Source organism: Anolis sagrei, chromosome 3 (genome assembly GCF_037176765.1).
Source record: "Anolis sagrei isolate rAnoSag1 chromosome 3, rAnoSag1.mat, whole genome shotgun sequence".
NCBI lineage: Eukaryota > Metazoa > Chordata > Lepidosauria > Squamata > Dactyloidae > Anolis > Anolis sagrei.
The window spans coordinates 22,692,285-22,836,463 of NC_090023.1; the positions used below are offsets into that span (position 1 = coordinate 22,692,285).

Here is a 144,179-nt window from a genome sequence, read left to right on the forward strand (position 1 = left end):
GATTAAGGATTTATCCCCCTTCCAACAACACATTCTTTCTCAGAGGAAGAATAGTAGAAATAGAACATTTTCATTAGAAGAATCTTAGAGCTAAACGGGCTTATTTTCATGCTCAGTGCTGAATGTAACTGGAGTATCTGTACTAAATGGCCATTGAGTTTTCTATAGATATTGGCAACAAAAAAGGACACCAGCTCCTGAAGATTCTGTTAATGATTCAAAGGCACCCAACAACAAGAAATGATCTTATACTCTGCAATTTAAGATCTGCAAATGCACAAGTGGCTTCATCTGGCCTGTACAGATGGTTCAACTGATGAATTTAGTTCTTCCTCCATGAAGAGATTGAGAGGATATCAACATGACAAGGCATAAAATATCCTACCATTATATTAAGCTGTCACGGCAGTGCCAGGAGATTTGAATTTCTTTTTCTTGCACTGCTAGTTTGTATGAATTTATTTAGCCATGCATTTTGCAATCAGGTAGCTTCCCCAGGTTGCAGTCATAGGGCCAGAAACCTGGCTATCATTGTTAGAGTCTTTAGACCTGCCTCTTTCCCCAGGGTTTTGGAGGCAAAGGAGGACTTTTGTTCAGTCTCACTGTTTGAAGCCTAACAACAGGACGTGTGAGTTTCTCTATCCCACCTGCACAAAGGCTTCACTACTCACAGCTCTGCTGGGGGAGTAAAGGGATAGTCCCACAGCTTTTGCTGGGGGAATACAGCCAGCCTTTGCTGGAGCAAAAGGACAATTCCTACAGCCTTTGTGGAGTAAAACTAAAGGACACCTTTTGGCTTGGCAGATCTACAGCAACCTTGTCTGGTAAGGGACCATTCGGGCTATCCATAAAGTAGCTTGGAGCCGGGAGTAGGGGCCTCACACCAGAAAGGTAAAGAAAGATTGCCCAGGGAGGGGTCAGAAGATTTCCCTATGGAAGAAAGGAACAGTTTACCACCAGTTGCTTGCCCTTGATAGCAGATTGAGGAAGCTACCGGTTTTCCAACGTTATAAAGCATTTAATTCATTTGTTTGAAGATTTAAGCCCAAATAAAAAACTTTGTTGAACTTATTTTGAGCCTCAATAGAACTTTGTGTTGGGAAAACTACCCTTCAGCTGAGGCATCCCGGCGTCCCATTCGGCATAGAGAAGGCACATTCTGTAAACAGACATTATTTCAGGCCCAGCATGTGACAGCACAGTAGCAACACTGAACAGAAGTGATCATAGGTTCCTTATCTAGATGTTGTTGCATCCCTAGGCCAAATCTCCCAAAATAGTTTTGATTGGCAAGAGTTTTTCCATGGTCAGTTTGCAGTATTAAGCATATCAAATCAATATATCAGTCACTTGGTATGGTGCCTGAATCTGTGTGGACAGCCAACACCTAGAAAAAGTCAAGAAAAGCATAGCCTAAGTATTTGAGAAAACAGTTGCAGATACATTCAATAGGTACTATGTAGGAAGTTTTTTTTGAAAATGTTGCTATTGAACTTAGTGGAAAATAATTTGATAAGAACCCAGGTCATCCTTGAAACACTTAATCCTAAGTTAGCCTTACTTTTCTGTTTATACAAACATCTAAGTTGGAACGTGTGTGTATGTATTGCATATTCTTACTTTATTGTGAGCAATGTACAATGGCATAATAATACTATAATTGCAAAGCATGTATTAGCTGATAATATCATGCCAAAAGGGAGTGACCAATGATCCAAGAGACTCCTTTGAATGCAGGTGTGGTCCTGGCCACATTTTAAGGAAGTGTTTCTTAAAAATACAACCTGGATTCAGTTGATTTTTTTAAAAAAAAACCCTTACTGACCAGTCACGTATTCTAGTTTTCTGGGCAAAAGAGATAGAGTGGGAGGTAATGGCTCAGCATCAGACATTCCTGGATGAGAAGAATTATCTGTATTTTTCTTGATTCTGCTCCTGTCCTCATTGGACCCAAAACTGTGCATGATCTGTGCAAAGATAAGATAAGAGGGAATACAAGTTTTTGTAAAAATAAGCACATCTCAACTTTTCAGCACCATTTAGTACAAGTTGAGTATCTCTTATCTGAATGCTTGGGACTAGAAGAGTTCCGTATTTTGGAATAATGTTATATATAATGAGATTTCTTGAAGATGAACCCCAAGATTAAGCACAAAATTCATTTATATTTCATATATACCTTATACATATAGCCTGAAGGTAATTGTATAAACAATGTTTTTAATAATTTTGTGCATGAAACAAAGTGTGTTATATTAAACTATCAGAAGGCAAAGATATCACAATTAGCCACCCATGTAGACAGTTCTGCAATTCTGGATGAGTGATGCTCAATCTCTGCCAACAGCCTTGGAGACCTTCTGAACTGCCAATCTAGAATGGAGAAGAAAATACTGTTCTGAGACCCAGGCAAAGTTCAGAAATTGAAGCAGGTTCGTTTTATGACATTTCTGTTTAAGGGTGAAAATGGATATTTGAATCCCAGGAGTGGGGCAAATAAGTAGCAGGATACATACATTGTCACGTGGTAAGGAACGTTACAAAAAGCGGGGGGCCAGCCATAATGCCAATTTGCCTATTAATTATGATAAAGTCCTAGAACTCTTCCTAAAATTGGATGGCAGAAAAGCAGAGATGAGGGGAAAGGGAATAGATTTGACTAAACATTGTAGCTGTCAGATTTGCATTTTAAACTAATTCACAAGATGGGAATTGCAGTTTGAATTAGTTACTGCTAAGTGCTTCAGGCATTCATAGATTCCTGCATCATCAGAGAGCAAAAATAAAGAAAAATGTGATTGTCTAATATCAGAAAAAAACCGAACAATAATATGTAATGGGTTCATAAATATCACCCGAAATGAAATTATACAGTATTATGTGATGACTAACCAAGGGGAAGCATAAAAGAAATAGTTTACAAATGACATTCTCTCTCACCACTTGCCTTTCTCTTGAAATAGTAAAATTCTGTTTCACTCCAAAATTAAAGGTGAACTATTTCACACAAGGTAAACTCAACATGCCCGTTTTTATTGCGGTTGAAAAGCAGCATCTGCTTTCCTGTTTTGAACATGTTCCCAAATGTAATGTATGTTCCCATGCCTACCCTTTTAAAAATAAAATAAAAATATCAAGGGAGGGGTGAGGAGAATATGAAAAAAGATTTTTTGCCCCTGAAATGAAATGAAAGAGGAGTTTGACAAATTATGAATGAATGTTCTAACAATGGAAGCTAAATGAAACATCCAAATTCAGACAGACTCTACATTCAAACTACCAATTCCTAGAGAACAAAAACATGGAATTTGTCCTTCTTTTTCCTGATTGTAGGCACATCTAGGGAGGGAACATTTGGCTAATCACTAGTTTGATCAGGAAGTTGGATTAGGTGTACCTTTCATTTGGTTTCAATGTCTTAATAATGTTCTTACATGATATGCGTATCCATAAGAATTAGAAATAGTCTGCTCCAGAGATGGAAAAAATGACCAAGGACCAAAACATTTCTGCAAGCTCATAAAGTAACATTGAGATTCTGTTCAGCACAGAAGAGACAGCAGGTCTAGATTAACACCGTGTTCCAAAACTTGATATCCATAACTAATTTTATGGATCATCACATCTTTCAATTTAACAGTCTTAAAATTCTAATTTAAGAATCAATGCTACAAGAGAGAAGCAAAGTCAGGTTTCACATTCATGCTCACCTGTTCTCTAGGTAGCTTTGACTATGTACTGATCTCCCAACCTAGCCCTTCTCCCAGAATTCAAAGGAGGATATACCGTATATACTCAAGTATAAGCCTACCCGAATATAAACAGAGGCATCTAATTTTACCACACAAAACTGGGAAAACGCATTGACTCAAGTATAAGCCAAGGGTGGGAAATGCAGCAGCTACTGGTAAATTTCAAAATAAAAATAGATACCAATAGCATTACATTAATTGAGGCATCGGGAGGTTAAATGCTTTTTAATATTTACATAAAACTGTAATTTAAGATAACTACAAGAGAGGAGATTCCATCTGAACATTAGGAAGAACTTCCTGACTGTGAGAGCCGTTCAGCAGTGGAACTCTCTGCCCCGGAGTGTGGTGGAGGCTCCTTCTTTGGAAGCTTTTAAGCAGAGGCTGGATGGCCATTTGTCAGGGGTGATTTGAATGCAATATTCCTGCTTCTTGTCAGGGGGTTGGACTGCATGGCCCATGAGGTCTCTTCCAACTCTTTGATTCTATGATTCTATAAGATTGCCCAACTCTGATTAAATCATTATTCTAACCTTCTTCAATGTAAATGTGCTTACGTATCCTTCCAATAATCACCATACTTTATTTGAAGGAGAGCTGGGTTGCTGTGTGGAGAGATGAAGGTCCTGGCAGGAAGGCATGGGGCTGAAAGAAGCCCTTTCAGCCCCACACTTTCTCACCAGGACCCTCACCCAAGTATAAGCTGGGGGGGGGGGGGGCCTTTTTCAGCCTAAAAAGGCTGAAAAACCAACTTTATACTCAAGTATGTACAGTAATTTGAAATCAGATTTAAAACATTTTCACTTTACTCAGTGCTGCTTGATGCTCCATACAGCCTTCTATAGTGTTATTCTGCAATAGATCACATTGCTGAATTATAGGGCCCTTCCACCCAGCCATATAACCCAGAATATCAAGGCAGATAAGCCACAATATCTGCTTTGGACTGGACATCAGTGTGGACTGAGTCCACACTGCCATATAATCCAGTTCAATGTAGATTTTATACAGCTGAGTGGAATCATTTAGTTGGAAGAGATCATAAAGACCATGCAATCCAACCGCCTGCCATTCAAGAAAACACAATCAAAATACTCCTGAAACATGGCCACCCAGCCTCTAAAAACAGCCAGAGAAGGAGACCCTATCACCTCCGAGGCAACATTTTCCACTGTAGAACAGCTGTAACGGAGCCCCATGCCATCCAAGACATGATGGAAGCTCACTTCCAGTGGGTCTCCATCAATAATCTGGGGCACAAACATCCTACAAAATTGCAGCCAGAACACGAGAGGACGGTGCGGGGGGAAGATGTGCGGTGATGCTTCCTGGCAAGGCAACATGCAGGGTGCCAAGATTGCCCCATTGTCCCACTGATTTGCCACTGGGGGTGGTGAATCACCCCATGGGATCTCATCAATGTGATGAGGTCCTATGTCCCAGGTCTGGGCATCACAAGGATATTGGTAACCTGTAATGTGTCCAGAGGAAAATGACCACCATGGTAAAAAATAATAATCTGGAAAACATGCCATTTAAGGAGCAGATTAAGCATATTGGGTATGGTTAGTCCCAGAAACGTAATGCTTTCTGCAGCAATAGAGAATAAGGCATTGAGCAATAAATTCATACTTCAAGAAAAGAAAGTACACATAAACAGCCCCAACTGTCTGATGTTCCATAGTGTTCCAGGTAAGGTTGGTCAACGCAGAATAGAATAGTACTATTCTCTCATTTTAGACACTATACTTCATGCTCACCTGTTCTCTAGGTAGCTTTGACTATGTACTGATCTCCCAACCTAGCCCTTCTCCCAGAATTCAAAGGAGGATATACCGTATATACTCAAGTATAAGCCTACCCGAATATAAACAGAGGCATCTAATTTTACCACACAAAACTGGGAAAACGCATTGACTCAAGTATAAGCCAAGGGTGGGAAATGCAGCAGCTACTGGTAAATTTCAAAATAAAAATAGATACCAATAGCATTACATTAATTGAGGCATCGGGAGGTTAAATGCTTTTTAATATTTACATAAAACTGTAATTTAAGATAACTACAAGAGAGGAGATTCCATCTGAACATTAGGAAGAACTTCCTGACTGTGAGAGCCGTTCAGCAGTGGAACTCTCTGCCCCGGAGTGTGGTGGAGGCTCCTTCTTTGGAAGCTTTTAAGCAGAGGCTGGATGGCCATTTGTCAGGGGTGATTTGAATGCAATATTCCTGCTTCTTGTCAGGGGGTTGGACTGCATGGCCCATGAGGTCTCTTCCAACTCTTTGATTCTATGATTCTATAAGATTGCCCAACTCTGATTAAATCATTATTCTAACCTTCTTCAATGTAAATGTGCTTACGTATCCTTCCAATAATCACCATACTTTATTTGAAGGAGAGCTGGGTTGCTGTGTGGAGAGATGAAGGTCCTGGCAGGAAGGCATGGGGCTGAAAGAAGCCCTTTCAGCCCCACACTTTCTCACCAGGACCCTCACCCAAGTATAAGCTGGGGGGGGGGGCTTTTTCAGCCTAAAAAGGCTGAAAAACCAACTTTATACTCAAGTATGTACAGTAATTTGAAATCAGATTTAAAACATTTTCACTTTACTCAGTGCTGCTTGATGCTCCATACAGCCTTCTATAGTGTTATTCTGCAATAGATCACATTGCTGAATTATAGGGCCCTTCCACCCAGCCATATAACCCAGAATATCAAGGCAGATAAGCCACAATATCTGCTTTGGACTGGACATCAGTGTGGACTGAGTCCACACTGCCATATAATCCAGTTCAATGTAGATTTTATACAGCTGAGTGGAATCATTTAGTTGGAAGAGATCATAAAGACCATGCAATCCAACCGCCTGCCATTCAAGAAAACACAATCAAAATACTCCTGAAACATGGCCACCCAGCCTCTAAAAACAGCCAGAGAAGGAGACCCTATCACCTCCGAGGCAACATTTTCCACTGTAGAACAGCTGTAACGGAGCCCCATGCCATCCAAGACATGATGGAAGCTCACTTCCAGTGGGTCTCCATCAATAATCTGGGGCACAAACATCCTACAAAATTGCAGCCAGAACACGAGAGGACGGTGCGGGGGGAAGATGTGCGGTGATGCTTCCTGGCAAGGCAACATGCAGGGTGCCAAGATTGCCCCATTGTCCCACTGATTTGCCACTGGGGGTGGTGAATCACCCCATGGGATCTCATCAATGTGATGAGGTCCTATGTCCCAGGTCTGGGCATCACAAGGATATTGGTAACCTGTAATGTGTCCAGAGGAAAATGACCACCATGGTAAAAAATAATAATCTGGAAAACATGCCATTTAAGGAGCAGATTAAGCATATTGGGTATGGTTAGTCCCAGAAACGTAATGCTTTCTGCAGCAATAGAGAATAAGGCATTGAGCAATAAATTCATACTTCAAGAAAAGAAAGTACACATAAACAGCCCCAACTGTCTGATGTTCCATAGTGTTCCAGGTAAGGTTGGTCAACGCAGAATAGAATAGTACTATTCTCTCATTTTAGACACTATACTTCTATCAATGCATCCTGTAATCTCATTGGCTTCTTTAGCTGCCACAACATATTGCTGACTCATGTCTTCATTGACATAAACTTCTGGGCCAGTTAAACCCACTATGAACCAAGTCTCATTTGGGATGTCACCCTTTCTCAGTTTTATATTTTATTGAAATTTTGTAGGAAGAAAACAATATTAGGAAGAAGAAGAAATTTGTTATTGTTCATTCGTTCATTCCCCTCCGACTCTTCGTGACCTCATGGACCAGCCCACGCCAGAGCTCCCTGTCAGCCGTCACTACCCCCAGCTCCTTCAAGGTCAGTCCAGTCACTTCAAGGATGCCATCTAAAGAAGAAAACAGGGGAAATTTCGTTTTACATGGAAAGTGGGAGAATATTATCTTTTATAGGAAAGTTGGAAAGAACAAGAAAAAGGAGGGAGGAAGGGGAGGGGAGAAAACATAGGAGAAAAATAATAAAAAATAAGGAGTAAACTATGGAATAGAGGTAAGGGATAGAAAGTATTTTTTGACTACCTTCTTATTTCTACTTTCAGGTTTTTTGTTGTATCTTTAACTATAGAAAAAGATAAGTACATCAAAAGTGTGAGAACAATATCCAAATAGGAAAGTAGGAGATGAAGAAAAAAAAAGACATAAAAATAATTTTAAAAAATTAAAAAGAAGAAAAAGAAGAAGAAAAGTTCTCGACTGACTTCCTTCTGTTCATCAGTGGTTTAGCTCTTCAGATGGTAAGAAATTATATTTACTTCCCTGTGTCCCTTGTACCATCTTGTATTTCAAATTATCAAATCGATCATCAGTTGCTTAAAGTAATTCTTTACCAGCCCCCAGTTTGTTTCCTTCTTCAGAAGGCCTTGATTTGGAGAGATCCAATAAGTTAGTTGGTCCATGTTCATTAACTCTGCAATTTTCTTTTGCCATTTTTTTCCTCCTCCAAATTTTCGCAAACACTATTCTGGCTGCAATGGCTAAGTAGTTAAATAGAATTTCTTTATCTTTGTCTTCCGCTATTTCTAACATTCCCAGCAAAAAATATTCTGGCTTCTTTTCAATCTTTATATCTAATATTTTTTGTATTTCCAAGTGGATGTCAGACCAATATTTTCCTACTTCAGGGCAAGTCCACCAAACATGGAAAAAGGTTTCTGTTTGTTGCCCACATTTCCAACACTTGTCTGAGGCATTTTTGTATCATTTGGAGATTTTGTGAGGGGTGATGTACCACCTATGAATAATTTTGAGCCAGTTATTTTTCTTAATTCATGTTAACCTTTCTCAATTTAGTGCATTCCAGATGTTTTTCAATCACAGTGCCCATCAGCTCTTATTATTTATTCAATCGTAATAAATATTGCAGCTTTAAAAAATTTAGGGGCATCTAGTTTGTCAAAATCTGTACAGCATCATCTCTGATAGCTCTTTTCCTGCTTACTCTGTATTCCCCAATTATCTGAAGTTGCCTGTAGGATCAATCCAGAATAGAATTATTAGCAACTAGGAAAATAAAACAATGGCAAGGGACAAATTAAACATATCATACATCTTTTGGCTGGAAAAAAACCTATTCTACAAATGCTTTCCCCTTAGTTTCTATCTTAAAAAATGACAGAAGAATAATAAGCAAAGCCTTAGATAAATTATCTGTGCTCAGTGAAATCCCTGGGTAGGACACATGCATACAAACTAATTGAAAGAGAAAGAAGGAAAGAGAGAGAGTCATAAATTACTTTGCTAATAATATCATAATGATCATACGTACAAGTAACAGAAGAATTGTGGAAATATCTTACGACGTCATCACACGTGAAAATGTAAGTGTCGTAGGATGCTTTCTCCACAGTTGAGCCACATATCCCCACATAGCCCATTACTTCCAGCAGGGCTCAGTGGCTCAACTGGGGCATCACCATCCTATGATGCTCCACCGCCAACACAGGAGCCCCCCCATGTTCTGTTTGGAGGGAAACCACATGATGATACTTCCCCACACATGATGGGGAAGTGTTAGCTGCCAGCAAGGTGGGGCACTGGGATTGCCCCACTACCCCCCAATTCACCACGGAGGCTGGTGAATTGGACCACGAGATCTCATCAATCTAATGAGGTTGCTAGACACAAAAGGTGCAAACACTTAGGAGCTTCCAAAATGAATGGATATATGTAGAGTCTATGTCGGATGGCTTTGCCTTGAGTGACGAATTGGTGCTCTTGCAATCTTCATTATGGCACCCATATAAAAGCATAGTCTAATTGATTTATCCCCAAATGCAAATGGACATGATTTTCAGCTAAAGTTCAAAATAACTGATAAACTGAAGATTTAAAGCATTTAAACAGTTTGAACTAACATTCAAAAGGTTACCAGGTTGGATATGGAACAGAGATTCTGTAACTTTCAACCATAAACAGATCTTGAGAGAAGACAACTTAGTTTAAGGGCCCTCCAGTGTGGCTCTATGTTATTTGTGTGCCAGTAGTCCTTCATTTCAATGGCTCACTATCTGATTTTCCATAACTATGCAAAGTCCCAAAATGTACCTCCCTTGAACATTGAAGCTGTATTCTATTTATATTCTTTTTAGTGTATCAAACTTTACATTTTGTAAAACAGTTCATAGAATCATAGAATCAAAGAGTTGGAAGAGGCCTCATGGGCCATCCAGTCCAACCCCCTGCCAAGAAGCAGGAATATTGCATTCAAATCACCCCTGACAAATGGCCATCCAGCCTCTGCTTAAAAGCTTCCAAAGAAGGAGCCTCCACCACACTCCGGGGCAGAGAGTTCCACTGCTGAACGGCTCTCACAGTCAGGAAGTTCTTCCTAATGTTCAGATGGAATCTCCTCTCTTGTAGTTTGAAGCCATTGTTCCGCGTCCTAGTCTCCAAGGAAGCAGAAAACAAGCTTGCTCCCTCCTCCCTGTGGCTTCCTCTCACATATTTATACATGGCTATCATATCTCCTCTCAGCCTTCTCTTCTTCAGGCTAAACATGCCCAGTTCCCTAAGCCGCTCCTCATAGGGCTTGTTCTCCAGACCCTTGATCATTTTGGTCGCCCTCCTCTGGACACATTCCAGCTTGTCAATATCTCTCTTGAATTGAGGTGCCCAGAATTGGACACAGTATTCCAGATGTGACACAGTATTCCAGATGTGTCAATTGCTTTTATTTGACACTACTTTGGGGGTAACATGATATAGGGAGATATATAAACAAACAAACCAATACACGAGGCAGATTTAAAGGAAGCAAAAACAAATAACATCAAAATCTAGAACACACAATGAAATTCTAACACAAACATGATACTCACTCTGGCATTTTTAATTCTGAAACAGCTGGTGCATTTGCAACTTTTCATTTGATGAAACATCAGTCAGATTCTCTAAAATTAAACCAGCTATGAATTGTTCCCGCCTTCTAATGAAAAAGAATTGCAGCCTGGCAAGCATTATAAGCAAACAAGAATTCATGACACCAGAGGTGCAAGCATTGCTATACACACCAAAGAGCAGAAAAAAGCAGTATAGTCCTCAAAGGTGTTGGAGAGTAAAGAGGTGAAGACCCAACATTTTGTTTATCCAGTGTAAGAAAACAATGGGATGAAATTATGAGAAAGGAAATCATGACTAAACATTAGGAATGGAAGTTATTTGTTCCCCCAAAGACAGGGCATCAAAAGTGTACTAAGCAAACAAGCCAAATACTGTATATCGACATACATATATACTATATATATTAGGGTAATATCCATCGCAGGTATGACTTCTGGGAACGAGAGAGAGTGCCTTCTCTGCTGTGGCCCCTCAGCTTTGGAACTCGCTATCTGGTGAGATTAGGCAAGCCCCCAGCCTAGCAGCCTTTAAGAAAGATCTAAAAAATTGGCTCTTCTGATGTGGTTTTGGAGAGTGACCATACAATCCCATTTCTGTCTGTTCCATCTATAGTGTCATCCTCATGATACAATTTCCCCCTTCCCTAATGAAGGCTTAACCCCACTGTTCATCCCTTATGAGCTCCTCCCCCACAGATACGCTTTTTTCCACTGCTATCTCATCCAGGGATTTATCATTTTATCTTGTGCATTTGGCCCACCCATTGTGTTTGATTTTTCATTATGTTATTTTGAACTGTTTATTTTATCTTGTTGCTTTATGTATTTATTGTGATGTAATTTTTCATTGTTTTGTATTTCATTTTGCTGTATTGTATTTCCAGGCATGGCCTCATGTTAGCCTCCCCGAGTGGGGAGATGGTGGCAGGATATAAATAAAGATGATGATGATGATGATGATGATGATGATGATGACATTTTGGTATCCATGGGAAATCCTGAAATCAAGCCCCAATGAATACCAAGGACCCACTAATTCTACTTTGTCATTTCATTGTCATGGTTTAGACTGGTCATTCTTGAACAAAGAAAGCACTTCAAGGCAGATTCTAACATGAAAGGAGGGAATTACAATTTAAGACATCCTAGTCTGGCTTTTGTGTCAGATGAGACAACTTTCAAATATTACATTACCCACATTAATCAGCGTCCTCATGTATTTAATGGCTGCTGCAAATAATAACATTATTGCTGTCTGTGTGTCCTTCTTCATTTCCCCACCGACGTCACTGTTTATATTTCTCCTGTTCTCAACTGTGAGTATGAGCTCACTCTCTCTCTAAAACAAACGCATTTCAGGATAACATCTTACACTGTAATAAATACAGAGGGTTTTGAGAGTTATCTTGAAGAAGAATAAATACAACAACATGCTGAAACTATCCATAACTGAGCAGGGGAGGGTGACACACTGTGTTATGGTTGGCATCAACATGTATTCAATATTCATTCTTCCATGAAGTGACATTTTCCATTTTTTCAATATGTTAGTCTTTGAGATGCCACAACACAGCATTTTCCAGTAAAATCACTGACCCTCCTTTGCAAATGTTCAACATTGTGTTGCCTCAGAAGTATTCATTATGTACTTATGGCATACAACATGGCATCCAATTCTATAAAATGCAAATGTGGTATTATATTCTATTAATGAAATAATGTTTTCTCAGGTGTGCATACTTTTCTATTTGAGAAAAGAGAACTTTTCCGTGGGAAGGGAAATCTAGGTTTATACAGCGGAAGGCAGAATTACATGTTATCCCCAATTCCACCCTGTTGAGCCTAAATTATCCTCTCCTTTCCTGTGGTATTTGAACAAATAAGTATTTCAAATGGAAGCAAATAATTGAGTTTAGCAAGAGCTCCATGGATTCAAAACAACAGTTCTAAGCAATGATCTTACAGCAAGTTATAGAATCTGCTACCCTCTTGTCTTGTGATTTCTAAATCTATCTGACAACAATTTGTACTGTGGAATTTGGCCTTAAGCCATGCTAGGCATGCTGAAAAGGTCAGATCACTAAGGGTAATGATTCCTATTTGGCAGTGAGGGGTGTGGCGGATGTTGGAGTGCAGAAGAAAGCAACACAAGTTGAAATGGCCGAGGGCTAGAATTCCCTTTCCCCAATGCCATGTGGCATATACTTGCAAATAATTGAAGCGGGAGGGGAGTTGCTCTTCTGGATTATGACTAGGAGAAATTTCCATTTTGTTTTTAATAAAATGATCCCAAAATCTGTATTTTTAAAATAAATTTAATGGAAAATTGAGGGTTTTTCAAAATAAAAGAAAATGTAATGTACAAATACCCCATGCAAGCAGTAGTCTTTTAATCCTTCTCTCTTAATAGTTCAAATCCTTACGTAGCCAACCATTTCTTTGCTTATGATTTAAGGTTGCTATGCCTTTTTTTCCCAAGCCAACTCTTCATCTTTAGGAGCTACATCACAAATAGATACAGTGTGATTCTCTGCACACTGGAAGTAGCTGTACTCATTGGACAATGCAGATAACTGGTGATTTTGTTTGGTTCATTTTTGGAGGAATATAAGAAAGTGTGAAACATCCATCCCAGACATATAGGGTCTGGGACATTGTAAAACCACTATGAATGCACACAGTATAATATATAGACACTGGGAACTGCAGATTTTTGTTGTAGCAATTACCGATGCCAAATCACAAGCCAATTTCTAACTGGGTTGTTGTAGGTTTTCCGGGAGAACATGGCCATATAGCCCGGAAAACCTACAACAACCCAGTGATTCCAACCATGAAAGCCTTCGACAATACATTTTCTAACTTCCTGTAGTTGCTGCTTGTGGTGAAGATGGGAGTGGGAGGTGGATGGATACCATGGAAATACTATGGTTCTCAGGAGAGATGCTGAACATTTACATACTGTAAATGGGATATAAATAAAACCTATTAGTGGCACTACCCAATTCAATGATGACCTCCTTCGAGGAGAGATGGCAGGTTAAAAATAAACTATTATTACTATTATTCCTAATTCAATTGTATCACAATCTCTTCTTGCACCACTTAATATCACCCAGGTTCTCGACCTCCATGTGATGAGGTTGTTAGATCATTCAAAATGAAACACTAAGCTCTTGAAAATCTACAACTGTTTCTTTGGTATTCATATATTTCCTCAGTTTCATTGGAATCTGCTACATGGACTTCTAGGGCTGACATGTAGAGTCGGGAATGACTTGTTGCTAATATCATGTCTCATTTGATCTTCAGCTCTGTTAAGTTTTCCCCACTTCTAGATGTTAAAGTTGAACAATTATAAGAGAGAACAATTCAGTGTGTATTATGTTACAAGGGCTCTGGCAAGATTGTACTTATTCAAAGACAACCACTACAAAATCCCATTTTTTGCATCTCCGCCTACAGCTAGGCCAGTCCTATCAGGCTATTTGTGTTTTGAAATATTTCCTTTGGTTGTTTGTGAAACCACTCATGGATCTGAAGCATGTTGCTGCTTACAAGCTCTTTCACAAGACCATGACCTGTGCTTTCAGCATATATTGAAATCAAGTCTCCCACTAAACTACACATGCCTTTAAAACATTTAAATCTGTTAGGATTCTACCATAAATTCATAATATAGAAGAAAATTTCTATGAAGGAGCAGGTGGAGATTTTTTTCTAATAATCTAATACTATGGATGTTTCAACAAAAATAAGCCACTACCCAATGCAATGATGAGAACTAGTATCCCTTCAGACATTACTGAATTGAAGCTTCCAGCAAGTCTCCAAAGTCAGCAAAACTTGTGGTTGCTAAACTGCTTTCAAGTCAATTTATGGTGACCATATCAATCAGAAATCTCCATGTCACCCTGTCATCAACAGCCTTGCTCTAGTCTTGCAAATTCAGAGCCATGGCATCTTGAATGGAGTCTATCTATCTGGGATATGGCCTCCCTTTTTTTCCAGCAGCCTTTCACTTTACCAGACATTATAGTCATTTCTAGAGAATCATCTCTTCTTATGATATGTCCAAACTACAAGAGCCTAGGTTTAGTCAACCTGGCTCCTTGGGAGAGCTCTGGCCTGATTTCTTTGTCTTTTTAGTAACCCACAGTATCTGCAGAACCTTTTTCCAGTACTGCATTTCAAATGAATTTATATTCTTCAAATAACCCTTTCCTCACCATGCAGCTTTCACAACCTTACAAAGAAATTGAAAATATAATGGCATGAAAAATCCTGATCTTACTTAATAATGTATCTTTACATTTGAGGATCTAGCCTAGTTCCTTTAGAGTTGCCATTCCAAATCCGAGACATCTGATTTCTTGACTGCAGTCTCCATTCTGATTAATGATTGAACCAAGGTATGTGGTGGGGCATTCTAAGAGGGCCAGAATAACCCTCATCACAACCAATGTGACATAAGTAAATAAGCATATGTATCCTACAAAATGCTGCTATAGTGACAATCTTTAGTCACACAGTTACAAAGCGACACAGTTCATCCTTCTGCTGAATATTGTCACTGTGCAACCAATTGTATATTTACTAATAGCAATTGCTTATTTTCCCATTGTACAATGGGGAAGGCAAACTGGATGTTTCTGAAATCCTTGTAAAAACAGCAGTATGCTGACGGCACTGGCAAAAACTTGCAAACCAGCCTAACACTGGCAAGTCAACACATAGGTAAATCCAGTTCATTAAAAAACTATATTCTAGTTGGAATTAGCAAGAGGACTGAGGGTTAAATGGTTACACTTATGCAACCATGAACTGAATATGCCCATTGCACAAAAAGCAAAAAAGTATATTCACATGGGTAAGCTAACTGATAACTGTATGACAGCAACAGGAGTTATCTTTGAAAATTTGGTTTTATATATCCAGACCATTTTCATCCAGACATTGTTTTCCTCCTAAGGATCCTAGTAATGGGAGTTTAAAATGGTGTTTAGAATGTTATGAGCAGCCTCTGAATATTTCCTGGGGAAATTAAGGTACTGTTCCGTTATCCAGGTGGAGGCCACAAGGGGGTGCTAGACAGAGAAGGATAGTACATTTTATGGGGGGAAAGGGGGTTGAAGGAGTTAAACCATTTCTACTGTTTTCCTGTTATTCCCCCCTCCCACCACCACTACCAATATCGCCATCGTTTATGATATGGGAAAGGGAGGGGGGAATAACCAGCAAAAATGGGAAAATGGTTTTCCTTGTTCAACTCCCCCACCCCCACCTCCCAATAAAATGGACAGTCCTTCTCTGTCTAGGCCCCCTTTTGGAGTCCACCCAGATAATGGAACAGTACCAAAATTACTATTAGATCAGTTTATAACATCCCTCATAGGTGGAACCCACACCTACAACATTATTTGCCCTGCCTCATTGCTGGTGCTGCTCAACCACATTATGTTTCTTAGTTTTCAAGTTTTTCTCAGGTTTCAAAGCAAAAGGACTTCCTTAGGCTTCAATACATTTTTAAAGTAATTAAAAAAACTAACTCTGCAGTTTCTAAGGAAAAATCTTTTTTGTTTGTTTTGATTTTTGCAATGTATGCCTTGTGCCATGAATCAGCATTGGGGTGGAACCATGGCTAGGGAAGTTGGAGGGTGATACAGGTTGGTGAGTGGATGCTTAGGTCCAGTAAGTAATTGATTATGGAACGGCCTTAGACTTTGATTACTGGATGGCATGGTTTTGACACTGGAATGTGTTTTGATTATATTTAATATGTATTAATTTTAATCCAATTTATTTTAAGTCAATGTTTATATGTCTTAAGGCACTGTGTAAGTGTCACATATAAGTCGTCTTGAGTCCCCTTTGGGGTAGAGAAAGGTCGGGTATAAATAAGGAAAATAAATAAATAATAGAGGCAAATTCGCTTGTTTATTTGGCTAAGAGCCAGAACCGCAAGACTGCATTCAATTATGCAGTTACAGTCCTGATGAAAAGACTATTGTATGTTAAACTACACCTGCAAAAAAGTCAATCTAGGAATGGATATAAAGATGGTCAGAAATATGAGTGAGGAGACACTGCCCCACTGTGGCACATTCTCTCCATTCATTTTCCAACAGATAGCCACAAAAATACCCTTGGAATTTATATACTGAGTTTATGAATAATTCAAACCCCAAATGAATCTGTTCTTCCTCCTGCAGAGTTATATATACAGTCTCCGAGTAACAAACATCCGACTTACAAATGACTCATAGTTAAGAACAGGAGAGAGACAACAGGAAATGAGAAAACTCTACCCCTCAGAAAAGAAATTCACTCTTGAAAGTGTTACTATGGGGGAAAGGTGTCTCCACAGATGCTTTGTCACCAATCCTTGTTTCCACAACAAGCCACTTTTTCAAAATGCAATTATCAAAGGAAAAGAAAGTGAGGTGAAATCTTCTGAACAAGAGGCACAGAGAGCAAAACAAACACCACAATGGTCTTAACCTTTCCCTACGCTATTCAAAGATAGATAGATAGATAGATAGATAGATAGATAGATAGATAGATAGATAGAAATAACACTTGAAAATGTACCTGTTCTGACTTACAAACAAATCCAACTTAAGAACAAATGACATAACCTATCTTGTTTGTAACTTGGGGCCTGTCTGTATATCAATTGTGTCTGGCACCTTGTATATTCATACCTTTAAAACACCAAGTCCTGACCTTGGAAGCTAGGCAGGAATCAGTCCTGGCTAGAACCTGGGTGGGGTGTATCCCTGTGACTGTAGCAATGGCAAATTACCTCTGACTCTTCCTTGCTTAAGAAAACTATGAAATTCATGGTATCACCATAAGTTGACAGGCAGCACATACTTCTCATTGTTGTTATTGTTATTTATTGCATGACTTCAAGTCATTTCTTACTTATGACAAATGGTAGGGCAAAAATATAATGGAGATCCAAGGCTTCCCAGTGGGAGAACATTGTCCTCCCATTGTGCTAGTCAAATGTTCAGATTACTGCATTACATTGGCTTACAAACTGACACACAAACTGACTTACAAGAATGTAAAGATTTTTTTTTTTCATGCCAGGAACAACTTGAGAAACTACATGTCACTTCTGGTGTGAGAGAATTGGCCATCTGCAAGGATGTTGCCCAGGGGATGACTGGATGTTTTTTTTTTAATGTTTTACCATCCTTTTGGGAAGCTTCTCTCTTGTCCCCGCATAGGGAGTTGGAGCTGACAGAGGGAGCTCATGCACGTTCTCCCCGGATTTGAACCTCCGACCCGTCGGTCATCAGTCCTGCTGGCACAAGGATTTAACTCAATGTGCCACCAATGGCTCCTAATGTAAAGATGAATTGGGATCTAATACCCTAAAGATACCAGATCCTGTCTGAACCTGGAAGTAAAGCAGGGTCAGCTCTGGTTGGTATTTTGATGGGAAACTTCCAATGAATATCAGGGGCTGTTGGTTATACTTCAGAGAAAGGAACTGGAAAAACCACCTCTGATGATTCCTTGCTTTAAAAAACCCTGTGAAAATCATGAGGTCAGCATGAGCTGACAGGTGACTTGAAGGCACATGCACTCAAAGTGGAATTGTGCCATTGAACAATGTACATACTCTTAGTCAGGATGGACTGAAAATGATGCTACAGGTGTGTGACCTGTATAGGAATCATAAGTAGAAACAGCAGCAACATAGAGATTTATGGTTTCTGTTGCACAACAGAAGATGACCTGGTATGCATTGTTGCAATTTCAATATGCAATGTTGCAATTGCAAATATAGATATTGGAGGTATTGGGAACATGTGTATGTGAACAGCTGCAGTCAGAGATGCTAGAACTATTTTTGAGAGTGGAGTGGTCAACATTATAAGGCAGACAGTTATTAGTTTTGCCTAGTAGCAGGTACTTGCAATTCTGTTTTTATTATGTAAGACACATAGCAGCCTCATCAAAATGCTACATCTCATGGCCTTTGGAGTAGGGTCTCAACACTTGCTGCATCCATGATAGCCAGATTAGTTTCCCTTGCAGCAATTATTTTAAGGCAATGGATTCTGAATTGTTATTGTTTAGTGTGTTGCTGTAAGTTTTTTGGCTGTATGTCCATGTTCCAGAAGCATTATCTCCTGACGTTTTGCCTGCATCTGTGGTAGGCATCCTCAGAGATTGTGAGGACCTCACAACCTCTGAGGATGTCTGCCATAGATGCAGGTGAAACGTCAGGAGAAAATGCTTCTGGAACATAGCCATACAGCCTGAAAATCTTGCAGCAACCCAATGATTCCAGCCATGAAAGCCTTCGACAACATGTTATTGTTTCGTTTCTAAAAAGTACCTGCAAGTACCTGCAAGATGTGCCAATTGAATGCTCTGGAAGAATATCATCCCATTGTATACCAACTCTCTTCTAGAGAAACTGCAACATTCAGGTTACCTCTTTTCTTCAAGAGCCTGTCTTAGATTAAGCTTTGAATACAGAATCTGAGAATGTACCATCCCATGGCTTAGATTGGCAAGAGAACTTGAGACTTTATTGCATGCTTCAGTTGGGGTCTCCATGAAAAAAAAAACTTACACCAAGTTGACATTTGGATTATTTATTGACCATAAAAAGTTTGTTATCCTAATTTGGTTGGTGCTTGCTGGCCAATGAGCCCAACCCTCCAGCCCACTTGGACATCCCCCCTCCCAAACAGTCCCCATGAGCCCTCAGGTTCCACTAAAGTTTCCCAATTTTGTTCCAGCCTACTTGGAGCTCTCCATCCCTGATCCAGAAGAGTGACAGGGAAATTACACAGCATTGTCCCCTTCTGCCTATATCAGGCCTATCTGTTTGCATAACTGGTTTGATTTATTTAGCTACAGCACAGGGCTAAATGCATTTACCACTAAGCAAGGAAATTTCTCAAAAGGTCAACGCTTAAAATACAAAACTAAATAATGAGTCCAGCTCTTACTCCTGGTGTGAGTCACAGGGTGACTCATATAGGCAGAAAGACAGCTGGTAGTTGTGTTTGAGATCATAATTTATGAAAAAGACTGGAATATAGGAATCATTTGTCAGGTGATTACCTGTTTTAAAGGTTACTACCTTGTTTTCCCTGGCTGTGCTCTATAACAGCAACCTGACACCCATTAACAAGTGGAACACAACCAGCAATGCATACAAAGTCACATATGTGCATGTAACACACATAATACATACATGGGGAGTGTATTTGGAAGGACGACTTTATGTGTGATTACTTAACACTTCCTGATATTCTGTTTGTCAATGCATATGTCCTTCAGAATGGTTTTTGTCATTCATCATCTTGGAAACAGCCCTTCCATAGGCTTATAGCACTTTTTTGCCTTACTTGTATAAGATTCCGGTTTTAGTCCTGAGAAAATCAGTTTTAAAATATTCAGTAGCAGATATCACCCCCAGATTTCAAATATCCAAAGAAAGAGGGCCTATGAATTCTAGTAACCATTCAAATATTGTATTGATCTCTCATGCAAGTAAAGTTTTTACAAAAAAAAAAAAAAGCTTTTAACCATATATGGAGAAGGAATTCCAGATGTACAGGTTGGATCCAGGCAAGGAAGCAGCATTAGGGATCATATTGCAGATATACCATATATTCCAGGATATTACACGACTGGGGCTATAAGACGACCCCCCAACTTTAGCACACAAAAAAGAGAGTTGGGGATATATATGCCATTTAAGATGACTCCGCATTTTCTGTCCTCTACTCCAGATGGTTTCTGTCCTCTACGCCTGGCATGCAGTTGCCCCTGTTCTTCATTGTGCTGCCTGTGTATTACATCTGTTAGGAAGTAGCTATCCCAAACCCACAGAATTGTTGTCCTTTTATTCCACGATAACTATCACGGTTCCATCCTATGAAATCCTGGAGTTTGTAGTCCAATGAGGAAGTGGAGCCCAAGCCATCAAACAGCTTTCATCCTGTGGCATTTAAAGGGCCCTAATAGTAGAGCTGAACCTGTTTCCGGTCTACTATAAACCCATTTATTCCTAAGAGCTCTAACAGCTGTTATTTAGATTTTTAACTTGTGCACATTAAATGCAGATATTGTCAACAATATGTCTAGTGTGGTTCTGTTTGACTAGAACCAAAAGAGAATTGATAAACAGAAGACAGTTGATGCTTGTGAGAGCTGTTTACACGAGACAAGCTTTTCAAGTGTGCTGTCTATTCTGAAACTGCCAAAGACAACATGACCCTGAGTACATTGCCTTTCAGATGAACCCACAACTGACTTGACCATACAGAGTAAGTAATTACCGGCTGTGACTATGTAAACAGCTTTCCGGGATGACTTTCAGTCATATCTGTCAATATGAAATCACAGCACTTCAGGTCCAGCAATTGTTTAAACTTTCAGTATTGATGGAATGAATAGAAAATATATACTCCATAAAGAATATGTTCCAAACAGGCAAGACTTTGCAATATGCAAATCCTTCAAGAAGATAAGTGAATACTGTATTGTAATATCCTTTAAAAAAAACTGTCAGTTTCATGTTCACATGTGGATGTTTAGTCATGTAAGAAAGAGTAAAGGAATGGCACAAACCCCACTAACTGGGAACTGGGGAAGATCAGGAAAAGATTCACTGCATGCAACTATAACAATGGTGCTTCATAAATTCCCCAGGATTCCAGCTCTTTAAAAAAATCAATAAAACATAGTCAGGAAGTGTATTGTTGAAGGCTTTCATGACTGGAATCACTGGGTTGCTGTGAGTTTTTCAAACTGTACGGCCATGTTCCAGCAGCATTCTCTCCTAATCTGTGGGTGGCATTTTCAGAGGTTCTGTTGAGAGTGAGGCAAGTGGAGTGTATATATACACTGTCAACAGAACCTCTGAAAATGCCAGCCATAGATGCAGGCAATATGTTAGGAGAGAGTGCTGCTGGAACATGAGCCATACAGTGGATTGTTGTAGGTTTTTCAGGCTGCATGGCCATGTTCTAGAAGCATTCTCTCCTGATGTTTTGCCTGCATCTGTGGCAAGCATCCTCTGAGGACAACCCAGTGATTCCAGCCATGAAAGCTTTCGACAATACATTGTCAGGAGATAATGCTTCTAAAACATGGCCATACAGCCCTAAAAACCTACAACAACCCAGTGATTCCGGCCATGAAAGCCTTCGACAATACATGGGCCCAGGCCCGTAGCCAGGATTTTGTTTTGGGGGGGCTGAGTTTGGTTCGGGCGGGGGGCTGAGTCTGAGTGAAAGAGGGTCTACCCTAGCAAACCTTTTGTATCATTACCCCAATACCCCCATGCATATGGGATATATTGAGCATGGTGATCAGATCATGATATGAATAAACATAACAGTTTAAATAATGTACCAGTAAGGTCTTTTTACGGACCACCACGAGAGTTTGGGGGGGGGCTGAAGCCCCCCAAGCCCCCCCCCCCCCGTTACATGCCTACATGGGCCATACAGCCTGAAAAACTCACAGCAATCCAAAGTCATGAAATAATAGCTTATCAAATTAAAACATTGGGGTAAAGAGAAAACTTTGACATTCTTCTGAAATGTAACATTAAGATTAGTTACACTATCAAAGAATTATACAGTTTGAAGAGGCCACAAAGACCATCCAGTTCAACCCCCTGCCATACAGGAAAACACAATCAAACTCTTCCCAACTGATGGCCATCCAGGCTCTGCTTAAAAGCCTCCAGAGATTGAGGCTCCACCATGCTTTGAAGTAGCATATTTCAATGCTACTGCCAAACAGCTCGTATTTCACAGGGAGGGTGTCCTGTAAAACAAGGTGTCAGAACAGAGAACGCTCTTCAACTATCTTTGCATGGGATCTTTTCCAGATAGGGGGATCCCTTCTGGTATTTGGGTATTAAGCTGCTGACAAGACTTGATAGGCACGCAGCACTAGAACTTTAGAAAGCAAATCTCCAACTTCTGCAACTACCATAAGATCTTGTCTGGCTGTATCTGTTAATCATCTGACACCCACATTCTGCCTGAGGTTAAAGCCTCCAGGTCGTTTTCAAGTTTCATGCTGGCCTCAAGCAAACATGAAACTCTTGCAGTGCTCTGGTGGTAAATGCTAAGGAGTTTGATGAGAAACTTCTGATGCCTTTGGAGGATATGAGAGATCAAGAGGATGGAATGGGGTTTGCTCAGGGAGCAGTGACTATATTTGACTTGCTGAGATGGCAATAAAGAGGCCTTTTGCTTCTTTAAAGGAGAAGGGCACTTACAGATTAAAAGTCAACATACAGTACCATAAGCCCTTAAAACGGGTCAGATATAAGAGAAAAGTCAGTGAAAATCAGATAAACTTTTTTTCTTGAAGCTGTTTGCTACCTGTTACTTTTTAAGTAAAACCACTTGTGGTTTGACATTAAGACAGCAACGTATTACTAATAGTTTAAGCTGTAGGTAGTTTCCTTCCTCCAGAGCTCCACTGTGGAAGTAAAAAAGTAAATGTCCTCATTAAACAAAATAGGTCACTAGTTGCTGTATCACGATATTACTTTAGTCATGTATATTATTTGCTCCAGCAAGGCTTCAAAGATGCATAAATCATTAGAATTGCACTGGGATTGTGGCACAGCTGGCTGAGTGTCAGCTGCATTAAGATCACTCTGACCAAAAGGTCATGAGTTCGAAGCCAGCCCGGGTTGGAGTGTGTTTCCAACCATTGTGTAGCCCATTGTCGACCTTCGCAACCCGAAAGACAGTTGCATCTGTCAAGTAGGAAAATAAGGTACCACCTTAAAAGTGTGGGGAGGCTAAAATTAACTAATTTATGAGGCCATAAAGAAGCACTCCAGCGGGGAAGCATGCGAGGAGTGCGGAGGTACTTCATCAGCATCGCAGATGGACGATGAAAGCGACAGCTCCCCTGGCGGCCAGAAAAAGTTAAATAGCCTCTGTGTAAGTCTGTATATGTTTGTATGTCAAAAATTGGCATTGAATGTTTGCCATATATGTGTACACTGTAATCTGCCCTGAGTCCCCTGTGGGGTGAGAAGGGCGGAATATAAAAGCTGTAAATAAATAAATAGACATCATTACTTTGGGATTAAACATATAAAGTTATCATTGATTTTGCTGTGCAACCCTTGTACCAAATGCCAAAGCAGTGCATAACCACAGGTAGAATGACTTCACGTGAATAGATGAAAATGTCCAGATATTTGTGTAAGCGGACTTACATGTATGTAAGGCACCATACAGTGTTAAACCACTGAGCTGCTGAACTTGATGACCAAAAGGTCAGTGGTTCGAATCCAGGGAGTTCGGTGAGCTGTAGCTGTTAGCTCCAGCTTCTGTCAACCTAGCAGTTTAACAGCATGCAAATGTGAGTATATTAATAGGTACCACTCCGGCAGGAAGGTATCGGCACTCCATGCAGTCATGCTGGCCACATGACCTTGGAGGTGTCTATGGACAACATTTATTTATTTATTTATTTATTTACTTTATTTGTATACCGCTGTTCTCAGCCCTTAGGCGACTCACAGCGGTTTGGCTTAGAAATGGAGATGAGCACCATCCTCCAGAGTTTGACACAACTAGACTTAATGTCAAGGGGAAAACTTTACCTTTGAAGGCACCAATAGGATTACTGGATTATAGTTTACAGTGTTACCCATAAAGCATTATTTTTTTGGATTAACACCACTACTTTTTACATGCATTGCTAACAATGTTAACTGTAATATGGTCCTTGCTCACGTGGTTGAGGCATAATAGAAGCTACTTATATAAATTACAAAAGAATTCATAGTGTGTCCTTTCATTCCAAGGCAACTCAAGGTGCATCTATACTGTGGAATTAATGCAGCTTGATACAATTTTAACAAGCATTGCTCAATGATATGGACTCATGGGAATTGTAGTGTTATAAGATTTTGGGCTTTATCTGTCAAAGAGTACTGGTACCTCATGAAACTACAATCTCTATAATTTCATGCTATTAAGCCATGCAAGCTATGATGGTTTCGAACTGCATTAATTCTGCAGTGTAAATACATTCCTAATTCTGCTCTGCCAAGACACAGGTGGGATTTTTCAAGACATATGTGTATGGTAAAATAATCATCTCCATCCCTCTCAAGGTACAGTTTTATTGTTGTCTTTGGCATTATGTCTTCAGTGGGTTTTTACCAATGATTTCCCTGAAGTTTTAATTTCTTCTTAAGTCTTCTATACCAGAAAGCCTGAGAAGCAATGTTGTACACCTTGCTGGAAGCCAGAGCTCAGTCATTATCAAATTCCTTGCAGTGACTAATGGATGACTTGGCATGATCCTATCATGACACTGAGTTATTCAATGGAGTGAGCAAATCTGCAAGCATACATACCTTGGAAAGTAAAGTTGGCATTTGATGATCAGTTAGTAACCAGAAGAGCTATGGAATGAGTTCGACAAATTATATGACACCCAGAAGGCTGATGCCTCCAGATTGCATAAACTAACATAAATCAAAAGTTGATAACTCGGTCTTTAAACACATCTCAAACAAGCATTCTAAACACTGACACCACAGACTTGAATGTGGCTCTGCACTATCTCCAAGGAACAGTAGAGACTGCCATTCTTTAAAATATTGGAGTAGAAATAATGGCATCCGTATCTAGGAATTTTTGTAAGATGTGATAATTAAACTGCTGGACTTTAAGATCATCTGGAGAGGTCCTGCTCTCGGTCCCACCATCATCACAAGTACGGCTGGTGGGAACGAGAGACAGAGCTTTCTCAGTGGTGGCCCCTTGGCTATGGAACGCCCTTCCTAGGGAGATTAGATCGGCTTCCTCGCGCCTATCATTCCGGAAGAATCTTAAGACATGGCTATTTGAGCGGGCATTTGAAAATACGGAGTAACGGATATAATAATGGAATAACTATATGGCGGAACTGGACATTGTTTTAATGATTATCGCTTGAAGTATGTTTCATTATATTGTTTGATTTTATTGTTGCTGATGTTTTTATATTGTATATTGTAATTGTGTCCTTGGTGGCATTGAATTCTTGCCTTGTAAACCGCCTCGAGTCGCCAGAAGGCTGAGAGGGGCGGTATAGAAATGTACTCAATAAATAAATAAATGTATAAGTATGGAAATGTTAGTCAAAAAGTTGAGCAAAACAACCTAGGGTTGATATCTACGTGTCAATATAAGTACTGTACCTTAACTCTCATTTTTTTAAAAAATCAACTATCTCTGAATGGAATGGCAAAAGGCAAAACGTAGGACGTCACCCCACAAGGGAGGTAGGAAGCAGGTGGAATTGTCTTCTTTGTGTGGCATTTCATAGGGTTCTGTCTTTAAAGATGATGGAGAATTTATGCAACCCCATCATACAAGATCGTCTCCTTCCTTTCTAGCTCAACCATTCCAGCATACTTTTAAAAACAGGCATCCTTTTGAGGCACCTTTTTCCATGGAATCATTCCTCTTAAGCCCCTACACTAAAGGAGACAGACACATTTTTAAAAACATCTCTTTCAATAGGACCCGCGTCATCTGTAAACCACTAATATAAACAGAAGGAGCATTTGCAGACTGCCCATGTGAACAACCCTACTGAAATGTCACAAAGTAATCATGCAACAAAGATCCGCATAGTTAAAGCAATGGTATTCCCATAGTAACCTATGGATACGAGATCTGGACCATAAAGAAGGCTGAGCGAAGGAAGATAGACACTTTTGAACTGAGGTGTTGGAGGAAAATTCTAAGAGTACCTTGGACAGCAAAAAAATCAAACCAGTCCATCCTCCAGGAAATAAAACCTGACTACTCACTGGAGGGAAGGATATTGGGGGCAAAGTTGAAGTACTTTGGCCACATAATGAGAAGACAGGGAAGCTTGGAGAAGATAATGATGCTGGGGAAAATGGAAGGAAAGTGGAAGAGGGGATGACCAAGCGCAATATGGATGGATGTTATCCTTGAAGTGACTGGCTTGACCTTGAAGGAGTTGGGGGTGGTGATGACCAACAGAGAGCTCTGGTCCATGAGGTCATGAAGAGTCAGAAACGACTGAACGAATCAACAACAACAACAAATCAAACAAATCAACCACTTTCCAGCACAAGGAAAAACCCTTGTTTCAAGTATTTCCATGCACAGGAAAAGGATTTGAGACCTCACAACCTCTGAGGATCCCTGCCATAGATGCAGGTGAAATGTCAGGAGAGAATGCTTCTAGAACATGGCCATATAGCCTGAAAAACCTACAACAACCCTATATGAATTGATTTGCGACCATCTTTGAAATCCTCTCGTTTCCACATCCTGTGGAGACTGTGCCACACAAGCAACCACCAGAAGCAGTGCTGCGTCATTTGATGGGCTCTGTGGGAATCTGTCTTTGAAATTGCTAGAAACGGGTAGAAATGGAGGGAAACTTCTATATGATTAAGTCCTTAGTCCATTCCAGGAGAACCTAAAAGAAGCAGTGCCCCCTCATTTATGGGTATACCACCAAATATCTTTATCAAAAACCTTATTGACATTTTGGGATAAAATGATTTTTCAGATAGATTCTTCCACCCAATCGTGCCCTCTAAAACCAGTTATTCATTGGCATGGCAATTCTTTCCCTTAGATAAATAACCAGAATATAATCACATTTCAGTTGTTTTTTTGTTTTTCAAGAAATAAAATCAGACCATAGTAGTTTTATTATTTTTTTAAAAAAGTAATCAGATATCTATTTCTAAATAATTTATTTGTAAAAACTCATTTATTTCATTGGAATATAATTTAATATAATGTGCCTATGACTATGGTATAATATACATCTGTGTGTGGAACAGAAAGTGAGACAGGCTTTTGTAATGTCATTAGAACCAGCAATTAAAGTCTTTAATCATGCAATTTCCCAAACCATATTTTATGCATTTTTAAAGATGATTTTAAAAATGGTGGAGTTTTTTTCCCCTGTGGATGAAAATGTGATTGAACAACTGCTGGTTTCCTCACTTAACAAAAAGAAACAAAGAAAGAAAAATCAGGAAAAAAGATCTGTTCAAGATGTGCCTGATTCTGTTACCAGCTGCAAAAGTGGCAATTATGTTTGAAGGAGAAGAAAAAGATAGAAGTGATATGGCTTTCATTGGACTGGCCAGCTTGGAGTCCCGTACCCCCTCCCTCTCTTTTCAAAAAGAAGTTCATGTTATCTGTTACTTTGTTCCTGCTTTGGCTCAATGCACAGTTTTTCCCCAAGTTTTCTGATGAGTTCTGCCAGGTCTTCTGTGTTTTGTGATTTCTCTTCAAGGAGTTCATAACGGAGGCTTGAGATGTCCTGCTTAATTTCTTTCAGTTCACCTGCAACAGAGTGAGAGAGAGGGGAAAAGAGGCAGAATATCAAGGATTACAAAAAAGAAAAAGAGAATTCAGACTACAGTTTTCACAGCCAAAACAAATTATCATTTCTTTAAAAAATCTAATATTTTATGCACAGCATCTTTGAAAGAAAGATAAAGTGTGATGGATTACAGAAAGTACAGCTGTGGTATGTAAGCAACTAGTCTAGAATGGATTTTCAGAAGTTCATTTGTTGCTGCTGTGCACCTTCAAGTTCTTTCTGACTTATGGAGACCCTAAACTAACCCTGTGGTGCAGTTTTCTGGGGCTGTGATTGTGTGTTGCTAAAGGTCACTCAGTGGGTTTCTATTACCCCAACTTAGACCACAAGGTGCCTAAAGTCTAAACACTACACTACTTTATCAAAAGATAGATTCTTAATAATATTTATTTATTTATTTATTTATTTATATTTTGCTTTTCTCCCAAAACGGGACTCAAAGAGGCTTACATTATATAAAAGACAATACAAAACAATATGCATATGTAAAACAATAACCTAGAAAAAAATTACAATAAGAAATAAACATATTTAAAAACATTTGTCTAATACAATTCTTACGAGCAACTCAACAAGAGAAATGGTAAATATTAGCACAACTCAATTAAAGTTAGCCTTCCTGTCATTACAACTAAGTGTCTTCATCAAAAGCATGCGCGAACAAGCTTTGTCCTCTTCATTGCATTGGTACAAGATAATCCAGGCTGTATCCTTCCAATTGTCTGAACTATTACTTGGAATGCAAATTGCCTGCCTGCCTGCCTGCCTGCCTGCCTGCCTGCCTGCCTGCCTGCCTGCCTGCCTGCCTGCCTTCCTTCCTTCTTCTGCTTAAGCCCTTTTCTGTACTTTCCCCCAGTGAGTCATGTTTGATTCTTTCCTGTGTTCTCAGGGATCTTTGCCATGCCCTTGGCACAGGACAGGTCCATGGGGCACAAGGTGATGTCAAGGAGAGGCATGTAGATTTTAAAGATGTTTTGTGGCCATGGTGTTTGGTGATGTTTATAGTCCTGCTGCTTCTCCCTGGGCCAGAATCTGTAGCATTCCATCTGTGGGTCTGTATACTGCTGTTTAGTTTTGTGTTTTGAGCCAGACTTGTTTCTGCTCAAACCCTTGTACAGATGTTAGGGGAAAGTCCCCAAGTTGACAGTTTCCACTATCCATCTCACATTATTTCACTTTTGAACACTAAGTTCAATGTTTTGCATAAGTGTTTTGAGATCACATCTTAAGCCCTTGCTTGGGTGTATTGAAAGAAGAATTGATTTTTTTGAGGTTTTCAAACAGAGGCTGGGTGGCCATCTGTCAGGGGTGCTTTAAATGTGATTTTCCTGCTTCTTGTCAGGGGATTGGACTAGATAGTCCATGAGGTCTCTTCCAACTCTATGATTTTATGTGGCAGTCTGTAAACTGCATCGTTACCAATGAGGAAAGGAATTGCATTGTTATATATTCTTACTTCACACCATCCAGTATAAAGTCCTAGAACTGAAAAGAGACTGTAAACTTTACTCTAAATTAAGCCTTGCTAGCAATCATAAATCTAACCAAATTCCCTGCATGGATACAGCGAGACCTCAACTAATATGGCGGGTTAGGTTTCAGACCTTCACCATAAAGAGAACATTGCCTTAAAGTGGATCACAGTCTTTTGTTTCATTTGCCAGCCTAAAACATATTTAAGCTACCATTTATTAAGTGCACAATAGTCCTAGGCCTTTTAAAAGATGCAATAATAAAAACAATGTATAGAAAGAGTGCCAGAATATGACACTGAGATATGAAGTAGACAAATGCTATAAGCAAACTGAACATAGGTAACAAAATCACCATATTAGCAAACCACTTAAAGCAAGGTATGCCTGTACAGATGTTGGATTTAGGGCATCACTGGTAAAGATTAAACTCTGCCCTAGCTGCTCCTTCTCATCGGACCTGATCTCTGACATTACATTATGCCGAGCCTTGATTTTTGACTTGTCTTGATCCAGATGGGGTGGAGAATAAGGTGTGGTTTTTAAAGAAGAGTTAACTATACTTAGCAACAGCAGAACCACATGCATAGTCATACCTGTTTCCAAATCCCTGAACCCTGGATGGATGGAGGGCATGTTAAAACATATCATGAAAGGGCAGGGGGAAAGTGTTATGGTTCCAGGAAAATTGCTTTCAAAAAAAGAAAATTCTCTCATTTGTTCTTATTGTGATATGGCGCTGATGTTGAAGCACCCAGCAATTTGGAATCACAGTAAAAGATTTGACTACACCTTACCCTAGTTTTCCTTTTGTCCCCCAATTTCTATTACTGCAGACAGCAAAATGCTGAAAATTGTCCACACACAAAACTCTTATAATTGCTATGTTCACATTTTCTGGTTATTCCACTTGAACCTTTCTTTGGCTGCCTAAACTATATTCTCAAAATTCAACTGAAGTTTCAAGTTACTGTAAGACCAAAAATTGTTCCTTTTAGATGTATTTATTTTCTAACTGTATAGACCGGTCAATGTTTTTGTTATCGTCCTCCCCCTCTCTGTGCTTTCAATTGCCTCCTTGCTTTATAAGGAAGTGCCAAGACACAGACATGACCCTATCAAGTTCTCTATTTCTTTTTTTAACTCACCAATTATATATTTGTTCTTAAAACGATGTGATCCAAAAGCCATGACCTATGATGCTAGGATGCATTTCAAATTCAACTGAGTGTTGCATGTTTATTATTTTATTTATTTATTAGCTGCATTTGTTGACCGCCGTTCTCAGCCCTTTAGGGCGACTCACGGCGGTGTACAACATATAAAAGGCAATTTACAAAAGGCAATAACAAAATAACAACATATCCATAATACAACAGTTATATAGTTACACTAAAAAATCAGCTCCGTCTCAAGTAGAATCGTAACCAATCTCATAATCCATGTTCCGTTCCAGTCGTCCTTACCAAAATTATTGTAGCACTTAGTTAAATGCCTTCTCAAATAGCCATGTTTTTAGGCTCTTACGGAAAGACATAAGGGGGGGGCGCCTGTCTGATGTCAACAGGGAGAGTGTTCCACAACCGGGGGGCCACCACCGAGAAGGCCCTCTCTCTCGTCCCCACCAGACGTGCCTGTGAGGCAGGTGGGATCGAGAGAAGGGCCTCCCCAGACAATCTTAAGGCCCTCAACACATGTTATAGTGTGTCCTCAAGCCATAGCACATGGCAACACTAATGCTAATGAATCTATGGGGTTTTCTTTTTATCTCTAAAGCAGATCTTTGTTAGACTCTGTCCTGCCTGAGTTCGAAAACCTACAACACAAACAGCATCCATCTAAGTAACTACTCACCTTCATTGACTTCATCACTTTCTTTGTCCACTTGAGCTTTCAATACGTATCGCTTGATAAGCCGTTTCATAATTTTCTGGGGTAGAGAAACAGAAAAATCATGCTGGCATTGATTTTCTCATCTTGTTAATCACCAGGTTTTCATAAAGTTCAGTGGAGCTTATTCCCATGTAATTATGCATAAGACTCCTGCCCAAAACTCAAAGAGTGCATTAACACTGTAGAATTAGGGCAATTTGACACCACTTTAACTGAAGCAGCTCAAAGTTATCGAATCATGGGGGGTTTACAAGGTCTGTAGTTTGATGCGTTGTTGAAGGCTTTCATGGCTGGAATCACTGGGTTGCTGTGAGTTTTCCAGGCTGTATGGCCATGTTCCAGAAGCATTCTCTCATGGTGTTTTGCCCACATCTATGGCAGGCATCCTCAGAGGTTGTGAGGTCTGTTGAAAACTAGCCAATTGAGGTTTATATATCTGTGTAATGTCCAAGGTGGGAGAAAACTTGAGGCAAGTGTGAACATTGCAATTAGCCACCTTGATCAGCATTTAATGGCCTTGTAGCTTCAAAGCCTGGCTGATTTCTGCCTGGGGGATCTTTTGTTGAGAGGTGTTAACTGTCCTTGATTGATTCTTGGGTTTATTTACTGTCCTGATTTTTTAGAGGGTTTTTTTTAATACTGGTAGCCAGATTTTGTTCATTTTCATGGTTTCCTCCTTTCTGTTGAAATTGTCTACATGCTTGTGGATTTCAATGGCTTCTCTGTGGAGTCTGACATGGCAGTTATTAGAGTGGTCCAGCATCTCTGTGTTCTCAAATAAAATTATTTTTAAAAATAATAAAAAAGAACAATACTCAAAAACAAGGAATTCCAGACAAGAATGAATCAGGGATAGTTAACATCTTCCAAAGGATTCCCGGGAAGCAATCAGCTAGGCTTTGAAGCTACAAGGCCATTACATGCTAATTAATTGCAACATTCATACTTACTTCAAGCATACAAGAGTTCTTTCTCCCAACCTGGACATTATTCCACAGATATATAAACCTCACTTGCCTAGTTTCCAACAAACCTCACAACCTCTGAGGATGTCTGCCATAGATGTGGGCAAAACATCAGGAGAGAATGCTTCTGGAACATAGCCATAAAGCCTGGAAAACTCACAGCAACCCAGTCTTTAGATTCCACTGCCTCATCAAACTTAAAACTCCGGGTCGCCATAGCATTGAGCCATAGCAGTTAAAGTGGTGTTAAATTGCATTAATTCTGGAGTACAGATGCATCCAAGGTGATATACATGCAGCTGAAAAATCAGAGGGCTTAGCTGCCTAATAAAATGAATCCAAAACTAGAAGGGTGTCTCTTCTTCCCTACCAGCAGGCACTGGAACACACATGATGGGCATTAGCTGTAACTACCACTTTTTAATAATAATAATAAGAAAATAACTACAACAAATGTAATACAAAATGAATTATTCCATCCCTTTACTTTATTTTCTTAATTTTACTCTTGAAGAGCGATCTTCAAGTGTAAACAGGTAAAGCATAGCCATCTGCCTGCCGAGTTTACAGGGTTGTTAACAATCTGTCTGCATTTGCTTTCCAGTTCCATGATAGCTATTCACGGTTAGAATCTAGATCTTACCTGATACTTCCTTTGGGGATTGCTTGAACTGTTTAAATTGAGGTCATCTATGCTTCTTATACTGGACTGTTTACGCTGACTCAACTGAAACATAGAAAGAAAAATGGATAGATAAATACATATTACTCATTCCTCTTCTTTTCACCACCTCCACATATCTCAGCAAAATACTTTTAGTGTTTAATTTCTAGTATTTAGGTTCTGAGTATCATTATTTATGGAGGCAAAGCAGCAGTGGCAACACAGAAAAGGACAATATCAGTAGGTTTGGTAGAAATATGAAAAGCTATTTGGGGGAAAATCTAATGTGGGGAGGAAGTGGCTTGGAATCCAGATCTGGACTGAAGCTGAGTTGGAATGGAACAGCTGAAATCCAACAACCACTTCCTAATACAAAATAACCCCCACAATGAATATTGTATTTGACATAGAAAATAGGTTACTCCCCATTATGAGTGGATACTTGTTCCTTTATGGAAGTGTTAGCAAGCATTTTCAGTTTTAATAACTCACTGTTGCTTCGCACCATGTTATGAGTGTCTACATCTATTTGGGTCCCCTGGTGACGCAGCAGGTTAAAACACTTAGCTGCTGAACTTGCTGACCGAAAGGTTGGAGGTTTGAATCCGGGGAGTAGGGTGAGCTCCCGCTGTTAGCCCCAGTTTCTGCCAACCCAGCAGTTCGAAAACATACAAATGTGAGTAGATCAATAGGTATCACTTCTGCAGGAACGTAACAGCACTCCATGCAGTCATGCTGGCCACATGACCTTGGAGGTGTCCATGGATAACACCGGCTGTTCAACTTAGAAACAGCTCAGCCAGGCCCGTAGCCAGGATTTTGATTCGGGGGGGGGGGGCTGAGTTTGATTCAGGGGGAGGGGAACTGAGTCTGAGTGAAAGAGGATCTACCCTAGCAAACCTTTTGTATCATTACCCCCAATACCCCCATGCATATGAGATATATTGAGCATGGTGATCAGATCACGATATGAATAAACATAACAGTTTAAATAATGTACCAGTAAGGCCTTTTCGCAGACCACCATGAGAATTTCAGGGGGGGCTGAAGCCCCCAAGACCCCCCCCCTCCCGACTACATGCCTGAGCTCAGCGCTTTAACCCACTTTCGGTCAGCTCAGCACTTTAAACCCCTGCACCACCTGGGAGCTCCATAATCATTATGTAAATAGAATGTAACTCTGTAACCGTAAACAGTGGGGCAAAGAGGCCGTGAAATCTGACACTCCTTTGTAGAGTTGAAATATATACTAGGTGAGATCAAAGTAACACGCAGAATAGCAATCACTGGTATTTCTATGAGCACATCTACTTATTAAGAAATACCAGGGAAACTATTTAACAGATCAGGCTTGCACTTTGGGAGCGCTCTTGGCTCCGACCTTGTCAGCAGAGGCTTAAATCTGTATTGCTATAGATGTCTATGCTTGGCTAACTTCCCAGCTGGATTACTTCAATGCCTTGTACATGAGATCTGCTTTTTAAAATGCCCCTGAAAATCTAGCTGTTCCAAAATAGGCAGCCCAAGAGTCTTAACTGGTGCTAGATAATATGTTCATATTACTCCAATGCTTTATAATCTACACACTGGCTACCCATTCATTTCTGGGCCCAATTCAAAGTGCTGGTATTAGCCTCCAAACATGGATGATACCTGTTGCCCTCCATATGCCCTTAGACTGCATCTCCCATAACTCCCCCAACTTTGGCTATGTTGAGTTCGTCTAATGCAGCATTTCTCAATCCGGGGGTCAGAATCCCTGGGGGGGGGGGGGGGGGTTGTGAAAGAGTGTCAGAGGGAGTCACCAAAGACCATCAGAAAATACAGACGTGAGGTTCTGTGTGGGAAATTTGGCCCAATTTTATCATTAGTGGGGTTCAGAATGCTCTTTGACTGTAGGTGAACTATAAATCCTAGCAACTACAACTCCCAAATGTCAAGGTCTATTATTATGATTATGATGGTTATGTTTTCCAGCAGTTACCAGCCAATCCCTCTGCACTGCCAGAAATACAGTTCAATGGTGTAACATTAGAAAATGTTGACCATTTCCGCTACCTTGGCAGCCACCTCTCCACAAAAGTCAACATTGACACTGAAATACAACACTGCCTGAGCTCTGCAAGTGCAGCATTTTTCCAAATGAAGCCGAGAGTTTTGAGGGTATACCAAGGTGCTTGTTTATAAAGCTATTGTATTCCCAACCCTGTTATACACCTGCAAAATGTGGACTGTCTACAGTCATCATATTCAACTCCTGGAACAATTCTATCAGTATTGCCTCCGAAAAATCTTGCAAATCTCTTGGGAAGACAGGCAGACAAATATCAGCATGCTGGAAGAAGCAAAGACCACCAGCACTGAAATGATGCTCCTACGCCATCAACTCAGCTGGACTGGTCACATTGTCCAAATGCCCAATCACCATTTCCCAAAGCAGTTACTATGCTCCCAACTCAAGAACAGGAAACATAATGTTGGTGGACAGGAAAAAAAGATTTAAAGATGGGGTTAAAGCCAACCTTAAAGCTAGAATTGTCTTTGCCAGGAAATGGCAAATGGAAGAAACGCCCCAAAGGGAAGAATGGCATAACAAAATCTTAGAGATAATATGCATGGACGAACTAACATATTGGTTAACGACAAATCAAGGAACACCGATGAAACATACAAACTGGGACCTAGTGAAAGTGTATCTTAGACAATGGAAAACAGAGATTGCATTTTAAAAAAAAGAAAATAAACTATGAGTAAAGAAGATCAGCAGGGAGTGAATTACAAACTTTTAAAGACAAAAAAGACACTAAAGACCAATGAAGACCAGATGAAAATCCTTTTTTTAATTTTAATTTTAATTTTTCTTTTTTTCTCTTTTTCTTTTTTTTACCTTTTTAACCATTTTTTAAAATATTAGTATCACTCTTTAATATCCCCCCCCTTTTTTTTGGTGGGTCCTTTGACCACCACCTCCCAGTTCCTTTTTTCTTTTGTTCCTCTCTCTTCTCTTTTTCTTTCCTACTTTTCTATCAAATATGTACAAAAAAGTATAATTCTTTGTTCCTCTTCACTTTTTTTAACTGCATAATAACTATTTAAAAAAAGAAAGAGAGAAAAGCCAACCTTAATAACTTTGGCATAGACACCGAGAACTGGGAAGCCCTAGCCCTTGAGCACTCTAACTGGAGGTCAGCTGTGACCAGCAGTGCTACAGAATTCAAAGAGGCATGAATAGAGGGTGAAAGGGAGAAACATGCCAAGAGGAAGGCGTATGTAGCCAACCTTGACCGGGACCACCTTCCACTTGGAAACCAATGTCCTCACTGTGAGAGAACATGTGGATCAAGAATAGGGTCCCACAGCCACCTATAGACTCACCGCCAAGACTCTTCACTTAGAGGGCAATCATCCTTGAGCTACGAAGGATTGCCTAAGTAAATAAAGTATGTTTTTATGATATTTTATATGTACTTTATTGTTTTATTTTGTCATGGTTTTTAACTGTGTTTGATTGAGCTTGGTCCCCATGTAATCCGCCCTGAGACCCTTTGGGGAGATGGTGGTGGGATACAAAAAATAAAGTTGTTTTTGTTGTTATTATTTCTTTTGACTTGCTTGTGATACTAGTCATTTGGTAAGAAAAAATGAACACTAAGAAAGCTTATGCTATATGACCACTTGGTGGCAGAAGACACTCATTTCAAATTCGTTTTCATTCTCTCAACAGGATCTGGAGGCTGACTTGAAGCAATGTATTAAGAGTAAAGTACTTCGCTGCCAATTGTCTGGGGTGACAGGTAAGTAACAACCATTGATTTTACCCACAGGAATGAATCAAATTAAATTGCCTTGTAAGAATTCTCTATACAGAGGCAGAATAATTCAAGCGGTTCTCCTTATACAAACACGTTCTCATTCTCACCAGCTGGCTTTAATGTTTGCCCCAGACAAGGGAGGAAAGCACTCTCACACTGCAAACTTCCCCTTCAACCTTCATCCCACTCCATTTCTATAATAATATAACTGGCCAAATATTGGACCCATTATTGCATGCCCTCCAACCAGACCTATTCATATTTTCCCACTGTGTCTATCACTTACAGATATAAAATAACAGGTGTGCGTTAAACTATTGTAAATTACCAATTTTGGCTTTCTTAGTCAATATTGTTCTCCTGCTGATGTGGAAAATTACTCTGAGCCTTCCCTATGCCTGATTCTATCTGAATTTATTTTCTACCTTGGGAATTCACTGGCAGCTGCATGCACAAGCTGTTCCTCAGGTTAGGAGGAGCGGGAGGCTGAATGCTCATCGGAATGAATATTTGAATACCTAGCCAAATACAGAGGTCTGTCAGCACTGCATTACTCTCCGTGGAATATACACATTGCAAATTCCAATTCACAACAGGCAAATCTTGTGAGATTCCCAAGGACCTACCAGGCATGTGCTACTAGAGAAGAAGTGATAAAAACAACAACAACAACAACAACAACAACAACAACAACAACAACAAAGATTTCATGGTTTGTCTTATTCCCTAATTCTTTGCTTTTACAAATCTCCTCCTACTGAAACAAGAAAGGAGGGAATTGATTTCCATCAGCACCGGGACTGGCATACATCAGGAGATGATTGAGTGCTGGGTATGAAGACCATGAGAGTTTGGAGAGGGGCTTTCCATGGCACATGGGAACTCCACCCAAGTTTCAGGGGGGTTGAACCCATAACCCTCCCTTAGGTTACAAGCTTCATCAAAGGGCATAACTTCAGACCTATATTTATTCAGCTCCTGCCCATTATTTTGCTATTTTAGGACATTTCTCGGTGAAATCCAAAAGAAAGAAAGCATTGTAGCAGCAGTTTAGAGTTGTCATTGATTTATCTCGTCTAGCTCGGATTGTTTTCCCCTATCTCGCTATATACTTTTAATTACAATTTTAAGATACTGAGGTATGTTTCATTATAAAATTACCTGATTCATCTCAGCATCTCCCTGAAAACCTTTTTTATGGCACAATAATAATTTATACACCAATCTCCTTATTCTGAGTGAGATGTAAAGCAGAGATTTAGGGCTAGGCACTAGATTGAAAGGTACTGGGAGTGTTCTGCCCTCCTCAAAATAAGAGAACCATAGCTTTGCTCTTGCAAACTTCCATTCCACATCAGCATCATCCTGGAAGAAAAAAGACATAGGTCAGTGATAACCAGAAACAGTGGCATCATAAAAGCATCCATGACCATAGAATCATAGAGCTGGAAATGACCTCAAACATATCTAGTTCAGCCCTCTGCCAATCCAGGGAACCAACTATTAGATCAGGGGTCCGCAAACTTTTTAAACAGAGGGACAGGTCATAGTCCCTCAAACTGTTGGAGGGCCAGATTATAATTTGAAAAATATAATGAATGAATTCCTATGCACAGTGCACGTATCTTATTTGTAGTGCAAAAAAACACTTTAGAACAACACAATAATTAAAATGAAGAACAATTTAAACAAATATAAACTTATTAGTATTTCATTGGGAAGTGTGGGTCTGCTTTTGGTTGATGAGATAGGGTTGTTGTTGTTGTTGTTGTGTGCTTTCAAGTCATTTCAGACTTAGGTTGACCTTGAGTGAGGGCCGGGTAAATGACCTTAGAGGGCCATATTCGGGCCCCGGGCTATAGTTTGAGGAGTCCTGTATTAGGGCATCTATTTAATCCACTGGCCCAAAAGGAGCTAGAATGTTAGATTTAAATAATAATTTATACCAATTGTTAGAATTTGAGCCACTTATATGTATATTGTAATTGGGTAGAAGATAATTTAATTCTGGTTGGGAACTATTCTGTATATGGGCTCTGTTAGTCTTTGTTAGCCCAATTTACCACCATAGGCCACATAATCCAACCCACTCAGCTTTATTGAACTTCAGTTGGTTTTGTAAATTACTGTGGGTGATTATTTAGATTTTATGTCACTATATAACTCTTGTCTGACTCAGTCTGACTATGTTGGTTTAATTTATTGATGTTATGTTTAATTCACTGATATTAGGTTTAATTTGATGTTAAGTTCTTAATGCTGCTTTCATATGTGGAGTCTTTCTGGGATTATATGTCATTGTTTGTCTGTTGTTTGAAGGTATTAAATGCATGCCATTGAATGTTGGAATTTATTTATTTATTTAATTTATTTATTTGCTTTATTTTTATACCGCATATTTCAGCCAGACAGGCGACTCTATGCGGTTTACATGGTACAAATTATTAACAGTGTTAGTGCAATTAAAACGCAACAAGTGCGACAAACAGGATCAACAACATCAACCCACAACAGTTAACAAAACAGAACAAAACAGTCCCTTCGGGGAGATAGGGCAAAAGAGAAATGAAGTTGTTTATTATTATTATTATTATTATTATTATTATTATTATTATATAATTAGTATATATTATTAAATAATATTTAATTCATGTATTAATTGAATTGCAGGCTGGAATGCCAAAGTACCCCCTACTTGGTATATTTAAAACTGGTTCCTTCAAAAGTAGTATGAGCAGCCCTCTATGGCTGGGGTTTGGGGCACAGAATCCTCACAAAAGTGAAAAACGATGACTATGGACAACGGCGGCTCTTCGGCTTAGAAATGGAGATGGGCAACCACCCGTAGAGTCAGACACAACTGGACTTAATGTCAGGGGAAAACCTGTATATACCTTACATAATTTAAAAAGCATTCAACAACAATTTGTTAAAGGTATTATTTTGGATGAAATATCCCTAAATAGCCACCTCATTATGAATGTGGTAAGCCTCACTAGTGGCTTCCACATCAGTGGATTGGTGAATCCTCTTTGGATTTTAATCCAAACTTGAAATGGTCTAGGCTGCTGGACATTTTATGGATTGGATTCATGGTTTCAAATAGCTAATTTAAAGTACAGAATGGATTTGCTGCCCCATTGTTGGTTCTGAATTCTCAAGCTTCACTGCTATGTGCATTTTGTAACAAACTTTGTTGAAGTAAGTGATATTTCCTAAGTGGAATGAAGTCCTTCTGAAATAAGTGGAATTGAATCTGAGTAAATGTGTAGAATTGCACCGCCAAATCTTTCAGATTCAACAAACTGCAATTCAGCAAACAGAGCAAGAAAAGTGTCAAAAATAAGAGAACATCATCCTAAAATTTATCAAAAAGAGATAGTTAACTTAAAAGATATAAACAGAATTTCACCTCAATCTCCTGGAAAGAGCTGTTAATCATTGCAATAAGCATATTCAACAGAACAATAACCATGGTGACATTGTAAACACCGTAGAGGACATAGCCGATGTTTTCAATAAATTTGTGATTATAGTTTATGACAACCGATTTCACTTCTGAGAGTCCAAATATTGCCCAGAACAATGTCTTGAAGCTTTCTTCTACTCTGAAAGAAAAACACCCAGAAGATATGAATACAAAGTCTGGTAAAAGAGCTATAAAAACAGAGTATGTCAATAACAAGCTGCCTCTGGGTTGATTAATGGCAAAGAAAATCTGGTATGTTATGATAACACTAAAATGTCAGTAATTTTGCATGTTCAAGCAGGACATTATGAAGTTCTGCTTTTCCACTGGGGAAAATTTGTAACATTTTGGGAATAGATTTTTGAGGGAAAAATATGATTAGGAATTGTGTCAGCCCCATAACAACAGTGTCCAGGGGCAGTTTGTAGAAGTTCAAAAAAAATGCAAGGAAAGGAAGGAGATTAAAATAAGAGCCTAATAGGGACTCAGTATCAAAGCCAATATGGCGCAGTGATTTAAATGTTAGCCTAGGATTCTGAAGGCCAGGGTCCTAATCACTGCCCAGCCATGGGGACCTCCAGATGACCCTGAGAAAGTCAAACTCTCTCATCCCCAGAGAAGAGCAATTACAACTTCCTTCTAAACAAATCTTGCCAAGAAAAACCCATTATAGGTTAGTTTTAGGGTCACCATAAGTTGAAGAAGATTTGGGGACACACAAAAACTGCAGGGGACCCAGTGTTCTCAGTAGCTAGAAAATGTGAATTGAAAGGGAAAAGAAATAAAAAGCCAATGAGAAAGAGAAATAAAATTTGCATTGAGGAATTTAAAAGCTATACCGTTTGATAACTCATACTTGCAATTAAGGACTTATTCAGTGCAAAATTTTCTGCGTAGAAAATAATGTTTCAGTGGAGAAAATTTCTGCACTGCACAGCAGATGTTGGTTTCTACACAAAAAAAGTTGTCATTGGCTTTAATTTTTTTATTTTAAAAGTTTACTAATTTCTGAACATCTCACATAATATAGTTGTCTTGTTACATCATCTATTCCTAGATCTATACTCCCCTCAGCTCTAGCCCATCATTCACATAGTGTTATATACAATACAGCTCTGTCAGTTCTATACTACTACTTAATCTATTTTCATTCATTACATAGAACCGTTGTAATGTATTTTCTTATTGTTCATCCACAGTCTTTCTCAATAATTTGGTGGTTTGAATTTGCCACTAGTTTTACACATGAAGCTAAATGGCTTCTCTGTATTATCAAATAGATCTTCTATTTCTGCTTTTGCTAATCTTTGCTTATAAGTTGGCTTTTCCAATAGTGCTGTAGGCCATAACCTATTCAACCAATTCTTTATTGTCAAATTCTCTAATTCAAACTATTTTTGAGACATTGGAGTTTTGTTTTTTTCAAAATGTGTCCATGCTCATTTTGCACAGAAAATATGTGAAAAATATTATTTCAACACACAAATATTGATTCATCTGCTGGAAATGCTGTCCCAATAATTAATATTTATGCATCAAAATACTATTTCCCACACAACAAATTCTGTTTACTTTGCACTGAAAGTGCTGCTTTCGGTGCAAAACAACCCTGTGTGAATTGTATGCAGAACTGCAAAGTCCAGGATTCTTCTCAACAGAATTTCTTGGCACTCAAAAACATATTTTTTATGATTTTATGAATATTTATGAATAGTATTTCCATTGCTAACCTGGAATTTGTTACAATCTCACCTTGCAATAGTCACATCCTTGTAGTCAATGAGATGTAACACAAAAACTTTAGAGTTGCTCTATCCAAGCCTAAGGAGGAATTAAAACCGATCTTTAACTGGCTAATCTTTTTCAACTGCATATGCTTAAATCCTCTCAACTATCTGCCCCCTCTACCTTTCATCTTGGATTGAATGAGGGGGAATGGCTAGCATATGTTCAACTACTCTCAATAGATATTCAGCCTTTCAGAAATTTGACACAAGGTTGAATTGAATGATACCTGCCCAAAACAAACTGTCATATTCTGTATTTAGTTGCTTTAAACTGGGATATGACCCCTCCCTCAAAAGGAAAAAGACATAAAAGTAATGAATATTACATGTCTGCAAGTAGTATTGAAATGCTATTCCTTTACAAGAGTGTTTCGAACTAAGCGTTCCAGATGGACATGCAAAATCACTAGTTTCAAGCAAGTCAGTAAAAAAAAAGTCCATTGGTCTATAAGAGTGCAATGGAAATGTAATTCTACACATTTGAGTACAGAACTGCATCCTTACATATGCCCGTAGAAAACTCCATTCTCCAAATAAATTATTATACAGACCAAACAGGATCATCCATACGCATAAGGGGAAATCAGGAGGCAGTAAGATTTGCAGGGAGATAAACTATGTATTTTTAAAAACCTACTAGGAAAGGCTGTCCAATTAGAACTGGACATGCATAGTAAAAACAGAATGTTAGATAGCTGAGAGGTGACAAAAATGAGAAACCAGCAGAAATATTAAACCCTGAAGAATAGCACTGCATTGTGCAACATTTTATTGCAGGCCCCACTCCTTTTAATTCCAATACACAGCAAATGGCACACACACACACATGCAAACAACAAACAAATTATGCAATCATAACACACAAATTGCCTTTGTGCTAATATATATATAAATTAGAGATATATTGTTAACCCTTCATATTCACTGAGGTTAGGGACCAAAAGTGAAAAACCGAAAGTGAAAAATCATAAACAAAAAAGGGTTTTTTAACCTCTCTCCTTTCAGTATGACTCTATGGTCAGCTTCCACAAGAAGTTGGCCATAGAATCATACTAGACCTAGAAATTAATAGAGATAATATTTTAATCAAAATGTAAATAATCAAATCTACAAAAGTCAAATGCACAAATGTGGAGTGCCACCTCTAAACCTTTTCAGGAAGAATACAAACAGTGCCACCCAAGGTGCTTAGACATCCCTGTTTTGTTGGGGCAGCTTATAAAACCTGTTTGCATGCAATGGTAGCTCTATGGTCTGTACCAAATTTGGTAGTCCAAATGGTATACTGGCTTTCAGAAAATTCTCCTACCCTGACTACATAATTATGAGTAACGGGCAATCTAATGAAAACCACTAATCACTGTTGAACTCATTCATGTCAAAGTCTTATTAGAATTTTTGAAGTTGTTCTAGAATTACTTCACATGAAATTCCCTTGGTATTTCACTGCGTCACCACTACTAGCAATTAGGAAAAAATATTGAGAAATCAATTCTAGATTATTGCTAGATAAATGATGGGATTGGATACTTACATTCTGCTCATAGTAAATCAATTGTACAAGAGCTATTAGGCATAATCCAATTGAGTTGCCTTCCAATAAACCATCTACACATTTCAGCAACATTAACTTACGTAGTGAATGCTTCATTTTGTTTTGCTCCCAGGTAGTAAGAGTACAGATTAAACATTCCTATCATGAAGGCCACAAAAACCATGATAAAAATGACCATGAACTTGAATATGTCTTTCACAGTTCTACCAAGTGATATCTGCAGTGGTCCAAAGCTTTCATTGGCTGGCAGAATGTATGCGATTCTTGAGAAACTTAAAACCACAGCTATTGCATATAGGCCTTCAGATATTATTTGAGGGTCTGATGGATCCCAGTCTATTCTTGCTGAAAGGGGGGGAAAAAAAGAAAAGAAGCACAAATGTCTTTGTTTTAATATTTCTGAAATACAGGACTCATATTTCCCTGGCATTACCCTCCAGGTGTCCCAATTTGCAGGGTCAGTCCCAGTTACCCCTTTGATGTCTCACTTTTAAAACTCTTAAATTGTGTTTCTGTCTTCCACTTTCTCCCCTTGTTCTTATATTTGCTGCAAATTTAATTCAACACACAAAAGTAATATCTACGCAATTAATTCAGCCGGGGCAAAAAGGTGGATTCTTGCCCTTCACAGTAAACAAAAGCAAAAGCAAACAGCTACAGCCTCTCTTAGCTTGTGTGTTCTGCCTCACTGATATCCTTTGCAATCTTGACCACTTTCTGGTGTGGCTTGGTCACATGTGTGCTGGTTTTCACCTGTGAAATATTGGAGGGTATACTACAATCAACTGGAAAGTTATTTCTATCTCCTCACTGTCATAACATGTAGGCACTCTTTCCACTGGGCTGATGTTAAAGGACATCCATTGTACTGGAAAAGTGTTAAAATCTGAATTACAACTGTCAGCATGGCCATTGGTCATACTGGTTGAAAGGTTCTAGGAGTTGTCAAAGCAAAAACTTTCCCATGAGTGAGCCTTCCAGAAGGATGTGTCCACATTGCTGTTTTTTTAATGGAACAATGGGGGTGTAACTCTTCAGTAAGTTTATTCTTCAAGATAGAAATGAATAATTTTAAGAATTTTCTTCCCACTGTAGAAAAGTCTTCAAAAATCATTTCATTTTCAAAACTATTCACAATTCAGTCACAAAATTCAATCTTAGTTGTTTTGTACAGAAAATTGCATACTACCATAGATGGCCAGGCAGCCAGAACTTTCCAACGTTCCCAAGCCCATGGAAGCCAGATATCTTTTAGCTTCCCTGCCACATGTTTTTTTATACAGAGGCTTTGCGTAAATCAAGTCACAAGGCTTAAGCAGATGGCCAATTCATGGTTGGGGAGGGGGCAAGATTACAGTTTGAAAAAACATGAATTCCTGCACATATCTTATTTATAATGCAAAGAAACATGAAAGAGCAATGCATTACTTAAAATGGAGAATAGTTTTAACCAACATTAACTTAACAGTATTTCAATGGGACATGTGAGCTTTTGGCTGATCAGATAGTCAAATTACTAATTAGGATTATTGTTGCTATTGTGTGTCTTCAAGTCATTTCAGACTTAAGGCGACCCTAAGACTAAAGTTTAGGATGGGGCTGGGTAAATGACCTTGGAGGGCCACATCTGAACCACAGTTTGAAAACTCCTGGCCTAGGCCTTCCTCAGTAGTGGAGCAATAGCTCATTGAGAAAAACTCTGCAGGAACGTGGTGTGTATCTAGCCCCCTTTCTCAAGGGAAGAAGTGAGCATTTTTGATATCTTTCAGATATAGAATGTATGGCAAGGGGATGTTAATCTGTATATAAACAGCCAACAATCCACATGGAAAACAAATCCACCTTGGATTTCATTTATATAAACTAATCTGTTGAAACTAATTAAATTTGAACAGTTCTTAGCTTTACACACTAAAACTGTTAAAATATAGACTCACCCAAAGTGTAGTACTTTATGTCTGGCTGTAACGTTGCAGTTGATAAGCTCTTCAAGTCTGTATCAGCATCAACAATGTTCTGGGCTCTGGAAGCATGCCAAAATGCCATAAACCTTGCAATGAAGGAAGCTACAAAAATAGCTAGCATACCGAAATCTAGCATATTCCACAACTCAAACAGGTATTCCTTGGGACCTTGAGACCAAATTTCTTTACATTCAGACCATATCATACCTAAAGTAAGGAAGCAGAGATCACACATGACAACAGCTTTCAATTTCACACCCTTTTGTTAGATAAAATGATAGTGCTTGGAGAAGGTTTACCAGATTGCAACCTGGGTATTTACAATATGCCTTCATAATTCCCAGTATAAAGGACCACATATAGCTTCTTTCACTCTAATTCTTTTCATGGTCCTATCATTCTTTTCTTACATCACATACTGGTAAGAGAACCCACAACTACATCACATACTGGTAAGAGAACCCACAATTCTCCAATGCTTGCATTTTCCTTTCGTTTCCTTTTGTGTCGGTTCCCAGCACTTTATTATATTTTATCTGGGCCTAAATAATTACAGACCAGTCTCTAACCTCCATTTTTGGGTAAAGTGATTGAAAAGGCAGTTGTCCTCCAACTCAGGCAGTTTTGGATGATACACGCTTTCTTGACTCATTTCAAACTGGCTTCAGAGAGGGATATGGAGCTGAGACTGTGATGGTCATCTTAGTGAATGCCCATTAGTGTTTCTAGACCTTTTAGGGGCTTTTGATACCATCAACCATGATATCCTTCAGGAACATCTGGAGGGGCTGGGAATCAGAATCACTGTGTTACAGTGGTTCCAGTCATACCTCTCAGGCAGGTTCCAGATGGTGGTGCCTGGGAATAGCTGTTCCTCAAAAAACAATTGTTATATGGCATCCCAGAAGGTGCCATTCTATCCCAAATGCTTTTTAATATTTACATGAAACTGCTGGGAGAGATATCAGGAGGCATGGGGTAGGGTATTATCAGTATGCTGATGATACCCAAATATATTTCTCCGTGCCTTCAAAAACAGCCCCAGCTAAGTTTCCTTTCATATAAGACTTTTATAGCTACCCAGTTTTTATGCAGAATCTGCATGGACAGCAGAACTGAGAGAAAAGTAGAGAACAGATCCATCTACCTCACCAGCTATCCCCAATATGTTTTCAAAATGCCTAGGTCTAGCTTAAGAAAAGTATGGATTTGTGAAATAAGAAATCATTTCTGGATGCATTTTGAAAGACTTTAAGTGATCTCTACAAGGTTCAAAATGTTTCTATTTACTTATCTTATTTGTTTTCTGAGCCAGGCTTGGAAACCAGGCATGTTAGTAGAGCTCTTTTGAATGTAATATTTAATTGACCACCTACAGACTCCCTACTGCTACCTTCTTTAAAATACCTCCAAGTAAGTGAACTCTGGCAGCTCTATATCAGAGGGGTGGTCTTTATTTATTTTGTGTCAAAAGCATTGCATAAATAAATAAGTATAAAACTTATAAAGTAAAGGGAGCACAAGCAGTTAAATATTTTTAGACCAAAAACGGGCAACAGCGACTGCATTGTCTGTAGCTTTAAACAGTTCTTCCTCTGTGAATGACGCAGGGCATTGTGGGCAAGCATACAGATGCTGAGTTGTTTGCTCTTCTTCACAGTCACACAAGGTGGAGGATTCATCTAGGTCAGTGGTTCTCAACCTGTGGGTCCCCAGGTGTTTTGACCTACAACTCCCAGCTTATCCCAGAAATCTCAGCCAGTTTACCAGCTGTTAGGATTTCTGGGAGTTGAAGGCCAAAACATCTGGAGACCCACAGGTTGAGAACCACTGATCTAGGTAGTGCCATTTAGCCAGGTTGTCTTTTGATCTCCCAACACCACTTCTGAGTCTGAGGGGTGGTAACTCGGTTCCAGATATTAATGTGAACTTTAACGTTCCCTAAAGGGTTGGTCTCTATACTCAAGTTGGGGTGAGAGCTTCACCACCCCACTAGTTGGGAAGCCACTGGCTACAACTAGAGATATGGAAGGCAGCTGACGAAAGAAAGGATGAGGAGGAACAGATGAGAGATAAGCTACAAGTGTCTTGCCTTCTTCTGTACTGTATGTGTGTATATGTGCCTTCAAGTCACCTATTGACTTGCAACAACTCCCTTGAGTCTCATAATGTTTTCTTAGGCAAGGAATAGGCAAGTTCCTTTCTTTGAAATACGGCCCACAGCACCGGATATTCATTGGAATCCAAAATATGAAACCAAGACTGACTCTGTTTATTCCAAGATCAGACAAGATCTAGTGCCTTTTGAGTGAATGTAAAAGGTACAGCAAAGAGTTTTAATTCTGTTCCTTCATTTCTGACAAATGAATGTGTGTCATAACAATGTTTTATCTCTGGTATTGTTTCATATTCTTTATAATTTATAGTATATTAGAGTATTGGCTCATTTCTTTCCATTTCATGCTGATCTTGTTTCATTTAACTTTTATCACATTTTGTTCTAGGCTTCTACAGTATAGCATTTAATTAACTGGAAAGCTGTCTCTTATCAAGTCAACTTTCTCTGATCTTGCATATTAGTACCCTCCAGGAATCTGGAACAATATTTTAATGTGCTCATTAGTGTTGTGTTATTTATCCTGCCTGTAACAGACAGCTTTTTTTTTTGGGGGGGGGGGGTTATTTTTTTAAAATCTATTAAAAGGTTATCTAATTCTTATTTAGAAAATGCAGCTTGAAATGAAATAGTTTTGGTTTCATTTAATGTGTTGTTTTATCTATAGACAGAGTTCTTCACCTCTTAGATGCTTTCATAATAATAATAATAAAGTTGAAAAGAAAACCTGTATTGCCTTTCTCATATGAAATCTCAAGTAAGACATGTACACATTGACACTTGAATTCCTTTTTCCCTAGGCTTCTGAAATGTAAATTACAAATAAATGAATAACAACATGTCATGGGAAAGGTATAGAAATGTTTTATATGTGGCTGTCAAATATTCAGCGTGGGCTGTATTGAGCATCCGATATTCAAGCCACTGGTGGCTGCTGGTTGGTATAAATGTAGATGTTGCAGTTGAGAGGTATTTATTGGTCCATCACCTGATATAATCAGAGCGTTCTGAACAAAGTCCTGTTTGTGGCGTCTTTTATGCTGTAGAATCAACACAGTTTTACACTCCCAGAGCTCAATACTATGGAATTGTGGGATCTGTAGTCTGGCGAGGCACTAGAGAAGGATAAAGACCTTATAAAATTACAAATGCCATGATTTGATAGCATTGATCCATACCAGTTCAAGTGGTGTCAAACTATATTAATTCTACAGGGTAGAGAGATACACCCTATGGAAGTGTTGGGTTGGGCTTTAGCACAGCAGATTAACCACTAGCTGCAGTAAATCTTGCCAACCGCAAGGTTAACAGTTTGAAGCCCAGGACAGGGTGAGCTCATGGCCTTTACTCCAGCTTCTGTCTACGTAGCAGTTTCAAAAACAGCAATGTGAGTAGATAAGTAGGTACTGCTTAAGCGGGGAGGTATTTAAGGCACCCATAAGGAAATGCTTGAAAAGTGATGGCGAGTTAATCAAGAAGGAAGTTTATGAACAAAGCTCTTCAGCAGGGAAAGTGGAGTGACAGCACACACCCCTACCCCCGTGCCAGAACCAAACACAGCTTCCAAGATACCAAAGATGGAGAAGCCTATATATATACACCTTTACCTATGTACAATTGTCTGCATTGTCAGTGTATAATGACATTGAATGCTTGCCGTGTATGTGTTCTCTGATGCGCTCTGAGTCCTCTTTGGGGTGAGAAGAGCGGAATATAAATACTGTAAATAAAAAAATGGAAGTGGCAGATCACCACCACAGAGGAAAAAGGGTAGACTGATTTTGCAGGCCGAGATATGAAGAAATGAATATGAATGAAAGGCAAGATCTTTCGCCGTGTACCTCATGTGTTGTCATTGCAAGATTACTCTATTTCCAAAAAATGCAATCCTCTTCTACAGTTGTAATACATAATTAAAGTAAAGGATTTTACCTATTACCCACGAGATAATAAGCAGCTCCATCCATGAGAAGCATGATGTTTTCATCCTAAACAGCTGCTTCCCACCATCTACGTTGGTTTCATTTGGCTTCAGCTTGGTACCATCAAATCTGTCTGCTGCGTTCATGACCAAGAGCCCAAGAAAAATGGTGAAAGAAGCTGCATGTGCCACAAACTTCATAAAGGGTCCACGCATTATCCTACCCAACTGCAAAACAAATTAAATTTGCATCACTTTCTTGCAAGGCAAAACATTTAGGATAAAGCAGCCAGCAAAAAGAAGCAACTGACAGCTATCGCACATTTACAGGAAGACATGAAGTGTGTAAAACAATTAGCTCCTGATGCAGTTTTTAATTAGCCTTTTACAATTTTCTAGATAGATATGTATATATTTCCTGTGTGCCACTCAAACCACTAAAGCACTTAAAGATTAACAAAGCCTGGGGAACAAAATCTTTTTTTGCACTATACATTCCAGACAGGAAAGCTTGGAGAAGATAATGATGCTGGGGAAAATGGAAGGAAAAAGGAAGAGGGACCAAGCAAGGACAAGACGGATGGATGCATCCTTGAAGTAATTGGCTTGAACTTCAATGAGTTGGGGGTGGTGATGGCCAACAGGGAGCACTGACGTGGGCTGGTCCATGAGGTCACAAAGACTCCGAAGTGATTAAATGAATAAACAACAACATTCCAGAAATGAGCAGCCAGTATGGCTTTTGGGTTTACCAGCTGGGGGATTCTGGCAGCTATAGTCTAAAAAATAACTTTTCCAAGCTTTGAGGCTTACAGGCTGAATATGAGACCAGGAAATGTCAATGTTAAGTTTTCCTATGGCCCAAAAGCACAACAATCTCTGTTCACTTATTTAATGAATGGATAAAAGTGTTATTCCTCACTTCTATGCAAAGACTCTCAATGTGATTTATAGAATCAGATGTTAAACATTTTAATGAGAAGACAAAAACAAAGCCTGAGATAAAATTAATGAAGATGATATTCACAATAGTCACCACCATAAATGAACAGGAAAAATACAAGTTGATCATCCCTTATCAAGTAATTCAAAATCCTTCACAAAGCAAACCTGTCCAGATATATGGCTAAAATACTGCTGCTTTTGTTATATACATAAATGTTATTTCATGCACAAAAAAACTTTTAAAAGATTGCATAAAACTACCCTCAGGCTTGTTGTATAGAGTGCACATGAAATAGAAATGAATTTTCTCTCCGAAATGACAATATCTCATTATGCATAATGACAATATCTCATTATGTACATATATGCAAATAAAAGTATTCCAGATCTGAAATCCAAAATACTTCTGGTCCCAAGCATAAGGGATATTCAAACTGTATAAAAGGTGTGCCTTCATTCAATTAAAGGCAGCCTGGGTCTATAAAAGATTGTTTACAAAGAAATAAAGAGCTGCTGTACATTCTGAAAAAGAGCATTCTATAAGACCCACAGAAAAGATCATTGAGTCTGGCAACACACATATTCCTCAATGTTTATGTCCAGACAGTGTTTCTCTATCTGTTCCATGAGATTTATTTATTTATTTACTTACTGTATTTCTATCCCCCTCTCTCTCACCCCAAAGAGGGACTCAGAGAGGCTTACAATTTGGCAAAAATTCAGTGCCATAAAATACATACAAACACAATACACATCATTAACTAAAATCAATAACCATATAAATACAAATTAATAAAAACATAATATAAAACATATTAAACATTGCACCAGTTCCATAGTCATTAATTAGCTGCTTCATTTATGACTATATCGTAATAGGTGTTATACTGTAAATCTGCCACTTGCCAAATGCCTTTTTGCACACCCAGGTTTAAGTTTTTTCCCTGAACACCACGAGGGAGGGAGCTGATCTGATATGATCTGATCTCACTGGGGAGAGAGTTCGAAAGCCGAGGGGCCACCACCAAGAAGGCCCTGTCTCTCGTCCCCACCAATTGCACCTGTGAAGGACTTCCTCAGCAGATCATAACGCTGAGCCAGACTCATTTAGAGTTTTATAGGCTAAAGCCCACACTTTGAATTGTGCTTGGTAGCAGACTGGCAGCCAATGGAGCTGTTCTAGCAGGAGGGTTGTATGCTTCCTGTATGCTGCTCCAGTAAAAAAAACTGGCTGCCACCCATTGGACCACATAAAGCTTCCAAACAGTCTACAAAGGCAACCCCACATAGAGTGTGTTGCAGTAGTGTATTTGAGATGTGATAAGAGTATGGACCACCATGTCGAAGTCTGACATCCCAAGATATGGGCGCAACTGAGATCATCCTACATAAATACAGAAAGCATGAATTCATCTACTATCAGCTGGGAAGCTGAAGGGAAATGTATGAAGCTATTGTATGAGAAGATTACATGCAAGTTGACCATAGTATCATGCCAGAGGACCTTGAAATATCTAGAGAAATGCCCTCCATCTATATTCAGTTATTTCACTTTCACAGGGATCCTGCTCCCCTAAACACCCATAAAAGCTGAAAGCCAAATACATTAACAACAATATCTCAAAAACAACAATATCTCAAAACATACATTATTTATGAAACATTAAATGTGGGTGAAGCTAATATTAATAAATGAACACTCTTAAGGATCAGAAAATCCAAATCATGGGCAAATTAGATTCTGATACCTCCATCGAGGGTGATTCTTTCGTTATCCTCTGTCCAAAAGTCAAAGCAAAGTACACTCACTCAAAAATATGTTCCATTGAATTCCATGTAAATTACTCCCCAATCTGTTTGTTTTGGCTGGCAACCTAAAAATAGTTTTGCTTTCCTTTTGAAAAATTATCAGCCAGCCCTTTCAGGCACATAATGGCCACTCTTCACAATAAATCTTCTTGATGCTGACAAGCTCCTTTTTAAAACTTCCAAAGGGATGGTTAAAGACAGCAGTGATTAAAATGCACTTTGAAAATGCTAAACAAAATACCTTGGCAGGGTTTAATTTTTTGAAATTGATTATCTGCCTGTGTTTGTAACTGAGAATGAAACCAAGAAACGAATGCATTTGTATGTGTAGGGAAAAGGCAAGCAAATACAGATACTGGAAAGAAGGAGGACAATCAAACAAAAGTAATGAAAAAGAGAAAAAGTGGCTAAGGAATTGCAAGAATTTAAATCAACACTGTATATAGTGGCATCTTCAAGACTAAACAAATCTATTGTAAGATGAGTTTTTAGAAGCAAGTCTCTAATTCATTCAATGTGTAGAACGTGTAGAATGAACTGTGAAATTTTGTCACATTCTGGGGTACTGGGTACATGAAAAATATGGTAAATGTTTTGCAAGATACCATATATACTCATGCATAAGTCAACCTCATGTATACGTTTGGAGGTAATAATTATGGATTTTAATATGATAAGTCAAGGATTATTCTGCAGAAAGGGAAATCACCAATACCAACTGGGGTCAGCCACTCCTGGATGAGGATGATGGCATTTCCCAGACATTGACAAAAGCCAGAAGCAATGCCATGGCAGAGAGAGTGGAGGAGGTTAAGGTTTTGTTTGGGTTCTGCTAGAATGGACAAGGTTCCCATTTTTTGCCATTGAATTTAGAGAAGGAGATGGTTCCTCTCCCAGTCAATGTGTTCAATAATGCCTAATTGATCAAACATGCTTCAGACTTGGAGCTAAAATTTCTAGAAGCCCTTCCACACAGCCCTATATCCCAGAATATCAAGGCAGAAAATCCCACATTATCTGAGTGTGGGCTCAGATAACCCAGTTCAACTAAATGGTGACACTTCATGCCCCCAAGCCAGCTTTGGAACTGGATGGAGGCTAAGCTGTGTTGCCCCCAAACAGCCATGGTGCCACTCAATCATGATCCTTGCCTTGCCCACCTTGATTTGCCAGTTACACTGGGCATGAACATGGCATTGAACCTGGAGTGATATCCAGAGTTGCCAGGCATATTATTGTTGTTGTTGTTATTATTATTATTATTATTATTATTATTATTATTATTATGTTTTTATTACTATGTTTATTTTTTTTTCTCTACAAGAAACTCAAAGCTATGAAAAGATAAAGTGGCATAGCTTTTCATGGACAATAATCTACTTTATGAAAACCAGAATAAGCATACCAAATAACCTTTACCAATGATGACATTTTTATGGATGACTTTACCATAATGACATTTTTATTGTAAGATGCCATCAGTTGTATGGCACACACAAATTTCAGGTGTGTATATAAGGGGTAACCGGCAGTAGCCGGGTAATCTCAGCTTAAATGTCAGCTCACAGCAGTTGCTCCCAATGAAGACACAGGGCTGCACTCTGGTATCAAAGAGAATCTTTACTAATGGATACATGGACATGTGAAAAGCCGAGATTACCCGGCTACTGCTGGTTACCCCATATATACACACCCCCTCAATTGAAAGTACATTTCCCGCCAAGCCAAAACCCCATGCAACATTCCCGCCAAAGTGTAATCTATACAAACAGATTTGTTTTCCAAGGTCGACAGCTGTAGAGTTCTTATCAATATCCTACGTCAGGACCCTAGTTTTCAGTGCCAAAACTGAGGGCCTGGAAACTGGATCCTGACAATCATCAATAGAAAAAAAGTGTTGTTTTTATATACTTTAAAAGCCCTGCAATTCTAAGATGAATGACATTTTTAGCAATGTTTTAATGGAAAAAACTGTGTCTTAGAATTTAAGAAATACAGTAATAGAAAAATATACAATTCTTACTTTAATATGCCATAAAATATTTGACTTTTGCTGAATCAAACATAAGATTCAGTAATGCTTTTATTGAACTTCCACCAAGCCATTTGCACTGGTAAATTTGCCTGCAGTGAACATGTAGCATTACTGCCATACTGGCATAACATCTTTTTTGCTGTCATAACATTTGATGCCTAAACAGATTTGTCATACCAAAACAAATCTTAGCTTCAAGCAGTTTTCATTTCAATAACATTACATGCAAATTCTCTAGTTCAACAGGCTTATGGTTTGAACAGATTGTGTGTCTGTGTGTGTAGCTAATGCATATTAAAGATGCAAAAAGAAAAGAAACATTGTGTCTTGGACACTTTCCCCCATTTCCTGTTGTTTGTTTGCCTTCCTACTCAGTTTCAGGGCTGAGTCCAGTTCCATGTCCCAACTAGGGACTATAGTATGGCTGATATTTCAGTTCCATCAAACATTGCCACCATCACAGATAAAAGAAAAAATAGTTTCACATAATTGCTGATATCTTGCTGATAGTCTGTTCTCAGTTGGAGCACAACTATGGTATTTAATCAGTAGAATTTATCTCTACTGTATAAATTCATATAGACATCTAGACATTTAACCAAGAACCCAACCCCGAAAAAATGGGTTGACATATCTATGGATCAATGTAAGCATGGTACTTTAATTCTTATCCAAAAAGGAACCATCTCTGAGTATAGTGGAAAGCAGTAAAAGCACAAATCAAAGCACCTCTAACAGTTGAAAATCCAGACTTTGAAATAGTAATAGTAACTGTTAACAGTAACAATAATAATAGGAGCAACTCCAGGGGCCACCCAGTCCAACCTGTTTCTGCCATGCAGGAAAAGCAGTCACAGGCCTCATGCTTCCTAGACAGGGGAGAGCAGGGGGCAAGGCCCTGACTGTGCTTTGTGGAGCCCTAAGGGCTCCACACAGCACAGTTTGAGAATCACTGTTCTAGTAGGCTATATGATTGTGGTCAGGGGTTGCTGGTACTGCCGTTTTCCCCTTTCTGCAGAGTGGCCATCAACATCTATAATTTTGGTGCCAAACCCTGCCCATGGTTTATATGTAAGGCCAACTCATATACAAATATATATGGTATGTGGCAATTTGCATAAAACAACTATTCCAGTTGAGATTAACCAAAAGAATACCAGACTGTACATTTGTTGCTTTTTACTGAGAATGTCAGGATGCAAGAACTGTATTAAGAAATTCAATGTGCATATTTGATAAATGTGAATTTAATATGTTGTGTGGGAATGAATGGAAGAATGGAAGATGAATGTATGGATGGAGCTAATAATTTTGGAGAAACCAGTATAATATTAAGGCTTGCAATGACTAACTACCTGCTTGCTGGACTGTAATTAAAAGTTGCTAATAAGAACTGAAGAGTAAGGTTTTATAAGAATTGGGACAGTGATAACAGAAATGTTTACAATGTTAAGAAGGAAGTCAACATAAGATCAACACCAATCAAGAAGATCAACATCTGGCCAGGAAATTGAGATGGAGACATAATGGAAGACGTCTGTCATTAATTTACAACTCTGGGACTACATCAGCAGAATATTCCTATAAAAGACTTGATCTAATAATGCTCAAAGTGTGGTAGACCAGAGGAGTCTGTTCTACCTGCTATGCTCTGCTCCATGGGAAGGAGAGAGATAGTGTACCTATGGATAGTGGCAGATTTGCATGGGAGCAGTCTGGTCACTTTAGGGGTCTTTCTCAAGGGAAGAGGAAGATATGCACTTTTGGGGTCTTAGATTTTATGCAAGGAGTCAGGTTCTCCTGTATGGAAAACAGAGATCTGGTCCTTAGCATTGTGCTTAGGAAAAGAAGTTTTGGCATTTTGGTTTTATGAAGTTATGGCATTATGTAAGTTATGAAACTATACGTTGGCAGGCTGCGGGAAAGCAAGGTCTAGCCTAACAGGTGCTTCTCCAAGGAGAGAAAAAAGGATACGGTAATAATTTGGGTGCATGAGAATGAATGCATGTAGCTGTGTGTGAATGTTGAGTGAAAATGTAATTCCCATTTGTTTATTAGCCATGTAATTGTAAATCCAATGTAATTGCATAGAATCTGCATGTCTGTATGTCCAGTGTCATTCTTTGTCTAAATTATTTTCTGTAATCTGATATACTCTCTCACACTGAACATTGCAATAAAAAGAACCTATGATTCAAAATTATTGAAAAGCCATTCTTGACCAACTGGTGTCATTCCATTACAGCAAACAACTTGCTACTGACACACTGGTAGATTTGTGTATTTGCATTATTTTAATCCAATTTTCAACCTGCACACAAATAGAGCACAGAAGCTATAAGCTTTTACCAAGGCAACTAGTACCTTACTGCATGGAGCAATCCAGTAAGCTACCGACAGGAATGGCAGCCCGACAGCAACAGCAAGAACTACTAAAAACTTCACCGCCATGGTCTGTTGTCGTAAACCTGACAGATTCTCATACCAGATAGAGAGGAGCTGCTGCTGGCAATTTGGGTGTGCTACAAACTGACAAAGAGAACAGAATAAAAAGTTATCACTGAGAGATCAATAATGTCAAAATCAGTCTGCTAAATGCAAAAAAGAAAGAAAATATGATTAGCATAATTTAGAGCTTACTTTTTTGACTTCATACTTTATGGCAAGTTTTAAGCGGCTAAGGCTAGGACGTCCACGCTCTCCATGGTTCAGTTCAACATCTCCATTTAGAATAGCTTCCACTTCTTCTGTATTTCTACACAAATCAAGTAGTCCAACTACAAAGTCTTTGCACTGCATTGACAACTTTTTGTAATCATTCTATGAAGGAAAATACATTGGAAGTGAATGAGTACACTCCTAAATCCAGCAACAGTGAGCCAGTAGAACACGGCAATCTCTGAACCCCATCTTTGTGGCCTCCAAGGCCCCTCAAAAGTCTCAGTAGCACCCCACTATCCATGATTTTAGGTTTTGGTATTTAAAAAAACACACCTTGAAGATTTCCACACTATCTGTATCCAGTCGTATATAGGTCACAATTGTGTCTGGAAACGGTAGTGTTGTAACAGGACAAGTGAGTGAGTACAAGTGAGTACAGACTGAGAGTGGACTGAAATGGTCCCTGTCAGTTTTCAGTCCCAGAAGATTTACTGGAAAGAGAGAGTGTTTCCAAGTTTCTTTTTAAAAATTGAATATACTTAATTCCATGTTTCTATCTCTTCCAGTATAAATTAAAAGGACATTGCATTATACAGAAGAAGGAATACTTAGATGAAGAAATGGTGGAAACTGGGAACCAGTGAGTGCTTCCTCATTACTTGGATCAAGTATAAGACTGGATCTACACTGCAGATAGCTTGACACCACTTTAACCACCATGGCACAATGCTATGAAATTCTTGGATTTGTACTTTGGTGAGGCACTCTTTGGAAGAGAAGGCTAAAGACCTTGTAGAACTACAACCTCTGTCATTCCATAGCACATTAGTGCCAAACTGCATTAATTCTATGATGCAGAATTAATTTTACCCATACAATTAGATGATTGTTTTCAGATCCAGCAGAGCCTCCTATGTTATAACATTTCACTCAAACCACAAGACAACTCTTACCTTGAATTCTTTTTCAATATTAGCGAGCACAGCCAACTCATTGCTAAGTTCCAAGGCAGTCATTACTGGGTCCTCACTAGATAAAGACAAGTAGGCAGGACTTGCCAGACCCTTGTAGGCATTGATCCTAGACCGAGAGTGGCTGAAAGAGTCATGTTTTTGCTTCTTATTGCATTCACTACATTTGCAAAAATAGTCATGAGGCCTCTCAATTCGAGCTCCTTTCCTCAGCAGAGTGTGCACAATTTCATACTCATGGCAGTGAGCAGCTAGAATGATTGGGGTCACATCATGAGAAAAACGAGTTCCATCTTCATCATATGCATAAAAGTCATCATGTTGTAATTCCGATTGGCTGGGACTGGTGGCTAGTCTCTTGCCTTCGGCGAATGCAGGATGACTCAAAATGGCTTCTACTATTCGGACATAACCTTTGCTAATGGCTAAGAGCAAGGCATCCCCAACGCGGGACAAGTTTTCCTTTTTAAGTAAAAGTTCAGTGATTTCCAGATGTTCATTTGCTACAGCCAACTGCAATGCGTTCTGGCCCATATAATCTACACAATTCACATTGAGTGAGGAACATTCTTCCAGCATTTTACGGATGACAGGAATATTGCCGTACTCTGCTGCTTCCAAAAAACGCTCCTCTTCAATAGAAAGGCTGGTTAAGCGGTCATTAAACATATATGCTGGGCCTCGGTTGGCAAGCCGCCTACCTTTTTCTCGAGCTGCAGTTTGTTGTCGAAGGGCATGCCTGTTGTCAACACCTCTGCTGCAAGGGAAGAAAGAAATAATTGGTGCATTGATCTTTCTGTTTAAAAATTCTCTTCTTTCCTCACTGTGAGGAAAAATGCTTTGATTTTTATACAACATTAAATGTGGCTCTTTCCTGAGTACTGAGAACAGGAATCCTACATCTTATCTCTGATTTCTATTCAGATATAGGAGCAGGCTTCTCTTCAACAGCACTGGGGAATCCAGAGAAGCCTGTAGAAGAAGCTTGTTGTCAGATGAGAAATCTCCACCAGTTGTCCTATAAGGTAGAAGTTCTTCATAACTGGTTCAGCAGAACTCCTTAGCATAATTTGCTACAATCCCTCACCACCGAGATGTTGTGACTGTATGCAAATAGAAGGGTGAGACTAGGGGCTTGTCCACATACGTTGGTTATTTCAGGGTCAACATGAAGGCCTTGGAGATGACAATTTGCTCCATATCTGGCCCGCAGTAATTTGACCAGCTAGACGGCTTTCTTATCTTCCCTGTCACAGTTGCCACTGCTAGACAGCTGCAGAGTTCTGAAAGAGCTCATGGCCACCCAGTGCTGGCATTGAGCTGCTATTGTGACAAGCGAGAAGGAATGGGATAGTTCTTACTTTGCATTTAGGACCAGAGGTTAACATCCAGTAGTTGACTTCTGGGACACTTTAGGTTTTCTGGCTAGTAAAACTAGTAAAACAAATATAAAACCTCTACTACTGGGCACAGGATTAAAGAAAATTTTCAAGGGTGCAAAAAGATGTTTATTTGATGTATGTTCTTAAGTAAGATCAAGATATATAGAGCTCCTTTGCTTTCAGGTTTCAGAAAGTCCCTTGAGCTATAGAAACAATGCAAAGTCTACATATTTCCTGAAATTTTCAAACATAAGCCTTTAGAAGATTCTACACGTCACTGTCCGAGCTGCAATTATTGTCCAGGCCATAACTAGAGTTGACCTAAGCACTTGGAATCAAGACATCAACCAAGCCATCTGTTGATCAATGAGCCCAATATTCTGGGCTGTTGCTGGAACCCTGGAGAAGGAAGGAACTATGTGAGCCGAAGCCTCCCCCTCCCAGAAATAATGTCTCCTACCACTACTATAGCTCCTGATCATGAAATACACCCAGAGGGGTACTGCTAATCCATGACCCAGATCTAGGACCAATGCCAACTGCCACTTGTGACACTACAAAAACCACACATAGAGACATATGCAATACAACAACTGCAATACAGGGAGGGTGCTAAGAAGGCAACTACCAATTCTCACTCAAGCAAGAGCCTTACCACCTCATCACAAAGGACTAAAATAGACAGCATGTGCCGATTTTAGCCCAGATCACCCACGGAGCTGGCTGGCTCTCATCACATGATACTGTGTTGGCTCCATGGGTGAAAGAGGGTGGAGCCAGTGCAGAGCAACATGGGAAAGCTCCCGTGTTGCATAGAATGTGCTCGTGCTTCCCCCATCTGATCGCTTTCCGCTGGAGTCAGGTGATGCGGGGCATGGAGCGCTAGATTTCCCACGCCCCTCTACAAACTGGAGCGATGTCGGCAGTCACTACAATGACTATAGTGAATCCTTTGCCAAGCCACTCTAATCAGTCCCACCAGCCTATGAGACTGAATCACCCAGTTCAATCTTAATGGCTGACAGTTCCCTCCTTCCCAAGGTCCAGCCAAGTGTGCGGAACTAGGAAGAAGTCATATGCTCCCAAGAGGGAATATGGTAGTTCACATCACTATGGACGACCTAAATCCACAAATAATCCAGATGGTAACTCATGCTATGCAATGTTAATGTTCTATAAGCTGTCTTGTGTCCCAGTACTGGAGGAAATGTAGGATATAAATGAATAAAATAACAATAAGGAGAAAGTGGGGAGCAAGTAACAGACCTATCTATTTATTTATTTCAAACATTTATACCCCGTCCTTCTCTACCCCCGAGGGGGGAGAGGGCCAGAACTGTATAGAGCTTTATAGAAACATAGAGTTGGAAAACTGCAAGGACCATTCAATCCAACCCCTTGTCATGCAGGAATACACAATCAAAGCGCTCCTGACAGAAGACATCCAGCCTGTGCTTAAAAACTTCCAAAATGGTAATGATCCCAGACACAGTGGTTTTGTGCCCCCAGACTTGATTCAGTGGTAAAGTGAAGACAGCTATCATTTGCAGTAGAGCGGCTTGTCCGAAACCTGTGGTTCTCTTAAGATCTTACAACATCACTTAGTATACTCAGGTCGCTAAAAGTATTGCCTCAATGTACTATCTCTTATTGAATCTTTCTAGCACCATAATATATGCAGTATGACGTACACATGCAAGATAGCCTTTTGAACACTCCGGAAAAAATTCTGCAGAAAATCCTTTTCAGGAAGAAACAACTAAATAGAACAATGTTGCTTACCCTTTAAAAAGTCCTGAAAAAAGATTAGATGACTTTTCAACAATAAAAAGGTCAAAGAAATACACTCCACATCACATACTCCAAATAAAACCTGATTGAATTCACTGCTTCCAAATCTTCAGGACAAATAAAGACAAGTCTGAGATAAATGGATTTGTATTGACTGATGAATTAAGGCTCACCTCCGCTTTCTGTTACAAGACTCTATATATTTATTTTCATTCTTGAATGAAAGGGTCATCTGAAGGCTGAAAATCTGGAAAGTAGTGATGGGAACCTTTGATTAAATATTCCAGTGTAATGTGAAAATGCGATCCAGTTGTGTACTTATGCAGTTCTGTTAAAACAAATTCTGCAGATATACTCACAATTAGAATGACATTTTTTAGAAAAACAGGGGCAAATAATCGAAATCCAAGTAAGCTTGAAGTAATATGAAACAAAAAAGAGTGGTTTACAGTGATAACACATTTTGTGTGCCTAATATCTCCAGGTTTTTTTCATGTCAGGAGTGACTAAAGAAACTGGAAGTTGCTTCTGGTGTGAGAGAATTCGCCATCTGCAAGGATGTTGCCCAGGGGATGCCCAGATGTTTTGATGCTTTACTATCCTTGTGGGAGGTTTTCTCATGTCCCGGCATTGGGAGCTGGAGCTGACAGAGGAAGCTCATTGACGCTCTGCCCGGATTTGAAACTCCGACCTGTCGGTCGTCAGTCCTCCTGGCACAAAACCATTTTAGAGTTTGGAAACTGTTGTCACATGTCCTCAAGTATACTGTGGTAGAATCATAGAGTTGGAAGAAACCTCATGGGCCATCCAGTCCAACCCCCTGCCAAGAAGCAGGAAAATTGCAATCAAAGTACCCCTGACAGATGGCCATCCAGCTTCTGTTTAAAAGCCTTCAAAGAAGGTGCCTCCACCACACTCTGGGGCAGAGAGCTCCACTGCTGAACAGCTCTCACAGTCGGGAAGTTCTTCCAAATGGTCACATGTAATCTCCTTTCTTGTAGTTTGAAGCCATTGTTCCATGTCCTAGTCTCCAGGGCAGCAGAAAACAAGCTGGCTCCCTCCTCCCTATTACTTCCTCTAACATATTTATGCATGGCTATCATGTCTCCTCTCAGCCTTCTCTTCTGAAGGCTGAACATGTCCAGCTTTTTAAGCTGCTCCTCATAGGGCTTGTTCTCCAGACCTTTTATCATTTTAGTTGCCCTCCTCTGGTCACATTCCAGCTTGTCAACATCTCCCTTCAATTGTGGTGTGCAGTGTTGGACACAGTATTCCAGACATGGTCTAACCAAGGCAGACTAGAGGGGTAGCATGACTTCCCTGGATCTGGACACTATACTCCCATTGGCCTTTTTTGCCACCACATCACATTGTTGGCTCATGTTTAACTTGTTGTCCACAAGAACGACAAGATCTTTTTCACATGTACTGCTCTCGAGCCACGCGTCCCCCATTCTGTATCTTTGCATTTCATTTTTTTCTGCCTAAGTGGATTATCTTGCATTCGTCACTGTTGAACTTCATTTTGTTAGGTTTGACTCATCTCTCTAATCTGTTCAGATTGTTTTGAATTCTACTCCTGTCTTCTGGAGTATTGGCTATCCCTCCCAATTTGGTGTCATCTGCAAACCTGATGATCATGTCTTCTAACCCTTCATCTGAGTTGAATAAAGATGTTGAACAGGGCTGGGCCCAGAATGGAACCCTGCGGCACTCCGCTCATCACTTCTTTCCGGGATGAAGAGGAAGCATTGGTGAGCACCCTCTGGGTTCATTCACTTAACCAATTTCAAATCCGTCTGACCGTAGTTTTGCCTAGCCCACATTTGTCTAGTTTGTTTGCCAGAAGGTCATGGAGGACCTTGTTGAAGGCCTTACTGAAGTCCAGATATGCTACATCTATGGCATTCCCCACATCTACCCAGCTTGTAATTCTATCAAAAAAAGAGATCGGATTAGTCTGGCATGACTTGTTTTTGATAAATCTTACTGATGTCACTTGGGATGAGAAGAACTTTGGATAAAATGCATGCATCATATAGTTCCACAGCACAAATCGAATAGGTATTCTGATAATGAAGAAATTCTCAAGCAGACATGTGCCAAAAGCCAACACTTTGGTTGCCAAGTGCCAACACAAAATCTGCCAGCTATCAACACAAGCAGGCTTGGTTGTTAGGTAGCCAAAACTATGCTTATCAGGAAGCAATATCACACTAGATTTGCAAAGACATATCACAGTAGATTTGCAAAGACATAGGATACACTGAGAATAGGATATAAAGCTTAAAGCTTAAAGATCAAGAACAGTGTTCCATCTCCCAGGAGACTGGTTTGCATTGCTTTTTTTTTTTTTTTGGTTGCTTGAAGTGGCTGCCCCTTGCCTTTCTTTTAGGAGCTGCTGCAGCCTTGCAAAGCCTGGAGTTTAACAGCCTAAGGCGGGAAAAGCCAGTCTGCAAACTCTTCTGCAATGATTGGCCTAGGGAGCAACTCTTTGAGCCCGCCCCTGCTCCTGGGGAAAGACTTCCATTTTGGAGTCCTCCCTGCCTGTTCAGTTCTGAAGAAGGAATCTGATGTGCTGGTGGCCAGAAAAGGTAGCTCCGACAAACCACCGCAAAAACAATTGATAATAGAGAATTGAGATATTATAGTTAGATAAGCTTAATTGAGCTATAGTTAGATAGATTATAAGAGAGTTGTAGAGTATAAAAAATAGATATTGAGCTTTGAGAATTGAGTTTTATAGAGTCTTATAGAGAGAGAGACTGCATTGCCTTATCTCCAAGGCTAATCTGGATCTTAGATAGATAGGGAAAGATTTGTTCTTTCTAAAAGACAACAGCTCTGGATTAGGGTGAAGGATCCCTGGATCCCTTTGCCACTTGGGGAAAGGCTGACTCAGTAACTGGTGGAGAAGAGAAAGAAGAAATATCTATTTGGTTCATCAATTGACTGTTCTGTTTGCAACTTTGAGAAATAAATATCCTTTTTGATGTTCAGAACTTGTAATAAACTCAGTTACTGAGAATCTCAATCTTCTCAAGAAAAGCACCGGCAGTTCACCCAGACATAGGGAACAGCACATCATAGTTTTGTTTTTATAAAAGTGTCTGGGTGTAACGGCACAGACAGATCTAGTATTCCTTTCTAGATTAAGGAATCATACAATTGTAGACAAGGAAAAGATCTTATGAGTCATCTAATCCAGATCCCTTCTGAACCAGGAAATACTCACAAAAGTATCCCTAACAGGTGGCTATCCAACCTCAGTTTTAAAACTCCCAATGAAAGAGAACTCACCATATTGCAAGGTAACACTTGCCATTAGTTCATCCTAATCATGAGCTGAAATCATCTAACTTGTAATTTGAATCAATTTGTAATCCCATCTCCAGGCTAAACATATCCAACTGCCTCAGCAATAACTCCCACAGGCATTACATCCTCTGGTTTTATTCCTTGTTCTCTTTAAAAACAGAAATATCTTTACAACTCAATAAATAGTTTATAATCATTCTTACGTTAAAGACAAATGGGGTTGAAGCTGCACAGAGCTAGCCAGTATGTACCAAATGTACCAAAATGTAAGCATAATATTTGCAAACTTTGAGTCTCTGCTCTTAACCTATATAATAACACAAAAAGCCCACCCAGACCTGACCCTTTGATGGAATCTTGTTGCACTTTTGAGACTAAATGAGAGAATATGTTTGTAGCATAAGCTTTCATATATTTTATAAATATATTTCATCAGCCATGCTGCTTAATACACCAAAGTACATGGATTGCAGCCTAATACCAGCTATGGATTGCAGCCTAATACCAGCTATGGATTGCAGCCTAATACCAGCACTACAAAACATACATGGATAATATAGTAAATTATCCCAAAAAGGTATTCAAGTTGTGTCAAGTGCTGGGAAACAAGAAGTTTGATAGTCTTTGTAGAAAGCAAGATCTTAATAGAGCCAAGATATTTATAAGGATTACTCCAAAATATTTTAAAACTTTTTCACTGTTCAGTGAACACATTTTAGAGCAATAGCTGATATAAATTAGATTGGGGAAGTGAGACTTGCAATACTTAAATGCTTGGGAAATTGCTTGCTTCCACAAAGGAAATCATAAGGTCGAATGAGGCCAGCACACATCCTGAAGGTGTTCATTCCATCCCTCCATAAATACAAAACAAAGAACTTGAGATTTACTGATATTGAGCCTTGTTGCAGACAACTGAGCACATAATGGAAGAAACCTGTTTTGCTGTATCACTTTTTAAAAAACACTGTTTAGCTGCTAGAATTTTTACAGCAGGAAAGAGTACATAGTCCCCAAAGTATAATTGTTTCCGAGCTAGAAAATACCAGACTTAGTGAAGTTACATTCCTGAAACAAAAGTGTTACCTCTTTTAAAAATTGGACATTTATGTGCCACACGTTACAAAAGATACACATCTTTCCCCCCTAAAATGTTCATAATGTGACAAAACAAAAGGACACAAACAGTCAAAACATCACAATACACATTACTGATAATTATTTTGTAAATTTAATTTAAGATATCTATACCCTGTCCTTCAAAATTTATTCCAAAATAATTTTAGTACAATAGAAATGTAAGTCAATTAAAAATTATCAGCTTAAAATATATTGCGTGAAAAAAAATCATAAAACTGCTGACTAAATTTAAAAGGGTGTTTGCCTAGCATGTACATGAAAATATATGAATATTGTGTCTATATTGTAGTACTGTAACCTACACAGTAGTAGACATGTCGGCTGTAGATAATCTACATTTTGGTAATGTAATGTAATCAGTAGTAATGTATTGTCGGAGGCTTTCATGGCCGGAATCACTGGGATGTTGTAGGTTTTTCCGGGCTATATGGCCATGTTCTAGAGGCATTTTCTCCCGACATTTTGCCTGCATCTATGGTAAGCATCCTCAGAGGTAGTGAGGTCTGTTGGAAGTAGGGAAATGGGTTTATATATCTGTGGAATGACCAGGGTGGGACAAAGGACTTTTGTCTGCTGGAGCTAGGTGTGAATGTTTCAACTGACCACCTTGATTAGCATTTAATGGCTTGGAAGTGCCTGTGGTAGAATCATAGAGTTGGAGGAGACCTCATGGGCCATCCAGTCCAACCATTGTTATACATTTCTCCCCAGCTGCACGGTATGAGAATGACTCCTGCAATAGTTAGAGGGTCCCTCTTAACCTTTGTCAACCATAGCATTTGCTAAATTTTCTGAGTGGGTCTGTAGATTGTTTGTAGCTTATGTTTCTTCATCAGATTCCCTACGTGGTCTGTGGTTCCCTTGATGTATGTTAAAAACACCTTCCCTCTAGGTGGCTCTTAATCTTTTTTCCAGTGGCTTGTTCTAAGTCTTGTAGCTATTCTGATGTCTGCAGATGAGTAACCATTAGTCTGTAGATCCCAGTTTAGGTGATTCAGTTCATCTTGAAAAAGGTGGGTTCAGAAATTCTGTTTGCATGATCCACCAGAGCTTTAATTGTGCTCCTTTTTTGTCATGGATGCTAATAGCTGGCACCCAATACTGATATCAACAGAGACACCTGTGCAGCCAAAAAGAAGGTATCTCTTCCTTCTTCTTGGTCATGTGGGCATCTCTGGTGATGTCAGAACAGGCACCCATGACAAACACTGGTTTGTTTGGAACTTTTTTTTTTTTTTGCCTGGGTTTTCCCCCATTCCTGATTTTGAAAACAATGAAGAAAAATGCCTAAAAGAACTGATTGAAATAGGCTGATTGTAAATCTCTCTAGTCTTTTATATTCATCATTTCTAGGACACTGCAGGACTTTCTCAACTAAAATTATGCTACAGTGCAGGATCAGGTAGCCAATTCCCTCTATCAGCACACATGTTTTCACTGTTTAATTCCGAATTCTTCAACCTAGAAGACTTCGGATGAATCAATTAGACCACTGACTGTGTCGGCTAGAGTTGATGAGAATTTAGTCCAATACATATCAGAAGGATAGAGCCTTGCAGAAGGCCAAATGCATACTAGGTAGACTTTATATATTGAATGCAAATGTACTCCGGCAGGAAGCTTGCCTTCACAGCCCTTCTCCTTTTCATGTGTCTTCCCTGTGCTCTTAATTGTCTTCTGAAAATTGTTTTAACAGCATATATTCTATGCCTTCCTACTGAGAAGTTTTTTGAGTTTATAGAATCATAGAATCATAGAAAAACATGGGAAAACCTCCAGGATGAAGAGCAACTATTGTTGAGTACCCATAGAACAGAGCCATGGCAGTTCAAGTGGTGTCAAGCTGCTATAATTCTCTAGTGAGAAAAGTCTTTTGGCTAGAGTTAGCTGCAGCATTTTTCAGATCCCAGTTATTGACTTCTTTTTATGTTTTGATAAAATGAATTTATTTGAGCTTAACAGGCTAGCACCGATACAAATGTGAGCTTAGCTGTTTTGAATTGTGCAGAATCAATTAAAGAAAGTAAAGCCATTCTGGTTCATAATGTCAAGTAAACACTGAATATATTATCATCACAAACAGAGCTAGGTGAGAACTGGATGTCACTAAGGATTGCTCACCCATTTTCTTTTATTTTTCTCTTCCACTCTTGGAGAACAAATGCAGTTCTGGCATTGCACAGGGAAACATGCCAAGGTAGTATGAAATGAAACCCTCTATCTCCATTTGAAATGTCAACAATGCAGTCTAACATCTGGGTGGAATAAATTGTGAGATTTGTCACAAACATCAGAAAAAGATCAACAGCTAAGCTCTCATTTGATTTGATGCTTTTTTCCCAACATGCCAAAAATGTGATTAGGGGTAAGCAAAATGAATAACACATCCCAGCTAGAGCAATCATTTCCTTTCACTGTATTGAAAATTATACCACTGACACTACCTAAACCCAAACAGTTATCAGGACCTTGTCACACAGGGCTAAAATTGGTGATATGTGCCTATTTAGTCCTGGTCATCCATTGAGCTGGCCAGTTTCCATCAGACGATGTTGTGCTGGCTCTATGGGTGAAGGAGAACAGAGCTGGTGCCTGCCGTGACAACACGGAAGGCTTTCCGTATTGCTGTTGATTTTAATGGGGGAAGCCACATGCACCACGCTTCGCCCCATGGGGAAGCCCTCAGTGAAGTGGAGCAACATGGGACATATTTTGCAGCCATGTGACATGTTGTCAATCAGCATTCCCATGCAAAAAAAAGTGTCCACAGTCTACAGTTCCGTGTATTCAAATCCATTAATTCCTGACCTTATACTGAAGTGAAGCTACAGTTTTGATTAGGCTGGGAAAAATCACAAATTAACCTCCCATACAGTTCCAGGGTACTCCAACTATAAATATTTTGCCATTTTTCTAAGTGAGTAGCTTCCCAACTGAGCTCACTATCATAGAATGCTGGCAATGACCTAAACTATTTGTATATAGTAATGAAAACTGCAAAGTACTTTGTATTCCACAACTGTTATTCATGGTTGCATGACTATACCCCAGAACTCAATATCCATTATTGGATTAAATCTTAACCCAGAATGGACAATTTTCAGGATCAGAAGGTCAGAGCCACAACACAGGGACTTTGGGGGCCACCCCCATACCCAGGAAAGAATTTGACTTTTCTTGCCAGAAAAAGGACAATCTATGGAGTTGAGAGAAGTCAGAGCCAGAAAAGTACTCTTGGAAAGTTGCATACGGTGCCCGGACCAAACATTGCCCATCTGCACTTTATAGCACTGCTTCTTAAACTATGGGCTCCAACACCAAATGAGGTTACCTTAGTGCAATCTTGGGGTCCCAAAAATTGACAACAGTAAAAGCTTTCTGATCATCACCTACTGACTGTTTTTGACATTCACCAGAATTTCTTGTGCAGTTTTTACAGTGGACTCTGTAGAAGCTGATTCAGTTGTATGTCATAAAAGGGAAAATCAGCCTCTTTAGCAAGCCTTGGAAATGCCCGTTTATTATTAGTAAATTATTGATTTTTGTATATTATATATCTAGAGTCACATAAAAATTTCTCAGGCCAAAAGGGGTTGTTAGTGGGAAAGTTTAAGGAACCTTGCTCTGTAACCAATTGTGACAAACATTGCACATCAAGGATCATGATCATGATGATTTCTTTTCTCTCTTTTTTCCTTTTTTTCCTCCCACCCCTCTAATTTTTATTGATATAAAGGAAAAACCACAATACAGTTATAATAAAGTGAACAAACATCTCATTAAAATTTCCTTTTTGAAAAAAATCCTACTAATCAACTTTCCAACTAGTACAAGAAAACTAGACATGACAACACATGCAACCCTCCCCCCCTAAACACAAAAAAGAAACACCAACACAGATATACATACTTAACATAGATACTAAAATAAGACTAACAAACAAGCATAAAGACAACTTCTAACTCACCACTCTCTAAGCATCAAAGTATGGGAACAACAGATTAAAAATACAACCAGAACAATTATTACAGGGACAGAAAGTGAGGTGAAATCTTCAGAACAGAGGCACAGATGACAAAACAAACACCATAGGAGTGTTGAGCCTTCCTTCCTGTTGTTGTTGTTGATGTTGTTGTTGTTGTTATTGTTGTTGTTTATACCTCGCTTTATCTCTCCTGCAGGAGACTCAAAGCGGCTTAAGCTTTGCATCAGCAAACAATTAAAAATATACAAATATGCAAACATTAAAACAGGATTAAATATAAACAGTATTAAAAATTCCCAGTTAAAACCATTCAAATATATTCAGAGTTAAAAACCACAGCACCTCTTGACTTTATCTTACAAACCTTCTTTTTTAGGAACTTGTCTGAATGAAAAAGTTTTAACCTGCCATCAGAAGAATACCAGGGAAGGGGCCATTCTGGTTTCACTGGGCAAGGAATTCCAGAGTCGATGGGCAGCCACCGAAAAGGATGGCCCTCTCTCTTGTTCCCACCAACCAGGCTTGAGATGGAGGTGGGACCAAGAGAAGGGCTGGTTTGCCCAGGCTGGTTTGTACAGGCTGGTTTGTACAGGCTGGTTTGTACAAGGCAATGCAGTGCCCAGGATGGTTTGTACAAGGCAATGCAGTCAGCCAAATAGCCTGGACCTGAACAGCCTAGGGTTTTAAAGGTCATAGGCTAAATGAAATCATCTGAGTCATTGCCATCCTGGTTGGAGGACATGTTCTCCACCGTCATTAAGGAAGAGTAGCTCCTGAGCTCCTCCATCTCCTTCTTCTTCATCATCTCACTTTGACTTGTGCCCAGAAACAGACTGGCAGCCAGTGGAGCTGCTTCAACAGGTGGTTGTCCACTCCCTGTAGCCAGCCCCACTGAGCAACCAAACTGCAAGTCTTTGGACCAGTTGAAGTTTCTGAGCACTCTTCAGAGGCAGCCCCAGGTAAAGCGCATTACAGTAATCAAAATGGGATATAACTAAGGCATATACCACTATAGCTATATCTGGCTTCAGAAGGAATGGGCGCTGTTAGAGCACAAGTTTTAATTGCAAAGGCCCTTCCGTCCAACAGACCAGGAGCACCTCTGTCTTGTCTGTCTTACTATCCAAAGTTAAAAGGCTATATTTTTTGGCTGGAATTACACTTTAAAAATGTATCTGTTCCGACTAACAAACAAAGTCAACTTAAGAACAAACCTACAGAACCTATCTTGTTCGTAACTTGGGAACTGCCTGTAATAGTATACTTAAGTCTCATAATAAATTACCTAGTAATTTATTGTAGATCTCTCAGGTGAAATGCAATTAGCATTGAAAGTGTAAAAATACTTGAAATGATCCCTCCACTGTTTATTGTTTATACCCTTGGTGGTCTACCTGGGGTCCCATTTTATTTAATATCATTTGACAGCAAGAAAATGGCTTAGAAATTGACCCCTGAGAAACATAATTTTCTAAGATTTGACGGTGTTGGGAGGAGAAGGGGTAGGCAACAAGAAAGTGGCATGTTTACCTTTTGAAACAACAGGGTTGAAAAGTACTAGCTTAATATCCATGGTACCATGTACAGACCTAACACAAGAACAGCATGGTAGACTTAGGGCGCATCTACACAGACCACTTGATGCAGTTTGAAGACAGTTTGATAGCACAATGTTTAAATGATCCATGTTTAAATTGAAAAGCTAGGAGATTGGGTTATTGTAGGTTTTTCAGGCTATATGGCCATGTTCTAGAGGCATTCTCTCCTGACGTTTCACCTGCATCTATGGCAAGCTTCCTCTAGAACATGGACATATAGCCCCCCCCCCAAAAAAAACCCCTACAGAAACCCAGTGATTCCAGTCATGATAGCTAGGAGATTCTCAAACCAGAATATAGTTATAGGTGTCACTTGAAATAATTCTTCCTTTGTCAAATGGCTGGCTATAACTTGGGAAGCAGAGCTGCCATACATAGGCTAAAAACTGTAGGAATGCAACTATCCTCTGCAACCAGGCAACAAAACAACAGCCAGGTTAACACAGAAGCAAGTGAATCAGGGTCCTGTGACCACTGTATATTGCATCTGGTATGAAAATATCACAGAGAAAAGTGAAATGAACTACATTCATATAGCAGCTCCATAAACACTGTTAAGTATGTAAAGACAATATCTCTGAGCCCTAACCTCTATTAAGTCTTGACTCTGGCTACATCACCAGCAACAAAACTATTTGCAATAATGTCCAACAATCCATGAAATTGGACAGTGGTAAATAATGCAATGTAATTCCACAATATAAAACAGTGTAGGAAAACGGTAAGATGAAGACATTCACAGATAATAGACAATAAGTCTATCGCAAGGAAGTGAAGTCTAATATGACCCAATCCCCCAAACAACAAAACATACCAACTTACATTTTAGAGATGTGGAGAAGAGGGGCTGCTCTTTTAGATAACACAGGCTTCCAAGCAATGAACTTGATTGGAAGATAGTGCGACTGTTCTCTCTGCACAGTAAAGATGTCTCCCAAATCTTAAACTGTGGGACCTATCCTTGAGGATTGTTCTGATGTTTGTTTTTTTAATTTTTCAACTATTGTTAAAAGCTGATGTACTAATAGATTCCTCTTGCTACAAGGAAATGATCAGAGCCTGTAGGAAATGGACACCACTATTAAGGAAACATTAGGCAAATTAAGAATGTGTATATACTATAAGCCATTAAGTCAGGCACTCAAAAATATATATAATTCATTGCTTATATGTAGTAATACTCATCCTGATTTCTCCAGAGCTCACAAATTCCATGTCTTATAATATGGGCAATGGCTCCAGACACATAAAACCAAATGAAGAGCACATTTACTATTTTTTCTACTCCTTTTGGTTGCTACAAAAAATGATGTTTTGGTATAAAATTACTATATAAGACAATGCACTATATATTGCTAATTGTGGTGGTGGTTGTGGTTCTATGTGTGTGTTTGATGATATATGTTTTAATCTGTTTCAAAATTTGTTATAGTTTGATCTGTCTTTAGTTTTTATATCCTATAGCTTTTTAACAATGTACTCTGAAATAGTTAAAAGGTGTTTTGAGTCCTGATATGGGGGAAAACAAAACAGGGAGGAGGAGGAAGAGGAGTGGGAAAGAAAAAAAGACTTTCAAAATATATTCTGATTATATGAGAAGGTGGAAATGAAAAGGGCACTACAAGCTATAGTCATTTTTGCAGCACTACAGCTTGATTGTTCCTTATACAAAATATTTGATAGAATAAGTGTTTTGGATTTTGGTTCTTTTCCAAAATTTTGAACACACACACACACACACACACACACACACATATATATGAGAGAGAGAGAAACACAAAATTCATTTATATTTCATATATGCATTATATATACATGCTGGAGTTAATTTTATACCATTTTTAAATAATGTTGCGTATGAAACAAGGATTGCATATATGGAACCATCAAAAGGCAAAGGTTTCACTATTTTGGTCACCCATGTGGACAATTTCGTATTTTGGAGTATTTTGGATTTCTGTATTCCAGATAAGGGATGCTCAACCTGTACAAAGGAAGAACCATCGAAGTACTTCCAAAGAAAATGAAATTCAGCAGCAGATGACATACTAAGGTCAGATATGCAATCTTATCCACTGCCACAGTTAATAGATTAGATTGTGGTTTAGAGCTTTTTATAAGAATGATAAATATTCTTGCTTTGACAGAGATTGACAACTCATGTCTTACTTGCTATCTAGGAGATGAAAATATCCAAGAAACAATATACTTCAGTTTGCTAGTGGAATAAATCAAAACAGCGGTGGTAGCGTAATAATCAATACAAATAATAAAACAAAAAAGTGAACAAGAATCTGAGTTAGCCAGAACTGTACTTCAGAGGGACTATTAAGGAAAATACAAAAAAAGAGGATAGGGATTGTTCCTGGTGTGAAATATAGCTCACAAGGAGTTGGTGTAGTGTCTTTTGTCAGTTTAAAAATATAGGCATTGGGTATAATTCAAAAACTCACAGTAATATATCCTATGATCCCTCTAGTTTGAATCCCTATCCTCCAAATGTTTGGGTGTGCTAAGGTTTGGGTGATTCATAATCCATCAGATATGGAGGGCACTAGTTTAAGGAAAATCTATACTTTTCCCAGTAGTAAATCTCACTGTATTCTCAGGGATTTACTTCTGAGTAGACAAATTCAACTAGTATAAACAACTCCTCCTATTGATTGTGTGTGTTTGTGTGTTACAATGAATGCTTACATGAATACTGACAATTCCAAATAAGATTTGTGGACACTTTTTTAAAACCTCAGGGAATGGAAGATCCCATGAATGGGGCTGTGGGGAAAAGGTAAGATTTTGGGAACTAGAAGGAACAAAATTGGTCTTTATGAGTCAGAATTTGACCTCTGCTGGTATGGATGAGACACAGGGATGGATGTGCGCCCCCCCCCCCCATCTTAAATGTTGACATTCATAAAACTAGTCTGATGGAGTTTAGGATCTTCATCAGTTCAGGACCTTCATCAGATGTTGAGCACTTAGTATAAAATGAATGTTGTGTTTCTTAATGAATTGCCTTGAATAAGTCTGAGGGCTCTTCCACACAACACTGGAGTCTGGGAGGAACTGGGATGTTTTCTCCCAGTTCCTCCTAGGTTTGAGGCCCCACATCTTCTCCAAACCCCAGACTTTCCCTAGGCAGATGGCTAACAAAGCATGTTAGACTTTAAAGTACTACAAGACTTATTTATTATTTATTTATTTTATTTCCCACATTTCTATCCCATTCTTCTCAACCCCCGAAGGGGGACTCAGGATGACTTTGTTGCAATGGAATAACATGAATAACTCATTGAAAAGGAGGAAGTGAACAGGAAATTAATTTTGCCCTAAAGATTTTGCCGTAGCGATTTCTACAGGGTGAGGCAGCATAACTTCCTTTTTTAAAATGTGCACCATTCAGTCGGTTGAAGACGTAGCGGAGCGCTAGTGGTCTCGTTCGAGACGCGGGACTATAAAGTTTTGTTCTGACACAGTTCAGTCACCATCATGTGTTGGAACAGTGAGGAGCGTGCTTTTGCCATTGAGGCCTACTTTTCGAGTGGATTTGGAGTGGCCAGCCCGCTCTCCAGATTTGACCCCTTGTGATTTTTTCTATGGGTTTTTTTGAAATCCCATGTTTATGTGGACCATCTAAGGACCCTACAAGACTTGAAGACCAACATCCAGGAAGAAACTGCCAACATAACGCCTCCTATGCTGGCAAGAGTCATGACAAACGCCAGAAATCGGTTTACTCAGTGCATGGAGAATGGAGGATGGGGGACGTCACCTACCTAATTTGATCTTCAACACTACGTAAAACAAAACTTTAGATATGTGCCTACATTATTAAAAAAAATCTGATTCATACAACGGGTTTTATTAAGTTCTGAAAAAAGGAAGTTATGCTGTCTCACCCTGTACAGCAAACACATCTCTAGGAACCTATAGGTCCTTCAATGTGATTCTATGGTCAGCTTTCAATGAATGTTGGCCATGAAGTCATGCTGAAAGACCTAGGAATTCCTAGAGAGATGTTCTCTGAGGTAATAATAATAATAATAATAATAATATATTTTTTGTTTTGGTTTTTCACTTTTAAAGGGTTTCTATATCCCGAATCCCAGGCTGCTTTGAACTGGATTATATAAAACTACACTGCCAGATAATATGGAATGGGCAGATAATCTGGGATTGGATTCTGGGATATATGGCAGCCCCAGCAAATGACTGTACTTATCTAAATGATATTCATTAATTTTCCTTGTGCAAATGAAGAAGAATTTCATTTCCACTTTTTTTCATGTGTATGCAATAACAAACAGGGGTTTTTTTCTTTTAAAAAAGTAAATAACAGAGGTGGAGAAACATGAGAAGTACTGGGACTGTAACAGATGAAGAAGGAGAGCAGCCTTTTCCTTGTAAGTCCCACTGAAATGGAACTGATGAAAATGCCCTAATGCAAAGCTTTACTGGACTCAGTGGGAGCCGTGGCTTGCCTTTCAATGCAAACAGTGGGGTTGCCTGATCAGCTCAGCCATAGCAAGCTGAAAGGAAGCCAACTCCCTCCTGATGATCTAAGGTCCTAATGCTGCTCAGTCTCTGCAAAGCTGCTCTATGTGGTCACACGATAAACATCAGATCCTGCCTCCCTGAAGGGTATCTTTTACCACTTAAAGGAATTGTGTGCTAGTCCTAAATTGCACACTTTTGTAGCATCTGCAAAATTTACTGATGTTGTGTTGATGTCTGTGGGAATGGCAATGCACAGCATGGAAGAAGCTAAGATCTGCAAGAGAGTTGTAGAGGAACTGCCAGCTTTTGGAGAAAAGTAGAAGGGAAGAGTTTCATAAAGTCAGTAGCAAAGGATAGTACAGTTCCTGACAAAAGTTTGCCCTCAAGGAATTCTCCATGCAAATTGGTTCCTCAATGGCTGTCCTCCTGGGAAAATGAGTGGAAAACTACTTGTTTTCTTGGAATTTATTGGATGAATGGAATCAAAACGTGAGCTTACTCTGGTATAATCTGATCTGCAACTAACAATATTGCATTTTCCCCTTCCAGGAACTTGCTCTGTGGCTTCTCGATCCAGTCTGAATTTTAAAAATTGACATTAATGACTGGAAATAGCTTTTTTCAGAGAAAGATAAAGGAAGTGGACAAGAATACTGTCAACAAATAATTCAAAATATAATGCTGCAATGCCAAAGAAAATATTTCTAATACAGAAGAGTGTGAGATGAAGGCGGGAAGGTTCTACAGATTTTTTAGGTGTACAATATATAAAATATGCAAACTCTACAAGGTTAAGAATGGGACTATAGACAAGCAATATTAGAAGGTAATCAGATAGGATTTTGTGCTGTCCTCTATCAGGGTGACTGAAGCAAAGCCACAAGTTCAAGTGGTTGGAGAATGACCTAGCGCAGAAGCAAAGAGAAGCCCTGGCTGTTTTCACTTCACAGTCAGAGAAGACAGAATGATATATAGGGTGATTGTTAGAAACAACACACAAAGTGATCAAAGACAGATCATCAAAGACAGCCCGCTCTGCTCAGATTACTCATCTCTGACCCTAGTGGTCCCTGATAATGATTCCATTTGACAACTTGTCTGCTGTTTCTCCACTTGGTTTGATCTATCAAGCTGTGGACTGATGTGGCTGGCTTTGTGATTCCTTGACCATTTGTCTGAAGCTAACTGCCTTCCCCAAAGAGTGACTTTAGGCAGTGATTATTATTTGATCAACAAAGGTCATGTCACACATTGTTTGTGGGTTGTTGTAGGTTTTTTAGGCTATATGGCCATGTTCTAGAAGCATTATCGCCTGACGTTTCACCTGCATTTATGGCAGGCATCCTCAGAGGTTGTGAGGTTGTCAGGAAAGAATGCTTCTAGATCATGGCCATATAGCCCGAAAAACCTATAACAAACCAGTGATTCCAGCCATGAAAGCCTTCGACAATACACATGATTCCTATGGCTAAAGGCAGCCTTTGCTGGGGCAACAGGACAGTTCCTACAGCCTTTGTGGAGTAAAACTAAAGGACACCTTTCAGCTTGGCAGATCTACAGCAACATTTTCTGGTAAGGGACCACTTGGGCTATCCATAAAGTAGCTTGGAGCTGGGAGTAGGGGCCTCATGCCAGCAAGGTAAAGAAAGATTGCCCAGAGAGGGGTCAGAAGATTTCCCTAAGGAAGAAAGGAACAGTTTACCACCAGTTGCCTGCCCTTGATAGCAGATTGAGGAAGCTACCGGTTTTCCAAGGTTATAAAGCATTTAATTCATTTGTTTGAAGATCTAAGCCCAAATAAAGAACTTTATTGAACTTATTTTGAGCCTCAATAGAACTTTGTGTTGGGAAATCTAAAGGGCCCTGAAGCTGAGGCACCCTGGCATCCCTTTGGGCATACAGAAGGCACGTCCTGTAAACAGACATTATTTCAGGCCCAGCGTGAGACAGCACAGTTCTATGGCCAACCAAAATCTTCAGCCTTCCTCAACACCTTGAAGTTTGGACCACTAAGGACAGTCATAAAACCCTCTGGTGGTCCTGCCCACAATTACAGTTCCAGAGCTGGAATGAAGGTTAGTTGTCATTCCTACCAGAAGGCAGCTCTGCATTTACCATGGTAGGTATGAAAAAAAATGGCTAATGACTGTAACTGACCTTTCATTTTTGTTTTCTGCCTGTCGGTGATAAAGTATACGGCTAATGGGCACATAAGAGAAGGCTGGCAGACTGCATTTCATATTTCAGGTGCACCATCAATCCTATTCCACTCTATTATATAGCATAAAAAGCAATGGCAACCAATACTTCTGAACAATTCTTGCCAAGAGAACCCCATAATATGGTCACAATAAGGTCACCATAAGTCAGAAACAAGTTGAAGGCACATGGCAGGAACAAAATTTCCAGCTCCAATATACTGAAAAGTAAAGGCACTTCTCACCACTCCTTCTCCTGCCTCAGAAGTTTTAATGATGACCCATTCACCTTTGAACACAAGTTGTACAGTTTTGGTTTAATCCACTTTGTAGAGTTAAATGGAAGTAACAAATGCAGCACACAAAAGTATACTGCTGTATTAGGGCCATTAGCAGAACATTTGTGTTAAAATAGATAAGTCCTAACTAGTTCCCTAGTGACTGGCATTCACAGAGATAAATGGGCATTAAGGTTTTCCTTTTAAGACTGGGGTAGCATTAGCACTGACACACAGATTTTTCAGATGATAGAAGGAAAACGGCACAATTGAAAACAGAGACAATCAGTGCTAAAAGCCTTCACATTATTGACTTATTTTCAAGACATTAGTAAATCCCAGTGAGGAATGGCTACGGAACTGCCACAAAGCATATTACAGACGGTAAAGTGAACTTCCCAGAGCACCCCATTTGCATGTTTCACCAATAACACTTTCAGTCTAGGACTCTCAGCAAAAACTTTCAGCCAATGATACCAAAGAATCTGGATGGGTGATTCTTACATTCTATAACCTTGAATTCTCACATTTCCATGTCTTTCAGAGAGAATAATAAAATCCTAGAGTTGGAAAAGACCTCTTGGGCCATCCAGTCCAACCCCTTGCCAAGAAGCAGGAAAATCACATTCAGACAGCAGGAACCAGGAAATAAGCCATATTCCATAGGGACACCTAACTTGCAAATCATGTTGTTTTGTATGATGATGAGCACGTAGGATCTCATAAGCACAACTACAAACTACAGTCAAAACACTTGCACAGAGTGAGAAAGATCACTGGGGTAGATAGTAGTAGAAGATTCTAGAACAGGCTTGCATAACCTGTGGCCTTCCAGGTATTTGGGAACCCAGTTCTCAGAAGCCCTAATCAGCTTGTCCAATGGTCAGTCCAAAACACCTGGAGGGCCACCGATTGTGCTCTAGAAGGACCTGATTCCTGAGCTGAAAGAAACCCTTAAGCTTCTTCTAGGGACTCTGGACAACAAGGACCACACTCTTCCCAGGACCAATTCACAAATGCAAATAATATCCAAGATTACAAATACTAGGCTTTAGGCTAGAGGATGCCATTGACCACTTAACTCATTTAAAATCTGTATTCCTCAGGAGCTGAGGGGTAGAATTTAATCAGACACAGGGCGGATACAATCAGTTCTTTGTATCTTTATTTAATTATTATTTAGTTAGTATATTTAGTAAATAAATAGGCAGGAATTCAATGCCGCATAAAACAGATATACAAATAAAATAAACACCATGCAACCATAAAATTAAAAACATCTAAACATTAAAAACAATGATTAAAACCATCCAAAATCATAGTTCATGAGCCATTCCTGTCATAATTGCATTCATTCTATATCACTTATTGCACTGAGTTTATTGTTCAAAGGCTTGGTCCCACAGCCACATTTTTAATTTCTTCCTAAAGGTTAGGAGGGAGGGAGCTGAACTGATTTCACTAGAGAGGGAGTAACACAGCTGAAGGGCCGCCACTGAGAAGGCCCTGTTTCTTATCTCCACCAACAACACTTGCGAAGGAGAGGTAGGAATGAGAGCAGGGCCTCCCCTACAAATCTTAATCTCCAAGGTGGTTCATAGACAGAGATACATTTATACAGATAAGTTGGGCCAGAACCATTTAGGGCATTATAGGCTAAGGTCAGCACTTTGAATTGTGCTTGGTAGCAGACTGGCAGCCAGTGGAGCTGACACAACAGAGGAATTGTATGCTCCCTGCATGCCACTCCAGTGAGGAATCTTGTTGCCAACCATTGGACCACTGGAAGCTTCCAAACAGTCTTCAAAGGCAACCCTACATAGAGCGCATTGCAGTAGTCTATTTGGGCTGTAACAAGACTGTGGACCACCATGGTCAAGTCTGGTTTCTCAAGATATGGGTGGAACTGGCGCACAAGTTTCAATTGTGCAAAAGCTCCCCTGGCCACTGTCTAGACCTGGGGTATCCACAGATTCAGTATCCAGTGATTCAATCATGCACAGTTGGAAATTATCCTCACCCCGCCCCCTGAAATCCAAGAAGCATTTGATTATGCTTTTTTATACAAGGCATGCCATTTTACTGCAACATGGGACTTGAACATCCTTGAAATTGGGTATCTGTGAGGTCCTGGAACCAAATCCCAACAGGTACCAAGGGTCCACTGTATAAGGCCTTATCTAAAACGAGGAAGTCAGGACTCCTGGAAACCAATTGTCTATTCTTTATGATCTGTCTAGGCTACTGAGGCATTCCTGTCCATTAGTCTATGGCTTCCAGCCTTGCCTGAAACACATAGCCACGACTTGCATAGTGATGGACCACCAACATCATCAACTTGCTGGATTCCTTCCCATCCAACATTTTTGTGGGCTCAGTTTCCACAGTGTGACTTTTGGAATATAAGGTCTAACAAAATTACATTTTACCAATCTATGAATCAGACTCGAGTTCTCCAGTGTGCCATTATCACTTGATAGCACCTGCACATCTATCCTAGTTGCACAGTGTAGAAAAGCTATCAAAACTGTAATTTCTTCACAAAAAGGGCTTTATTTCACCCAGTCCTTTAGAGTTTTATGTGGGTAGTCACCGTACACAAGAATATTTCTATGGTTGTAACTAAACTATAAAATAAATTATTCTAAAGGCATTTTATTTATTATCTTTATGGCATCAGAAAAAGGTCATTCTCTTTCACTCATAATTTGTTAATGGAGTGGTGGAGTTATATACTAGGAAAAATCAATCCCAAGACATGCGTCTGGTGGCTTGGATAATTAAAGGGTTATGGTCACTGAGTGCCTAGAGAAGCCGGACCAGATAGTCACCTCCGGTCAAGGAATGTCATATCCATGGGTGGTAACTATGATAAGGAGTCTGTTAAAAGCAATAACCATGCGGTTGAACATTCTCTTTTCCACTGATCTACTGCTGTAACTGTCTGATCTGCAAGTAGTTGTAAATAGCTGCAACACAGTAAGCCACCAAGAGTTCTCTTGGCTGAGAGACAGTGGTTCAGATTTAGAGAAAGCACAGAGGGAAAGAGCAGCAGAGAAGCGCAGCAGAGGCATGCATGTTACAGGTGGCTGCCTGTGACTATAAAAAGCAAGAGAACCCAAGTGCTGTCGTTTTCGGGGAGCCCTCACATACTTCTTATAAGTATATATATTGAGATCTAGCTTTATTTTGTTTATTTTAGTTCTCATTTGTTCATCCCCCTCTGCCTTTAGGAATACAGGCTACCTACAGGCCTTGTTTTCTTTTTTTCCCTATATTCCCATGGTGTGTTACTATTTTTGCATGCCAATGGCAGCTCATTTTATTGATGCTGCATTTTTGTGCTTTATGGGGTCTTTTTTGCAAGTCATCCTGAATACCCTATTTGGTAGAAAAGTGCTTAGGCTTACTTAGGCAATCCCTCGTTGTTCGAGTAGGATTGTCTTCCAAGATCGGTGTACTGGCAGTGGGTACATAGGTGACTGTGGAGCCCTATTCTTGATCTGCATCTTTTCCTGCATTGAGGGCATTGGTTTCCAGGTGGAAAGCGGTCCCGGTTGGGGTTGGTTTGACGTGTCTTCCTCTTGGCACATTTCTCTCTTTTGCCCTCCATTTGTGCCTCTTCAAATTCTACAGCACTACTGGTCACAGCTGACCTCCAACTGGAGTGCTCAAGGACCAGGGCTTCGTAGTTCTCAGTGTCTATGCCAGAATTTTTAAGGTTGGCTTTGAGCCCATCTTTAAATCTATTTTCCTGCCCTCATGAAAAAGAGGGAGAAAAGGAGCTCAGTCCCATTCGCCCCCATCACCCTCAGGGTTCTCGTCCCGCGGAGGCTCTTAGAACTGGATTCATTTCCATTCTTGAGTTCGGAGTAGAGCAACTGCTTTGGGAGACAGTGGTCGGGCATTTGGACAATGTGGCCGGTCCAGCAGAGTTGATGGCAGAGGACCATCATTTCAATGCTGGTGGTCTTTGCTTATTCCAGCACGCTGACATTTGTCCGCTTGTCTTCCCAAGAGATTTGCAGATTTTCAGAGGCAACGCTGATGGAATTGTTGAAAAGTAGCACATCATTGAAATAAATAAAATAACCCAAAACACACTTGAAAGGAAAACGTTCATTTAACCAGAAGGCTAGGCAGTGCCCTACCTCTGCTAGGCCAGGGGATTTGATTTATCCAGATGTAATCTTCTTTTATTGAGTTCACGGTAATGTGCTAACAGAAAAAATGACATTTTGTTTGCAAGTGAAAACATAAGTTATGATCTGTGTTAAACATGGCTCAGTTCACAAAAACTTAAAGTGTTTGCTCAAGCTTGGCACATTTTTATTAGCCATATGGAGTATGTTCCTAATCTAAATGACCCACCACACTCTGCTAATTTGAGTCCTTAGAAACTTATCGAATGGAACTTTTAAAAAATTAACTGAGATGCTGTAAGAGAACAGATTTTTTAAATATAGGTTTTCTTACTTTTCCAAGGAAATGTGAAGGCATTGCCTTAGATTAAACACTAATACTGGACATTGTAATAATCATTTGTGTATTTAGATTACATTGTACAAACAAAGAAAATGGACTACTACCCAAAATCATCATTGGCTCCAGAGAGAAACCATTAGGACTAAAATTAAATATCTTGAATGACATTACTGCCCAGTTATTTATGTACATTTTTCTCTCTGACTATTTGAGCTTACACACAACAGAAGGAAGTAAATAAACAATTCTATAAGTAAGGTAGATAAAGGAAAATAAAGGTGTGCTCAGCCATCTGTCCCAGAAAATGGAAAAGCCATCACTGGTGAGGCTAGGAAATGCTTTTTTTCTTGAAACATGCAGTGAATAATTCTGAGCATCATATAAATATTATATGGTATGTTTGCAGAGTAGTACTAAATCACATCCGCACAGGCACTGATTCCCACAGTAAGAACATCACAAAATCCAGGCCCATGTATAAGGAATGATGACTTATATTATATCTAATTGCATCTAAGAGCTTATTTCATGTGGTTTGAGCATGAGATTATAACTCTAGGGACTTGCCTGAGGACCCATCTACACAGCACCTAAAACATAGGATTTTCCATGTTAAAAGGGGGGTGACTACATGACACTAGCGGGAAATTCATGCTGATTCACTGCAACAGACAAAAAAATATGGGGTGAAAAGGTCCACTTTTATCCCAATTCTAGCTGGAAAATGCTCATATTCGCATCACTGTATATCCCTGTAATCATGAAAAACACGTGTTTTCCTTCCCTCCCCCATGTGGAGACTGCTCCAGCACATGTCCGCTTTTGATTAGGCTGTGAAATAGACACACGGCTGATTTAAAGGAATCATAAGGATAAGACAGGGCTAGTGTAACATAAAGTGTAAGGCTGGGGCTGGGAATAAAGTGCTGGAGATCCTACCAAAAGATAAAGGCTAGGCAGACTTGATCAGTATTTGAACCATTACTCAAAGGCACATTGGAAGTATACTCATTCGCCAATTTTTAAATGTATGTAATTTTTCACCATCATCATCAACTATCACTTGTGGTCGAGTACAACTGTCTTCCAAGGGTCTGTAAGTGACTGGGAAGACCTATTCTGGATATGCATGGTCTTTCACAACATTGATTTCGAGATGGAAGGCAGTTCCTGCAAGGGTTAGTATCCACAAGACTGGCACCTGCAGTTATATTTATCCATGTCTGACAAAATACAGCCTCTCTGAGCATTTTTGAGAACCTCTGTAGCAATAATATGCTCTTGTTAGGCCAGAGAACCTTGTTTTCAAAAAGGCTTGCTATTATCCCTGGTTTTGCATACCCATAAAAAGTCCTATGTCCCCCGTGGATCAAATCAGTTAACTTAGCCATGTATTCTTCTGTAAATTTAGCCTTTTGTCCACATCCATAAATTACAGATTGCACACATTTATGCCCACAGCACAAAATGCAAGATTCTGCGGCATGCTGTTCAATCCGTATAAAAGAAAAAGCTTTCCATTCTCAAATAAAGAACCACTCTCAGAATAAGAAACACCTGCCAGTTCTATTAGGGACAAGGTTTGTGTCCTCAAACAAGGGACACCCATTAAAAGGAATACCTGTGAACTTTCATGTCCTCTTTAATTTAACAGAATTATACATACACATAGACTTTTACATTTTTTTACAATAGGCACAATGAACTCATGGTAAAGTGTGACTGAAGAGAAGGCCAAGTAAAGTTGCCAAATAGAAAACTGGCTGACACCCAGGTAAGCATGGAATAGCCATAGAAGGAAATTTTCTCTATGGGAAGAAGTTCAAATTGTAACGAACTTCAAAGTGTATGTACTTGAGATTACACGGAGTGCCTTGTGGAACAATTATTGAAGCAGGGAGGGAAAGAGAGCAGATTTAACTGGACAAGTATTCACAAATCATGGATCTGGGGCAGGTGAGCAGGATGTATACTGATAAATTGGGTACCGCTTTTGCCAGAAGCTTGACAGGAGGAATTCGACAAAAGAAGCTGTTACAGAAAATAGTGCTCCTTTTCTCTTGCAGAAATTGCTTAATATAGAATTAAGTTCCTGAACATTCCTTATCTCTTTTTTACAAGAAGAGTGAGTGATTTGTTCTTTAAAATATAGAATAGTGGGCTGCTCATGAAAATAATAGAGAGAATTTGAAAAGTAACCCAGTTGTGTGTGAATGCAAATTTAAAGCATTTTGTGCATTTGTCGCAATATATACATTCCACAAATACACAAAATCCAGCTGATTGCCACCTTAAGACAAAACAGCTTGACAACTATTGTGAACAATCTACATGTGCACAAACTAACTATGTTAACACTAATCAAATGTAAATTTTACACCAATGTTTCATTTAAAAGAATGCCAATCCATCATGGGGAGGAGGCTAACTGGCAATGGGATGCTCATGGTGTCACTGGATAGAGACAGACCATCATCTTTTGTGTGATGTCCAGATTTGTTTAAGGCACCATGGCCAGTTTTGGAGACTTACTACTTTCGTAAAAAAAATAGTACTGGAAGAGACAACAAGGGCCATCCAGTCTAACCCCCACTATGCAGGAAAACACAACCTAAGCAACCCCAACAGATGTCCTCTGTTTAAAACTTCCGGAGAGGAAGATTCCACCATGCTTCAAAGCAGCAGATCCCACTGCTCAACAATTCTATCAGGAAGTTCTTCCTAATATTTAGGTGGAATCTTTTCACCCCTGCATTTAGTCTCCTGAGCAGAAGAAAACAATGTATTGCTGAAGGCTTTCATGGCCAGAATCACTGGGTTGTTGTAGGTTTTTCGGGTTGTATGACCATGTTCTAGAAACATTCTCTCCTGATGTTTCACCTGCATCTGTGGCAAGCATCTTCAGAGGTTGTGAGGTTTGTTGGAAACTGGAAAATTGAGTTTATATATCTGTGGAAGTTCCATGGTAGGAGAAAGAACTCTAGTCTGTTGGAGCGAGGTGTGAATGTTTCCACTGGCCACCTTGATTAGCATTTGATGGCCATACAATAAAAAAAACCCTACAACAACCCAGAAGAAAACAAGCTTGGCTCTTCAAAGTGATTCCACTTATTTCTCGCAAAACATATTCTAGGATTAAATAAATACAGTTCTATGTAGCTAACTTTCAATGTAGCAGGATTGTTGCATGGATTTTCCCAACATAGAAGTTTTTAGGAGAGATTCTATCCTCATTCAGCAGGATTCATTTAAGCATAGAAACACACTGCTATTAGACCTAGTGCAGAAAAATAAGTATTTCATCAAAATTTAATCAGATTCAATGATTCTCCGCCCACTATGAATTAATATGATTTATCAGTCGACATGCTTACAAGATACCAGAAACCAATATATCATTGTTTTGCTTTGTAAAGGGAAACAAATGAAGTTCTTCATCAGTCATTAGCCTCTGTTTTTTACTTCTCTGTCTCCAAACTAATTGAATTATTGTACTTAAAAAGTCAAAATTGCATAGAGACAAAAGTAGACTTTATTTGTTTCAGGCAAGACTTTTGTAATGCACACATTATGCTATAAGGCATGCTCTTTATTCAAAACTAATAGAAATTAATTTGATGGGCAAAATGTGTTTTCCATGTCATGCTATGATAATGAAATAAATATTTTGACCATCCTATCACTATCTGATGCAAGTTAATTGATGTAAGAGCCACTAAAACAAGATTTAGTACTGTCTCAATTGTACAAGTAAGGGGCTCTGAGTAACATGAAATGTGGGGCATGCTTTCCATAGCAACAACCTCTCTTTCCATTACAGGAAGACACATTGCTGATCCTATTGCGGTTGACCTTTCCTTGGTAATAGGGGGTTAAGTTAACTCCAACATGTTACAGAACATGTCTGTGGACAACAGCTGGCTTAAATGACAGGAGCTACATTCTAAGCAGGTGCTTTCTCTGTTAATTACATCTCCGTCGTCTTAGAGATTTCCTGGCTTTTAGTTTATTTCTGAGTTCAGTTTATATAATCCAAAAATGCTTAAATAACCTGAGGTCATTGGATCTAAATGGACATCATTTTAATGAGCCTACTCACCTATAAAGGCATTTCTTTTTTACTCCTCTGCATAATTTCTTCTTGGAAAAATGTTTGACTCATAAATTTTGCAATGGTATCTCCAAGGTTTTCAAAATTTTTATCAGTGGAATAGAAGGCATGCTTATCCAGTTTGCAGATGATGCTAAATTAACCAGAGATTTTAATGGCTGAATGAAAATTTGAACCTATGTTTTTATGGATTTTATGGATTTTTAAAATACCAATGATATTTAATTCTGTTTTTCAAGTTTGTATATTTGTAGATTTAAGTGGTATTTTTTAATGTAAGCTGCTTAAAATCTTTGGGTGGAGAGAAAAAGCAGGGTATAAATAAACATAAACATAAACATAATAATCATAAATACACTATACTTTTCTTAATATAGTGGGTCCTCCACATTTGCTGATATTAAAGGTGCAGAAGACTGGAACATTGGGGAAATGCGTAGGGTTTTCATCTGAAAGAACATCTCTCTAGGAATCTCTAAATATTCCAGCATGAATCTATGGTCAAATTTCCAAATTTCCAAGTGCCGAAGTTGCACTTAAAACCTTTCTTGCATACAAAGCAAGAGCTATGTTCATCTTCTATCTGATTGGCTAGAAACCCTTGTGTCTGTACTGTTTACCAATGGTCTCATGAGATTACTTCCTTTAATTCTCATTTCTACTTCTGTACCTTAAAGAACAGCTTAATCCAATGTTTTCAATTAAGTTTTTCCTTGAATATAGAATAATCAATGCAAAAGGTTTCACATTCTTAATTGATGTGTCACTGTTGTTTAAAAGATGCAATATCAAAAATAAGAAAAAATCTGGTAATCTTAGTCTACATAGTTTTAATAACCACATTCACTAGTGGACTACACCAGGTCTGAACAACCTGTGGCCCTCTAGGTGTTTTGGACCTAAACATTGAAAAAACTGGCTTGGGCTTCTGGGAGTTGGAGGCTTAAACACCTTGAGGATTACAGATTGTGAAGACATGTCTTACAACCACTCCTATATGAATCCATCATGTTCTGGAATGTCTCCTAATTATTGTGAGGTAACCCAGATCAGACTGGTTAACCCAGTTTAGCACCACATTAAGAAAAGTTTGGTGATCTCCAACGTTTGGCCAAAAATCTGCAGGAACCCTGTGGCTTCAGCACGGTAAAAACAACAGGACTGGTCCACTGTCCACACAGGGACATCCATGATAGTGATGACTTCTCACAGAGCTCTGCAGCAATCTAGATGTGGTAATAGCAATACAGATGGTAAAGTGACAGTCCAGTGAGACAGAAGTGATCTAGCGTAGACTGGTTGGACTCCTTCACACTGTTGCTGCAGGTTGGGGACACAGTATGTGGCCACATGGAGTGGGGGGGGGGGGGACATCCAGAGTATTTCTGCTCCAGACTTGGACTAGATTAAATAGCCTGTGTAGATGAGCCGTTAGTGAATTCTAAGCATCTCATGTAACGAAGTTGCACTGATATACTCTACATAAGCAATGCTTTTGTTCTGGCAGAGTATAAAAATCTAATTATTTTCACCAACTTTTTAATTGTGTAGAAATTTCAACAAATATAGAAGATAAAGAACAAGAACATTTTTTCAAAATTATAGCGTGTATCCAGTATGCTTTTATTACAGTCAACAATCCATAAGGCAATGCAATAGTTATATACACCTTAAACACATATGAAAGAGGTGTGAACACACTATATTGGGAAACATAAACAATAGGGCTGGGCGGTTTCGTTTCGTTAATTCGTAATTCGGAACAAAGGGCATAATTTAAAAAATTGTAAAATGGTATGGCTAGATGGACTTCTGAGTCTGAAAGGTACAGTTTCTTGCCACAAATAATGCAAGAAAAATACATTCATCCCAATTCTCCTGATTTATTATCAAATCTTTCTTCAATTATGAGATTTGAGATGGTATACAAATGGCTGCCAGGGAGAAGATTCAAAACACATAACAAGATAGCTGAAACACTGCAATTCTATCTGTTGTGAAAAGATTGTTCCTCAATTGGATTTTGTAATCCAAGGCTGGGAGGGAGTTTAGGGTTTTACTGCTTGGAATATTTTTCTTGTAACATTGCTATAATTTTTTGCTAAATTCTTTCCCAGAAATAGTAAGGGTTTTGTTTTGTTTTGTTGCAGTTTAATGTATTTTTTTTCACAGTCCACCCCTAAAAGGGTCTCTAAGAAAACATTCAACAAATTGAAATGGCTATGAAAGAGCTTTAACTCTCCAAAGATGTTTTCCCCAGACTTCTTTTAGAACATTGTTCAGAAGGACTGAAAGATTAGAACCATTTAAATATTATTGAAAATAGTAAAAAATAAATCTCAAGACGTGTAACAAGAAAAGATGCTAACGGCTTCAATTAACAGTCTAACATGGAACCATAATTGCTAATGATATTAGACCCAACACTCAAGAAAAGTGGAACAAGCAATTAGTACTCTAGAATTAATATTTAGCAGATGTTGTGCAGCAGACACTTTGCAAGCCATTGCATAGGGGACATGATGTTAACTACGCTATTGGGCAGTTTATTAGAAGTGTCTTACATAAACAGAAGAGATGGAAAATGCACAGGAATGTACGGGTTAGCAGAAGAAACCCTAACTTAGTACAATAGACTTTTACTTCTTCTAGAGAAATGCCACAATCCATGCTGTTCTGCCAGTCGGACAATCTGTGCATGCCAAAATTAATTTGATTGCAGAAAAAAACAACTTTAATGTGTATAACATATTCAGCAGTGAACAACAGAACTGGAGATGAACAAAAGTGAAGAATTCTCACCGCCATGACTTTGTTTGGAAACGTCACAGCAACATCTCTGGCTGACACTTTAGGAAGTTTTCAACATTCCAGATATTTTACACTACTACTCTCATAAATCTAACTACTGTCTATGGTATGAGTACTAGAGTATATGAGACTACAAGATCATATATGTGGAGGGCATCAAGTTGTAGAAGGCTGCTATAACGGGTCAGGTTATGTCTACAACATGGAAAACATAGATAGTAGATCTAGAGAGATGTAGTAGAGCCTTACTTATATCATAGCACACGCAGGCCTGCGACCTTGAAGATGTACTATGCAAAACTATAAAAGCTGATAATTGTATTTCAAAGTGTACTAAATTATACAGTATTAGGATGAATTAAGCTACCATACATAAGGAAGCCTAAGTGAAGGAAGAAAGACGCTTTTGAACAGTGGCGTTGGAGGAAAATTCTGAGAGTGTCTTGGACTGCAAGAAGATCCAACCAGTCCATACTCCAGGAAATAATGCCTGACTGATCACTGGAGGGAAGGGTATTAGAGGCAAAGAAGAAGTACTTTGGCCACATAATGGGAAGACAGGAAAGCTTGGAGAAGATAATGATGCTGGGGAAAATGGAAGAGAGGCTGGCCAAGGGCAAGATGGATGGATGTTTTCCTTGAAGTGACTGGCTTGACTTTGAAGGAGCTGGGGGTGGCCACAGCTAACAGGGAGCTTTGCCGTGGGCTGGTCCATGAGGTCACCAAGAGTTGGAAGCGACTAAATGAATAAATAACAACAACAAACCTACTTTTGATTCTTGCAAGAAATCTAGAACTGACATCTAGGTTTCTGGAGAGAACTGAGTGATATTGTAATTCCAAAAAGTGCAAATGAAATGTTCTCTTTAAACCATTCTCTTATTTTTAGTTGAGGGGTGTAGTTTGTTATTTTTTTTAAAAAAAACATGATTAATTTTGAAGTCAGTGCATAAAGACTGCTCATTACCTCACAGGAGAATTGGATTTTCTTTTATGAAAAAATTACATATCTTGAGTATGAACCAAATTGTCCTGCACAAACTCTTTTGCAATGAATACAGGCTTAGATTAAAAGCTTAGATGAAAAGAGGGAAGAGAAGTAGACAGATCACTATAAGATAACCAAGAGGAAACACTGATCATATTTTCAGAACAAGTTAATTCCATTATCTGATGAAAGTTGGTTCATTATTTTAACATTTATGAGGAAATGAAAGTCAACCATGCAGAAATATGGCTACAAATTACAGTTTCTACAGATAGATTTCTCAAGTTATGCCATAAACCATTTGCACATTAAAGTTTCATAGAATTTAGCAGGGCATCATTTAGGGAGTGGAACAACAATTAGTAATGCACTCACAAAATTAAGCGCTCTACGGAATATTCCAAAAACTATAGTTTTACTTATGATGCATAATTGAGGATCTGTATCACAGGCATAGATGAGGCATGGTGAATACATAGCTTTCCAAATTTGGGGCAGCAACCTTATCAGCCATTATCATGGCTCTTACATGCTATGGCTGCTGTGAGTTGAATTCAACAATGTTCCAAAGTCAACAAATTCTCCACTCCAGCATAGAAAGCAAGAGTTGGGAACATAATTCTGCATGAATAGAAAGCTTGGAATTGGGGTCTAATACATTTGGAAAACAACACATTGAAAGGTTTTCCTAGATATACAAATTTCCAGGAAAGTAGCCATTTTGGTTTGTTTCAACAACGAGAGTTTTTTGTATGACAAAGAGTCACATTTTTTGCCATAAGCATATGTTGACTCCAGACCACTTCGTCCAACACATTGGGTTGGACTCTCTGAGGACTCTTTATTTTAGAATGGAGTGGGAAAAATGCAAGCAAGACCAGGTGAAAAAGAAAATATCAGGTGGCAGCATAATGCAGTGTAATCTAGAGGTGCACCAAACCAAATTCACACAGATGTCTGATGTAAACCCTCCCTCCCCTGCCCGCCTTGCCACCACCTTTGGGGAAAGAGTAGGGCTCCTCCCTCCACTCCAGCCTCACCATCCTTCTCAGGACCCCTTTGGGGGAACCAAACCTTGCCCTTTTGGGAGAGAAGCAGCACCTGCAATGGAGACCTGGAGTCATTTACAAGACTTAGAGTCATAGGTCAGTGTTTTGAATCATATGTTTTTTGTGTGGTGGTCTCCTGTGTTTCTTATTATCACTTCATATGTACGAATCTTATGAAATAGATATGAAAAACAACTTACAAATGAAGTTTTGAACAGCCTTAATGTGGAATAAACAATGAGAACTTGGAAGCTGTGGCACTTGAGTTTTCTAATTTGAGGGTCAGTTATTACTAACAGCGCCATGGATTTTAAAGAGGCACAAATAGAGAGTGAAAGGGAGCCAAGAGGAAGGCATGTCAAGCAAACCCTTGTTGGGACCGCCTTCCATTTGGAAATCTATCTCCACACTGTGAAATAGTGAACAGGTCTCTACAGTCACTTATGGACCCACCGCCAAAACTATCCTTGGAAAAAAAATACTCAGCCTAAAAATTATAGCCTATGAAAATTACTCACTTTGTACCTACAAGTACAGCATGACCCCTGTATCGGTGGCACTAGTACCCACAGTTTCATTCACTCACGTCTGACAAAATATGTAACCTCTAGGCATTTTTAGGCACATCTATGGTATCCTTCTACCAAGAGCTGGCCACAGAGTGACACTAGAAAGATGCAATCTCTAGACATTTCTGGAGTAATACAATGCAACTCTATGGTATGCTTCTGCCAGAGATTGATAGTTCAGAAGGGTTCATCATTACCATGCTGTTTTGTGCATTCACATGAATGTATTCACTGACAATATGAGGGCTATACTGTTTCCATTAGTTGTGGATTATATGTGCACACATCTACAATATATATTGAACATGATCCTATGGAACCTCCACATCATGGACTTAGAGAATGATCTGATGTAATCTCAACTGCAGTGATGCTGTATTTTCAGCTGCTGGGGATAAACATAATATGGCTAATAGTAACTGACTTCCAATTTTATAATCCTAGAGAATGTACGCAATTTAGTGAAATTATTTATTACTTATTTATAATCTGGTTTGTATGGCAGCTGGTATTTATCTACAATATAATTACCAGAGTGTTTACATCTTTGGAATAATTTTTATGCAAACAGTTTATATTATCTTTGCTCCCAGCATTCATCTGACATCCCAAATAGAAAGGCTGGGAATGTACAAGCTGAAATATTTAAGTGTTTCACCTTTTTCATTTTCTCATTCACTTTTTTTTATTATTTTCATACATACTAAGCTTCTGTTTGACAGAAAATGAAAAAAAAAATGGAAGAGAAAGAGAAATGATGTTATTCTATAACAATGATAATGACATATTTTTCTTTTTACAACAAAATGAATGGGAGAGATGCTTCTGAATTCAATATACAGGCAGGTCCCAAGCTGCGAACAAGCTCAGTTCTGTAGGTTTGCTCTTAAGTTAAATTTGTTTATAAGTCAGAACAGGTATATTCTTAAGTATAGCTCCAGCATATATTTATCTTTTCATAGTATAGGGAAGGGTGTTTGTTTTGCTGTCTGTGCCCCTGTTCAGAAGATTCTGCTTCTCTTTCTGTCCCTCTGATCATTGGATTTTGAAAATTTTAGTTTGTTATGAAAACAAGGATTGATGATAAATTTCAGTGGAGACACATTTTCCCCATGATAACTATTTCAGGGGTGAATTTCCCTTCTGTGGGGTAGATTTCTTTCACGTCCTGCTGTCTCACCCCCATTCTTAATTATGAGTCATTTAGAAGTTGGATGTTTGTAACTCAGGGACTGCCTATAATGTAAATCTCATTTAAGTTTTCTATTTTTCTGATTACAACTATTGCCCAAGGCTTTGGACTTGTCATTCCTTATATTGTATTTCATTTTGGTGTGTTGAGGATCATTTTGCTCACTTTAATTTACACAGGATAGCAATGTAGAGTCTGTTGCACAAACACTGAAAGCATTTTAAGGCTAATAAATTTATATGGCACCAGCAACTATAATATTATTAACAAAAAATAAAAGCATGTGTGCATTGTATAAAAAAAATTAAAATGGATTTTAGCTGAATTCACTATGCAGGAGTGGGAAAGCTGGACCACTTGATTATATTTCAGCCTTCTTTCCTTCTAATCTTTCTTTGAAGCTGCTTTGCTCCTGTGTGGCCACTCAAAGGTCATGGTGAAGCAAATAAACTTCAAAGGCAGATTAAGCAGTCAATATGGGTATGGATCAAGCATTCAAGTGGTTGACAGACCTTTTTCACACACCTTGCCCACATCAGGAAAAAAATGGTGCCCAGGACACATGCACAGGAATGGTGTCAATGACATCGTAATCATAGAACCATAGCATTGGAAGAAAACACAATGGTCACCTTGTCCAAAAGCCTCTCATGCAGGAACACACTATCAAAACACTCCCAATGGTAGACAATCCAATCTCTTCTTTAAAACGTCTAAAGAAGGAGACTCCACGACACTCCAAGGCAGCTAATGCCACTGTCAAACAGCTGTTACCATCAGGAAATTCTTCCTAATCTTTAGATCAGTGGTTCCCAAACTGTGGTCCATGGACCACCAGTGGTCCGCAAGAACTAAAACCTGGTCTGCAGCTTCATAGTTACTACACTGTTGCAACAAGAGCAACTGGTCTTGTAAAACACTCTTATAGTGCAGAGATTTATTAAATATGTTTTTTTGTGGGCAAGCAGATGGCGACTACTGGATGGCATATGCCCATATCAAAAACTAGAGCTGACGTGGTCTATCCAGTGCAATTTTCTGAATCAGCACCCCAAATAACCAAAGTGGTCCCTGGTCAAAGTGGTCCCTGGTCAAGTTGTCCCTGGTCAAAAAAAGGTTAGGAACCACTTGTTTTGATGGAATAACATTTTGCAGTTTAAATCCATTGATTCACCTTGTCCAATGAACTCATCAGACCAGTTTTGTGACAGAACCTGTTGGCTCCCATCCCAAAATATAGAATTACTTCCTGCGGGGCTCCGTCAATATAGAATTACTTCCTGCGGGGCTCTACTACAGAGGAACCAGTTGCATTGGGATCAGGGGGATGGGGTGGGGGGAAGCAAGGTGATATGGGGCATGGAGTGACAGTGGGCACCACTGGATTTGCCATGATCCATGGTGTTTCTGGCAGCACATATGATGAGGTCAATAGTTTCTAGGGCAGAAGGAAACAAGTTGGCTTTCTCCTCAATGTGACATCCTTTCAAATATTTAAGCATGGCTGCCATATCCCCACTTAACATTGTTGCTCCAAGCTAAACATACCTACCTCAAAGGGCTAGGTTTCCAAATCTTTGATCATTTTAGTTGCCCTCTTCTATACGTTCTAGCTTGTGAATGTCCTTCTTGAATTTACTGTTGGTGGTGGCACAGTATTCTAGGTGAGGTTTGATCAAATCAAAATAGAGTGGGTCTATTTTTTCCCTCAATTTAGACCAGGCCTGAACAATTTGGAAGAAAGAAATGGGGCCAATAATAAGACGGGATACACTTCAGTGGACCACTCCTCCCCCCATCAATTTGGGGGTGATTCCAGGAGTTTTCTGTCTCACCACCTTCCCAGGTTATTTTTGGTGGGAACAGGGAAATTGTTTTCTTGGTGGCTACTCCCAGACTTTGACCTCCTGTGCTAGCATGGAACAACTATGATAAAATAGTTTAAATAATGGAAATGAACAGGTAAGCAGATAGAACAGTAAAATAAGCTGGGTGGTTAATTGACAAATATGAATGTGAGTTCAAATAATGTAATATTTTATTTTATTTTTAGGAACGGCTCATACAAATACTGCAGCAATTTATGTAACCCTTCTTTCTCTGAAGCACTTTAAGTTGGTGTCTGCCATTACTACACGGAGGCTATAATGCATTTCAGAATGTAAAAAAAAAACGTCCTCTTCCTAAACTCACATTCCTTCTTTCTTAAATGCATGCTAGAATTACTGTTGGAGGCTGAATTAAAAAGCACCAGTGATACAGATGAGAGCTGTAACAGTATTTGCCAAAATAAAACAGATACCCGAGACAGATGATTAAAAAAGTTCTGTTCATATCATGTGCTTAATGAAAGAAGACTCCACTGAAAACCACATATCCAGGAGTATAAATGTGCACTGCAAGGATGTGATCTTTTCCCTTATGATTATATCATACAACACTGCCCAACCACAATTGTAGCAGAGGGATAGTGGATGCCAAAGGAACTTATTACATGCTTTCAGAGCTCCTTCATAGTGGCTTTGTATTCATATAATTATTGTAGTACTTTTCTGCATTCACCCGGGGGGGGGGGGCATCAATAGCCCAAATAATACCACTGTTGAGCTACTGAACTCATGTATGATGACTGCTACTTGTGCAATTGTGATACTTTCAGTAACCATAGGCTTCAGTGGTTATTATTCCCTTACCCTGTCTGCACAGTTGCGCAGTTACAAAGGGTGGGGAGAAATAAGAAAAGATATCTGCACTGCATAGGATCATACACAGAAAGGAAGACAGAGACAGCAATGTTGTGTCAAACACTAGTAATGTAAACAATAGTAAACAAGACAGCACCAAAGGTCTAATGACGAGGGAGTGTGAAACTGAATGTTTCAGTACCAATACATTTCTGTCTGCTTTAAATATGTGATGGTTGTGATAAAAACAGCCTTGTGTGATAAAGTCCATAGTGAACTGTCTGGATTCTTCATGCTTTTTTCAAACACAACACAGGCATACCATGCATTGAATGATCTCAGCATTTCTCTGGGACTTTCATGATCAATTAAAGATATAGGTAATGACAAGAACCCAACACTGATGGACCCAAAGATTTAGCATTCAAGAGAAGTTTTGCTAATGTACCAGACACATTTGAACAACATATTCAATAGTTCAAATGCTTTTTGTTGGACTGACTGATTTTTTAAAAAGTTTCTTACATTGTTCCTGGACTGGCCAGACCACCTCTGAATATTCCTTGCCTTATGAATTTTATAGTTGACAGAAGAGTGTGTTTTTAAAGTTTTTTAGTGATTAATAAAGCAATTACTTTTTCACTAGCATGCCTATCTGAGAATTATTTAATACACGGATATTTTGCATGATATGCCAGCAGACGGATTTGAATAAAACCGCCTTCCTCAATGGCAGTTGATGGGAGTAAGTCAGCTTCTCTCAGGCAATAGAATAAAAGGCTTCTATCACGTCAGAGAGAATATACCTCTGATTGTAAATTCTTCCTTTTCATATTAGGAGCAATAAAGGCAATATATACATGTTCCAAAATAAAAAAATTAAGGGACTACACCTCTTTTTATTTCCAGGACAACACTCAAATTTATGTATGATCAGCTGGCAACAGGCTATAAATAGAAAATCTCAGGTGTGACCTACACCAGGGCCGTAGCCAGAAAAAAATTTTGGGGGCGGGTTGTAATTTCGGGGAGGGTTGAAATTTCGGTTGGGGGGGGGGTGTTTGAAAATTGGGGGGGGGGGGGTTGAAACCTGCCTCCTAGCTCACGCTGAAGCAAAGAGCACAGAAGGGGGCAGAGCATCCTTCAATAGCCTGCAGCTCCGCCCCTGTCAACCACCTCCACCAAGTCTGGCCTCCTTAATGAGAGCATTCAACACCCCCCAACTTGGTTGCTTCACTACATTGGCTATTGCTGCAAGTAATGACAGTGTGAATAAATTGTCAATATTTGATTGAGGTAGTGCTTGCAGTTCTGGAGAGACTCTTAATTTTTTGTGTCTCATAGACTTAGCATGGGGATTTGGTTAACTAATTAAAATTCATGAGTAAACCAGGTTTTTTTTTTACATGAAAAATTTCAGGGGGGGGGGTGAACCCCTAACCCACCCACCCACCCACCCTGGCTACAGGCCTGACCTGCACTGTTTATTCATTCATTCATTCATTTTAATCAATTAATATTCTGTCTTTCTCCCAGAATGGAACCCTAGATGGCTTCCAACCAAAACATAAAGAATATAACCAGGGCATTTGGCTTGATTAGCTTTCTACCTATATCTTTCCCAGGAATCTCACTGGCAGAAATCAGAAATACTATACTCTGTTTGTATAACCTCTATGCTCATATTAATATTATGAAATACTGACATTTACTATGCTTCCAACCAGAGATTATAGATATTCGGCCTTAATAAAATGTTGGATTATAGTCTGCAAACACAGGAAAATCCCATGACTGTTAGTCACATTTAAATACCAAGACATATTCTATAGTATCTTAAATAAAAGGAAATTAATCATAGTTTAACAAGATATTAAGAACACAGTTTTGTCCTCTAATCACTACTCTACGGCCTTCAAATCCTTTAATCCTCTTCTGTGTTTCTGTCATGGGCAATACAATCATCCCTCCACATTTGCAGAAAAACGGAGAAACCACACATTTTTTAAAATGCTATTTATTTTACCTGAGATAAACCAAAATAAAACTTCTCTAGAAATTACTAGGTTCTCTAACACAGCTTTATTGTCAAAATACACTGGAAATTTATCCAGGTCTTAGAATTGCACTGAAGAACCTAGAGGTGTTCTCTGTTAGGAATCTGTAGGTCAGTGGTTCTCAAACTGTAGGTCACCAGATGTTTTGGCCTTTAACTCCCAGAAATCCTAACAGCTAGAATACTGGTTGTAGGCCAAAACACCTGGGGGCTCACAGGTTGAGAACCACTGCTCTAGATCTTCTGTGGTCAACCTCTGGTAGAACTTAGTTGCAGAGTAGGCTGGAAGACCTTGAGATGCCTAGAGAGAACATTTTAATCACATCTGTGAATAATCTAATCTGCAGAAGTCAGACTCACAAACATGGAGGGCTGCCTGCAGTTGGAATTTATGTGATTGCCTATGGATGGAGTCAGGTAACAGTCAAAATATGTCAAACCACCTCATCATCCTAGAATGCTTCCACCCCATCTGGAGGACTGATGGGTTTGTTGCACATCAAATGACACAAGGGAGCTTCCTGTCCCGCCCCCAACCAAGGTGAAAGCATCACCAAATGCTTTCACCCAACACAGGACACTTTCCGAGTTCTACTGGGTCCAATGGGGCCAGCACAGGGTCTCCCTGCAATGGCAGTGCTTTATCTGCCTTGATATTCTGGGTGATATGGCTGTGTGGAAGGGCCGTAAGTGAAATGTTTGGAAAGCTGTGATGTAGTAATTGGAGCATTGGACTACAAATCTGGAGATCAGAGTTCGATTCCCCACTAAGAATGAAACCACTGGGTAACCATAGCTGACTCACATATGCACAGCACCAGACGGGTTCACCTTAGGGATGACTCGAAAGTACACAACAAGAAACAATATACTTTTGGGAAAATGAATAAAAGAGAAGAGCAATTAATTAAATAAAGTATATAGAGAGATATTTCACAGAGGATAATAATGCTATCAACAGGTACCATTCATGACTGCTATTACCAGAAGAGGTATGCCTCTGTATAGTTCATAGGTATGAGCAAGAAGGCATGTCACATTCATGTTTCCTTGTGAACTTCCCATTGGCATCAGGACAGCCTCAGTGGCACAGTGGGTTAAACCTTTGTGCCAGCAGGGCTGCTGACCAACAGGTCAGCAGTTCAAATCTGGGGAGAGCTTCCTCTGTCACTCCTGCTCCCTATGTGGGGACATGAGAGAAGCCTCCCACAGGATGGTAAAACATCAAACATCTGGGTGTTCTCTGAGCAACATCTTTGCAGATTGCCAAATCTCTCACACCAGAAGTGACTTGCAGTTTCTCAAGTCACTCCTGACACACACAAAAATCAGAACAGCCATTATGTGTCTGATTCTGCATGGCTCCTGTTATGATTTCATATTTAAAACACTTAAAATGTGAAATTTCCTAGAACAGTTACAGGAACAAAGCATCCCCCATTTTAAGACTTAGCTTAACTGGTGTTCTTCTCTACAGACCTCCTTCCATTTGTGTGTGCAAGAACTGCGTAGTAGGTTGTGGAAGTCCAGGAAAAAGAAATATTTACTTGATACTTCCGTTGAGTAAGTATTCCTCAGAATAATGTTCTACTTACATTAACAATGCAATCATACTTCTCAGAAATAAGCCCCAATGATTACTCATAGGTAAATGATGTATACAGAATTATAGCCTAAGTAAGACATTCCAAAATGCCATTGGAATGGATGGATTCCTTTATGATAATTATGTTTTTTCAACAACATCTTTCCTAACCAATTTAATTCCATTTATCACATTGCTTAATTTTTTCCACATCGTCACACACACTGCTGTTGTTGTTGTTGTTCATTCGTTCAGTCGCCTCCGACTCTTCGTGACCTCATGGACCAGCCCACGCCAGAGCTCCCTGTCGGCCGTTACCACCCCCAGCTCCCTCAAGGTCAGTCCAGTCACTTCAAGGATGCCATCCATCCATCTTGCCCTTGGTCGGCCCCTCTTCCTTTTGCCTTCCACTTTCCCCAGCATAATTGTCTTCTCTAGGCTTTCCTGTCTCCTCATGATGTGGCCAAAGTACTTCAACTTTGTTTCTAGTATCTTTCCCTCCAGTGAGCAGTCGGGCTTTATTTCCTGGAGGATGGACTGGTTGGATCTTCTCGCAGTCCAAGGCACTCTCAGCACTTTCCTCCAACACCACAGCTCAAAAGCATCGATCGTCCTTCGCTCAGCCTTCCCTAAGGTCCAGCTCTCACATCCGTAGGTTACTACAGGGAATACCATGGCTTTGACTATGCGGATCTTTGTTGCCAGTCTGATGTCTCTACTCTTCACTATTTTATCGAGACTGGACATTGCTCTCCTCCCAAGAAGTAAGCGTCTTCTGATTTCCTGGCCACAGTCTGCATCTGCAGTAATCTTTGCACCTAGAAATACAAAGTCTGTCACGGCCTCCACGGTTTCTCCCTCTATTTTCCAGTTGTCAATCATTCTTGTTGCCATAATCTTGGTTTTTTGACGTTTAGCTGCAATCCGGCTCTTGCGCTTTCTTCTTTCACCTTGATTAGAAGGCTCCTCAGCTCCTCCTCGCTTTCGGCCATCAGAGTGGTGTCATCTGCATATCTGAGGTTGTTAATGTTTCTTCCAGCAATTTTCACCCCAGCTTTGCATTCATCCAGCCCCGCACATCGCATGATGTGTTCTGCATACAAGTTAAAAAGGTTGGGTGAGAGGATGCAGCCTTGCCGTACGCCTTTCCCAATCTTGAACCAGTCTGTTATTCCGTGGTCAGTTCTGACTGTTGCTACTTGGTCCTTGTACAGATTCCTCAGGAGAGAGACAAGGTGGCTTGGGATGCCCATCTCACTAACAACTTGCCACAATTTATTATGATCCACACACTGCTACCCACATTTAATTTCTATGCCACTGTCTTTCAGTATGTATCCCATTATGATTTTCTAAATACTCATTCAGCTTGCTAAGCATTGATTGTGTTTCACTGGTGCTTGGTTTTTTGGTTTTTTTTGTCACCTTTCTATATTTTGCTATTTTTCAGCAATACTTTTGTTTTCTTCTGTTCCCTTATAATCCCTGAATCATTGGCATGATTTGCCAAATTGTTTCCACATGGAGCTGCCTTTGCAAACTCTTCAGAAACTTCAGCAGGTCCAAAATGCTGTGGCTAGACTCCCAACTGGAACTGGGTATAAGCATATAACTCCCCAGCTGGGTTACAGTTAAACATTAATAAAAACCAAGATTCTGGCAACCGGACTGATTGATAACTGGCAAATAGAGGGAGAAAACATGGAGGCAGTGACAGACTTTGTATTTCTAGGTACAAAGATTACTGCAGATGCAGACTCCAGACACAAAATCAGAAGATGTTTACTTCTTGGGAGGAGAGCAATGACCAATCTTGATAAAATAGTGACGAGTAGAGACATCACACTGGTAACAAAGATCCGCATACTTAAAGCAATGGTATTTCTCATAGTAACCTATGAATGTGAGAAGTGGACCATAAGGAAGGCTGAGCAAAGTAAGATAGATGCTTTTGAATTGTGGTGTTGGAGGAAAATTCTGAAAGTGCCTTGGGCCGCGAGAAGATCCAACCAATCCATACTTCAGGAAATAAAGCCCGGCTGATCCCTGGAGAGAGGGATATTAGAGGCAGAGATGAAGTACTTTGGCCACATAATGAGAATACAGGGAAGCTTAGAGAAGACAATGATGTTGGGAAAAATGGAAGGAAAAAGGAAGAGGGGCTGACCAAGGACAAGATGAATGGATGGTATCCTTGAAGTGACTGGCTTGACTCTGAAGGAGCTGGGGGTGGTGACGGCCGACAGTGAGCTCTGGCGGGTGCTCGTCCATGAGGTCACAAAGAGTCGGAAGCAACTGAACAAATAAACAACAACAACCCCAGCTAAAACAGCTTCACTGGCTGTAGGTCCATTTTATTGCACAATTCAAACAGATTATTATGTCCAGATCAGCTGACTATCGAAGTATCTGAAAGCATCAAATAGCACGGAATCTGTTCTTCTCTACTTCTACTTCTCTACTTCTATTGTGGACACATCCATTAAAAGAAAAATAGCATCCTTCTCTTTGCAGCACACAGTGATCAATGGAGCTCTAATAAGCACTCAGGTAAAAATGTGTTATGTCAACATTTGTTTATTTTTGTGCTTCAGGATGACATCCTGCAAATCATTGTGATTGAGTGGCTAGAAGGTTATCTTGCCTTTAGAGTTCAAATTCCATCTGTGCAGTGGCTTCATTCACTATCCACGATAATGAATTACGTAGCAGCATTTTAACTTACAGTAAACCCACCATGTCCACAAGGGATACATTCGAAGACCTCTCATAAACCATGGATAATAGTGAATATTATATTCTGACTTTATTTGGGCTGGAAGTATACCATGGAACCTTACTTACTTTAAGACCATCTTTAAATATCTTTTCCTGTCCACCAGTATTCTGTTTTCCATTATTGAGTTGGGAGTATAGTAGCTGCTTTTGGAGATGGTGATCGGGCATTCGGACAACGTGGCCAGTCCAGTGGAGTTGATGGCGTAGAAGCATCACTTCAATGCTAGTAGTCTTTGCTTCTTCCAGCACTCTCATATTTATCTGTCTGTCTTCTCAAGAGATTTGCAGGATTTTCTGGTATTGAGTTGACGTCTGTAGACAGTCCACGTTTCACAGACATATAGCAAGGTTGGGAGGACAACAAGTACCTTAGTCTCCCTACAGATGTCACAATCCTCAAAAACTCTCTGCTTCATTCAGTGTCAATGTTGACTTTTGTGGACAGGTGTCTGCCAAGTTAGCGGAAATGGTCAACATTTTCTAACATTACACCATTAAGCTGTATCTCTGGCATTGGAGAGGGATTGGCTGGTGACTGCTGGAAGAGCACTTTAGTTTTCTCGGTGTTCAATGAGAGGCCAAGCTTCTCATATGCTTCTGCAAAGGTATTTAGAGTGGCTTGTAGCTCTTCTTCTGGTGCACATAGAATATGTTATAATTGGCATTTTGGAGTTCTATAACATATGTTGTGTGACCTTGATTTTGGCTTTCAGTCTGCTGAGGTCAAATAGCTTGCCATCTGTACAATAGATGATTTCCACTCCGGTGGGAAGTTTCTCATCAACGAGATGAAGTATCATAGTGATGAAGGTGGAGAATAAGGTTGGGGCAATAACACATCCCTTTTTGACACCTGATTCCACGTTAAATGGGTCACTTTGGGAGCCACTGCTGTCCAAGACTGTTGCCATCATGTCATCGTGTGGAAGCCACAGGATGTTCACCATAGAACCATACTACAGGACACTAGCATATAAACCAGATTATCCAATCAGACAATCCACATTCTCTGCTTTGAACTGGATTATATGAGTCTACACTGCCAGTTCAAAGCAGATAATCTGCATTTTATATGGCAGTTTAGAAGGGGCCCTAAAGTCAGTCAACCTCTGTTCCCTGGTCTAGTTTGTCTAGTTTGTCATTCCCTTTCCAGCTTTCCTTCAAGCTACTCAAAAATGTTCAAATGCATAGAGCAGGTGAGATGAACATCTGGTTGGAGCTCTTCATCTGACAGCCGCAGGCAAATATTATTCAGTCTTCTTCTGAGCAGAACATTTTACATTTCACATTCCCATATTTGCTTAATCATATTTAACTCCCAAGTTATTAAGGGGTTTGTTTTCATATTTCTCAAAGGGCTTTTTTAAAATATTGAGTACATGTTTTCATGGCCTCTGCCTTTCTTCACCTTAATCCTTTCCTGCTGTTCTTACAACTTCCTACCAGCATCTTTACACTGCACCAGGTTGGGAGAACATATTTTAGTAAGTTCAAGTGGTTTAAAGGAGGTGGATAACAACATTACTCATGTTAAGTAGTTAAGTTAAGAGCATTCATGTGGTGAGACATGAACCTCTTACTGAATTTACTGAACACACCAGATTGTTGTCCTCTTACACAGCGTGATCATTTTGTGTTCTGCATCCAAAAAGATGACTGTACATTTCAAATGCCTTAGAGACTAACCGAGAGAACAGAGAACCAAATTGGTACCACAAGCTACTGGAGACGAAGGGCCCTTCTACGCTGTCATGTAAAACCCAAATTATCTGCTTTGAAATGTACAGTGTAGATTAAAATAATCCAGTTCAAAGCACATAAATTGGATTATCTGATTTAATAATCTGGATTATATGGCATTGTAGATCCAGCCTTAGATACAAACACTATTTAGCAGAAAAAGACAAAGACTTGTAAAACTGCAGCTCCCAGGATTCCATTGCATTGAACCATGGCAGTTAAAGTGTTGCCAAACTGCATTCATTCTATAGTGTAGATGCACTCTGAGACTGCCCTATATCTCAGGGTCTGATCCCAGGTGATCTTCTTATCCCAGATTATCTATCAGTGTGGACACATATAATCCAGTTCAAAGCAGATTATCCTGGGATATAGGGCAGTGTAGAGCCATCCTCAGTATTCAAAAGCTTTTTCTACCAATGTACATTTCTCTGGTGGTATCTACACCACCACATAATCCAGTCTAATCTGGAGAAACCCAGTTTACTCCAGATTAATTTGTCTTTACCTGAGGCATTATTTGGATGCCTCAGGTAAACCCTGACAGGTACTGCACTTTGGGCTTGTCTGGAAGGGCCCAAATAATCCAGTTGAAAGAGGACAATCTGGGATCAGATCTTGGGATATAGGGCAGTGTAGATCAAACCTTGGTTAGTATCTAAAGCAGCATTTCTCAACCTGGGGGCAGGGACTCCGGGGGGGGGGGTCACAAGGTGGTGTCAGAGGGGTCGCCAAAGACCGTCAGAAAATGCAGTATTTTCTGTTGGTCATGGGGTTGTGTGGTACCACAACCCAATTGACCCAATTCTATCATTGGTGGGGTTCAGAATGCTCTTTGATTGTAGGTTAACTATAAATCCCAGCAACTACAACTCCCTAATGTCAAGTTCTATTTTCCTCAAATTCCACCAGCACCAGTAATCATATTTGTGCCACGTTTGGTACAGACCAATCACTGTTTGAGTCCACAGTGCTATCTGGATATAGATAAACTACAACTCCAAAACCCAAAGTCAATGCCCACCAAATCCTTCCAGGATTTTCTGTTGGTCATGCGAGTTCTGTGTGCCAAGTTTGGTTCAATTCCAACATTGGTGGAGTTCAGAATGCTCTTTGATTGTAGGTGAACTATAAATCCTAGCAACTACAACTCCCAGATGAAAAAATCAATCCCCACAAACCCACCAGTATTCAAATTTGGACATATTGGATATTTGTGCCAAATTTGGTCCAGTGAATGAAAATACATCCTTCATATCAGATATTTACATTGTGATTCATAACAGTAGCAAAATTAAAGTTATGAATTAGCAATTAAAATACTTTTATGGTTGGGGGTTACCACAACAAGCGGAACTGTATTAAGGGGTTGCAGGATTAGGAAGGTTAAGAACCACTGCTCTAAAGTATTACAAGATCCCTTTGCCTGCTGATATCCCAGATGAACACAGCTATGTTTTTGAATTCTACTTACTATAATGAGTGAAATTTATCATCATCGATTTAAGAATTTTTTAAAAAAAATGGAAGCATAGTATGGTTGATACTGGTCTTCTTTAAAGTTAATGTAACTTCTCAGAACCACTGTTTCTTTAAACTTTTGTCTGTGACAGGAATGAATGAGCATTTATTAAAACTGTACATTTATTCCTAAAGGCAAAAATGAATAATTTGAAACATATTCTCCAAACTGAGTGAGATAAGGAACTTTACACATTTTCCAATTATTTTTCATATTCTACCTATTTTTGAACAAAAGTATTAATTACCATGCCTGATGGTAATTAAAGTGGTGTCAAACTGCATCAATTTTACCATGTAAATGCACCCTCTGTCAAAATACATACTCCTCAACATTTCACAGATATTCTAAAAAATGGCAAATATAGCTCTGTAGTCAGTTTGCAGCAACTGAAGGGGACAAAGTCCCCTTCTAAACTGCCATATAAAATACAGATTATCTGCTTTGAACTGGATTACATGGAAGTGTAGACTCATAATCCAGTTCAAGCAGATAATATGGATTATCTACTTTAATAATTTGGATTATATCACAGTGTAGAAGGAGCTATGAAAACACATGCTGAAATAAATCATTGCTACTAGATTCCCCCACTCACTTTTGATACTGCCACTCTGAAAATTAAACACCCTGTTCTCTATGCTGAATAGTTTCACATCCAGACTATAGTTTAATGGCTTGCAAAGAACTGAGGCATACAGAAAAATAAAGTTTCTGAGTGAACAGAATTATGTTGGTTGTGCTTTTCAAATATTTGTGATCATTTTCAGGTCAAAAGTGAATCAAGTATTTGGTCCTTCAGGCCTACAAACCACAGTTCAGTTCTATGCAGTTGAGTTAAACCTTTTCTTGCTTTTTCTTGCCCTTTGGTCAAAGATGAAATAGAGCAACATAAAAAGTCTGCAGCTGTACGAAAACCCCATTTGTTTCATTTTACTGCTCAAATGAACATTTGACCTAATAGAGGAAAGGACTTTCTGCATCCTTACAAGTAAATACAGAACAACCCACGTATCTGTGGGGGAGACATTCCTGAAACACAACTCTGTGGAAAATAGTGTACCCTATTGGAATGAGTAACTTCGGCCAGATGTTACATAGAGTTGTTCTGTCGGATCTAGAAAAAATTTAGAGGAGGATCCCCTCCAAGAATTTGTCAGGTCCTCCAATGCAACTCTTGGATAACTTCTAGAGGAAGCATACCTTGGAATCACCTAGATTATTTAGAAAATTCCTGGAGAGGATCTATTTCACCTACCTATGCAGGTAGGTGAAATCACTTATACCAATACTGTGGGTGCAATGCTCATACCATACTGTGAAAATGGATGGAGGCAAGCAAATACTGTGATGTGAAAGAGGAACAACAAAGTCAGTATTGCATTTGCCCAGGTACTCCTATGTCATCCTGGGATGTGGTTCCACCATGTAAGTCACCACTCAGCATTCTCATGTGAACAGTTATTGTTGCTACGTCATTTCTCCAATGCCACCAGCTACTTGCAGTCTTTCTCCAAATCATACAATAAATACGCAGGGTCATATCTTTGCATCCATTATACTTTGTATTCATAATTATTTGCAAAGATGAGGAACCTTATTCTGCATAAACAAGCAGTAGCAGAATGAGGAAATATCCCACCCATACCCTTCATTTTATTTAGGTTCATTCACATTATTCCATCAAAAACCTTTTTTTTTATTCTGCAAAAGTTCAGGATGGCTAAAGTACCATAAAGTACCGAGTTTTTCAGCCCTTTTTTAGGCTGAAAAAGCCCCTCACTGCTTATACTCAAGTCAAAGCTATTTATTATTTTACTCTATTATTATTACATTTATTATTTTACTCTATTTATTATTGTTATTACATGTATTATTTTACTTTATTGTTGTTATATTTATTATTTACTCTATTATTATTATATTTATTATTTTACTCTATTTATTATTATTATATTTATTATTTTACTTTATTTCTTATTATTTTTACATTTATTATTTTTACATTTATTATTTTACTCTATTATTATATTTATTATTTTACTTTATTATTATTTCATTTATTATTTTACTCTCTTTATTATTATTACATTTATTATTTTACTTTATTATTACATTTCCTTTTCTACCTGCCTCCCAGCATTAAAATATTGCAATCGTTTTGCAAGAAAGGCAGGGTAAACACAAGTTTTAATAACAGTGCTGCATGATACATTTCGCTCGAACAAAGACACTTCAAACTAGGCAGGGATAACCACTTGTCAAATCCAGAGTCTCAAAAGGGCTATGATCAGAGTGTCATACACAGATCTCAACATCTTGGTACGGTTTTTGTTTTTCTTCTATTCTATCAGGTTGGGAAAGAATCCAGCAACAGAAATGTACCAACCAGGGAAGGCGCTGTATTCCCATGCTGCAGCTAAACACTCAGATCTTCCTGAATCTTAAAGAGGAGTGTTACCAATATTCTGATGGCTGTATGCTAAATGATGTGTGTGCCACAAGTTGGCTATCTCTGGTCCATACATGTATTACTCTACTCTGTTGTTCCTAAACAGAGTAGAGAGCTAAACAGGGGACCTTCTGCTTTATCCCATATTACCAATCCTTCTCCTCATCCTCCCACTAACTCCTTATGTTAGCCAGATGGGCCATGCCTCTAGCCCACACTGAAAACAACATACACACATAGCCTTTGGCTAAAAGATTTCAATGTATTGTCGAAGGCTTTCATGGCCGGAATCACTGGGTTGTTGTAGGTTTTTCCGGGCTATATGGCCATGTTCTGGAGGCAATTTTTCTCCTGACGTTTCGCCTGCCCCTAAAAGATTTCAATTTCTTTTCTGCCACCTACAGTTCTTTTGACAGTCCACTCTACCTACCCCATGTTGTGTTTTCCTTCACTCTTGCTCACTCCTTTTTCCATTGTAGAAAGCTTCCCAGCTTGATCTAGAAGCTCCCTCCACAAAACAAATCCTTGCTGCTATGCACACTGCAAAAGTCACCATGTTTTCTTTCCTTTACTAAGGAAAATGCAACAGGTGCAGCTTGCTCTTGTGGATATGCTTGAAAGGATTTTCCGCCCAAGAAGCAGCTTTCAGAGAGGGAAAGCGTGGCAGGTCAAACAATATGGCACTCTCACTGCTTACCCCCTTCTTGCTCCCCAATATACAATGTCCCCCAAAATGCATACCCCCTTTTGCATCTAATGGAAGGCATGTTGCTTATTTAAAGGCTAAATAAATGCATTGATACGCTTCAATAATGGTGTAATCACAGTGTTACATTTTGTCTTAAATTACAGTTTTATGTCAGGGATTCCAATTGTTGTCCCAGCAAAGAAATATGCATGACCCATATTGTGGAAACACAGCATTGCAAACCTCCCTTCCAAGTTTCCTTTGTCATTGTGCAACACTTCTCTACTATTGGAATCTTTGATCTTGTAAGGAGTGGAGAGAGTATATACAATTTTTGAGAAATGGGAAATTGATTCAAGAATGTTACAGAACCATAGAATCCTAGTGTTACAACTGACCCCAAGAGCCATGGAGTCTAACCCCTTCCCATACTGGTACACCCAATCAAAGCACTCTCGACAGATGGCCATCTAGCCTTTGCTTAAAGATGTCCAGAGAAGGAGCCTCCATCACACTCAGGGCAACTTATGTTGTCATGCAGCCCCCTCAAAGACCTTTCATAGAATCATTGAATCATTGTGTTGGATGAGACTTTGTGGGCCATCCAGTCCAATCCCCTTCCAGGAAGCAGGAAAATTGCATTCAAAGCACCCCTGACAAATGGTCATCCAGTCTCTGCTTAAAAGCCTCCAAAAAGGAGTCTCCACCACACTCCAGAGCAGAGAGTTCCACTGCTGAACAGCTCTTACAGTTAGAAAGTTCTTCCTCATGTTCAGGTGGAATCTACTTTCCTGTACCTTGAAGCCATTGTTCCATGTCGTAGCCTCCAGGGCAGCAGAAAACAAGCCTGCTCCCTCTTCCCTATGACTTCCCCTCACATATTTATACATACATGGCTGTCATGTCTTCTCTCAACCTTCTCTTCTGGAGGCTAAACATGCCCAGCTCTTTAAGCTGATCCTCATAGGGTTTGTTCTCCAGACCCTTGATCATTTTAGTTGCCCTCCTCTGGATACCTTTCGCCTTGTCAATATCTACCTTCAGTTGCAGTACCCAGAACTGGGCACAGTGTGATTCCAGGTATGATCTGACCAAGGCAATATAGAGGGGTAGCATGACTTCGCTGGATCTAGACACTAGACTCCTATTTATGCAGGCCAAAATCCCATTGGCTTTTTTAGCCGCCGCATTACATTGTTGGCTCATGTTTAACTTGTTGTCCACGAGGACTTCAAGATCTTTTTTACACGTACTGCTGTTGAGCCAGCCATCCCCCATTCCATATCTTTGCCTTTCATTTCTTTCTGCCCAGGTGGAGTATCTTGCATTTGTCCCTTCTGAACTTCATTGTGCTAGTTTTTGCCCATCTCTCTAATCTGTTTAGATTGTTTTGAATTCTGCTCCTGTCTTCTGGGGTATTAGCTATCCCTTCCAATTTAGTGTTGTCTGCTAACTTGATGATCCTGCCTTCTAACCCTTCATCTAAGTCATTAATCATGTTGAACAGGACCGGGCCCAGGACGGAACCCTCTTTATGGCACTCCACTCGTCACTTCTCTCCAGGATGAAGAGGAAGCATTGGGAAGCACCCTTTGGGTTGGATTGTTTTAGGTTTTTCGGGCTATATGGCCATGTTTTAGAAGCATTTTCTCCTGATGTTTCACCTGCATCTATGGCAAGCATCCTCAGAGGTTGTGAGGGCTCTTTCACTTAACCTCTGTGTTCGTCCGTTTAACCAATTATAGATCCACCTAACCATAGTTTTGCCTAGCCCACATTTGACTAGTTTGTTTGCCAGAAAGTCATCCAGATACGCTACATCCACGGTGTTCCCCTGCATCCACCCAGCTTGTAACTCTGGCATGACTTGCTTTCGATAAATCCGTCCTTTGTCAAGGCACAAAGCCAAAGCTCTTTAGAACACCTATTGGGTGTTGCCATAGGTTAGAAATGACTTCAAGGCACATGAGAGCAACAAAGGGTGTGCACATTTTTGGAGGAGCACCCTGTACACACCATGCATCTTTCTAGAGAGGGCTAGGACCCCTTTGGCACCTGCCCCAGCTGATGGAGTGGAAAGGAGAAGCTTGTCTCCTGGCTGGCCCAAGTCTTGGTTCCCTTGCCCTCTCTGCCCGACAGTTCACCCTCCCGCAGCCTCTCCCCGCAGTATTCCCTCCTCCTTCCCTCCCTCCCTCCCTCCTTGCCTCCCTCCCTATTTCAGCTGGCAAAGCACTCACGCTGGGTAGTAGCCATAAGACGCCAGGCAGTTCTCCTCGCACATCTCCGACTCCATCAGCAGATAGTCCTGGCTCTCGTTCCTTCTGCCGGGCGAGCAGGTTTTCCTAGGCTGGCTTTGACTCATGGTGGGTCCCCCACGTTTGGGGTTGAGGGAAGACCTTCCTTGTCTCCTTCTCCTTGGGGGGGATAAGACCCTCTAAGACCCCAAGGAGGCACTCAATTCCCCGCGACACCCAGAGGCGCACTTGGCTGCTCCGCGCTCTTCAGGTGCGCCTTGACGCACGCCTCTCCAAAAGGTGCCCCCCAAGACCTCTTTGGAAAGGAGGCACAGCAAGCAAGAAAGCCGCCTCCTTCTCCTTGGGGTTCCTGTCACTTGGAGCGTGGCGTCCCCATTTTCTCCCCCGGAGAAGTGCCTCTTTTCCTGGCTGGCTCTCTTCTTGCGCCCAGGCGAGCAGCGGCGCGACCCATCCGTCCCCGGCTGCGAGGAGGAGAGTTACTATGTCAACCAGCCCTCTCCATCCCAAAGTCGTCATTGCCCGAAGACATCCAACCAACCAGCCTTAGCAAACAGGAGGGAGGGAGGGAGGAAGAGGAGAGGGGCTGGCCAAGGCAGAGGGGCTTGGAAAGTTTCGCCGGCTCCCTCCCACCAGCAAGAAAAAAGGAACAAGGGAGGCCAAGGAATCCCCCTTGGAGAAAAGTTCCTGCTAACCCAGTTTGGATCTTGTACACCAGCAGCCACTCCCACCCATTCCCAGCTCTTCCCACCCCCTCGCTTGCAAGCCCATGATGTTTTTTTCCCTTTCTCTGTCATACTAATAAAGCTTCAAGAGGGAACATCCTGTTTATAAACTACCTTCAAAGAGCACTTGGGCCATTCTTTGGGGAAGAGTTCTCCTTCGTTTGAAGATCCTACAGGGATCAATCAAAGAGGTCAAAGGAGAGGGGTTTTTTTTTTCATTGTTTCAAAAATATGCTTATTGTGTTTTCAAAGACTCTCATGACCGGAATCATTGAGTTGCTGTGAGTTTTCCAGGCTGTATTGGTGCATTTCTAATGAAATACAGAGTTGCCTGCAGGCTGAGAGGGGCGGTATATAAATATAGTAAATAAATAGATCATTATTTATTTATTTATTTATTTATTTAATTTCCAGTATTTCTACCCCATCCTTCTCAACCCCTGAAGGGGGACTCAGGACGGTTTACATTTGGCAACAATTCAATGCCACTACATATATCAACAATATAACAACAATTAAAACAATAAATAGAACATTAATTAAAACAATAAAAACAATATTAACAGCCGTATCACCATTCCAGTCAAAAGGAGCCCCCGGTGGCGCAGTGGGTTAAACCCCCGTGCCGGCAGGACTGAAGACCGACAGGTCGCAGGTTCGAATCCAAGGAGAGGTGGATGAGCTCCCTCTATCAGCTCCAGCTCCTCATGCGGGGACATGAGAGAAACCTCCCACAAGGATGATAAAACATCAAAATCATCCGGGCGTCCCCTGGGCAACGTCCTTGCAGACGGCCTGTTCTCTCACAACAGGAGCGACTTGCAGTTTCTCAGGTCGCTCCTGACACGACCAAAAAAAAAAAAAACATTCCAGTCAAATTCTAAAGTGCTATGTATGCCTGGTCCCAGAACCACGACTTCAATTTCTTCCTAAAAGACAGGAGGGATGAAGCCAATCTTACCTTGTTGGAAAGCAAGTTCCACAGGTGGGGGGGCTACAACAGAGAAGGCCCTGTCTCTCATCCCTGCCAGATGTATTTGCAACACTGGTGGGAGTGAGAGCAGGGCCTCCCCGGAAGATCTTAAACTGCGAGGCAGGACGTAGAGGAAGATGTGTTTGGACAAGTAAGCTGGACCAGAACCATATAGGGCTTTATAGGTCTAAACCAGCACTTTGAAATGAATTCAGAAGTGGACCGGCAGCCAGTGGAGCTGACACAACAAGGGGGTGGTATGCTTCCTGTATGTCGCTCCAGTTAGTAATCTGGCTGCAGCCCGTTGGACTAGTTGTAGTTTCCGACAGTCTTCTAAGGCAGCCCCATATAGAGTGCATTGCAGTAATCTATTCAGGATGTAACAAGAGCATGGGCCACCGTAGCCAGATCAGACATCCCAAGGTACAGGCGCAACTGGCACACAAGTTTTAACAATGCAAAAGCTCCCCTGGCCACCTCCGAAACCTGGGGTTCCAGGCTCAGCGATGAGTCCAGGATCCCTCCCAAGTTGTGAACCTGTGTCTTCAGGGGGAGTGTAGCCCCATCCAACACAGGATGTAACCCTATGCCCTGTTCGGCCTTTCGACTGACTAGGAGGACCTCTGTCTTGTCTGGATTCAACTTCACTTTGTTAGCCCTTCAATTTGTTAGCCCTCATCCAGTCCGACACAGTGAGAATGTTGCAATTGGCCACCTTGATCTGGAACATGGCCCTACAACCCGAAAAATCCACAACAACCAGTGATTCCAGCCAAGAAAGCCTTCGACAATAGGGGGAGATCATCCGGAGTTTCAGAGTACAAAGTTATCTGTATGCAAATGACGTCCAAATTTGTCACTCCTTCCCACCCGTTACTAAGGAGGCTGTTCAGACCTTGAACTGGTATCCAGGGTGGGATAAAGAACTCTTGTCTACTTGAGGCATCTAAGAATGTTGCAATTGGCCACCGTGATTAGCATTTGAAACCTTGCAGCTTCAAAGTCTGGCTGCTTCCTTCCTTTGTTGGGAGGAGTTAGCTGCCCCTGATTGTTTCCTGTCTGGAATTCCCTTGTTTGTTTGTTTGTTTTTTAGTGTTGTTCTTTCTTTATTGTCCTGATTTTGGAAGTTTTTTTAATACTGGTAGCCAGACTTTGTTCAATTTCATGGTTTCCTCCTCTCTGTTGAGTTTGCCCACCTGCTTGTGGATTTCAGTGACTTCTCTTTGGAGTCTGACATGGTTGTTAGAGTATTCTAGCATTTCTGTGTTCTCAGATAATATGCTGTGCCCAGGTTGGTTCATCAGGTGCTTTGCTATGTCTGACTTGTTTGGCTGAGTTAGTCTGTAGTGCCTTTCATGTTCCTTGATTCGTGTTTGGGCAATGCTGCATTTGATAGTCCCTATATAGACTTGTCCACATCTGCATGGAATACAGTAGACTCCTACAGAGGTGAGATGATCCCCCTTGTTCTGTGGCCAATTGCAACATTCACACTTGCCTCCAACAAACAAAAGGTCTTTCTCCCACCCTGGACATTCCACAGATATATAAACCTCGCTTGCCTAGTTTCTAACAGACCTCACAACCTCTGAGGATGCCTGCCATAGATGTGAGTGAAACATCAGGAGAGAATGCTTCTGAAACATGGCCACACAGCCCAGAAAACTCACAGCAACCCAATGTTTATTAAGGTTTTTGTTCTTGTGTGCCTTCAAGTTGGTTCTGAGTCATGGCAACCTAAGGTGAAGCTGTCATGGGATTTTAGAGCAGGAGGTGGTTCATACTGATCATGGGATTTTCTGTTGTGTGCCTTCAAGTCATTTCCAACCAACTTATGGCAACCCTAAGATGAAACTGTCTTCATTTTTCAGGGTCTGAGAAAGTGCGACTTGCCCAAGATTGTCCCCAGTGGGTTTCCATGGTCCAGTGATTATAATCAGATGCTCACAGGGGTGACTCAACCCATTACGCAAAGTAAGCATTTGCTGTATAGTTGATTTTGCCAAGGGGTGCTCTTGAGGTGCTCTTGGGGAAAAATAGACTTTGACATATGCGAGTTGTACTTACTGGGATGTATAGTTCACCTACAATCAAAGAGCATTTTGAACTCCACCAGTGATGGAATTGAACCAAATATGGCACACAGAACTCCCACGACGAACAGAAAATATATATCAGTGATTAGTTTGGGGAGGGGGTACCAAAATACTGTTTGCTTACCGTTGAAAATTACCTAGGGCCGCCTCTGGATGCTCAAACCACTCAAACTATTAAACCACGTTGGCTCCCATCAATATTTATGCCTTCAGGTTGCCTGTTAATTTATGGATGTCCTATGGATTTCAAAAGTAATTTTTCTGTTCTTTCCTCTGAAATATGAGCACAGCACCTGTTATTATGAGAAGTACACTGCTTCTCAGAAATGTTTGTGCATTCAAGTTGCCTGTCAGCTTATGACAGTCCTATAAATTTCAAATGGTTCTCTTAGGCAAGGAATACTCAGGTGTAATTGCAGCAGTTCCTTCCTCTGAAATATGGCCATAACATTTCGTATTAAAGTTTACATTTGTTAAAATCACACCAAACACTCTTGTAAACAATAAACTACTAAAAAAAACTACTAACAAACTATAAATACAAAATTGACTTGCTAATTTAACTAATTAAAGAAACACAGGCACATATACCATAAAGAAATACAGCAAAAACAAACAAACAAAAACAGAATCCCAAATATACTACAAAGTAAACAACATTTTTTTTCTATAAGTGACTTCCAACTATTTTTTTCTTCAGTTACACACACATATAGGGTTGACACTTTGGCACTTTAGTTGTGATTTGAAGGCAGCTAGTTTTAACTACAGATGGTTTGTGTTTTAAACTGTGCTTTTATTTTATTTTATGTGTTAATAGTGATTGTTTTTTTAAATTTATGTGATATTGTGTTTATACTCATGTACCATTTATGTTATATACTACACTTGTAGTGCCTTGTAAGCTGCCCTAAGTCCCTTTTGGGAGATGTTGGTGGGATACATTATTACTATTTGATACATAACAAGATTAGTACACAGCAAACAAGATCACTATCCTGGCTTTTGTATTGGCTCATTCATCAGACATTTCCCAAGTGTCTAGGACTGTGTGATGTATCAACCAATAATGCGTGCAGATCCAAGTAAAGTGGCCTTCTGTCAGTACCAATTGTTTTTAAGTGCAGGCCAAGGTCTTTAGGCACAGCACCCAGTGGGCCAATTACCACTGGGACCACCTTTACTGGCTTGTGTGGGTGCCTTTGGAGTTCAATATTTAAATCCTCATATTGTGTAAGCTTTTCCAGTTGCATCTCATCGATTCTGCTGTCGCCTGGGATTGCAACATTGATGATCCATACTTTTGTTTTTTTCCACGATCATAAGGTCAAGAGTTTGGGGCTCCAAAACTCTGTCAGTCTGAATTCAGAAGTCTCAGAGTAGTTTGATGCTCTCATTTTCCATAACTTTTTCAAACTTGTGATCCCACCAGCTCTTTGTCACGGGCAGATGGTATTTGTGGCACAAGTTCCAATGCATCATCTGAGCAACGGTATTATGCCTCTTCTTATAGTCTGTCTGCGCAATCTTGCAACAGCTGAGTATGTGATCCATCATTTCGTTTGCTTCCTTGTAGAGTCTATTCTTGGAATCTGTTGACTTTTCAATTCTGGCATTGATGACATTGGTTCTAATTGTTTATTCTTGGGCTGTAAGAATCAGGCCCTCCATCTCCTTTTTCAAAGTTCCTTTTGTGAGTTACACCCATGTTTTGTGCTTGTGAATTTTGTTCTCAGTTTTTCCCAGAAACTGTCCATGGAGAGCCTTCTTTTGTCATTTTTCTCTTCTGTTCTGCATTGTATTTTTATGGTATTCACTTTGTTTTTGGGGGGATTTTTTTTTGGGGGGGGGGGTTGCACTTTAATCGGTTTTCTACTATTGAAATTATTATTATTATTATTATTATTATTATTATTATTATTATTATTATTATTATTATATGGTCCCATATCTCTTTATAAACTCGATATTGCAATTTTAATAGTCAATTCAAACTAATATTCCAAACTGATAGGCATCATATCTCCTGATTAGAGTGTTAAATATAGATAAACAACACATGGTACAAAGGTTTTTTTAAACTATTATGCTAAAAACATCACTTTCGTTAATGGCCAGTGTTAACAATGTAATAGTCACTTTCACTTCCTACTTTTATTTGAACTTCACAGTCACTATCCCAGCTATGAGCACTATAGATACATATAACATTATGCTCTATCCAGGCCTGTAGCCAGGATTTTGATTCGGGGGGTGCTGAGTTTGATTTGGGGGGGGGGGTGAGTTTGATTCAAAGGGGGGGGGGTGAGGATCTACCCTAGCAAACCTTTTGTATCATTATCCCAATAGCCCCATGCATATGGGATATATTGAGTATGGTGATTAGATCATGATATGAATAAACTTAACAGTTTAAATAATGTGCCAGTAAGGCCTTCTCACAGACCACCCTGAGAATTTCGGTGTGCCAGTAAGGCCTTCTCACAGACCACCCTGAGAATTTCGGGGGGGGGGGGCTGAAGCCACCCACCCCTCGGCTACATGCCTGGCTCTATCGACATTGAAATTCGCAGCCTCTGCACTATAATAAAGCTCTTGGTTTGAAGGATGACGAAATACTCATTGTTTGCTTTTCTTATGTATCAAAGCTGCAACAGAGTAATGCACTGGGGTTGAGAGTCAAATACATCTTTCAGGAAATTTAAGTGCATCTACACTGTAGACTTAATGCACTTTGACTGTCTTTTAACTGCCATGACTCAGTGCCATGGAATCACGTGAATCGTGTTTTACAATCGTGTCTTAATATTTGCACTAAAATGTGCGATGCAAGGCCAGAAAGTAATTTTTGTTCTTTACAATATGTTCTGTCTACTTGATCTTTATGGAAAAAACATTGCATAAAGATCATAAAGAGAACTCTGTCTAAGAGTCCTCATGCCTCACCAAAGGACAACTCCAGGTTTCCATGGTATTGAGCCATGGCTGTTAAAGTGGGGTCAAACTGCATTTGTTCAGCAATGTAGATGCACACATAATTGGTAAGCCTGATTCATATTTTATTTTTACAATCCTAATTCCATAGTCCTTCGAAAAGAAAAGGAAGGGAGAGACAAAAAAACATAACAAGGATTTGTTATTAGAAAGATGTCCATGTAAACAAGCTGTACAACTTGTAGTCCAGAAATATATTTCAGCCCCATGAGAAATGGATGACTGGAAATTGTGTTTATCTGGACCTCCAGCATCTTCCTTTACACTTGGCATGTTCAGTGCTGAGCAATTTGGACATCTGGTTGTCTATTCTCGACGAACCTCCAATTCACCAATTTTTCATTCCTCCAGAAACCCTGGCTAAATGATTTTCAAAAGCAGTGCACCACTGAAGTGCTAATGTAATAGATAAAATCAGGACATTATAAATATCGCTAAAACCAGGAGAAAGAAAAAATATTGGAAGTGAAAGTTCAGCTCTCAAATGCATACTCTGCTAGCTTTGATTCAACAGCATAACATAAAGCAGGAGAAAAAAACAGTCATCTGTGTCTTGGGTTTTTTTTTCTTTCAAAAAATGTATTAATACCACACTCCATTTAAAATTCACAAGAAATTCACACTAGAAAAGTTTACATCTTCCCCTCTTCCCCCACCTGCTTTTGAGCTTCTTCACTCTTGAGCCAAAGAAATACTAATTGGATTCTGACATCTCCATTTTTCATTCAATCTTTAGACAAACGTCTTCAGTCTGGTAGAGATTGTCTTTCCTTTTACTGGCATGTTTCTGCAGAAGGAGACTGCACAGGCTAACAAGAGGAAGAATTACTTGATTATGAAATTCCTTGCTTTGTGGCTGTTACGCTAACATGATGATTTATAGCCAGCCCTCTACATTTTGTGGATTTGATTATTCACAGATTTGATTTATATCTCTAGATATCACTAGTTCTTCCAGTGTAAGTCTGTAGTCAGCTAGAAACTGACCATGCAGTCATGCTAGAGGACCTGAAGATTCCATTAGAGATATTTTCCCAGGTTAAAAAGTATTATTTTATCCCATTTTTCCTCATTTTGGGTGGCCCAGCACCCCTAACTCCAGGGAATCTGTAGGACTGATAATAGTTTTTTAAAAATGTTGTCAAAAAATGGTCTCCCTCCCAAAAGATTAACTCAATACACGTTTCAAAGTCATTCATAGGGGTTTTTGCAACATCAAAACCATTCCTTTTCAATGGTCTGCAGTAGTCCAGATGGAAACTACATTTCAGCAGCCCGGATGGAAACTGCACATTCCTGAGGGGACTAGTTGAATTTCACTAGAATCCTCCTCCATGGGGAAGTGAAGAGGAAATGTGTGTCCACAAAACCTAAAACAAAAAGGCAACCTCCAAATAATCTGTCCAATACAGTTGGGAAAGTTTGAAACAAACTATCCTGCTTGTGTATATATGCTTTGCCAGCTCCCCACCTACTATGGGCCCTTCCACACAGCCATATAACGCAGAGTATCAAGGCAGAATAATCCACAATATCTGCTTTGAACTGAGTTATCTGCCATATATTCCAGTTCAAAACAGATAATGTGGGATTTTATTCAGATGTGTGGAAGGGGCCAGAAAAACCAAATTCTATCAACAGAAGCTTCAATCTTCTGAGGGAATCTGGAGATTTGGTGTTGCCAGACTCCAACAACATACAGATAAAATCTATATGTTTTTCACTGAACTAATTTTATCTACAAAACAGCTCTATTGTTTTCTGAGACTCACTCTTTGTACAACCTGGACTTGGTCAATAATCCCATAATGAACTGCTGTACATATAGATTTAACATAGGTTTGTCCACCCCCTTTCCAGGCAGACCTTTTCCAAATGACCTCCACATCCTCCAATGACAGCTATTTATTTTTCCCACCACAGAGGGGACTCCATCCACTTCTGACATCATGAAAATTCCCCAGCCAATGGAGACCTGAATTGACACTGGGCCAATTTCTGTCCAATCAGGGGTGGGTGCAGAGGCTTTGAATGGCCGTCAAAGGGGATAACATGTATTGCATAGTTATGTCTGATCTTTTGGAGAGCTGAGACTCTGTATCAGACATTCTTTCAGGCCTGAAAGTAATAAACCTCTGTTCCTGTTGCCTTTGAGCCATTTTGTATGACTCTGACTGGCAAAGTAGTGGGACACACTAGGCATCAGACACTCAGCCCGCTTCTTACCAGAACGCTGAATTTCAGCTTCAAAAGGAGAGGAAGAGAGAGAAAGAGAAATGTTTGAAGCACATATTTATGTATGCTGAAAATACTTGTCTGTTTTAGCTGCTTCAAACTGCATTATATGGAAGTGTAGAACTAGCCTGAGTGTGTGTCTGTGTGATGCTTTTCCCCCCTTTAAATTCTCTCAAAATACAAACCATTCTTTTTCTTGCTTTAAAATGGGTGTGTTGTCAACATATAATTATGCACACTGTTGAAATGCTTTTGAAAAATCAGCTTTTAACTGTTCTAGTGCCCCATGGAGCTTTTTATCATTTTGAGACAACAGTGGTGTTACATGGCATTGTAGCCCTTGTTCAGTTTGACAGGGAGAAATATACATTTATATTAATAATGGAGTGTCAGGTGTATGCATATCAAGCATTTCACTTGAAGCAGAATCTCACCAAAAAGCAACTTTTCCATACTTGGAAGAAACATAGGTTGTCTTGAAGAGTTACAGTAAGACTGGAGAAGTGTGCCAGAGGGTCTATACATCATTTTAAAAGCTGTCTAAAGTCAAACATATTCAAAAGATTTCTGAAATATTTTTTGTTTAAATCCTTTTTCACAAGTCTGTTTTAAGACATTCCTAATAGTAAACAATTAGTCTAGGCTACTATTCCAAATCCAAGGCTTTTATTAGGATAAACATTAAAATACGCAGTGCTACATAATTTGCATGAATGCCACTATAACACACCTGTGTGTTTTCCTTTTGAATGCACAGATCCTTTGCTGCTTAGGGTCACATCCCATGGTATTCTGAAATCTATATAGGAAGATGTCAGGACTGGCAGGTTGACAGCAATACTGCAAGACCATTCAAGCATGAGGAGCTGCAATGAAAACTCTTTATGGTGTGCAGGATTTTTAAAAATTGCTCTGTTTGTGTCACAGAAGATAAAGAAGCACAACAGATAGACACATTTGGACAACTCAGAGTCTCATAAGAGCCTTGGCTTGTGATGAATGAGCAGCATGTTGGTTCACACAGCTTCGCTAGTCCATCTGGAGCAGGAGTAGCTAAATAAATCATCTAGCTTTGCTCTGTAGTTGGACTGTCATGTCATCTGGCAGGAGACATTTTAACCTTTTTCATACATTTCAATACAAAAAAAATTCAGAGTGAACCAAAATCCTCTTTGAATTTTTCTGTAGTGTTCTTGGAGATAACAGACCAGAGACCTCACTACCTCTGAGGATGCTTGCCACAGATGCAGGCGAAACGTCAGGAGAGAATGCCTCTAGAACATGGCCATATAGCCCGAAAAAACCTACAACAACCCAAACCAGAGAAGGTCAGCTCTCTTCTCTCAATTATCTCTACAATCAATGCAGTTTGGCACTACTTTTAATGGCCATGGCTCAATGCTCTGGAATCCTGGGATTTGAAGTTTGGTGAAGCACTGGCACTCTTTGGCAGAGAAGCCTAAGGACCTTGTAAAAACACAACTCTAATGATTCCATAACACTGAGCCATGGCAGTTTAAGTCAAATTGCATTAATTCTAATAATGTAAATCCACACTTGATGGGCTAACTACAAATCAACACTCCATTGTTTGGTCACTCTCACTGGAAGCAGTAATGGCTGAGGAGTCAGGAAACCTGTTTGTCACACCACACAAATAAATATAATAGCCCGACAGGCCTAATTTCATATTATTCACAGTGTAAACTATAGATCAGACCTGGAACAAGCAGAACAGTCTCTTTAGGAAATATTAATAATTCTGTCACGTATTCCAAGAACAACCTTATTCCTTCATTGCAATGAGACAGGAAGTTTTCTGTAATGTGTGTGTGTACAGAGCACTAGATAATAGGTGATTCATTCAAGTAATCCATATCACACATTGCAAGAGGAGCCAGCAACAAATGAATTAAACACAATGTCACTGCTCAATCTGCTTTGGACATAATCCTTCCCGTGCCTAATATAGCAATGATTTGACCTTGAGTGTAATTTCCGAGTATCATCCTAAGGACATTTTATTGCACAATCAAAAAGGCATGCTCCTTTAGCTTTCCAGTTGATCATAAGGGCTGACTCATGCAACCTTTGGATTTGGTTAGGTGAATGTGATTTGATCTTCTTTCGTCATCTGGGCTTGGCATTGTGGAATTATTTCATCACAACTCCATCTGGAATTATAGAATTAGAAGAATTTCCAAATGCCATTCAGCCCAACCCTCTGCTATGAAGAAATCCACTACTAAAGCACCTGTTGGAAATGGTTAGCTAACCTCAGTGTACAGTTTTCCCATGAAGAAAACTTCTTCTCTAAATTTAAAGCTAACTAAAATGGCAAGTGCTGATACCACTGTGAAGCTGAAAGAAGATGACTGCAAAACAAAAGACATAACAGTTGGCTTCAAGTAACCTGAAGAATTGCAGAGAAACAAATCATTACCATCACCACCATTATCATTGTTTGACCCCTCTGAGGACATAATATGCTCAAAAGCCACACAATGTTGACCAAAATTTAGAAAATTATAATGGAGAATGGAAGATCCTTCTTGATAGCAGTGGAATAGACTGCCCTAGTTGGTGGTAGACTATTCATCTTTAGAGGTCTCCAAACAGAAGTTGGGTGGCTGCCTTTCAATAGTGCTTTAGTTGGGTATTTATTTATATATGCAAAAGAATTGGAAATGGCAACTGTGGCATCTTCCAACTCTAAGATTCTATGATCTATGACTTAATGCTATAATGGAGGATAGCAAGACTGGAAAGAACCATGAACAAGGAGCACTCCTATTGCAAGGAAAAATATATTAGGTCTAAAGTGTCTATATTCTTAATTACCACATCAAAATTATTATGCACAATAAAATATTGGGATCCAGTAGTATGTCTAACAAAAAAAAAAACCCCACAGAATTGGTTAACAAAATCCTAGTACAATATTTGTACTGGGTTGGACCAAAAGGATGTTTATCAATCCTTAAAGGACAAAACTAGTGGAGTGCCACAGGGTTCTGTCCTGGGCCCAGTGCTATTCAACTTCTTTATCAATACCTTGGAAGATAGAAGAGAAGGCATGGGTTGTTGTAGATTTTTTCTAGAAACATTCTTTCCTGACGTTTCGCCTGCATCTGTGGCAAGCATATGAGGATGCTTGCCACAGATGCAGGCGAAATGTCAGGAGAGAATGCTTCGAGAACATGACCATACAACCTGAAAAATCTACAATGATCCAGTGATTGCAGTCATGAAAGCCTTTGACAATACAATAGAGGCAGGCATGTAGCCGGGAGGGGGGCTGGCTTGAGGGGCTTCCCAGGGTATTGGGGTAATGATACAAAAGGTTTGCTCTTTCACTCAGACTCAAAATCCTGGCTGTGGGCCTGAATAGAGGGCATGCTTATCGAATTCCCTAGTTACACTGTATTAGGAGGGATAGTTATTGCTCCAGAAGACACAATCAGAATCCCAAATGACCTTAATTGAAAGAATGAAATGACAAGAGTAAATGTGAAAGGGGTGTAGGGAGTTTTAGGCTCCTTCTACACAACCAGATAATCCAGGTGATCAAAGCAGAAAATCCACATTATTTGATTTGAACTGGATTATCTAGTCTACACTGCCATATAATCCAGTTCAAAGCAGATAATGTGGATTTTTTTAAAAAAAATAATTTTATTGAAGATTTACTTTATATGCATATTGCTCAAAGCAAAAAGGTATATAAGAAGAATAGATAGAAATTAAAGTCATTGGAGAAAGCGGGGATATAGTAAATGGGAAAGGGGGAGAGGAAGGATTGGGGACTGGGAGGATTTTGGACTTCAGTAGGGAAGGATGGTTTAAGGAAAAAACTGGGAAGGGAGAACAAGTAAAGATAAAGGGAAGACAGGGGAAAAGGGGAGGTTTGTTGTCTTTCAATCTTCTACTTCGTGGTTAGTTTGTAATAACTAGTCTGTTATTCTTCAGATACAATGCTTCTCCTTTTCGTTCTTCTTCATTGTAGAAGGGGCCTTAGTAGACCACAGTCTGAACATGACTCAACAGTGTGATATGGCAGGTAAAATTGTGAATGTGATTCGAGGCTGCATTAACAGAAGCACAAGCAGTCCCCAAGTTACAAACAAGACAGGTTCTGTAGGTTTGTTCTTAAACTGAATTTGTATAAGTCAGAACAGATACATTTTTAAGTGTAACTCCAGACATAAATGTATAGCACAGCGAATGGTTAAAACCCCTGTGGTGTTTGTTTTACTGACTGTGCCTATGTTCAAAAGATTTCATCTCACTTTCTGTCCCTGTGATAATTGGTTTTTGGAAAAAAAATGGCTTGTGGAAACAAGGATTGGTGATAAAGCCTCAGCTGAGACACCATTTCCCCATGGTAACTCTTACAAGGGTGAATTTCCCTTCCTAGGAGTAGATTTCTCTTGTTTCCCGTCTCTTACCCCCTTTCTTAACTGTGAGTCATTTGTAAGTTGGGTGTTTGTTACTCAGGAACTGCCTATATAGTGTCTAGATTCAGGGAAGTAATAGCACTACGCTATTCTGCTTTGATCAGATTTTCATCTGGAATAACACTGTGTCCAGTTTTTGACACCACAAAAAAAGGATATTGACAAGCTGGGACATGTCTATAGGAGGGCGACCAAAATAGTAAAAGATCTGGAAGTCAAGCCCAATGAGGAGCTGGATATGTTTAGCTTAGAGTAGTGAGATAGGAGCCAAGTTTAAATATTTGAAGGATGTCATATCGAAGATAGAGCCACCTGGTTCTCTGCCATTCCACAGGTTAGGACACAGAACAATTGATTCAAACAACAGGAAACTAGTTTCCACCTCAATATTAGGAAGGCCTTTATGATTGTAAGAGCTGTTTGACCATGCAATACATTGCCTTAGACTGTGGCAAAGTCTATTGCTTTGCAGGTTTTTATATAGATCATGATATGTCAAGAACGCTTTGACTGTGTATTCCTACCTGGCAAGAGATTTGACTGGGTGGTCTTTGGAGTCTATCCCAAACCTTTGATTGTATTTTATGATTCTTTGCTTGCCCAGTTTGAACACTCAGGTTTTCCATTAATTTTTCACAATGGAAACTCAAGTAAGATAAATAACCATAGCAGTTTTGCCTTATGGGAGGATCCTGATGGGGCCAACAATGACAAGCTTCTCTATTAATGAAGCCCTGATATTTACAATTAATTTTGTATGAACATGCTTACTCAGAGATGATTGTTTTATGAGGTTTATTTCACATTTGACATTTTATTTTGAAATGCGTCAAAGTTCATCATATTTTTAGAAGTTTGGCCACACGAGGCATTGTTCTGTAGTCTGAAATAAACCAGAACCAGCTAAAGAAAAATTGGTTTTAAGATCAAATTGAGCCAATACATCAACTCTAATGTTAAAAGAAAGGCACTGTCCTCATGATCAGGAGTTCAAATAATCAGTCACTACAATTTTAAAAAACTCTTTAAAATATTAGGTAAGTGGAACTGTGCTCCTCTATAAGTGCAAAATCAAATGTTTCTAAGTTCAGTTATCAACTCAAGTCATTCAGAACCATCAAAACATAAGGAACAACAATGAAAAAATATTAACCTTTACGAGGTAATTTCTTATGATTTTTCCCTTGGGAATAACAACAACAAACAACAACAATAACATTAATATTTTGAGCATCTGAGGCTCTTCAGACTGCACAAATTATAGAGCTAGAATCATAAAATTGAAATACACTTCCATGCATGAATTGAATACACAACCAAAACACAACCAACAGATAGACATCCAGCCTCTGCTTAAAAACCTACAGAGAAGGAGATAACATCACACACCAAGACAGCCTATTCCATGGTTAGAAACCCCTACCATCAGGAGATTTTTTTTTACTAATGTTTAGTTATATTCTGTTAATTTTTAGTTTATATTCACCCATGACAACATTCAATGCAATCCTGGACATTTTGGTTTGTTGAGGCACCAGAGCTCTTCCCTCCTGTGAATTATAAATGCTGCTTTATAAACTTCAAACCCCAGGATTCCATAGCACTGAACCTTGCAACTTTTGAAAAAGAAAAGCAGATAATTATAAACTTCATCTGCATAGTCTAGCTTTGACTTTTGCCTGGAGAACAACTTTGATTTATGTGCCTAGGGAATATGGTGCTGAGAGAGGGAGAGGTATCAGTCCCCTGTGACGATAGAGCCATTATAACAGGTGTCGCTTTTATCTGCTCTAATCCATCATCTGTGTCCCTTACTCATTCAGCAAAATTTTCTATTACTCTGGAGACTTCTAGCTGTTCCACTTGATGACATTTTCTTAAAATGGATGAAAGCTGCAGAGCCCAAAAGGTTATTGTTATTTGAAAGGGATCTAGGAGTCATAGTAGACCACAAACTGAACACAAGTCATCACTCTAACGCAGCAGCTAAAAAGTTGAAGTGGTTGTAGGCTGCATCGATAACAGTATAGTATCTAGATAGAGGGAAGCTATAGTCCCACTCTATTTTGCTATGATCAGGCCTTATGAAACATTAAGAAAAACGTCCTTCTATAAGACCCATTTGAAAGTGGAATATGCTACCTTGAAAATTATTTCTGGGTTTTTAAGCAGAGTTTGGATGACCATCTATCAAAATCAGAAGCCCACCTTTCTCAGCCCAAAATATATTTCTTGTATTGTTTTCATCCTGCTGCAATCTGACACTGACGGTTGTATTTCTCTAGACCCCTTTTTCTATTCTTCTAGCGCTGATGCTACTTTTAAATACTTGTGCTAGAAAGGAAATGAGGAGGAGCTAGCAAAAAAAAGCATATCAACTAGATCAGTTTGCCTCTGAAAACCTGCTTTAAATCTTACTTCTTTTAAAGCAGAAACCTCTGCTCTCGTAAGCTTTTTGCTAAGCTTTTTGTCTTTCTGAAGTAGGAAGTTCACATCCCTCAAAGTGCCCAACGTTCCCTGGTGAGCAGTATATAATAGGATTTTTTGTGCCCTGCCCTTTTCCCAGCTAATGTAAGTAAGAACACATAAGTGTAAAAAAAAACCCAGAATTTTTTATTGCTGGGAAGATTACAAACATATCTACCTCTCAGAAAAGGGTGAAACATTTACAGCCTGTGAACTCTGGCCAGATTGTTTCTCAGCATCATCAGCATGAAGGTCTTTTTCATATGTAAAGAGAAAAGGAATGAGAAACACTTCTTTCTTTTGGATAATAACATATTCCACATACTTCCTCATCTATCCATCTTTCAAATGACAACCCATCCAACCAAAATTTTTGAAGATATTTAAATCTTTACCAGCAAACTCTGGTAACTGAATCAGTTTCCACACTTTTATTCAAAGAGTCTTTGTCAAACATCTTTTAGACTAGGTTTTGGTAGAGTTGGATGATGATGATTCAAAGATGTGGCTAGACGCTGTGGAATAAACTTCCATTTTCTCTATCTTCTGAAGAATTTGCTTTTAAATTACAATTGCAATCACACTCAATATTTAAGTCCAGGTCAATGGGATTCAGACCCCAGCCACGAATGTATTTTCAGGGTCTTCATTCAGCAATTACTTTCATTGTTGAACGTTTAACAGTGGATCAGGCCAACAAGACCATTATACATTGGATTTAATTTTCCTGGAAGCGGAAAGACTTGTAAACCTCTGAAGGATGCTCGATGTCTCCATGTTGTATCCTCAGGATGCATCTGGGAATACAAAACTGGCCAACATGGTTCTGAGGGCTGAAAATTGGTTCAAATTGGTTCAAATCTAGGGTTCAAATTGGAACTACAGTTCAGATTGGAAATCCACTCTGATTGGATGGTTCAAGAGACCAAATGATGCAAAACACATTCTTATGGGTCAGGGTGGTGGAGTTAGTTTCTAGAGGGGTCACACGATGCCTCTAAGGTCAGTTGGAGCAGGAATTAGAACCCCAACTGGACAGTTTGGATTCTGTGGATCCGAGAGGTTTGAAACTGGTTCTTACTGGTCAGTGTGATGGGACAAATTCCAAAAGGGTTCACATGCTTCATTCCAGATGTCCCAGAGATGATCGTATGATTATAACACCAAACCCAAGAAAAGCCACATTGCCCTGTGTTATGTTTGCATTAATTGTTTTGTAACAAAACACAGGGAATAGTTTAAATGTTTCTGAGCAAAGTGAGTGAAGTGTTGGTATGTGAGTAGGAAACTGGGAAAGAGATTAATCACTCCCATCTTATATTTATACATCTGATTTTCCCCTTCTGTATGCAGTATCTTAAATTTATAGATTCATTGAGTTAGTTTTGGCTCAGCTCCTCAATATAATAAGGTCATTTTGAATCCTCATTTCAAAGCAATTAATGATTATGATGCCACTTTTCATTTTTAAAATCTAGTAGGTCTGTTTAGAGGCAATTTTATAAAGCACTCCTGCCTCTAGAAGTGAAAACTTTAAATAATATTTGTAGCATTTTATTATCTAAATTTCCTTGGAGATTTATTCCCAAAACTGAGTTTTATAAATATAGAGATTTAAAAATATTGATATTTTTTAGGCTTCTTTCCATTCAAAGCTGCAGCTTGCCTTCTCTTTCCATTTCACTTCAATAATTTGATTTAAACAAATCTAAAACAGATATTTGAATAAGAAGCATTGAAATGAATAAGATAAAACATTTCTTAAATATGGATTTCTGAAATAAATTAAAGCAGAGAGCTAATCTATAAAATACAATTTCTGTGAAGAAAATGTGATGCAATAAACCTATTGCCCATGCAAAAAAGTGGCTCCTGGAGGTATTGTTCTTAACATACTTATTTGATAACATTTTATATTGCTTTCTAGTGGCTGTCCATGTAAGCTACTGTATTGCTTTCCAGAGAGTAAAGATGAGAACCTCATCACACAGTTAGCAGAGAGACATTAGCAAATATGTATGTGCCACCTACTGGGGAGAGGGGGTGGGGAGAGCAAGTCGACACTGGTGCTAAATCTGGGACTACCCCAGAGCATCTGTGCTCCAGACTGGCCCCTAAGGTGGCCAGAGGGACTCAGCTGAACCTGATAAAGTACTACACAGTCCAGTCCATCCAAGCCAAGACCTCACTGGACTGTCCTTCTTCCTGGTTGTGTGGGTGTCCTTCTCTGGCATCAACAGTGGTGCCCACAACAGCCAGGAACTGAGACAGATCTCTGTGGCCAGACTGAAGTGATGACATGGGACAAGCCATTCCCTTCTCATGCACTATCACACACAGAAAAGAGGAAATGATTCAGTGTCCATCTGTAAAATAATCAGTTTGAATTGGGCCCGATCCAACAGTCCAGACTGCTTCACAGTCCTGAGCTACACCAAAGTTTCTAGCAAGCTCTGGAGTTTTGTTCAACTTTGCCCAAAGTTAAAACTTTTAAAAACCCGCAATACTCACCAGAAGTCAGAAAACATTGTCAGAGTTACTAGTGGATTGAAGGTGAGCATGGGATTTCTTGCCCAAATAGATTCACCCAGAGAAATACATATGATAAGCTTATGACTGTTGTACTTCAGCCCATGGTGGTGTCTGATATTACTGTTGATGGGGATTCTGGGCCTGAGATTTTATGTCCTGAAACTGAGTATTCTGTGTCTCCAACTAGTCAAAGCCACATTCCAGGTGATGCAACAGAACCAATCTCTAGGGGAAAAAGTTCAGATGCTGAAACTCCAGGTGTCAAGAATAATGAGCTTCAAGAGAATGATAATGAGTTTGTTGAAAGGAGACCTAGTTTAGTAGATTTAGAGCAGATCAATAAAGAATACAAAGGTCACAGCACTTATTAGAAAAGTGGCCCATATCGCAATCTCATGTGAAAAGAGTATATTAGGGAGGATGGGAGTTTTGCACAGCAGTCTGGTCAACACTGATAATGGAGACAGCAGTTCTTGTCAAGCCATGCCTTTGTTCATGTTATTGTTTTCAAGTATCATTGTTTCTGTATTTCTGTATTGGAATCTATGTTTCTTGGGTTTTCTTGTATTCTTGTTTTGGATGCCTTGCTGTCTTGGGACTCTTGATTATTCTTGCACCTGGAACCTCATGGATTTGGACTTTGACGTTTTTACTATTTTTGCTGTTTGCTTTTTATACAATCTTCCAGAAACCGCTTTGCTGATTTAACCTGGACTGATGTGAGGTGGTTAAGTACAGAGGTGTTTCCTGGCTTGGGAGCGACAATGGTCTTGTAACTTTTTGATTTTTGCATTTACAACAGTGGCAGCATTGCCATAACTGGACATGCCCCTCAAACCCAGAGAGCCATACCAAGGGTTAGAGTTCTATAGTGCTGAGAAGCAGGACTCTGAAGAATGATACATCCAGCTCTCTCCTGTTAATAAGCAGTGACACAACAGCAAGTAACAAGGAACCCTGAAGAATCCTATTGCACCTTGCGTCACAGTCACACCACTCTTTAATGATAGGGAGGGAGCATGACATGCCACCTTTACATTCCCCACTGAATTCCATCCTTCACTGCAGCTGCCTTGATTTTAAGGTTTGGTTTTCATGGGTTGGATCTGGAAGGGAATCGTAGCAACAGCATTGTGCCACAAATATATTTTTCTGACTAAAATGAGATAAGAGGGGTTAGTTGGTGAGGGGAGGATGTGACCTCATTAGTTATTTCTTAGACTCTTAGCCATACTTGGGCATGTCCTTTCTCCATATGTCTAACATCTCAGCCAGTTTCAGTCCTTCCCCTGGATTTAACCCAGACCAGAAAGCTGACTTTAATACTACTGTCTTAAATAGAAATGGTCTTTCTGTCAACTTCATGGAAAGCAGCACTTCTTATCATTCCTGTTCAGATACATTAGATATTGTCTTTTCCAGAGAGTACAGGACTGGGGAACACATAGTTCTCACAGCCAACAGTTGGAGGGGATGAGATATCACACCTATAAAACACAAAAAAAATTCTTGTATACTATGGGGATACAAATACCTGATCCACAAAGAAGAATCTAGATTAGGACAAAGGATTATCCTGCCTTCACTGTGCCATAGCTGACTATAATTCCAAGATTGGTCACCCTTCTCTCCATCCAGGGCTTGAAAGTGTTACATTTTGAGGGAGTTCAATACCCAGAAATGTCAAGACAGTACTAATTAGTGTCCAATGGCCATGCTGGCTGGGCAATCCTGGAAGCTATAGTCCAAAAAAGGTAACTTTTCCAGGAACTGTCTGGACTTGCCAATAAAAATGGAACAATGGCTAGGCATGTAATTGCTAATTCTCTTGTTAATTTGATATGTAGCTGTTGCTCAGAGACACCTGGTGTCAATTAAGAAGCACAGAACAGCTGCTGAAATGTTGACCCATCCAGCAAAGGAGCAGAAGGCTCAAGGAAAAATATGCTACATGACTGATTTCCTCTTCCAACTAAGAAACCAAAAACAAACCAAAATGCACTGTTTAGTATGCATTAGAATTCTACTGATGTGAACTAGAAAGGATTTATTTTCTCTGAAAGATCTGCATTTCTTGTTGGGATTCAGGTCTCATCTGACATTTTTGTTTTTAACTGGTGTAGCAGTACCCAAGTACACCTCCGTGTGCAGCAAGTTATTATCCCATGACATTATCCCCACTGCCATGCTGAATTAATTTCTTGTGTTTCATTTTTCACAAAAAGGTCCTATCTCTTCACTTGACAGCAATTTTCCACTTACGCTGGTTTTCAAAACTGTACCAAAAAGGAAATGGAAGGAAGCGTAAATGTAACTCACACCCAATCTACAGTGCTAGAAAACAACTTTAGTGCAAATGGGTATCAGGACTACTTGACTTGAATAAAACACTCTTGAGTTTAAAGCAACTTTTGCAACAGTAACAAGTGTTTTTCAAACTATGGAGATGCCATTAAAAGCCAAACTGAAGTTCTGGGGGGGAAAGGCAATTCCTTATGTTTCATGTTTTCCAACTGAGGATGATTCCAGACAGCCCTTTATCCCAGAATCATTTGTGCTTTAAAAACGCAGATGTTCCTGGGTGGCTGTCTACACTGATCACAAGCTTTCTGCGGTGGGTGTGCATATGTTCCACCGGGACTAGCCCAGCAGAACATCCGGGATCCTCCACCCCAAACCCCTTTAAAAAGTAAAGAAAACTTACCCAGCCTCCAGTGCACTCTTGCAGCACCTCTCTCGATGTGTAGAAATAATGCACCAGGAGAGCAGGGGGGAGGGGGAGGAAAATTGCCCTGCTCTCCTGGTGCATCATTTCTACGCGCCGGGAGAGCTGCAGCAAGCCTGTATGTACTGGAGGCCGGGTAAGTTTTCTTTACTTTTCAAAGGGGTTTGGGGGCTTTGAGGGAGGAGGTGGGTATTCCCACAGTTTTCCAGACTAATTTAGTCTGAAAAAACCATGGTAATTGTGTCTGGTTTCTAATTAATTTGCTACAAACCAGTGTTTTCCTGGTTTGTAACAAATTAATTTGGGATTGTCCAGGGCATCATTTGGACAGCCCCTTCTTTATTGCAGAAGTTACCGCAATAAAGAGGTTGTCTGGATGAGACCTGAGGAAAGAGCAGTGCAGTTCTAATTTAAAGATGTACTCATTAGGATTTAGTATTAAGTGCATACTTGTTCTTCAAGCAGAATTTTTAAAAACATATTTTATTTATTTGAATCCTACCTTTCTTCCAAAATTTGAAATCAAAGTGGTTTGATGGATAAGCAATCTGAGAAGTATGGATGAATTATCCCGGATATATTTACAGCGGTGAAAATTTGATATGCTCGGAGATTGAAAAATACTGTGCTACCAACTCAAGATGATTAGTTGTTGTTTTTTCCCCGGTGTCAGTAGTGACTTGATAAACTGTAAGTGGCTTCTGGTGTGAGGGAATTGGCTGTCTGCAAGAATGTTACCCAGGGGACGCCCAGATGCTTGATGATTTACCATCTTTGTGGGAGGCTTCTCTTATGTCCCCGCACGAGGAGCTAGAGCTGACAGAGGGAGCTCAACCCACTCTCCCCAAATTCAAACCACTGACCTGTCAGTCAACAGTCCTGCTAGCATAAGGGTTTAACCCACTGCATCACCAGGGGATGAATAGTTGGTAGAAATTGATAAATTGACAATGTTAATTAGGGATAAATCTTTGTTAAATTTTAAGAAGGATTGGAACTTGCTCATCGCCTTTTTGAGACAGCACTGGGGGAAGTTATCAGTGTTAGAGTTTGAGAAATGGTAGACATATGATTCTTATAAATGTGCTGTTAAGAGAGTGCTACCAAAGGATGCTTGTGCGTACTTCACCAAACAGCACTGAGCCACGGCAGATCAAATGGTGTCACTGTATTAATTCTATAGATGGGCCCTTAAATAATATCCCCAGGATGCAGCTAGTTGAATTCAGCATAGCTTCATTTGTCTCTTGGTCAGTTAGGATGTTGCTCTGAGCCTGAAGCAGAAACACACTTCAGGCATTACACCTGAACAGAATGTGTGAATGCATGTAAGCAATGTGCTGTTACAAATGTGGATCCTTGCTTAGTATTGCAACTAGTTTGTCACAGGAATGAAGCTGATATTGGCTGCCCACACACTAAAGTCATCCTCCTCCACATTATCAACACTTCTTGGGGAAAATAAAAAAAATACATTAGATGTAACTTTTCATAACATATCTAAATAGACTTCTTTCTCCTCAAATGAAAAACATCCAAGTACCTCAGTTTTATATTATACATTTACTAGCTTAGGTACCCAGAAATGTACTGGTTAAGTCTTTTGTAATGATAAATATTAGTAGCCATGGTTTGCTTTTGGGGTTTATGAATGTTCCTATTTGAAAACATGTAACAATGTAGGTGAACTACAACTCTCACCATTCTGGGTCAATTCCACCAAATGCTGTAAGTATTCAAAATTGGCCATGTTGGGTATGCATTTCAAGCTTGGTCCAGATTCATCATTGGTTGGGTTCACAGTGCTCTCTGGATATGGGTGAACTATAACTTCCAAAATTCAAGATCAATCCCCCCCAAACCCCACCAACTTGCAAAGTTGACTATAACGGATATATATGTCTGATATGGAATTTAGACCACAATTAAATGAGAGTTCAGCCTGGTGAGCATTTATGCCAGCCATAATTAAATGACTAACATAGTGACACATTTGTAGTTCACTTTGGTAGTTCAATTACACTAGCTTTATTTGATTCACAAAATTAAAAATATTGTGTATTCAAAATATTTTATATAAAATTAGCTTTAAGCTATATGTATAAATGAAACATAAATGAATTTTGTGTTTTGGATTAGAAATATTCGACCTGCATTTATCTTCAATAAAAAAGCACTCCAGTTCATCCTGTTGAGAAATCATAGACAATGGGCATGATTAAAAATATATTTTCTATGCCAAATACCTTGCCTATTTTCTGTAAATTAGAACCATCTAGAATTTAATGAGCACAATTACATTTCCTGGAAGGAAACCTTTCTCTTTAAATGTTAGCATCTATCCACAGAAAATATATTATGTTGGGAGTGGTGGGCAATGGAAGAAAACAAAATACAGTGTTCAATATTTTTGTTTCCTTTGAGCTGCAGAAATACACAATGGCTTCTCTTGAGATGTTTCTTTCCATAGCTTGAAGTTCCTCTTTGCTAACAGACTTGGATTTTTCCTTCTGTCTGAAGCACATGCCTTATCACATAAACTGTGTTAAATGAAGAACAAATTTTATGCACCCACTAAATTGCCCAGGGATCTTTATGATCTCTCACACAGTCTGAAAGCGAAACTGTTTTCACAGGTTTCATTTCAGAGCTCAGTTTTATGTTACATGGTATTTCATAATGCGTATCTCAGTATAGTGCTTCCCACACCACCTCCAAAAACCTGAGATGTTTAGTCTGCCTTCAGCAAACTTTCCACTGCTTGCTCAAAAGCCTTTTTGCAAGATTGACTAGGGCTGCCAAAAATCCTTAACAGCTTTCTTACTCAAAGAATGGACATTTTAACTTCATACTGAATGTCTTCGGGAATGTCCCAAAGCTCTGAGTTGGAATCCAATCAGACAAGTTAAAACATATAATCCAAAACAATTTTTGGATGTACTATCTTTTTTAATGATTTGTTCAGATTTCTAGCTAAACTTCAGCAGGAAAAGGGAAAAATGTCATCTTAGTGTGCCTTTTTCATAAAGCTTTTATTTATTGAATTTTCTATACGCAGATGATGTCCAACTCTATCACTACTTTTCACCTGTTGCTGAGGAGATGTTCAGATCCTGATCCAGTGCTTGCCAGCTGCGACGATCTGGATGAGGATGAACAAATTGAAATTGAATCCAGACCAGACCGAGGCACCCCTAGTCAGTTGTAAAGCCGAACAGGGTATAGGGTTACAGCCTGTGTTGGATGGGGTTAACCTTGAGAAGCCAGACTTGGCCATGGTGGTCCACGTTCTTGTTACATCTCAAACAGACTACTGCAATGCATTCTATGTGGGGTTGCCTTTGTAGACTCTTCAGAAGCTTCAAGTGGTCCAACAGATTCTTCACCGAAGCATCGTACAGGGAGAATACAACCCCCCTGTTACATCATCTCCATTAGTTGCCAGTCTGCTCCTGAGCACAATTCAAAGTGTTGGCTTTAGCCTATAAAGCCCTAAACAGTTCTGGCCCAGCTTACCTGTCCAGACGTATCTCCCTCTATGAACCACCTTGTAGGTTAAGATCTGGGGAGGCCCTGCTCTCAGTCCCACCTCCTTCGCAGGTGCGGTTGGTGGGGATGAGAGACAGGGCTTCCTCAGTGGTGGCCCCTCGGTTGTGGAACTCCCTCCCCAGTGAAATGAAATCAGCTCCCTCCCTCCTGACCTTTAGAAAGAGATTAAAAACATGGCTGTGGGACCAAGCCTTTGGACAGTAAATTCAGTGCAATAAGGTTTGTGTGTGTTTGTGTCAGGAGTGACTTGAGAAACTGCAAATCACTTCTGGTGTGAGAGAATTGGCCATCTGCAAAGATGTTCCCTAGGGAATGCCTGGATGTTTTACCATCCTGTAGAAGGCTTCTCTCATGTCCCCAGATTCGAACCACCAACCTTTCAGTCAGCAGTCCTGCTGGCACAAGAGTTTAACCCATTGCATCACCGGGGGCTCCATGGTGCAATAAGGGATATGGAATAAGTGCAGTTATGACTGGAATGGCTTTTGGAGTATGATTTTGAATTGTGTTGTTTTAATAATTGGTTTTAATGTTTAGATGTCTTAATTTTATGGTTTTTAATTTATATGTTTTTATCTGTATGTCTGTTCAAGCTGCACTGAATTGTTGCCTACTTGTAAGCCACTCTGAGTTCCCTTCAGGGTATAAATATAGTAAATAAATAAATACATACATACATACATACATATTTTTTTATCCCAGGAGTGGTAAATGAAGGACCTACATGGTACGTCTTCCATTGGAAGAGAGCGGAGGGGGGGAGGAGAAGATGAGGAACCATGGACCAAACTCAGAGAAGTTCTTGGCAGGGTAAATTTCAATTGTGAATGGGACCAAAGGCAAAAAGATGGGACCAAAAATACCAGCATGATTTCTCTCAATGACATTTCTGCACTTCCAGTAAGAAAAAACAGGGTTAGTTGGGTTCCTCTGATTTAGCTTCATTTTAGAAAGTGTTGATGAATGGTCCAGAATTTGCTGAAACTCCAGAGTAAGCTCATAGCATTACAGCAGTATTTTTATTTCAAGGTTTTCAATACTCTTTTCCTAAGTCAAACTGCTATTCATTAGTATTATTCCAATTCCTTCTTATTTACTAACATGAGCTCTATACATAAGATAAGAGTGTATAACCCTCTCTCCCAACAGCTGTTCGTTCCTTACCATTATTTCGGTGATTTCACATCCCCATAGCAATATTCACAAGCAGCAATTTGCTATTAGTCAAAGAATTGACTAACCTCAATTGTACCTTCATACGAGAATTGTATGAGATATTAAATCAGCATTTCAAGGTTTTGCAAGAGCAGAGAAAAGTACTAATGTACAATCTGCCAATAAATAGAATTACCAGGCATGTGTATGAGACAGTGCAAGAGATAGCTACAGACTACAATAATTAACTTTTATTTAACTGAAGCTTTTCCACTCTCCAATAACTAGCTGATAGAGTACAGAAAAACAACACAATTCTGGCTAGCCATGAGCAATGACAAATGTCAAAGCTGGATAATATCTGGCTCACAATGCAAATTTACCTGCCTTGCAATATGCTCATCTCATGGACAGCTTATGGACAGCTAATGGGGGAATCCATTTGCCACCACATGGATTCCAGATTTGTAGCCATCGCTGCTAGAATATCATCCAATTTTTCACAGCTATAACTTGGAATAGTTGTGTCCAAGCAAAGGGCTGTCCTTTTTTCAATGGAGAGCAAGGATTCCCCGAAGTACAAGGGCGAAAGGCCACTATACACCAAAAAGTAATACCATTATATAATCATAAGAATGTATATCATATCTATGCTCATAGTACTATAACATTAAATGTACTAGCAGCTTGTACAAAGTATACTTCATGCAATTCTCTAAACCAAAAAAAAAAATCTTTATGTGGGATAAACAACTGATTCTTACAGAAAAATACAAAAGTTTGCAAGTCCTTTTTGAAAACCAAAAGTTTATAGATAACAAATTGGAGTTTGTAAGTCTTTTTTGCAAGTCTTTTAATCCAGTGCTTCCTAATACGGGATAAACAGCTCATCCCTACAGCAGAATGCACAAGTTTGTAAATCCTTTTTTTTAACCAATCTGGAATTTTCTTACTGAGACATTACTCCAGAACCTCAATATTTGATTATTTGTTCTATATTTTTTTATCTAGCACTGCAATACAATTTTGAGGATGTCCCTACCATAGCTGTATTTAATATTTCAAGTGTAGTCACACTATAGGTTTAAAGTAAAATGTTACAATATTACTAGTTTTATGAGCTGTTGATGACCAGGTTCTTAACTAGTACTCCATTGTTATTGTTATATGCTTTCAAGTCACTTCCAACCTATGGTGACTCTAAAGAGAACCTATCAGAACATTTTCTTGGCAAGATCTAGTCAAAGAAGATCTGTCTTTGCCTTCCTCTGAGGCTGAAAGAATATGACTCACCGAAGGACACCCAGTGGGTTTCTGTGGCTGAGTGGGGAATCGAACCCTGGTCTCTAGAGCCTTAGTCAAATGCTCAAACTACTATACCATGCTGGATATTTCTGTGCTTATTATTACAAACATGGAACTCCTGGTGGCACAATGGGTTAAACCCTTGTACCGGCAGGACTGCTAACCAAAAGGTCAACAGTTCAAATACGGGGAGTGGGGTGAGCTCCCATCAGTCAGCTCCAGTTTCTCATGTGGAAACATAAGAGACACCTCCCACAGAATGGTAAAACATCCTGCCATCCCCTGGGCAATGTCCTTGCTTACGGCCAATTCTCTCACACCAGAAGCAACTTGCAGTTTCTCAAGTCACTCCTGACATGAAAAAAAATTACAAACATATAAGCAGAATATTTATATGGTTACTGTATGTGTATAAAGGAATGGTTCCTTTTTGTAGCCTATGTTTACACCACTCACTTCCTAGTTTAATTAAACCATACTTGGTTGTTTAATCTGAATTGAGCTAACTCAACTCTAGTTGGTCTCCAAGTCAAAACTGGAAATGGTGTTCAAACCATGTCAAATCACATCAAGTGGTACAAAATAACCTAAGGCACAAGTCTGAATATTGAAATGAACTACAGAAGAGAAAAAGGTTCATAGGAATCCAATTTTTTATGCAGTCCTGATTCCCGGGTTTAAGTGACTGTGCATTATGCACATTTTAAAGCTGTTATTAGGCCAGTTACACAAAACCAGAATTAATGTCATTGAAGCAGGAAGAACTGCTCGCTTTTTCCCTAAGATAAAATTTAAAATCCATTTATAAATCAGAATTTTAAACAAGAGGAGTAAAATAGAGTTCATTTTCTCTATTTGAAGCACTTTTTTTACATGACAATCATTCTAAAGACACCGTCTATACAATGAGAAGCAGGAACAAAAATCATACAATACCACATCTAAAATATAGAGCAAAGAAGAAATAGAAATTACTTGCTGGAGAGAGCAAGTGTCTGTAGAAAGTCTGCAGCTTTAAACATGAAAGCTAATGCCTTTGGATGAAGCTGAATACGCTGATGGAGCAAAAGTAAGGCCAGTTACAAAGGAATTCACAGCAGCCAGAGCATGAAATAGTTGGCTTGATCCTGACTCAGAATCAATCGTCCATACAGAACCAAACCAACAATGCAGGTGCTTTGTCATCTTCACAGTTCTAAACAATGGCCAAGATGCTCAATTACTCTATTGTAGTATAAATATCCAAAGTGGTATGAAGTATGTGAATAAATGGTCAATGCACCTGGCAAACACCCCCATTGTCTCTGCCTAACATTGCAGCTGCCTCAATCTTCCCAAAAATTCTGATATGTGCAGCAGACATTAAAAGCTGATAGGTATGAATTTATTGAATAAGGAGTGATTCCCATAAGGCCTATGTAAGCTTGAACTACCATATCTTCTCTGCTTTGCCAAATGAAAAAGATTGCTTTCGAAATAGTTATGCAAATATTAAATTGGTCATAAAATTGTTTATTTACCCAAGCTGTACTTTCCCAATTTCAGAGTTGACATTATGTACCCTTTGGAACAATCAGGATGTTTCTGCATTATACCTCTATGTTACTGCTGGTTTACCATACACTGTTACAAACATACCCGGGACAATCTTTCATTTCCTACATTATTGTAGGATTTGGAATTTCCTGCTGGACAATTCTACTCATGTAGGTTAGCGGATAATGGAGAAAGGCAGGCAGTTTCAGAAAAAAACATCTATTTCTGTTTCATTGACTATTCTAAAGCTTTTGACTGTATTGATCATAATAAAATGTGGAAAGTTCTTGAAATATGACTGAATGGCAATGAGAAAATTGTCTTGGAGTAACCAGATCACAGTGGAATGTCCTGCTGTTTGGAAGAAACCTCATTTAAAATAATAATGAATTCCACAATAATGTCATTGAATTTCCCAGAATAATGAATTCTCAGCATTGTGCCCTCCAAATGCACTTTACATTGATTTAGGATTGTTGTATGCTCCCACTAATGCCCCATCTCTCCTACCTTATTCATGCCTAGCATTATTTTTAACTTTAATTACATTTGTTATGAGTTTTATTTAATCTGTTGTTGTTATTGCTTGTATTGATGTATTGTGGGCTCGGCCTCATGTAAGCCGCACCGAGTCCCTTGGGGAGATGGTAGCGGGGTATAAATAAAGTTTAATAATAATAATAATAATAATAATAGTATTACACTGAACTGAAGTGGACTTTTAAGAACAATATTTTTCTGGAAATCTATTAACATATTTTTAGCAGATGTTTTTGGTCATATCACTTCCCCTTCCCACACGAAAACTGAATGGGGTATTAATGGAGGGTAGCACAGCAAGTTAAACCATTAGCTGCAGAAAATCTGCTGACCAGAAGGTTGGCAGTTCGAAGCCGAAAGTTGGGGTGAGCTCCCAAATGTCCGCCCTACCTTCTGCCAACCTTGCATTTCAAAAGCCTGCTATGCGAGTAGATCAATAGGTGGGAAGGTAAAAGGGTGCAGACATGCTGTCAACACAATTGGGGATGTCTATGGGTAACAGGCTACTCAGCATGGAAAAATGGAACAAGAGCATCTCCCCATGTTCAGAGTTGAGCATTGCCTCCAAACACCAGAGATGGAAAAAAAGGGGAAGGCCTTTACCCTTGTTTGTGGTATATGTCATCGTTCACTGTGTGTAAAAAGCACTGTATGTTTGTCTTATATGTGTATATTGTTATCCACTCTGAATCCCACTGGGGAGATAAAGCAGAACATAAATGAGTGTATTATTATTTCCTAACTGAGAGGTAAAACAAGTCAAGAAAGTTTGCTGAAGCAACTTTACATGTTCGAAGGAGAAAATTGCATGAAAAGTCCTTTACAATTTAATAAATAAAACAGGACCTGTAATTAATTAATTAATAAAAGAGTACGTCCCAGTGCCTGTTTAATCGAGTGTTATATATCCCTAGATTCATATCCCTGTGAACCCAGAGAAATTCATAAGGAATTGTAATTTTGTCTTGGCACGGTTTTGCACATACCATTTTCTTTTTACCAAGCCATAAGAGCAAAGGGCATCCTGGTATTCTTGAGGCCCTGTGCCTCATGGCAACTGACAACACTGGAACGTGGAAAGACCAAAAATGTTCCTGTGTCATGATGTGCGAGACAGTTTACTTCACAGTTTGGACAATGTGAATAGTTTACTAATGATTGTGTTTGACATGGATGGGTTCCTTCCTTCTCTCTGCATAGATTGATATCAGAAGGAGAGTGTTTGTTATGGCAAGGCAGCCAAAAAGAACTCACTGCTTTTTATAAATATTTATAATAGCCTCGAAAGTTCCTCCTGTTCCCAACCCCCTTAGTGATTTTTAATTGCTTCAAACATGTTTGAAATTATTAATCTAATCAGAATTCCCGGGTTTACTCTCAATGTGCTATGTTTGCTCATATTGATGTAAGCACATACCTGAAAATAAAGATAGTGAAGATGATGGTGGTGATAATATTTATTTATATCCCATCATTTTCCTAATTCAAGACTCAAAGTGTCTTTCAATTGATTTATTTTATTTATCATGTCAGAAGTGTGTTGAGGGTACAGTTAAAATGCATTTTAAAACACAAAGTTTTAAAAAGAACTGAGCATTATGTTAAATGTCCTTTGACCAGAAGCTGGCCATTTGGAGTGCCTCTGGTGTGGCTGTGAGAAGGTCCTCTATTGTGCATGTGGCAGGGCTCAGGTTGCATAGTAGTGGGTGGTCTGTGGTTTGCTCTTCTCTGCACTCGCATGTTGTGGACTCCACTTTATAGCCCCATTTCTTTAGATTAGCTCTACATCTTGTAGTGCCAGAGCACAGCCTCTTCAGCGCCTTCCAGGTCATCCACTATCCTGTGTGCCCAGGAGGGAGTTTCTCATCCAGTCTCAGCCACTGATTGAGGTTCCAGGTTTAGGCCTGCTACTTTTGGACTCTCACTTGCTGATCCTGCGAGTATCTCTGTATATCTTAAGAAGCTGTTTCTTGATTTAAGGCGTTGGCATGCTGGTTAATATCCAAACAAAGGATGGGCCAAAGATGTCAATGCCTTGGTCCTTTCATTGCTGGCTGATACTTCCCAGCAGATGTCAGGTGGTGCGATACCAGCTAAACAGTGTAATTTCCCCAATGGTGTGGGACTTAGATATCCTGTGAGGATGTGGCATGTCTCATTAAGAGCCACACCCAGTTTTAACATGATGCGATGTATTCCACACTGGGCATGCAAAGATGTCTTCACTGTGTTTTGTGTAGGCCCCAGGTTGTGCCAGTCAGCTGTCATACAGTTCGGGTCCTGCCTATCTTCGTAATGACATCTCCCTCTATGAACCGGTGCAAACTTAAGATCTTCCAGGGAGGCCCTCCTCTCGCTCCCACCACCATCACAAGCATGGTTGGTGGGGACGAGAAAGGGGGCCTTCTCAGTGGTGCCCCCCCTCGCCTCTGGAATGCCCTTCCTAGAGAAATTAGACAGGCCCCATCCCTCTCCTCCTTTCATAAGAGTCTGAAGACCTGGTGGTTTAAACAAGCCTTTGAGAGCGGCTAGTTCTAGCTCAGCCCCAGATACTGCTGAATATGGCCATATCTTTTTCTACCAATTACGCAGGTGCGTCTCTTTTGCCTTTTCCCACCAAGGTGGTACCTATTTATCTATGCATTTTACATGTTTTCGAACTGCTAGGTTGACATGAACAGGAGCTGACAAATGGGAGTTCATGCCATCTCATGAATCAAACTGCCAACCTTCAGGTCAGCAGTTCAGCCAACCTTCAGATCAGCAGTTCAGTGGCACAGGGTTTAAACCCATCGCACCACTGCAGATTCAGTAAAAGAAACCCTTTTACTGAATGCAAAGACACCATCAAGTGTATCCAATGCATCTGTCCCATTGCACTTTGGTCACAGTAGAACCAGTGTACTCTCTACCAGATACAGATGTTACAGAAATGCCATATTCAAATTCTTGACCTTGTAAATTTGATTACAAAGACATAAGACCCCAACAGTATTCTGGCCATCTGCTAAAAAAACACCACAAATACAAAACCCCACCAGCTCCTTGTCCTGCCTTAACAAACAGTGGGTCAAAACTGAAAAGTCTCCACCTGTTTATGGGAAAAAAGAGTAGGGAGGATTCCAGTCTAATCTCCTTGGGAAGACAGTTCGAGAGCTTGGGGTCAGTCACTGAGAATGTATCTACACTGTAGAATTAATGTAGTTTGACAACACTTTGACTACCATGGCTCAATGCTATGGAATCTTGGGAGTTGTAGTTTTACAAGACCTCTGTTAAAGAGTGCTGGGACCTACCGAATGACATCTCCCTGAATTTCCAAGTATTCAGCCATGCCACTATCTTGATTTTCTTGGCTACTGACTGGTCCCTCCGCTTCTTGACTTTGGGACTGCTAAGAACCCATGTAGCATTTCTCTTCTTCCTGTGAGAGCAACAGGGGCAGTAAAGATGTACCCAGCTGTTTTCCTTAGATCTGTAATTTCATCATGAAGGACAGCAGAAACATAATTTAGATATTTTAAGTGGGGAGGGGCTACAAGGCCTCTTGGCACCTTGTCACTTTTGGAGGCATCCATAAGTATTCAGTCAACAACTCAGAATTATTTTTTCCAGCTATATTATCATAAAGTTGAAAGATGCCCCAATAGCCATCCAGCTT

At 39.6% G+C, this 144,179-nt stretch overlaps 1 protein-coding gene across 2 annotated transcripts; it reads right to left on the reverse strand.

Annotated features, from left to right (window-relative positions):
- Positions 1–27,384: 27,384 nt before the first annotated feature.
- TRPC6 (transient receptor potential cation channel subfamily C member 6) lies at positions 27,385–111,677 on the reverse strand. 2 transcript variants are annotated; one of them, XM_060771071.2, is made up of 12 exons: positions 111,216–111,677; positions 58,064–58,835; positions 57,090–57,269; positions 56,814–56,978; positions 49,672–49,888; positions 45,597–45,830; positions 43,740–44,004; positions 40,261–40,456; positions 38,010–38,213; positions 33,016–33,099; positions 31,369–31,444; positions 27,385–28,002 (listed from the first exon to the last, which is right to left on the reverse strand). In XM_060771071.2, the coding sequence occupies exons 1-12, from the start codon at positions 111,338–111,340 to the stop codon at positions 27,851–27,853; spliced, it is 2,670 nt and encodes an 889-aa protein (XP_060627054.2). In that variant the 5' UTR covers positions 111,341–111,677; the 3' UTR covers positions 27,385–27,850. The 2 variants fall into 2 exon arrangements, with proteins under 2 accessions (XP_060627054.2, XP_060627053.2); XM_060771070.2 differs by having other exon boundaries at positions 58,064–58,838.
- Between the last annotated feature and the right edge of the window lie 32,502 nt (positions 111,678–144,179).

Excerpts from the sequence above, each read along its gene's own strand:
- TRPC6 (XM_060771070.2), bottom strand. The coding sequence starts at position 111,340 with ATGAGTCAAAGCCAGCCTAGGAAAACCTGCTCGCCCGGCAGAAGGAAC. Across the intron at positions 56,979-57,089 it reads TAAAGTATGAAGTCAAAAAA|TTTGTAGCACACCCAAATTG; the intron begins GTAAGCTCTAAA and ends TCTCTTTGTCAG. Across the intron at positions 45,831-49,671 it reads TATTATCTCGTGGGTAATAG|GTATGATATGGTCTGAATGT; the intron begins GTAAAATCCTTT and ends TCCTTACTTTAG.